The sequence below is a fragment of the Rhinoraja longicauda genome, chromosome 18 (genome assembly GCF_053455715.1).
Source record: "Rhinoraja longicauda isolate Sanriku21f chromosome 18, sRhiLon1.1, whole genome shotgun sequence".
Taxonomy (NCBI): Eukaryota; Metazoa; Chordata; class Chondrichthyes; order Rajiformes; family Arhynchobatidae; genus Rhinoraja; species Rhinoraja longicauda.
In genome coordinates, this window is record NC_135970.1 from 4,746,438 (window position 1) to 4,890,616 (window position 144,179).

Consider the following 144,179-nt stretch of genomic DNA (forward strand, 5'->3'; position numbering starts at 1 on the left):
TCCAGGGATTTGACCTCCATTGCCCTCTGTGGCTGAGAATTCCACAAATTCACAACCCTATGGGTGAAAAAGTTATTTCTCATGCGAGTGAGATATTTGGGGATTGAAATGTGCAGTGACTTGTGAGGTTCATGAACATTGAATTACTTTTTAATGCTAACTTGATACCTGTTGAGGTTGAAGTTATTGTTGGTGTTGATGCGGCAAATAAAGATTTGTAGGTTTAGTTCTGGAGAATGCTGAGCAATTACATCATCTGTTACTGGGAGACTTATTTTAAAGTTAAATAAACACATGGGAAAGGTAACAAACAGAGATTCAACACCATTCAATGCTGCTCTTGATATGGTCAGATTGGGAGCTTAATGGAGCAGTTGGAAGCTCAGACTGGAATGGAGGTCTGACAACAGGGGTTGCAGTGGCTTTGTAGAAGATCAGTCTGTTGGTCCACGTTTGAATGATAACAACCTGCTGTGGCCCAGCTGATACCATACCTGTTGTTGAAGTCGGAGTCATTGTCGATGCTGGAAATGAGACAATTGACCATGTCAGCGTGGAGTGTAAAATTTCATCACAATAATTCAGCAAGTAACTACACCTTTCCTCAGATCACCAGACATGTACGTCTTTCCTCATGGTTGCTACACATATGCAATATTGCAAAACATATCATAGTTTTGGTCCTCCATTTAATCTCCAACATGAAAGTTCACATCCGGTGAACAGTTGTTCCCAGGTTAATTGTAATTGTTAATGTGTTATTCATTACTTACTTGTTGTTGAAGTTGTGGTCGATGTTGGTACTGGAAGGAACACATTAGTTTGTGTGAATAGGTGGACTAGAATATCATTCCATCATCTCTCGGTTCATAGAACCAGTTCTCAGGCTATTCAATTGTAATCTTCATGCATTCATTGTATAAATCCTTGAACATTTTTTTCATGTTGCAGAGAATATCCTACCTGTGGTGGAAGGTTTGGTTGTTATCACTGTTGGAAAGAATATAAAGGAAGATGAGAGTATGGGGTGAACAGAATGCAGGTATTACATTGAAAGTAGATCAGTTTATATTTTATCAGATGACCCATGTGCAAGTACTTTATCTTAGTGAGAAGCAATTTCTAAATATCCTTCAACCAAAAATATACTCTTGTTAATATTATGATATCCGCATGGTTAAAAAGAAGGTGGTGCTAGATTCAAAATTAGCTTCGTGCAAATGGCAAACAGGAATTTTAATTATTGGAGGGTTTAGTTCAATGAGGTTCCAAGTTACGGGGCACTGCAAATGTCCTCTTGCTTTTCATGTCCACATTGAATGATTTGGATATGGAATTAGGAACCACAATTATGAAGTTTTTCATTGATTATATATTGAGTGTGTTGATGTTGGTAAGAAAGTGGTTTGTGATCAGCCGCATGTTATCAATGCAGTGATTGAATGGGGACGCAGCACAGAGAAGTAGAAGGCAAATGGTTGGATGATGACTTGCGGTGGAATGAAATATTCTTATTATGTGGTCTAATCGATCTTTGACGTGAAACATTGAAACCAAGATGATAGGAGCAGAAATAAGCCTTTGTATCTTCTCTGCCATCCATATTCAGAATTGTGTTCCATCTTTCTACTCTACCCCTTGCCATGTGAATAATATCAGACTGCTTGTGGAATACTGTAATAAGTTGGCTTCACTTATTTTCTAAGATTTTGAAATCTAATGTGGGAGAATATATTTTCCCTTATCTCAGATATTTCCCTTGTCCTTGTTCGTGAGCTTCATCCAGCACTTCACCAGTATCTGGAATCTGCTTTTGGCATTCAATCTACTCAATTCTATCAGAGGTTTGAAGGCTTCTCTGAAGACCCCTTTCATTTTTCTAAACTCTGAGGTCAGTGACAGTGAACCCACTAGAATCTATCATGAGACATGTGAAAACCAAACATAGAACATAGACCAATACAGCAAAAGATAGACAGCGATGTCTGGCGATCGTTTTGCCGAACACCCCAGTCTTCCTAAACCTACCTCATCTCCCAGTTGCTAACCACTTTAACTCCCCGTCCCACTCCCACACTGACTTTCTGTCATGAGCCTCCCCCATTGTCAGAGTGAGGCCCAGCACAAATTGGAGGTACAACACTTCATGTTTTCCTTGGGCAACTTACACCCCAGCAGTATGAACATTGACTTATCTAACTTCAAGTTACCCATGCTCTCCATCCCTTCCCCTTTCCCAATTCTCCCTCCAGTCTGACTGTGCACAGGTAATATGGACCCTTGGAATGAATTTCATTAAAAAAAATATTGACCTTGCTTTGATTGCTGCAGGAAGTGTATTCCAATCCACTGGAAATCTGATTACCACCCTACCGTATTGCATTGGTTAAATGAAATCTCTAGCTACATCCCATTAGATAAAATCTATTACAACATAAGATGTAAGAGTCAGGACTTTAAAAAAATATTGCAACCACATATAGATTTTATGGCAAGAAGAGCAGCTTCAGGGACGATTGGCTGATATGTCACGTTACAATGTATTTCCTGTTTGTGGCCATATAAGGCAATGTTTGGCATCCAGTGTAATTGTCATGTGATATGGTACAACTTACCTACTATCAAAAATGTCAATCAAACCAGATAACTCTTGAAAATCTTTTTTTTTTGTCTTTTTCTTCTCTTCCCCTTATACTGTGCAAAATTTTAAAACTAAGTCTTATTTGTATATTTGTGAAGCTCAATAAAGTAATTAAAAAAACAAAAAAAGAAAAAACGAACTGCACATGCTGGTTTTAAAAAAGGTTCACAAAGTGCTGGAGGAACTCAGCAGGTTAGGCAGCATCTCTGGAGAACATGTATAGGTGATGTTTTGTTTTGGGACCTTTCTGCAAACTTCTTGTGTGGGGCGGATGGGGGGAAGAAAGCTGGGAGAGAGGAGGGGCAGGACAAAGTGAGGCAGGTAATGGGTGAAAGCAGGCAAGGGGGGGGGGGGGGGGTGGGGGGGATGGTTCATAATCAAATGGTTGGACAATGGCCAGAGATTAAAACAAAAGATGTGAAACAAAAGGATTGAAGATTTGAGAATTGTGAAGCCTGAGGAAGGAATGTGAGTGGAGGGCATGGTGGAAGGGAGAAATAGGTGTGAGTTCAGGTGGGTGTGGGGGAGAAAGGAGAATGGGTTTGTTAAAGGTTACCCTAAAATTGGAGAATTCAATGTTCATAACATTGAGTTAGAAACTACCCAAGCGGACCATGAGGGGCTGTTCCTCCAGTTTGCGCAAGGCCTCACTCTGGCAATGGAGGAGCCCTGGGAAAGAAGGGTTAGTATGGGAAGGATGGGGAGTTGTGGAAGGGGATTCAGCAACCAGGAGATCCAGTAGGCCTAGGCTTTGTTTGGCAAAATGGTCGCTGAGTCTATGTTTGGTCTCAGCAATGTGCAGGATGCTGTATTGGAAATATCGTATTTAGTAGGGAAGGTCTCTGTGGTAGGCGGGAAAGGGGGGAAATTTGGAGGATGATTTGTTGGATGCGAAGGTTGGTAGGGTGAAAGGTGAAGATCAGGTGAACTCTGTCCGTGTTCCGTCTGGGGACAGGAGAGGTGAAAGCAAACTGTGGGGCACAGAGGAGATGCAACAAAGTGATCCATCTATGAAAGCAGGGAGGAATCCATGTTTACTAATGTAAGAGGACATCTCAAATATCATAGAATGGAAAGTTTGATCTTGGGAGCAGGTGCGGTGGAGATGGAGGAATTGAGGGTAGGGGATCGAGTCTTTGCAAGCGGCAAGATGGGAGGAAATGTAGTCCAGATAACATTGGGAGTTGGTAGGATTATAGTTGACATCAGTCAATAGGCTAACCCCTATTATGGAGACTGAGAGATCAGGAAATGAGATGTCAAAGATAGTTCCAGGTGAATTTGAGGATAGGGTGAAAGTTAGAAGCAAAGTTAATGAAATCAATGAGTTCTACACAGGAGAATTTGGAGAAAGTGAGAGGAACTACAAGAAAGGTTGTTGAGCATGAGGACAATTTCCGCCCGGCAGAGGGGAGTGTTAGTAGAGGGAAATTAATTAATGGATGTAGTTGGGAAGGGACTGGATAAGGGGGCGATGGAATGGAATGAGGGTATGCGGAGGTGTGTTCTGGGGAGCAGGAGCAAGCAGAGACAATGAGTCTGGCAGGACAGACTGTATGTGGGTTGTGAGGAGTAGATAGAAGTGGGCAGTGCGGGGCTGGGGGACGATGAAGTTGGTGGCTGTGGAAGGGAGATTGCCAGAGGTGATGAGAATAGCAACAGTCTGGATGATTGTGGTCTGCTGTTGGTCTGTGGGGTAATGGTCAAGGGGTTGGTTTGAGGAGGTAACCGAGAGCTGACCCTTGTGCCCAGCCTGAGTTTAATAATAATGTTAGGATTATTGTTCAGTAAGTAGAGGGCTATGTATTCAGAGGAGTTTAGATTGGAGTGGGTAAGGGAAGTAGGGAAGTGTAGATGGTTGACTTGACCGCTCTACTCCCCTGTTAGTTGCCAGAAATAGGGATGGTGCGAGGTTGAGGAGATTGTCGCTGGTCATGATCACACCCTGATCACCCATTCAATTATCATTCCCACCCACTAGTTCTGTTTCCATTCAGGACCTTATTAATCTGAATGGGAATGACATTGTAACAATAACTACATTACCTGTTGTTGATGATGGTCGTTTCCATGAGTATCCATTTGTAATTTTGCCTGTAATATAAATAACTAGAAGTTGGAGGATAAACGAGAGACATCTGGATTGATAACCATGCGGAAATGCCGACGTTGGAGGCTGCAGGGACCGGCTTCATCACACCCAATGGTAGTTTTAATGAGGATGCCAGTGTGATGGGCACTTTTGGCTTTGAAGTAGGAAGGTGCTCATGATGTCTAATGATACTGTCTTCCATTGATGATATTATTTAAAGTGTAACACTTTCTCCTCACCATATTTCAGTTGCTTCTTTCGACTGATCAGTGAGTACAGGAGGTTGAACTCAGATGGTGCATTTGTAACTGCTGCATAAGTTAAATCTGCATCGCTGATGTGAAGGAAATGGATAAATTTGCATGATTGAAGAATGGTAATAAATTCAATTCCCATCCTTCATCAATTCAGAGGAAGGATGTTTTGCAAAGAGACTTTCGCTGTGAACTGGAAGATGAGATAGATATTCAGCAGTTGCGGCAGGGCTTGCAGGGCCTCACATCGTATAAGTCGTTCAAGTCCTTCATCTCGGTAAATACAGATGCAAGTTTAATGCTTCCCCTCCATCCTCCAACTCCAAGCATTATTTCCCTTCTTTATCCTTGAGTGGTCCTACCTTCTCCCTGGTCAACCTCTTGTTTTTAGACATTCATATTAAAAAACCTGGGGATTTTCCTCAATCCAATACGCTAAGGCCCTTTTTGGCCTTTCTAATCGCCTGCTTGAGTTATTTTCCACTCGCTTTATATTCCACCTGAGCCCCATCTGATGCCTCTGTCAGAAACCTGACATACGGTTCATTTTTCTTCCTTACCAATGTAACAACTTCCTTGGCCATCCACGGTTCCCTTACGTTGTTGTCCTTATCCCTCCTCCTTACTGGAACATGCTGATCCTGCACTTTGATCAGCTGGCCTTTAAACAACTTCCACATGTCAGCTGAGCAGCTACCCAACAACAACTGTTCTCAATCTACCTTTCCTAGCTCCTGCCGAATGACATTTTATGCGGGTGTTGTCTGTATGGAGTTTGTACGTTCTCCCCATGACCTGTGTGAGTCTTTTCCCGGATCGCCGGTTTCCTCCCATACTCCAAAGACAGAGGTTTGTAGATTAATGGGTTGCTATAATTCTAAATTGTCCCTCGTGTGTAGGATAGTGCTCGCGTGCGGGGTGATCGCTAGTCGACGTGAACTCAGTGGGCTGAAGGGCTTGTTTCCTCGCTGTATCTCGTAACTAACCCAAACTAAATGAGTATTGGCCATGCTGCCGTTTAAGCCTGCTCCAGTGTTCGATACGATCTTGTGCGTAAACAGCATTTTTGAATCATTTCCCCACATAAGGAGAAATTGGTAACATGGCAGTTTTGCGATCACAGTTTTAAAATTATTATCTTCTGACTGAAAAGTGCTAAAGAATCTGAAAACCCCGATCACCAGGATGAAGAATAGCTTCTTCACAACAACCACCAGGCTCTTGAAATCTGCACAATACGAACCTCATTTATGAACCATGGTAAGTCTTTGGTTTCACCAAGGGCTTATTTTGTTTTACCCTTGCAGTGGGTAACTAATTTATTGAGGTTTGTTTATTATATATTATCAATGTGTATTATTTTACAGGCCTCTAATGCTGCTGCAAGTAAGAATGTCATTGTTCCATTGTCAGTACATATGACAATTAAACACTCCTGACTCTTGACGGACTTGATACGTAGAGGTGCTGCAGACACTGATGTCGTCCCTGTTGTTCCTGGGTTAATGGGAGCAGATTGTTGAAGAGATGTAGCTATGATCGTATCTGTGGTTGTTGTTGCTTTGGTTGACTAGACGGGATATCATGGATGGTGTGACTGTGAAGATTATGGAATGAAACCCAACAAATTGACACCAATCACTTGTCATGTTATCAATTAACCCCCTCTGATAATCCCATACCTGTGGATGTTGATGGTGTTGTTGACACTGAAAAAGTAATAGTTCAAGATGTAATTGTGGAGACTTTGAAGCTAACCAATGGCCGAGAATGCAAACTAACAGTTATTGTGGCTGATATTTAACACATTTCAACTGTTCGGGGAACCTCCTCTGAACATGTTATTTGCCCCTAAGTTTGATGTGATCCCTGTGCACAGAATCTAATGGAACAATGCGTTTCCCTTCTGCTTTCCTTGAGTGCTGTGGATTGTTTGCATACTGATTGTGATTGACCTTGTCCAGAGGATAACAACCGGGCTATGAAGGGGTGCTGAGATATGTGGAAGTTGTGGCTTCAGAATGTTGTTTTGGTGGTCAAGTTATTATCACCATAGATTCAAGAGATTAGCTGGCACTGAAGTTGTCAACTGTACGTTCAGCATTATGAAAATGTCAGAACCAATTATCAAGGCAATAATTACAGGACTTTTAGTGATTCAAAGACAGTCAAGGTGAATAAACGACAAATCTTAAAGATTTGAAAAAAGTGCGGAGGTGTGTTCTGGGGAGCAGGAGCAAGCAGAGACAATGCGTCTGGCAGGGCAGACTGTATGTGGGTTGTGAGGAGTCGATAGAAGTGGGCAGTGCGGGGCTGGGGAACGATGAAGTTGGAGGCCGTGGAAGGGAGATTGCCAGAGGTGATGAGAATAGAAACAGTCTGGATGACTGTGGCCTGCTGTTGGTCTGTGGGGTAATGGTCAAGGGGTTGGTTGGAGGAGGTAACCGAGAGCTGGCCCTTGGCCTCAGCACGGTAGTGGTCAGCCTGCCAGACTACAACGGCACCTCCCTTGTCGGTGAGTTTAATAATAATGTTAGGATTATTGTTCTGTAAGTTGAAGGCTATGTATTCAGAGGAGTTTAGATTGGAGTGGGTAAGGGAAGTAGGGAAGTGTAGATGGTTGACTTGACTGCTCTACTCCCCTGTTAGTTGCCAGAAAGAGGATTGGTGCGAGGTTGAGGAGATTGTCGCTGGTCATGATCACACCTTGATCACCCATTCAATGATCATTCCCACCCACTAGTTCTGTTTCCATTCAGGACCTTATTAATCTGAATGGGAATGACATTATAACAATAACTACATTACCTGTTGTTGATGATGGTCGTTTCCATGAGTATCCATTTGTAATTTTGCCTGTAATATAAATAAGTAGAAATTGGAGGATAAACGAGAGACATCTGGATTTATAACCATGAGGAAATGCCGACGTTGGAGGCTGCAGGGATCGGCTTAGTCACACGCAATGATAGTTTTAATGAGGATGCCAGTGTGATGGGCACTTTTGGCTTTGAAGTAGGAAGGTGCTCATGATGTCTAATGATGCTGTCTTCCATTGATGATATTTAAAGTGTAACACTTTCTCCTCACCATATTTCAGTTGCTTCTTTCGACTGATCAGTGAGTACAGGAGGTTGAACTCAGATGGTGCATTTGTAACTGCTGCATACGTTAATTCTGCATCGCTGATGTGAAGGAAATGGATAAATTTGCATGATTGAAGAATGGTAATAAATTCAATTCCCACCCTTCATCAATTCTGAGGAAGGATGTTTTACAAAGAGACTTTTGCTGTGAACTGGAAGATGAGATAGATATTCAACAGTTGTGGCAGGGCTTTCAGGGCCTCACATCGTATAAGTCGTTCAAGTCCTTCATCTCGGTAAATACAGATGCAAGTTTAATGCTTCCCCTACATCCTCCAACTCCAAGCATTATTTCCATTCTTTATCCTTGAGTGGTCCTACCTTCTCCCTGGTCAACCTCTTGTTTTTAAACATACATATAAAAAAACCTGGGGATTTTCCTCAATCCAATACGCTAAGGCCCTTTTTGGCCTTTCTAATCGTCTGCTTGAGTTATTTTCCACTCGCTTTATATTCCACCTGAGCCCCATCTGATGCCTCCGTCAGAAACCTGACATACGGTTCATTTTTCTTCCTTACCAATGTAACAACTTCCTTGGTCATCCACGGTTCCCTTACGTTGTTGTCCTTATCCCTCCTCCTTACTGGAACATGCTGATCCTGCACTTTGATCAGCTGGCCTTTAAACAACTTCCACATGTCAGCTGAGCAGCTACCCAACAACAACTGTTCTCAATCTACCCTTCCTAGCTCCTGCCTAATCTATCCCAATGAAGTATCTTCCCCCAATGTCCAGACCTATCCATATTCAAAGCAATCTTAAAATTATGGAGTTGTGATCACTACAGGAAAGATGTTTTTAAGCTGGAAAGAATAAAGTGAGGATTTACAAGGATTTTGCCATGCCGTGAGGGTGTGAGTTAAAGGGAGAGGTTGGGCGGGCTCTGACTTTATTCCTTGCAGCGTTAGGGTGATTTTATAGATGTTATAGAATGCGGGGTGATTTTATGGAGTTGTATAAGATTATGGAGTTAGAAAAGAAAGGTTAGATGCACAGAGTTCTTTTACCTGGAGTAGGGGAATCAAGAACCAGAGGACATAGGTTTGTGAGATGAGAAAGATTTGATAGGAACCTCAAGGGTAACTTTTCACACAGAGTGTGGTGGGCGAATGGAATGAGCTGCCAGAGGGGGTAGTTATGGCAGATACTGTAAGACATTTGGATGGACATGGATGGAAAAGTTTCGAGGAATATGGGCCAAACACAGGCAGGTGGGACAAGTGTAGATGTGGCATATTGGTCGGCATGGACATGTTGCCTGTTTCACATGCACAACATAAGCATTGATTCAACTTCATTTAATGTGGCACATGGACTGGGCAGAATGGGAGGTGAAAAGAACAATTGAAACCTCAGACTGGAAAGGAGGTCTGAAAACAAGCATTGCTGTGGCTTTGTAGAAGATCAGTCTCTTGGCCCATGTACATGAATGATAACAACAAGCTGTGGCCCAGCTGACACCATACCTGTTGTTGAAGTCATGGTCGTTGGCGGAGCTGGAAATGAGACAATTGACCATGTCAGTATGGAGTGTACAAGCTCAACACAATACTTGTTTTGATGTGAAATAAAAATAATTTTGGAGATGGAGAAAGTAATATGTATGAAACTTGTTTGTGGAGATGTTTGATCTTAATATGGCGGCATGATGGTAGAGTGGTAGAGTTTCTGCCCTACAGCGCCAGAGACCGGGTTCAATCCTGACTACTGGTGCTATCTGGAGTTTGTACGTCTGTATGGAGTGTGCGGGGATCGCTGGTTGGCATGGACTCGGAGGGCAGAAAGGCCTGTTTCCGCATACTAACTCTCAAAAAAAGCTTCAATCTAAAAGTTGGAACATGTGATAAGATGTTATGAAATTCCATATCTGCTGACCAACCCTGTCACCTATTAAAATGAACTTAGTCATGTGCTGTGGAAAGCATCTGTTGCTGAACAGCTGAATCTAATTGCGAGTTTAATAATTAGCTTTATTTGGACAAAGTAAAATTAATCAGTACTTACTTTCTCCGACAAATACCTCTGAAACACAGTTGGGAATAAACAATGAGAATAAAACTATTGAGCATTTATTGATTTAGGAGATGTGGCCACTCTGGCAAGACCGGCATTTATCGCCCATTCTGACCTCCTTTGCTTGGCTGCAGGCATTCCAAGCGCATTTTCAGAAGCACTTGATCAATGTCCGTCATAATTCCTGATGGGTTGTGGTGAGATTTCTGAGCTTTGATCTGATCTACTGGTGTGGGATCTTTTGCCCCATCGCTTGCCAGCAACATTTCCCATGTGGCACACATGCTGCAGATTCACCAGGTTAGCCCAGTTGTGACCCAGATTCAGTCCCCATGAGTGTGAGACTGATTTATGAGGTTAGAGACTCGGGGAATATGATTCTACTGCTGCTGATGCCTCACAGCACTTCACAGAGCTGTTGTGTATTCTCAATCTAACCCATTTAGGATGGGATATCACAAGATAGGTCCCTGTTCCCTCCTGTTAACAGAGATGATTGGACATCAAATGCTGACCTTGCCAATGAAACCCAAATCAGAGAAAGAAAGAAACAACGTTCGTGATTAACTTTATACGCACAGTTGCTGCAGATACTGATCCAATTAAAGATCCAATTAAAATGGTTTGTGAAGAATTCAAATTACTACCAACAGTTCAAAATGGATTTCCCTGGGATAATGGGAGCAGCGTGTCGAGGAGATGGGGCTGTGATCATACCTGTGGTTGAGGATGTTGTTGACGCTGGAAGGAATACAATTGAAGATGTGAGTGCAGGGATTATAGAATAACCCTCATAACATCAAAATCAAAGAACCATTTGTCAAGTCATCAACAGCTCCCTTCTAAAGCCATACCTGTGGTCGAAGATAATACTGTTGAGTCTGGAGAGGAAACAGTTTAAGATGGAATTTTGAACTACTCTGTTACTAGAGAATGGAGAACAGTATTTGTCATGCCATGAAGGGTCTACACTTCACCCATTGAATCTGTACCTGAATCTCCATTCTAAACATTACCTGAATCTCCATTATCTTATATTGGAACTAGAAGTGGTCCTGGATTACACATTGCAGTAAGTGGGACCGGACCACTGGTGGAAATACTGAGGCGGAGAAATACTATGTAATAAGTGTGGAAGATTAGGGAAATTGCTTTTCTCTGCGAACTGGGAACAAAAAATACTTTCATCGAGGGTAGACACAAAATGCTGGAGTAACTCAGCGAGATAGGCAGCATCTCAGGAGAGGAGTAATGGGTGACATTTCAGGTCAAGACCCTCTTCAGTCTCGACCCGAAACGTCACCCATTCCTCCTCTCCAGAAATGCTGCCTGTGCCGCTAAGTTACTCTAGCATTTTGTGTCTATCTTCGGTGTAAAACAATATCTGCAGTTACCTACTCTTTCAACAAGGGTTTGTGCGATGCAGCTTTAAACTGCAATGTGAAGAACTGAATGAAGAAGATAAAGATGGTGAGGCTAAATCAACCTTGGAATACTGGGCTTGCTTTCATGTTATTCGACTCAACAGTAGGACAGAATTCAATGACCCCGCAGGTCTCTTGTTCTGTTAATGTCAAACTTTAAATAGTCACCCTGTTTTTCCCAAAAGAGCTCTAAATTTTAAATCATGAAATCACGCATTGATGAGGTCCAGAGGAATCAGAATAAAAATTACCTTCCAGCTGGTTCTATATTTTTTTAGTGGTTAATGCCAGGCTAAGAAGGTTGTCCAACAACATGTCCAATTATCAGTGGAGTACGTTTTATGATTACTAAACATGTCCAAGTTGTTGGTTGAATCAGTTCAGGTCCATAAGTGTCCATGTTCATATGAGTGAGTAATTGGGGATTGAAACGTGCAGAAACTTGTGAGGTTCATGCAAATTCATCCAATTTTTATTGCTGACTTGTTACCCTGACCACGGGTGCTGTCTGTATGGAGCTAGTATGTTCTCTCTGTGACCCGTGTGGGTTTTCTCCAGGAACTCCGGTTTCCTCCCACACTTCAAAGACATACAGATTTGTTGGTTAATTGACTTGGTAAAACTGTAAAATGTCCCCAGTGTGTGTCGGATTGTGTTAGTGTGCAAGGATCTCAGGTTAACGCTGACTCGGTGAGTCTGAGGGCCTGTTTCCACGCTGTATCTCTAAACTAAACTAAATGAAATAAGGAATTATTTTAATCAAACAACACTATTCTATTTAATCCCTCACATGGAAATCAAAAAATATTCTTAGTGAAAGAGAAAATTGTTGAATATGCCTCTCTTTTCCCATGTGTCATAAGGTTATGAGGTCATGTGCTAGAAATAGGCCATTCGGCCCATCAAGTCTGCTCCACCATTCAATCATGGCAGATCCATCTCTCCTCCTGTCACCTTTCCCCTGCCTTCTTCCCGAAACCCCTGATCTCCCCTTCACAAAACCATGCTGACTTCTGCTTATTTTATCTTGAACTTTCAAGTACTCCATAACCTCATCCTTTACAATGGAGCCTAAAATCTTACCAACCACTGAAGTCAGACTACCGGCATACAGTTCCTACTATTCTGCTTTGCTCCCTTACACAGCAGTGTACCATTTGCAATTTTCCAATCATCTGGAACCACTCCTGACTCCAGTGATTCGTGAGAGATTACTACTAATGCCTCCACAATCCCTAAAGCCACCTCTTTCAGAACCATAGGGTGCAGTCCATCTAGACCAGGTGACTTATCCACCTTCAGCCCTTTCAGCTTCCCAAGCACCTTCTCCTTAACAATAGCCACTCCAGTAACTTCTACCCCCTGACTCTCTTGAATTTGTTGTTGGTGTCTTTGACTATGAAGGCTAATGCAAAAAAGTTCTTCAATTCCTCCACTATTTCTTTATTCCCCATTATCACTTCTCCTGCATTATTTTCTAGCGGTCCAACATCCACTCTTGTATCTTTCTTTATTTATTTGAAGAAACTCTTGCTATCCTCCTTTATATTATTGGCTAGCTTACCTTCGTATTTCATCTTTTCTTCTCATATTGCCTTTTTAGTTACCTTCTGTTGTTCTTTAAAAGCTTCCCAATCCTCTGGCTCCCCACTAATCTTTGCAATGTTATATGCCTTCAATTTTAGTTTTATACTGTCCTTGACTTCCCTTATCAGCTGTCGTCACCTGATTCTGCCTCCTACCTTCCCTTGAGTTCCCTTATCAAATCCGGTTCATTACACAACACTAAATCCAGAATATCTCTTAAGTAAACTAAAGAACATAAAAAATTATTTTAATCAAACGAGACTATTCTATTCAATTTCTCACATGAAAACAAAAATATTATTAGTGTACGAGAAAATTGTTGAATGTGCCTCTCTTTTCCCATCTGTCGTACGTAATAGGAACAGAATGAGATGATTCGGCCCATCGAGTCTCTTCCGCCATTCAATCATGGTTGATCTATCTGTCGCTCCTTGAATTCCTTTATCAAATCCGGTTCATTACACAACACTAAATCCAGAATTACCTTTTCCCTCGTAGGCTCCATGACCAACTGCTCATAGATAACATCTTGGAGGCACTCTACACATTGGCTTTCTTGGGGTCCAGTCCCAACCTGATTTTTCCAGTCTATCTACATGTTGAAATCACCCATAACTACCATGGCATTGCCTTTCTTACATGTTGAATGTATCTCCTGATGTAACTCATACCCAAAATCCTGGCGACTGTTTGGGGGCCTGTAACTAACTTCCATTAGGGTCTTTTCACCCTTGCAATTTCTCAGCTCTACTCACAGTGACCAGAAATCTTCTGATCCAGTCACCCCTTGCTGAGGACGGAATTTCAATCCTTCCACCAGAGATACCCCACCCCCTCTACCTAGCTGTCTTTTTCTGATAGGATGCATTACCTTGTATATTCAGCTCTGTTCCAATCCTTTTGCAGCCACGTCTCTGTAATGCCCACAGCATCATACCTACCATTTTTTAATGTGTTACAAGCTTATCCACTTTGTTCCTTATACTCCCTGCATTCAAGTATGCCACCTTTAATTGGGTATTCACCTCCTCTCCTCTTACACCAGTCCCATTTAACCCAATCTTACTCTCTTATCCCTTCTTAAACATTCCGTCCTATTACTTCTGAAGACTTAGAAACATAGAAAATAGGTGCAGGAGGAGGCATTTGCCCCTTCGAGCCAGCACCGCCATTCATTGTGATCATGGCTGATCATCTACAATCAGTAACCTGTGCCTGCCTTCTCCCCATATCCCTTAATTCCACTAGCCCCTAGAGCTCTATCTAATTCTCTTTTAAATTCGTTCAGTGAATTTGCCTCCACTGCCTTCTGTGGCAGAGACTTCCACAAATTCACAACTCTCTAGGTGAAAAAGTTTCTTCTCACCTCAGTTTTAAATGGCCTCCCCTTTATTCTTAGACTGTGTCCCCTGGTTCTGAACTTCCGCAACATTGGGAACATTTTTCCTGCATCTAGCTTGTCTAGTCCTTTTATGATTTTTTATGTCTCTATAAGGTCCCCTTCTCATCCTTCTAAACTCCAGTGAATACAAGCCTCGTCTTTCCAATCTTTCCTCATATGACAGTCCCTCCATCCCAGAAATTAACCTTGTGAACCTACGCTGCACTGACTCAATAGCAAAGACATCCTTCCTCAAATTTGGAGACCAAAACTGTGCACAATACTCCAGATGTGTTCTCACCAGAGTCAAATGTGGGTCCCTTGAACGCAGACATGGGTGAAATTAATATGGGAAACAAGGAAATGGCAGAAGAGTTGAACAGGTACTTCGGATCTGTCCTCACTAAGGAAGACACAAACAATCTCCCAGATGTACTAGAGGACAGAGGATCTAGGGGGATAGGGACTGAAAGAAATTTACATTCGGCGAGAAATAGTATTGGGTAGACTGATGGGACTGATGGTTGATATATCCCCAGGGCCTGGTGGTCTGCATCCCAGGGTACTCAGGGAGGTGGCTCCAGAAGTAGTGGACGCATTGGTGATCATTTTCCAATGTTCAATAGATTCAGGATCAGTTCTAGTGGATTATCACAAAGACCATCCTTACCAAGCATCTTTCTCGCCAATGTCCGGTCACTCTCCAACAAGCTGGATGAGGTAAGGCTGTGGATCAACACCCAGCGATCCCTGAAAAACTGCTGCGCGCTGATCTTCACGGAGACGTGGCTCAACGCACTGGTCCCCGACGGGGCTGTGGAGCTAACAAACCGCTCACTACATCGTGCTGATAGAACAAAGGACTCCGGTAAGAGCAAGGGCGGTGGGCTCTGCATCTACATTAACAATGACTGGTGCACCAACCACACTGCAATAGAGAGCTACTGCTCCCCAGACCTGGAGTACTTACTGCTCAAATGTAGGCCGTTCTATCTGCCGCGGGAGTTTACGGTGGTCATCATCATGGCCGTATACATTCCCCCACAGGCTAATGCTAACCTAGCATTAGCACAGCTGCACTCGGCCATCAGTAAGCAGCAGGATGCCCACCCCAACGGTGCCTTCATTGTTGCAGGGGACTTCAATCAGGTCGACCTACGAGCCTCGCTCCACAAATTCCATCAGCATGTGCAGTGCCCTACCAGGGGCTCAAACACACTGGACAAGGTGTACACCAATGTAAAGGACGCCTACAGAGCTCTCCCCTGCCCACCCCTGGGACAATCCGATCACCTCTCACTGTTTCTACTGCCCGCATACAAACCCCTCATCCGCAAGACCAAACCCACAATAAAGACGGTCAAAATATGGCCCGAGAATGCCACCCTACAACTCCAGGACTGCTTTGATCGCACCGACTGGGACCTGTTTGCACAACAGGCCACCTACGGTTCAGAGATAGAGGTAGACTTGGAGGAATACGCATCCACTGTGCTCTCCTACATCAACTGCTGTGTGGAAAATGTCACGGAGGACAAGGTGATAAAGATGTTCCCAAACCGGAAACCCTGGATGAACAAGGAGGTACAGAACCTGCTGAGGGCACGCAACAATGCCTTTAAATCTGGTGACACTTCAGCATACAGTGTTGCCAGATCACACCTAAGCAAAGGTATTAAAAGGGCCAAAGACACCCATAGGCAACGGGTGGAAGACCACTTCAACACCACGGACACCAGAAGCATGTGGCAGGGTGTCAGGGACATCACTGGCTACAAGAGCAGCCCTGCCTGCCCCCACAGCGATATGGCATTGACCAACGAGCTTAACACCTTCTTTGCCCGCTTTGAAACTGGCAAAACCACCTTGAGTGAAAGAACCCCAGCCGAGGCGGTGGGACAGGTCTTGCAACTGAGCACACAGGAGGTACAACGCGCTCTGCAAAGGGTCAACCCACGCAAGGCTGCAGGACCGGATGGTGTTCAAGGAAGGGTACTGAAGGACTGTGCTGAACAGCTGGCTGAGGTATTCACCAAGATCTTTAACCTGTCATTATCTCTGGCTACGGTCCCCAAGTGCCTGAAGTCGGCTATCATAGTTCCGGTGCCGAAAAAAGCAAAGATCTCCAACCTGAACGACTACCGCCCGGTTGCCCTAACGCCGATTGTCATGAAGTGCTTTGAGAGGCTAGTCCTCTCACACATCAAATCCAGCATCCCTGACTCACTGGACCCACATCAATTTGCATACAGGGCAAATAGATCTACAGAGGACGCCATCTCTCTGGCTCTTCACACTGTCCTGACTCACCTAGAGAGACAGGGCACGTACGTGAGGATGCTATTCATAGACTATAGCTCCGCCTTCAACACGGTCATCCCCACCAAGCTCATCACCAAACTCCACCAGCTAGGCCTTAGCTCGTCATTATGTGACTGGATCCTGGACTTCCTGCTGGAACGACCGCAGGCAGTGAGAATGGGCCCGCACCTGTCCTCCACTATCACCCTGAGTACCGGCACACCACAGGGCTGTGTTCTGAGCCCCATGCTCTACTCCCTCTTCACACACGACTGTGTTCCTGCATTCGACACCAACACCATTGTCAAGTTTGCAGATGACACAACGGTGATCGGGCTGATCACCAACGGGGATGAAACAAACTATAGAGCGGAGGTGCAGAACCTGGCGGACTGGTGCTCGGATAACAACCTGTCCCTAAATACCACCAAGACCAAGGAGCTGATCATCAACTTCCGTAGGTCACATAACGGGGAATATGCCCCGATCTCTATCAATGGGGTCAGTGTGGAGAGAGTGTCCAGCTTCAAGTTTCTGGGCACTCACATTTCGGAGGACCTAACATGGTCCAATAACACTGCTGCGCTGGTCAAGAAGGCACAACAAAGACTGTTCTACTTAAGAACACTGAAAAAGTCTGGTCTACCCCAACAGCTGCTGAAGACCTTCTACCGCTGCACCATAGAGAGCATCCTAACGCATGGAATCCCTGTGTGGTACCTCAGCTGCACGGAGGCAGAAAGGAAAGCTCTACAGCGGGTAGTCCATAGAGCTCAGAGGGCCATCGGAACACAGCTACCAGACTTGGAGGGCATCTACAACACACGATGCCTCAGAAAAGCCACCAGCATCCACAAAGACTCTTCACACCCCTGCAACAGTCTGTTCGAACTCCTTCCATCGGGCAGACGATACAAGGCCTTCTATGCCCGCACCTCCAGACTCAGGAACAGCTTCATCCCCAGGGCCATAGCTGCTATGAACCGGTCCTGCTGAGCCGGATGGCCACAACGCATAGATCAACTTGCACTTTACCCTGTCCAAAACTGTTACAACTGTTCGTTTCGTTGGGTTGCTGCTGTCTAAATTACCTAAATTAGTGCATCGTATGGGAGGCGCATTCCCAATCTCGTTGTACCCCTGGGTACAATGACAATAAAGATATATTGTATTGTATTGTATTGTATTGTATTAGAGGATAGCTAATGTTATCCCACATTTCAAGAAAGGATCGAGAGAGAAAATGGGGAATTACAGACCAGTTAGCCTGACATCGGTGGTGGGGAAGATGCTGGAGTCAATTATTAAAAAGATATTAACAGTGCATTTGGATAGCAGTAAAAGGATAAATCCAAGTTAGCATGGATTTATGAAAGGGAAATCATGCTTGACTAATCTTCTGGAATTTTTTGAGGATGTGACAAGTAAAATGGATGATGCGGAGCCAGTGGATGTAGTGTATCTAGGCTTTCAGAAAGCCTTTGATAAGGTCCCACACGGATAAGAAGCAAACAGTAGGAGTAAACGGGTCCTTTTCAGAATGGCAGGCAGTGGCGAGTGGAGTGCCGCAAGGCTCGGTGTTGGGGCCGCAACAGTTTACCATATATATTAATGATTTGGATGAAGGAATTAGAAGTAACACTAGCACATTTACACATGACACAAAGCTGGGTGGCAGTTTGAACCGCGAAGAGGGTGTTAGGAGGTGGCGGGGTGACCTGGACAGGTTGAGTGAATGGGTTGATGCGTGGCAGATGCAGTATAATACAGATAAACTAGACCAAGTGGACTTGTTACATTCAGTGGTGGGAAATGTGGTGTCTTCCAATTGCCTTGAATGATGTGCTTTAAGGGCTTGTCCCAGTTAGGCAATTTTAAGGCGACTGCCGGCAACAAGGCTATCGCTGAACATTCACCGGGGTGTCGCGGGCATGATCGTAAGGAGTCTTCAATGAATCTTCAATGAATCTCGGCGCGTCGCGGTAAAATTTACCTGCTAGAAATTTCTCGGCGACAGCTGGCGTGTCGCCAGGTATCGTGGCTTATTGCGGGCGCTGTCGCATGCTGTCCCCAGGTTTGTTAGGTTGTCGCCGGTGCTGAGGACGGATGAATTTCATTGTCGACTACTAACGTCAACCGGAGACAGGTACCGGGATCAGGGGAAGACAAGGTCCGACAGGAACTGTCAAGACCTGTTTTGACAGCTGACAGAAGTGCAGCTGCAACAGCCAGGTGTGGGATGGGGGCGGAGATCTTGATGCTGTCAAAGGTGGGCGGACACCTGAACCTGACTGCAGCAGGTTACAAGCAATCAGATCTCCCAACAGTGGGAGGAAGAGTGGCCGTGGGATTTTCAGCGGGACTGGATAAGTAAAAGGTGTTGATACCGGGGAGGCTGATAAACATACGCCAGCAACGTGATCACGGCAGCCTGGTGCCAGGTTTGAGATCTTGATCTTCAAACACCCCTATCCTCAGTTGGCCAAAGGCTATGCTGACTATGGGAATGTCATCATTGATGTCTGCCTTTGCATCACAGATATCAGATTTAGTCAACATTTTCCATGATCCATTGTGCTGCTGTCTTAAAGGAGAGGCCATTTGGTGGATGACTTGCGTATCACATGTAAAACCTGTCTTTTTCATAAGCTTTGAGGAATGAATTGAAGGTGATTTTGAGCTCAATCTCTGAATGTTGCTTGTTTGCATACTTGTTTGCATAATACAGCTCTCGTGCTGAGACAGGGTGAACTTTGTTCTCGATTGGAATTATCACTGCTGTCCGTTGAGCCATTAGCATTGCGCCAAGTGTGTGATCTTGATTTTCAAACATCCCTTTCATTATGTGGCCAAAGTGTGGGTAGAACGGGAGCACTGTGGTAGAGTTGCTGCCTTACAATGCCAAAGACCCGGCTTCAATCCTGACTATGGGTGTTTTCTGTACGGGGTTTGTAGGTTCTCCCTGTGACCGCATGGATTTTCTCGGAGTGCTCCAATTTCCTCCCACATCCCAAAGTTGAGTAGGCTTGTAGATGAATTGGTCTTTGGAAATTGTCCCTAATGTGTGGAATACAACTAATGGACGGGTGATCGCTGGTTGGCCAAAGGAACTGTTTCCAAGCTGTATCTCTAAACTAAACCAAATCCTGATGTCCTTGTAAGCTGTTCACTGTCTTTTTTGATTCACCAACTGTTTTTATGTTTTGTAGTCAGGATCAAACCAGAGTCTCTGGCACTGTAAGACAGCAACTCTACCACTGCGCCACCGAGCCACCCTATTCGCCACTGTGCAGTCCTTTTGTTCGTTCAATCTGATTTCAATCTGTAGATTAGTCTGTGGTAGATTGTGGTTGTTTTCGGACTATTTTCGACCGCCTTTGTAATTCACACTCCGTTCTTATCCTGTGTGAAAGTAGAGGAATGCTTGCCAACATGCAGCAGTACAAGGTAAGGTGCAACAGAGACTGGGAGGTAACAGGTGAAACCAGATGTGGAGGGAATGATGGGCAGCTGAACCATGTGGGGAACAGATAGAGGTAGGAAAGGTGAACAGAGTAGAAACAAATGTGGGCAGGTGAGTGTGAGTGGGAGAAGAGGTTGGGGGAGTAGGCTACCTGAATTCAATGTTCATAACATTGGGTTTTTAGCAACCTAATTGGAATCGGAGACGTAGCTCATTGCATCCTCATAGCAATGGGGAAGGGTGAGGTCCGTTTACGTGGTTTTGGGAGTTACAAAACGAGTTAAAATGAGTGGAAAGCACATTGTTTGTGTGAGGTGATGTGAGGGAGTGAGGGGGCAGACCAAGGATTACAGAGTAGACCCTGCCCTAAGCAGAATAGGAGGAAGAGTGGCTGACTTGGCTGCTTGCTGTTGGTCAGGGGAAGCACTTATATATACTGCATGACAGCTTGAGTGGATAGATTTCCAGACCATATCACTCCACAAAAGTTGTATTTCGCACTCTAATATGATCTGTTTTAGGTGACACAGGAATTGATAATAAGGATGAATCAATGACAAATGGAGGAGAATACTGGTTTTATAGTGAGGGCACTCTATTCATTTTGGTTGGGCAGAATATGTGAACATTTCTTATCATTCTCATCTTAAGGACCTACCTCTCATTCTGAGTGTCTGAAGCCTCTGGCAATTAGTCTCCACAAATGTAGCCTGTCCTGCCCTCCAAGATTTTAATGTGATTCAATGAGGTCAACTCTCATTCTATAAACTTTAAAGGAACATCTAGCATTCCGAATTTCTCCTCATTCTGTTCACCCCAGTTCAGGTAGCAGTCTGGTCAATCTTCACTTCACTCTGTAAAATCATATCTGTTCCTGAGCAACAGGCAAAATTACACAGAATATTCCCGATTGGGATTCAGGACCCACTCTAACCATTATATCAAATCTACATTGTTTTCTTGGTACATCTTGGAAAAAGAACAACCTTCCCCCCTGGGATAATGGGAACAGTGTTGAAGAGATGGGGTTATGGTCATACCTGTGGTTGATGTTGTTGATGTTGTTGACTCTGGAAGGGATATAATTGAAGATATGAGTGAAAAATTGACATCCAGATGGTCCACATTTCAATGGGTAATTTCAGTTTGACTGTTCTAAAAACATTAAATAATTGGGGGTGTAGGTTTTATGATTATTAGTCGTGTCCTCGCTGCTATTTAGGAGATTGTGATTCTGGTTGATTACTGTGCAAACACCTCATAAGTGGTTATCTCGTGCAGGTCGGAGTGATACCATACCTGTTGTTGAAGTCGGAGTCATTGTCGATGCTGGAAATGAGACAATTGACCATGTCAGTGTGGAGTGTAAGATTGCATCACAATAATTCAGCAAGTACCTACACCTTTTCTCAGATCACCAGACATGTACGTCTTTCCTCATGTTTGCTACACATATGCAATATTGCAAAAAATATCCTAGTTTTGGTCCTCCATTTAATCTCCAACATGAAAGTTCACATCCTGTGAATAATTGTTCCCAAGTTAATGGGAATTGTAATTGTTCATGTGTTGTTCATTACTTACTTGTTGTTGAAGTTGTGGTCGATGTTGGTGCTGGAAGGAACACATTAGTTTGTGTGAGTGGATGGACTAGAATATCATTCTATAATCTCTCAGCTCATAGAACCATTTCTCAGACTATTGAAATGTAATCTTCATGCATTCATTGAATAAATCCTTGAACATTTTTTTCATGTTGCAGAGAATATCCTACCTGTGGTGGAAAGTTCGGTTGTTATCACTGCTGGAAAGAAGATAAAGGAAGATGAGAGTATGGGGTGAACAGAATGCAGGTATTACATTGAAAGTAGATCAGTTTATATTTTATCAGATGACCCATCTGGAAGTACTTTATCTTAGTGAGAAGCAATTCCTAAATATCCTTCAACCAAAAATATACTCTTGTTAATGTTATGATATCCACATGGTTGAAAAGAAGGTGGTGCAAGATTCAAAATTAGTTTCGTGCAAATGGCAAACAGGAATTTTAATTATTGGAGGGTTTAATTCAATGGGGTTCCAAGTGACGGGGCACTGCAAATGTCCTCTTGTTTTTCATGTCCACTTTGAATGATTTGGATATGGAATTAGGATATGGAACTCGTGAAAAGACGAGTTAAAATGAGTGGAAAGCACCTTGTTTGTGTGAGGTGATGTGAGGGAGTGAGGGGGCAGACCAAAGAGTTACAGAGTAGACCCTGCCCTAAGCAGAATAGGAGAAAGAGTGGCTGACTTGACTGCTTGCTGTTGGTCAGGACTTATATATACTGCATGACAGCTTGAGTGGATAGATTTCCAGACCATTTCACTCCACAAAAGTTGTATTTCACACTGTAATATGATCACACTCTATATGGAAAAAGAACAACCTTCCCCCCTGGGATAATGGGAACAGTGTTGAAGAGATGGGGTTATGGTCATACCTGTGGTTGATGTTGATGACTCTGGAAGGGATACAATTGAAGATATGAGTGAAAAATTGACATCCAGCTGGTCTACATTTCAATGGGTAATTTCAGTTTGACTTTCCTAAAAACATTAAATAATTGGTGGTGTCGGTTTTATGATTATTAGTCGTGTCCTCGCTGCTATTTAGGAGATTGTGGTTCCGGTTGATTATTGCGCAAACACCTCATAAGTGGTTATCTCGTGCAGGTCGGAGTGAGTAGAGTCGTGATTACGTTTTGAAGTCGGCCTTTTTGACCAAGTTGAGGACATCTAGTTGCTCAATCCCCTTTTTAAATGACTTAACATCGGGAGCAGCATGTGTGTTGGGTGGTAACATATTCCATTCCCTTATCGTCTTTGGGTAAAGGGAATATTGGTCCCAAGTTTATTGAAATTTAGCGAGTTGATGATGTAGGGACCGGTATTTTGTCTTGTTTCATGGCAGTTGGTGCTCTGGGATAACGGAAGATTTGATGGTGTGATTTTGTGAATCTCCTTGTAAATTGCAATAAGTCTTAGCCTGATTCTGCGGAGCTCTAGAGTATCCCATCCTATAGACGTCAGCATATTATTCACGCTTGATTTGCGCTTGTCATTACATACAAAGCGGGCTGCTGGGCGTTGTACTTTCTCCAGGGTGATCTTGTTGTTGTTGAAGGGATCCCATACGGCTCCACAATACTCCAATTTGGGCCTGACCAAGGGCTTGAAGGCATTCTCTTTGACGGATGTACTCCATGCGTTTAGTACATGTAGTACGTGTAGTAAATTTATTTTAAGAATGCCGAGAGTTCTATTTGCTTTGTTAGACACTTGACTGATATGTTATACCCCGTATCCAATACTTGTACACTTTGGACAGCTTGATTGTAATCATGTATCGTCGTTTTACTGAGTGGATAGCTTGCGACAAAAAGCTTTTCATTGTACCTTGGTACACATGACAATAATAAATTAAATTAATAAACTAAATTAAACAATCGACTCATGTCCGTAAGTGTTAGAAACATAGAAACATTGAAACTAGGTGCAGGAAGAGGCCATATGGCCCTTCTAGCCAGCATCGCCATTCATTGTGATCATGGCTGATCTCCACAATCAGTAACCCGTGCCTGCTTTCTCCCCATATCCCTTGATTCCACTAGCTTCTAGAACTCTATCCGACTCGTTCTTAAATTCATCCAGGGATTTGACCTCCATTGCCCTCTGTGGCTGAGAATTCCACAAATTCACAACCCTATGGGTGAAAAAGTTATTTCTCATGCGAGTGAGATATTTGGGGATTGAAATGTGCAGTGACTTGTGAGGTTCATGAACATTGAATTACTTTTTAATGCTAACTTGATACCTGTTGAGGTTGAAGTTATTGTTGGTGTTGATGCGGCAAATAAAGATTTGTAGGTTTAGTTCTGGAGAATGCTGAGCAATTACATCATCTGTTACTGGGAGACTTATTTTAAAGTTAAATAAACACATGGGAAAGGTAACAAACAGAGATTCAACACCATTCAATGCTGCTCTTGATATGGTCAGATTGGGAGCTTAATGGAGCAGTTGGAAGCTCAGACTGGAATGGAGGTCTGACAACAGGGGTTGCAGTGGCTTTGTAGAAGATCAGTCTGTTGGTCCACGTTTGAATGATAACAACCTGCTGTGGCCCAGCTGATACCATACCTGTTGTTGAAGTCGGAGTCATTGTCGATGCTGGAAATGAGACAATTGACCATGTCAGCGTGGAGTGTAAAATTTCATCACAATAATTCAGCAAGTAACTACACCTTTCCTCAGATCACCAGACATGTACGTCTTTCCTCATGGTTGCTACACATATGCAATATTGCAAAACATATCATAGTTTTGGTCCTCCATTTAATCTCCAACATGAAAGTTCACATCCGGTGAACAGTTGTTCCCAGGTTAATTGTAATTGTTAATGTGTTATTCATTACTTACTTGTTGTTGAAGTTGTGGTCGATGTTGGTACTGGAAGGAACACATTAGTTTGTGTGAATAGGTGGACTAGAATATCATTCCATCATCTCTCGGTTCATAGAACCAGTTCTCAGGCTATTCAATTGTAATCTTCATGCATTCATTGTATAAATCCTTGAACATTTTTTTCATGTTGCAGAGAATATCCTACCTGTGGTGGAAGGTTTGGTTGTTATCACTGTTGGAAAGAATATAAAGGAAGATGAGAGTATGGGGTGAACAGAATGCAGGTATTACATTGAAAGTAGATCAGTTTATATTTTATCAGATGACCCATGTGCAAGTACTTTATCTTAGTGAGAAGCAATTTCTAAATATCCTTCAACCAAAAATATACTCTTGTTAATATTATGATATCCGCATGGTTAAAAAGAAGGTGGTGCTAGATTCAAAATTAGCTTCGTGCAAATGGCAAACAGGAATTTTAATTATTGGAGGGTTTAGTTCAATGAGGTTCCAAGTTACGGGGCACTGCAAATGTCCTCTTGCTTTTCATGTCCACATTGAATGATTTGGATATGGAATTAGGAACCACAATTATGAAGTTTTTCATTGATTATATATTGAGTGTGTTGATGTTGGTAAGAAAGTGGTTTGTGATCAGCCGCATGTTATCAATGCAGTGATTGAATGGGGACGCAGCACAGAGAAGTAGAAGGCAAATGGTTGGATGATGACTTGCGGTGGAATGAAATATTCTTATTATGTGGTCTAATCGATCTTTGACGTGAAACATTGAAACCAAGATGATAGGAGCAGAAATAAGCCTTTGTATCTTCTCTGCCATCCATATTCAGAATTGTGTTCCATCTTTCTACTCTACCCCTTGCCATGTGAATAATATCAGACTGCTTGTGGAATACTGTAATAAGTTGGCTTCACTTATTTTCTAAGATTTTGAAATCTAATGTGGGAGAATATATTTTCCCTTATCTCAGATATTTCCCTTGTCCTTGTTCGTGAGCTTCATCCAGCACTTCACCAGTATCTGGAATCTGCTTTTGGCATTCAATCTACTCAATTCTATCAGAGGTTTGAAGGCTTCTCTGAAGACCCCTTTCATTTTTCTAAACTCTGAGGTCAGTGACAGTGAACCCACTAGAATCTATCATGAGACATGTGAAAACCAAACATAGAACATAGACCAATACAGCAAAAGATAGACAGCGATGTCTGGCGATCGTTTTGCCGAACACCCCAGTCTTCCTAAACCTACCTCATCTCCCAGTTGCTAACCACTTTAACTCCCCGTCCCACTCCCACACTGACTTTCTGTCATGAGCCTCCCCCATTGTCAGAGTGAGGCCCAGCACAAATTGGAGGTACAACACTTCATGTTTTCCTTGGGCAACTTACACCCCAGCAGTATGAACATTGACTTATCTAACTTCAAGTTACCCATGCTCTCCATCCCTTCCCCTTTCCCAATTCTCCCTCCAGTCTGACTGTGCACAGGTAATATGGACCCTTGGAATGAATTTCATTAAAAAAAATATTGACCTTGCTTTGATTGCTGCAGGAAGTGTATTCCAATCCACTGGAAATCTGATTACCACCCTACCGTATTGCATTGGTTAAATGAAATCTCTAGCTACATCCCATTAGATAAAATCTATTACAACATAAGATGTAAGAGTCAGGACTTTTAAAAAATATTGCAACCACATATAGATTTTATGGCAAGAAGAGCAGCTTCAGGGACGATTGGCTGATATGTCACGTTACAATGTATTTCCTGTTTGTGGCCATATAAGGCAATGTTTGGCATCCAGTGTAATTGTCATGTGATATGGTACAACTTACCTACTATCAAAAATGTCAATCAAACCAGATAACTCTTGAAAATCTTTTTTTTTTGTCTTTTTCTTCTCTTCCCCTTATACTGTGCAAAATTTTAAAACTAAGTCTTATTTGTATATTTGTGAAGCTCAATAAAGTAATTAAAAAAACAAAAAAAGAAAAAACGAACTGCACATGCTGGTTTTAAAAAAGGTTCACAAAGTGCTGGAGGAACTCAGCAGGTTAGGCAGCATCTCTGGAGAACATGTATAGGTGATGTTTTGTTTTGGGACCTTTCTGCAAACTTCTTGTGTGGGGCGGATGGGGGGAAGAAAGCTGGGAGAGAGGAGGGGCAGGACAAAGTGAGGCAGGTAATGGGTGAAAGCAGGCAAGGGGGGGGGGGGGGGGGGGGGATGGTTCATAATCAAATGGTTGGACAATGGCCAGAGATTAAAACAAAAGATGTGAAACAAAAGGATTGAAGATTTGAGAATTGTGAAGCCTGAGGAAGGAATGTGAGTGGAGGGCATGGTGGAAGGGAGAAATAGGTGTGAGTTCAGGTGGGTGTGGGGGAGAAAGGAGAATGGGTTTGTTAAAGGTTACCCTAAAATTGGAGAATTCAATGTTCATAACATTGAGTTAGAAACTACCCAAGCGGACCATGAGGGGCTGTTCCTCCAGTTTGCGCAAGGCCTCACTCTGGCAATGGAGGAGCCCTGGGAAAGAAGGGTTAGTATGGGAAGGATGGGGAGTTGTGGAAGGGGATTCAGCAACCAGGAGATCCAGTAGGCCTAGGCTTTGTTTGGCAAAATGGTCGCTGAGTCTATGTTTGGTCTCAGCAATGTGCAGGATGCTGTATTGGAAATATCGTATTTAGTAGGGAAGGTCTCTGTGGTAGGCGGGAAAGGGGGGAAATTTGGAGGATGATTTGTTGGATGCGAAGGTTGGTAGGGTGAAAGGTGAAGATCAGGTGAACTCTGTCCGTGTTCCGTCTGGGGACAGGAGAGGTGAAAGCAAACTGTGGGGCACAGAGGAGATGCAACAAAGTGATCCATCTATGAAAGCAGGGAGGAATCCATGTTTACTAATGTAAGAGGACATCTCAAATATCATAGAATGGAAAGTTTGATCTTGGGAGCAGGTGCGGTGGAGATGGAGGAATTGAGGGTAGGGGATCGAGTCTTTGCAAGCGGCAAGATGGGAGGAAATGTAGTCCAGATAACATTGGGAGTTGGTAGGATTATAGTTGACATCAGTCAATAGGCTAACCCCTATTATGGAGACTGAGAGATCAGGAAATGAGATGTCAAAGATAGTTCCAGGTGAATTTGAGGATAGGGTGAAAGTTAGAAGCAAAGTTAATGAAATCAATGAGTTCTACACAGGAGAATTTGGAGAAAGTGAGAGGAACTACAAGAAAGGTTGTTGAGCATGAGGACAATTTCCGCCCGGCAGAGGGGAGTGTTAGTAGAGGGAAATTAATTAATGGATGTAGTTGGGAAGGGACTGGATAAGGGGGCGATGGAATGGAATGAGGGTATGCGGAGGTGTGTTCTGGGGAGCAGGAGCAAGCAGAGACAATGAGTCTGGCAGGACAGACTGTATGTGGGTTGTGAGGAGTAGATAGAAGTGGGCAGTGCGGGGCTGGGGGACGATGAAGTTGGTGGCTGTGGAAGGGAGATTGCCAGAGGTGATGAGAATAGCAACAGTCTGGATGATTGTGGTCTGCTGTTGGTCTGTGGGGTAATGGTCAAGGGGTTGGTTTGAGGAGGTAACCGAGAGCTGACCCTTGTGCCCAGCCTGAGTTTAATAATAATGTTAGGATTATTGTTCAGTAAGTAGAGGGCTATGTATTCAGAGGAGTTTAGATTGGAGTGGGTAAGGGAAGTAGGGAAGTGTAGATGGTTGACTTGACCGCTCTACTCCCCTGTTAGTTGCCAGAAATAGGGATGGTGCGAGGTTGAGGAGATTGTCGCTGGTCATGATCACACCCTGATCACCCATTCAATTATCATTCCCACCCACTAGTTCTGGAGCCACGACCGCCACGACGTGCAACAACAGCGGCAGCAGCAGCGTGTTCGCCCGCCCCGGATCGGACTTATCATCAGCGGAGCCGGCCGTCTTCGGAGGCTGCGGGAGCGGCTGCGACGCGACGCGCCTTGGGCTTGGCCCGCTGTGGACCGTCCGGTGCGGCCTGCAACCACAACAACCTGACTGCGGGCGAGGACAGCGGGAGAAGGGAAAGACATTGTGGCCTTCCATCACAGTGAGGAGAGGACTGGAGGAGACTCACTGTGATGGATGTTTCTTTGATGGATGTTTCTTTTTTTGTGTGTTTTTGGGGTTGGGTAATTTGAATGCCTATTTGATGCTTTTATTGTTGGACTGTGTTTTTGGGGGTTTTGGGGTTGTGTAATTTGAATGCATATTTAATGCTTTTATTGTTGGGCTGTGTTTTGGGGGGTTTTGGGGTTGTGTAATTTGAATGCCTATTTAATGCTTTTATTGTTGGACTGTGTTTTGGGGGTTTTTTGGGGTTGTGTAATTTTAATGCTTATTTAATGCTTTTATTGTTGGACTGTGGGTGACTGAATTTCGTCCAATATTGGATGACAAATAAAGCTATCTTGAATCTTGAATCTCTTGTTTCCATTCAGGACCTTATTAATCTGAATGGGAATGACATTGTAACAATAACTACATTACCTGTTGTTGATGATGGTCGTTTCCATGAGTATCCATTTGTAATTTTGCCTGTAATATAAATAAGTAGAAGTTGGAGGATAAACGAGAGACATCTGGATTGATAACCATGCGGAAATGCCGACGTTGGAGGCTGCAGGGACCGGCTTCATCACACCCAATGATAGTTTTAATGTGGATGCCAGTGTGATGGGCACTTTTGGCTTTGAAGTAGGAAGGTGCTCATGATGTCTAATGATACTGTCTTCCATTGATGATATTATTTAAAGTGTAACACTTTCTCCTCACCATATTTCAGTTGCTTCTTTCGACTGATCAGTGAGTACAGGAGGTTGAACTCAGATGGTGCATTTGTAACTGCTGCATAAGTTAAATCTGCATCGCTGATGTGAAGGAAATGGATAAATTTGCATGATTGAAGAATGGTAATAAATTCAATTCCCATCCTTCATCAATTCAGAGGAAGGATGTTTTGCAAAGAGACTTTCGCTGTGAACTGGAAGATGAGATAGATATTCAGCAGTTGCGGCAGGGCTTGCAGGGCCTCACATCGTATAAGTCGTTCAAGTCCTTCATCTCGGTAAATACAGATGCAAGTTTAATGCTTCCCCTACATCCTCCAACTCCAAGCATTATTTCCCTTCTTTATCCTTGAGTGGTCCTACCTTCTCCCTGGTCAACCTCTTGTTTTTAGACATTCATATTAAAAAACCTGGGGATTTTCCTCAATCCAATACGCTAAGGCCCTTTTTGGCCTTTCTAATCGCCTGCTTGAGTTATTTTCCACTCGCTTTATATTCCACCTGAGCCCCATCTGATGCCTCTGTCAGAAACCTGACATACGGTTCATTTTTCTTCCTTACCAATGTAACAACTTCCTTGGTCATCCACGGTTCCCTTACGTTGTTGTCCTTATCCCTCCTCCTGACTGGAACATGCTGATCCTGCACTTTGATCAGCTGGCCTTTAAACAACTTCCACATGTCAGCTGAGCAGCTACCCAACAACAACTGTTCTCAATCTACCTTTCCTAGCTCCTGCCGAATGACATTTTATGCGGGTGTTGTCTGTATGGAGTTTGTACGTTCTCCCCATGACCTGTGTGAGTCTTTTCCCGGATCGCCGGTTTCCTCCCATACTCCAAAGACAGAGGTTTGTAGATTAATGGGTTGCTATAATTCTAAATTGTCCCTCGTGTGTAGGATAGTGCTCGCGTGCGGGGTGATCGCTAGTCGACGTGAACTCGGTGGGCTGAAGGGCTTGTTTCCTCGCTGTATCTCGTAACTAACCCAAACTAAATGAGTATTGGCCATGCTGCCGTTTAAGCCTGCTCCAGTGTTCGATACGATCTTGTGCGTAAACAGCATTTTTGAATCATTTCCCCACATAAGGAGAAATTGGTAACATGGCAGTTTTGCGATCACAGTTTTAAAATTATTATCTTCTGACTGAAAAGTGCTAAAGAATCTGAAAACCCCGATCACCAGGATGAAGAATAGCTTCTTCACAACAACCACCAGGCTTTTGAAATCTGCACAATACGAACCTCATTTATGAACCATGGTAAGTCTTTGGTTTCACTAAGGGCTTATTTTGTTTTACCCTTGCAGTGGGTAACTAATTTATTGAGGTTTGTTTATTATATATTATCAATGTGTATTATTTTACAGGCCTCTAATGCTGCTGCAAGTAAGAATGTCATTGTTCCATTGTCAGTACATATGACAATTAAACACTCCTGACTCTTGACGGACTTGATACGTAGAGGTGCTGCAGACACTGATGTTGTCCCTGTTGTTCCTGGGTTAATGGGAGCAGATTGTTGAAGAGATGTAGCTATGATCGTATCTGTGGTTGTTGTTGCTTTGGTTGACTCTAGACGGGATATCATGGATGGTGTGACTGTGAAGATTTTGGAATGAAACCCAACAAATTGACACCAATCACTTGTCATGTTATCAATTAACCCCCTCTGATAATCCCATACCTGTGGATGTTGATGGTGTTGTTGACACTGAAAAAGTAATAGTTCAAGATGTAATTGTGGAGACTTTGAAGCTAACCAATGGCCGAGAATGCAAACTAACAGTTATTGTGGCTGATATTTAACACATTTCAACTGTTCGGGGAACCTCCTCTGAACATGTTATTTGCCCCTAAGTTTGATGTGATCCCTGTGCACAGAATCTAATGGAACAATGCGTTTCCCTTCTGCTTTCCTTGAGTGCTGTGGATTGTTTGCATACTGATTGTGATTGACCTTGTCCAGAGGATAACAACCGGGCTATGAAGGGGTGCTGAGATATGCGGAAGTTGTGGCTTCAGAATGTTGTTTTGGTGGTCAAGTTATTATCACCATAGATTCAAGAGATTAGCTGGCACTGAAGTTGTCAACTGTACGTTCAGCATTATGAAAATGTCAGAACCAATTATCAAGGCAATAATTACAGGACTTTTAGTGATTCAAAGACAGTCAAGGTGAATAAACGACAAATCTTAAAGATTTGAAAAAAGTGCGGAGGTGTGTTCTGGGGAGCAGGAGCAAGCAGAGACAATGCGTCTGGCAGGGCAGACTGTATGTGGGTTGTGAGGAGTCGATAGAAGTGGGCAGTGCGGGGCTGGGGAACGATGAAGTTGGAGGCCGTGGAAGGGAGATTGCCAGAGGTGATGAGAATAGAAACAGTCTGGATGACTGTGGCCTGCTGTTGGTCTGTGGGGTAATGGTCAAGGGGTTGGTTGGAGGAGGTAACCGAGAGCTGGCCCTTGGCCTCAGCACGGTAGTGGTCAGCCTGCCAGACTACAACGGCACCTCCCTTGTCGGTGAGTTTAATAATAATGTTAGGATTATTGTTCTGTAAGTTGAAGGCTATGTATTCAGAGGAGTTTAGATTGGAGTGGGTAAGGGAAGTAGGGAAGTGTAGATGGTTGACTTGACTGCTCTACTCCCCTGTTAGTTGCCAGAAAGAGGATTGGTGCGAGGTTGAGGAGATTGTCGCTGGTCATGATCACACCTTGATCACCCATTCAATGATCATTCCCACCCACTAGTTCTGTTTCCATTCAGGACCTTATTAATCTGAATGGGAATGACATTATAACAATAACTACATTACCTGTTGTTGATGATGGTCGTTTCCATGAGTATCCATTTGTAATTTTGCCTGTAATATAAATAAGTAGAAATTGGAGGATAAACGAGAGACATCTGGATTTATAACCATGAGGAAATGCCGACGTTGGAGGCTGCAGGGACCGGCTTAATCACACGCAATGATAGTTTTAATGAGGATGCCAGTGTGATGGGCACTTTTGGCTTTGAAGTAGGAAGGTGCTCATGATGTCTAATGATACTGTCTTCCATTGATGATATTTAAAGTGTAACACTTTCTCCTCACCATATTTCAGTTACTTCTTTCGACTGATCAGTGAGTACAGGAGGTTGAACTCAGATGGTGCATTTGTAACTGCTGCATAAGTTAATTCTGCATCGCTGATGTGAAGGAAATGGATACATTTGCATGATTGAAGAATGGTAATAAATTCAATTCCCACCCTTCATCAATTCTGAGGAAGGATGTTTTACAAAGAGACTTTTGCTGTGAACTGGAAGATGAGATAGATATTCAACAGTTGTGGCAGGGCTTTCAGGGCCTCACATCGTATAAGTCGTTCAAGTCCTTCATCTCGGTAAATACAGATGCAAGTTTAATGCTTCCCCTACATCCTCCAACTCCAAGCATTATTTCCATTCTTTATCCTTGAGTGGTCCTACCTTCTCCCTGGTCAACCTCTTGTTTTTAAACATACATATAAAAAAACCTGGGGATTTTCCTCAATCCAATACGCTAAGGCCCTTTTTGGCCTTTCTAATCGTCTGCTTGAGTTATTTTCCACTCGCTTTATATTCCACCTGAGCCCCATCTGATGCCTCCGTCAGAAACCTGACATACGGCTCATTTTTCTTCCTTACCAATGTAACAACTTCCTTGGTCATCCACGGTTCCCTTACGTTGTTGTCCTTATCCCTCCTCCTTACTGGAACATGCTGATCCTGCACTTTGATCAGCTGGCCTTTAAACAACTTCCACATGTCAGCTGAGCAGCTACCCAACAACAACTGTTCTCAATCTACCCTTCCTAGCTCCTGCCTAATCTATCCCAATGAAGTATCTTCCCCCAATGTCCAGACCTATCCATATTCAAAGCAATCTTAAAATTATGGAGTTGTGATCACTACAGGAAAGATGTTTTTAAGCTGGAAAGAATAAAGTGAGGATTTACAAGGATTTTGCCATGCCGTGAGGGTGGGAGTTAAAGGGAGAGGTTGGGCGGGCTCTGACTTTATTCCTTGCAGCGTTAGAGTGATTTTATAGATGTTATAGAATGCGGGGTGATTTTATGGAGTTGTATAAGATTATGGAGTTAGAAAAGAAAGGTTAGATGCACAGAGTTCTTTTACCTGGAGTAGGGGAATCAAGAACCAGAGGACATAGGTTTGTGAGATGAGAAAGATTTGATAGGAACCTCAAGGGTAACTTTTCACACAGAGTGTGGTGGGCGAATGGAATGAGCTGCCAGAGGGGGTAGTTATGGCAGATACTGTAAGACATTTGGATGGACATGGATGGAAAAGTTTCGAGGAATATGGGCCAAACACAGGCAGGTGGGACAAGTGTAGATGTGGCATATTGGTCGGCATGGACATGTTGCCTGTTTCACATGCACAACATAAGCATTGATTCAACTTCATTTAATGTGGCACATGGACTGGGCAGAATGGGAGGCGAAAAGAACAATTGAAACCTCAGACTGGAAAGGAGGTCTGAAAACAAGCATTGCTGTGGCTTTGTAGAAGATCAGTCTCTTGGCCCATGTACATGAATGATAACAACAAGCTGTGGCCCAGCTGACACCATACCTGTTGTTGAAGTCATGGTCGTTGGCGGAGCTGGAAATGAGACAATTGACCATGTCAGTATGGAGTGTACAAGCTCAACACAATACTTGTTTTGATGTGAAATAAAAATAATTTTGGAGATGGAGAAAGTAATATGTATGAAACTTGTTTGTGGAGATGTTTGATCTTAATATGGCGGCATGATGGTAGAGTGGTAGAGTTTCTGCCCTACAGCGCCAGAGACCGGGTTCAATCCTGACTACTGGTGCTATCTGGAGTTTGTACGTCTGTATGAGCGTGCGGGGATCGCTGGTTGGCATGGACTCGGAGGGCAGAAAGGCCTGTTTCCGCATACTAACTCTCAAAAAAAGCTTCAATCTAAAAGTTGGAACATGTGATAAGATGTTATGAAATTCCATATCTGCTGACCAACCCTGTCACCTATTAAAATGAACTTAGTCATGTGCTGTGGAAAGCATCTGTTGCTGAACAGCTGAATCTAATTGCGAGTTTAATAATTAGCTTTATTTGGACAAAGTAAAATTAATCAGTACTTACTTTCTCCGACAAATCCCTCTGAAACACAGTTGGGAATAAACAATGAGAATAAAACTATTGAGCATTTATTGATTTAGGAGATGTGGCCACTCTGGCAAGACCGGCATTTATCGCCCATTCTGATCTCCTTTGCTTGGCTGCAGGCATTCCAAGCGCATTTTCAGAAGCACTTGATCAATGTCCGTCATAATTCCTGATGGGTTGTGGTGAGATTTCTGAGCTTTGATCTGATCTACTGGTGTGGGATCTTTTGCCCCATCGCTTGCCAGCAACATTTCCCATGTGGCACACATGCTGCAGATTCACCAGGTTAGCCCAGTTGTGACCCAGATTCAGTCCCCATGAGTGTGAGACTGATTTATGAGGTTAGAGACTCGGGGAATATGATTCTACTGCTGCTGATGCCTCACAGCACTTCACAGAGCTGTTGTGTATTCTCAATCTAACCCATTTAGGATGGGATATCACAAGATAGGTCCCTGTTCCCTCCTGTTAACAGAGATGATTGGACATCAAATGCTGACCTTGCCAATGAAACCCAAATCAGAGAAAGAAAGAAACAACGTTCGTGATTAACTTTATACGCACAGTTGCTGCAGATATTGATCCAATTAAAGATCCAATTAAAATGGTTTGTGAAGAATTCAAATTACTACCAACAGTTCAAAATGGATGTCCCTGGGATAATGGGAGCAGCGTGTCGAGGAGATGGGGCTGTGATCATACCTGTGGTTGAGGATGTTGTTGACGCTGGAAGGAATACAATTGAAGATGTGAGTGCAGGAATTATAGAATAACCCTCATAACATCAAAATCAAAGAACCATTTGTCAAGTCATCAACAGCTCCCTTCTAAAGCCATACCTGTGGTCGAAGATAATACTGTTGAGTCTGGAGAGGAAACAGTTTAAGATGGAATTTTGAACTACTCTGTTACTAGAGAATGGAGAACAGTATTTGTCATGCCATGAAGGGTCTACACTTCACCCATTGAATCTGAACCTGAATCTCCATTCTAAACATTACACTTGACCCTGATTCTAATGCTCTGCTGTTGCTGCTGAAAGGTGTTGAGCCCAGATCCAATTAGATTCCCATTATCTTATATTGGAACTAGAAGTGGTCCTGGATTACACATTGCAGTAAGTGGGACCGGACCACTGGTGGAAATACTGAGGGGGAGAAATACTATGTAATAAGTGTGGAAGATTAGGGAAATTGCTTTTCTCTGCGAACTGGGAACAAAGAATACTTTCATCGAGGGTAGACACAAAATGCTGGAGTAACTCAGCGAGATAGGCAGCATCTCAGGAGAGGAGTAATGGGTGACATTTCAGGTCAAGACCCTCTTCAGTCTCGACCCAAAACGTCACCCATTCCTCCTCTCCAGAAATGCTGCCTGTGCCGCTAAGTTACTCCAGCATTTTGTGTCTATCTTCGGTGTAAAACAATATCTGCAGTTACCTACTCTTTCAACAAGGGTTTGTGCGATGCAGCTTTAAACTGCAATGTGAAGAACTGAATGAAGAAGATAAAGATGGTGAGGCTAAATCAACCTTGGAATACTGGGCTTGCTTTCATGTTATTCGACTCAAAAGTAGGACAGAATTCAATGACCCCGCAGGTCTCTTGTTCTGTTAATGTCAAACTTTAAATAGTCACCCTGTTTTTCCCAAAAGAGCTCTAATTGTTGAATATGCCTCTCTTTTCCCATGTGTCATAAGGTTATGAGGTCATGTGCTAGAATTAGGCCATTCGGCCCATCAAGTTTGCTCCACCATTCAATCATGGCAGATCCATCTCTCCTCCTGTCACCTTTCCCCTGCCTTCTCCCCGAAACCCCTGATCTCCCCTTCGCAAAACCATGCTGACTTCTGCTTATTTTATCTTGAACTTTCAAGTACTCCATAACCTCATCCTTTACAATGGAGTCTAAAATCTTACCAACCACTGAAGTCAGACTACCGGCATACAGTTCCTACTATTCTGCTTTGCTCCCTTACACAGCAGTGTACCATTTGCAATTTTCCAATCATCTGGAACCACTCCTGACTCCAGTGATTCGTGAGAGATTACTACTAATGCCTCCACAATCCCTAAAGCCACCTCTTTCAGAACCATAGGGTGCAGTCCATCTAGACCAGGTGACTTATCCACCTTCAGCCCTTTCAGCTTCCCAAGCACCTTCTCCTTAACAATAGCCACTCCAGTAACTTCTACCCCCTGACTCTCTTGAATTTGTTGTTGGTGTCTTTGACTATGAAGGCTAATGCAAAAAAGTTCTTCAATTCCTCCACTATTTCTTCATTCCCCATTATCACTTCTCCTGCATTATTTTCTAGCGGTCCAACATCCACTCTTGTCTCTTTCTTTATTTATTTGAAGAAACACTTGCTATCCTCCTTTATATTATTGGCTAGCTTACCTTCGTATTTCATCTTTTCTTCTCATATTGCCTTTTTAGTTACCTTCTGTTGTTCTTTAAAAGCTTCCCAATCCTCTGGCTCCCCACTAATCTTTGCAATGTTATATGCCTTCAATTTTAGTTTTATACTGTCCTTGACTTCCCTTATCAGCTGTCGTCACCTGATTCTGCCTCCTACCTTCCCTTGAGTTCCCTTATCAAATCCGGTTCATTACGCAACACTAAATCCAGAATATCTCTTAAGTAAACTAAAGAACATAAAAAATTATTTTAATCAAACGAGATTATTCTATTCAATTTCTCACATGAAAACAAAAATATTATTAGTGTACGATAATTTTTTTTAATATGCCTCTCTTTTCCCATCTGTCGTACGTAATAGGAGCAGTATTACATTGAAAGTAGATCAGTTTATATTTTATCAGATGACCCATCTGCAAGTATTTTATCTTAGTGAGAAGCAATTCCTAAACATCCTTCAACCAAAACTATACTCTTGTTCATATTATGATATCCACATGGTTGAAAAGAAGGTGGTGCTAGATTCATAATTAGCTTCGTGCAAATGGCAAGCAGGAATTTTAATTATTGGAGGGTTTAGTTCAATGGGGTTCCAAGTGACGGGGCACTGCAAATGTCCTCTTGTTTTTCATGTCCACATTGAATGATTTGGATATGGAATTAGGATATGGAACTCGTGAAAAGACGAGTTAAATGAGTGGAAAGCACCTTGTTTGTGTGAGGTGATGTGAGGGAGTGAGGGGGAAGACCAAAGAGTTACAGAGTAGACCCTGCCCTAAGCAGAATAGGAGAAAGAGTGGCTGACTTGACTGCTTGCTGTTGGTCAGGGGAAGCACTTATATATACTGCATGACAGCTTGAGTGGATAGATTTCCAGACCATTTCACTCCACAAAAGTTGCATTTCACACTCTAATATGATCGGTTTTAGGTGACACAGGAATTGATAATAAGGATGAACCAATGACAAATGGAGGAAAATGCTGGTTTTACAGTGAGGGCACTCTATTTATTTTGGTTGGGCAGAATATGTGAAAATGTCTTATCATTCTCATCTTAAGGACCTACCTCTCATTCTGAGTGGCTGAAGCCTCTGGCAATTAGTCTCCACAAATCTAGCCCTCCATGATTTTAATTTGAGTCAATGAGGTCAACTCTCATTCTATAAACTTTAAAGGAACATCTAGCCTTTTGAATTTCTCCTCATTCTGTTCACCCCAGTTCAGGTAGCAGTCTGGTCAATCTTCACTTAACTCTGTAAAATCATATCTGTTCCTGCGCAACAGGCAAAATTACACAGAATATTCCAGATTGGGATTCAGGACCCACTCTAACCATTGTATCAAATCTACATTGTTTTCTTGGGTACTTCTTGGAAAAAGAACAACCTTCCCCCCTGGGATAATGGGAACAGTGTTGAAGAGATGGGGTTATGGTCATACCTGTGGTTGATGTTGTTGACTCTGGAAGGGATACAATTGAAGATATGAGTGAAAAATTGACATCCAGCTGGTCTACATTTCAATGGGTAATTTCAGTTTGACTTTCCTAAAAACATTAAATAATTGGGGGTGTAGGTTTTATGATTATTAGTCATGTCCTCGCTGCTATTTAGGAGATTGTGGTTCTGGTTGATTACTGTGCAAACACCTCATAAGTGGTTATCTCATGCAGGTAGGAGTGAGTAGAGTAATGATTACTTTTTGAAGTCGGCCTTTTTGACCAAGTTGAGGAGACCTAGTTGCTCAATCCCCCTTTTAAATGACTTAACATCGGGAGCAGCATGTGTGTTGGGTGGTAACATATTCCATTCCCTTATCGTCTTTGTGTAAAGGGAATATTGGTAGCAAAGTTTATTGAAATTTAGCGAGTTGATGATGTAGGGACCGGTATTTTGTCTTGTTTCATGGCAGTTGGTGCTCTGGGATGACGGAAGATTTGATGGTGTGATTTTGTGAATCTCCTTGTAAATTGCAATAAGTCTTAGCCTGATTCTGCGGAGCTGTAGAGTATCCCATCCTATAGACGTCAGCATATTATTCATGCTTGATTTGCGCTTGTAGTCATTACATACAAAGCGGGCTGCTGGGCGTTGTACTTTCTCCAGGGTAATCTTGTTGTTGTTGAAAGGATCCCATACGGCTCCACAATATTCCAATTTAGCCTCACCAAGGAATTGTAGGCATTCTCTTTGTCGGATGTACTCCATGCGTGTAGTACATGTAGTACGTGTAGTAAATTTATTTTAAGAATGCCGAGAGTCCTATTTGCTTTGTTAGACACTTGTCTAATATGTTATACCACGTATCCAATATTTGTATACTTTGGACAGCTTGATTGTAATCATGTATCGTCATTTTACTGAGTGGATAGCTTGCGACAAAAAGCTTTTCATTGTACCTTGGTACACATGACAATAATAAATTAAATTAATAAACTAAATTAAACAATCGACTCATGTCCGTAAGCGTTAGAAACATAGAAACATTGAAACTAAGTGCAGGAAGAGGCCATACGGCCCTTCCAGCCAGCATCGCCATTCATTGTGATCATGGCTGATCATCCACAATCAGTAACCCGTGCCTGCCTTCTCCCCATATCCCTTGATTCCACTAGCCTCTGGAACACTATCTGACTCGTTCTTAAATTCATCCAGGGATTTGGCCTCCATTGCCCTCTGTGGCAGAGAATTCCACAAATTCACAACCCTCTGGGTGAAAAAGTTATTTCTCATGTGAGTGAGATATTTGGGGATTGAAATGTGCAGCGACTTGTGAGGTTCATGAACATTGAATTACTTTTTAATGCTAACTTGGTACCTGTTGAGGTTGAAGTTGTTGTTGGTGTTGATGCTGTAAATAAAGATTTGTAGGTTTAGTTCTGGAGAATGCTGAACAATTACATCATCTGTTACTGGGAGACTTATTTTAAAGTTAAATAAACACATGGGAAAGGTAACAAACAGAGATTCAACACCATTCAATGCTGCTCTTGATGTGGGCAGATTGGGAGCTTAAAGGAGCATTTAGAAGCTCAGACTGGAATGGAGGTCTGAAAACAGGGGTTGCAGTGGCTTTGTAGAAGATCAATCTGTTGGTCCATGTTTGAATGATAATAACCTGCTGTGGCCCAGCTGATACCATACCTGTTGTTGAAGTCGGAGTCATTGTCGATGCTGGAAATGAGACAATTGACCATGTCAGCGTGGAGTGTAAAATATCATCACAATAATTCAGCAAGTAACTACACCTTTCCTCAGATCACCAGACATGTATGTCTTTCCTCATGGTTGCTACACATATGCAATATTGCAAAACATATCATAGTTTTGGTCCTCCATTTAATCTCCGACATGAAAGTTCACATCCTGTGAATAGTTGTTCCCAAGTTAATGGGAATTGTAATTGTTCATGTGTTGTTCATTACTTACTTGTTGTTGAAGTTGTGGTCGATGTTGGTGCTGGAAGGAACACGTTAGTTTGTGTGAGTGGATGGATTAGAATATCATTCCATCATCTCTCAGCTCATAGAACCATTTCTCAGACTATTCAAATGTAATCTTCATGCATTCATTGAATAAATCCTTGAACATTTTTTTCATGTTGCAGAGAATATCCTACCTGTGGTGGAAGGTTCGGTTGTTATCACTGCTGGAAAGAATATAAAGGAAGATGAGAGCATGGGGTGAACAGAATGCTGGTATTACATTGAAAGTAGATCAGTTTATATTTTATCAGATGACCCATCTGCAAGTATTTTATCTTAGTGAGAAGCAATTCCTAAATATCCTTCAACCAAAACTATACTCTTGTTCATATTATGATATCCACATGGTTGAAAAGAAGGTGGTGCTAGATTCATAATTAGCTTCGTGCAAATGGCAAGCAGGAATTTTAATTATTGGAGGGTTTAGTTCAATGGGGTTCCAAGTGACGGGGCACTGCAAATGTCCTCTTGTTTTTCATGTCCACATTGAATGATTTGGATATGGAATTAGGATATGGAACTCGTGAAAAGACGAGTTAAATGATTGGAAAGCACCTTGTTTGTGTGAGGTGATGTGAGGGAGTGAGGGGGCAGACCAAAGAGTTACAGAGTAGACCCTGCCCTAAGCAGAATAGGAGAAAGAGTGGCTGACTTGACTGCTTGCTGTTGGTCAGGGGAAGCACTTATATATACTGCATGACAGCTTGAGTGGATAGATTTCCAGACCATTTCACTCCACAAAAGTTGCATTTCACACTCTAATATGATCGGTTTTAGGTGACACAGGAATTGATAATAAGGATGAACCAATGACAAATGGAGGAAAATGCTGGTTTTACAGTGAGGGCACTCTATTTATTTTGGTTGGGCAGAATATGTGAAAATGTCTTATCATTCTCATCTTAAGGACCTACCTCTCATTCTGAGTGGCTGAAGCCTCTGGCAATTAGTCTCCACAAATCTAGCCCTCCATGATTTTAATTTGAGTCAATTAGGTCAACTCTCATTCTATAAACTTTAAAGGAACATCTAGCCTTTTGAATTTCTCCTCATTCTGTTCACCCCAGTTCAGGTAGCAGTCTGGTCAATCTTCACTTAACTCTGTAAAATCATATCTGTTCCTGCGCAACAGGCAAAATTACACAGAATATTCCAGATTGGGATTCAGGACCCACTCTAACCATTGTATCAAATCTACATTGTTTTCTTGGGTACTTCTTGGAAAAAGAACAACCTTCCCCCCTGGGATAATGGGAACAGTGTTGAAGAGATGGGGTTATGGTCATACCTGTGGTTGATGTTGTTGACTCTGGAAGGGATACAATTGAAGATATGAGTGAAAAATTGACATCCAGCTGGTCTACATTTCAATGGGTAATTTCAGTTTGACTTTCCTAAAAACATTAAATAATTGGGGGTGTAGGTTTTATGATTATTAGTCATGTCCTCGCTGCTATTTAGGAGATTGTGGTTCTGGTTGATTACTGTGCAAACACCTCATAAGTGGTTATCTCATGCAGGTAGGAGTGAGTAGAGTAATGATTACTTTTTGAAGTCGGCCTTTTTGACCAAGTTGAGGAGACCTAGTTGCTCAATCCCCCTTTTTAAATGACTTAACATCGGGAGCAGCATGTGTGTTGGGTGGTAACATATTCCATTCCCTTATCGTCTTTGGGTAAAGGGAATATTGGTCCCAAGTTTATTGAAATTTAGTGAGTTGATGATGTAGGGACCGGTATTTTGTCTTGTTTCATGGCAGTTGGTGCTCTGGGATAACGGAAGATTTGATGGCGTGATTTCGTGAATCTCCTTGTAAATTGCAATAAGTCTTAGCCTGATTCTGCGGAGCTCTAGAGTATCACATCCTGTAGACGTCAGCATATTATTCATGATTGATTTGCGCTTGTAGTCATTACATACAAAGCGGGCTGCTGGGCATTGTACTTTCTCCAGGGTGATCTTGTTGTTGTTGTTGAAGGGATCCCATATGGCTCCACAATACTCCAATTTGGGCCTGACCAAGGACTTGTAGGCATTCTCTTTGACGGAAGTACTCCATGTGTGTAGTACATGTAGTACGTGTAGTAAATTTATTTTAAGAATGCCGAGAGTTCTATTTGGTTTGTTAGACACTTGACTGATATGTTATACCCCGTATCCAATATTTGTACACTGTGGACAGCTTGATTGTAATCATGTATCGTCTTTTTACTGAGTGGATAGCTTGCGACAAAAAGCTTTTCATTGTACCTTGGTACACATGACAATAATAAATTAAATTATTAAACTAAATTAAACAATCGACTCATGTCCGTAAGCGGTAGAAACATAGAAACATTGAAACTAAGTGCAGGAAGAGGCCATACGGCCCTTCGAGCCAGCATCGCCATTCATTGTGATCATGGCTGATCATCCACAATCAGTAACCCGTGCCTGCCTTCTCCCCATATCCCTTGATTCCACTAGCCTCTAGAACTCTATCCAACTCGTTCTTAAATTCATCCAGGGATTTGGCCTCCATTGCCCTCTGTGGCTGAGAATTCCACAAATTCACAACCCTCTGGGTGAAAAAGTTATTTCTCATGCGAGTGAGATATTTGGGGATTGAAATGTGCAGTGACTTGTGAGGTTCATGAACATTGAATTACTTTTTAATGCTAACTTGGTACCTGTTGAGGTTGAAGTTGTTGTTGGTGTTGATGCGGCAAATAAAGATTTGTAGGTTTAGTTCTGGAGAATGCTGAGCAATTACATCATCTGTTACTGGGAGACTTATTTTAAAGTAAAATAAACACATGGGAGAGGCAACAAACAGAGATTCAACACCATTCAATGCTGCTCTTGATGTGGGCAGATTGGGAGCTTAAAGGAGCAGTTAGAAGCTCAGACTGGAATGGAGGTCTGAAAACAGGGGTTGCAGTGGCTTTGTAGAAGATCAATCTGTTGGTCCATGTTTGAATGATAACAACCTGCTGTTGGTCAGCTGATACCATACCTGTTGTTGAAGTCGGAGTCATTGTCGATGTTGTTGACTCTGGAAGGGATATAATGAAGATATGAGTGAAAAATTGACATCCAGATGGTCTACATTTCAATGGGTAATTTCAGTTTGACTGTTCTAAAAACATTAAATAATTGGGGGTGTAGGTTTTATGATTATTAGTCATGTCCTCGCTGCTATTTAGGAGATTGTGGTTCTGGTTGATTACTGTGCAAACACCTCATAAGTGGTTATCTCATGCAGGTAGGAGTGAGTAGAGTAATGATTACTTTTTGAAGTCGGCCTTTTTGACCAAGTTGAGGAGACCTAGTTGCTCAATCCCCCTTTTAAATGACTTAACATTGGGAGCAGCATGTGTGTTGGGTGGTAACATATTCCATTCCCTTATCGTCTTTGTGTAAAGGGAATATTGGTAGCAAAGTTTATTGAAATTTAGCGAGTTGATGATGTAGGGACCGGTATTTTGTCTTGTTTCATGGCAGTTGGTGCTCTGGGATGACGGAAGATTTGATGGTGTGATTTTGTGAATCTCCTTGTAAATTGCAATAAGTCTTAGCCTGATTCTGCGGAGCTCTAGAGTATCCCATCCTATAGACGTCAGCATATTATTCATGCTTGATTTGCGCTTGTAGTCATTACATACAAAGCGGGCTGCTGGGCGTTGTACTTTCTCCAGGGTAATCTTGTTGTTGTTGAAAGGATCCCATACGGCTCCACAATATTCCAATTTAGCCTGACCAAGGAATTGTAGGCATTCTCTTTGACGGATGTACTCCATGCGTGTAGTACATGTAGTACGTGTAGTAAATTTATTTTAAGAATGCCGAGAGTTCTATTTGCTTTGTTAGACACTTGACTAATATGTTATACCCCATATCCAATACTTGTATACTTTGGACAGCTTGATTGTAATCATGTATCGTCGTTTTACTGACTGGATAGCTTGCGACAAAAAGCTTTTCATTGTACCTTGGTACACATGACAATAATAAATTAAATTAATAAACTAAATTAAACAATCGACTCATGTCCGTAAGTGTTAGAAACATAGAAACATTGAAACTAGGTGCAGGAAGAGGCCATACAGCCCTTCTAGCCAGCATCGCCATTCATTGTGATCATGGCTGATCATCAGCAATCAGTAACCCGTGCCTGCCTTCTCCCCATATCCCTTGATTCCACTAGCCTCTGGAACACTATCCGACTCGTTCTTAAATTCATCCAGGGATTTGGCCTCCATTGCCCTCTGTGGCAGAGAATTCCACAAATTCACAACCCTCTGGGTGAAAAAGTTATTTCTCATGTGAGTGAGATATTTGGGGATTGAAATGTGCAGCGACTTGTGAGGTTCATGAACATTGAATTACTTTTTAATGCTAACTTGGTACCTGTTGAGGTTGAAGTTGTTGTTGGTGTTGATGCTGTAAATAAAGATTTGTAGGTTTAGTTCTGGAGAATGCTGAGCAATTACATCATCTGTTACTGGGAGACTTATTTTAAAGTTAAATAAACACATGGGAAAGGTAACAAACAGAGATTCAACACCATTCAATGCTGCTCTTGATGTGGGCAGATTGGGAGCTTAAAGGAGCAGTTAGAAGCTCAGACTGGAATGGAGGTCTGAAAACAGGGGTTGCAGTGGCTTTGTAGAAGATCAATCTGTTGGTCCATGTTTGAATGATAACAACCTGCTGTGGCCCAGCTGATACCATACCTGTTGTTGAAGTCGGAGTCATTGTCGATGCTGGAAATGAGACAATTGACCATGTCAGCGTGGAGTGTAAAATATCATCACAATAATTCAGCAAGTAACTACACCTTTCCTCAGATCACCAGACATGTATGTCTTTCCTCATGGTTGCTACACATATGCAATATTGCAAAACATATCATAGTTTTGGTCCTCCATTTAATCTCCGACATGAAAGTTCACATCCTGTGAATAGTTGTTCCCAAGTTAATGGGAATTGTAATTGTTCATGTGTTGTTCATTACTTACTTGTTGAAGTTGTGGTCGATGTTGGTGCTGGAAGGAACACGTTAGTTTGTGTGAGTGGATGGATTAGAATATCATTCCATCATCTCTCAGCTTATAGAACCATTTCTCAGACTATTCAAATGTAATCTTCATGCATTCATTGAATAAATCCTTGAACATTTTTTTCATGTTGCAGAGAATATCCTACCTGTGGTGGAAGGTTCGGTTGTTATCACGGCTGGAAAGAATATAAAGGAAGATGAGAGTATGGGGTGAACAGAATGCAGGTATTACATTGAAAGTAGATCAGTTTATATTTTATCAGATGACCCATCTGCAAGTATTTTATCTTAGTGAGAAGCAATTCCTAAACATCCTTCAACCAAAACTATACTCTTGTTAATATTATGATATCCGTATGGTTGAAAAGAAGGTGGTGCTAGATTCATAATTAGCTTCGTGCAAATGGCAAGCAGGAATTTTAATTATTGGAGGGTTTAGTTCAATGGGGTTCCAAGTGACGGGGCACTGCAAATGTCCTCTTGTTTTTCATGTCCACATTGAATGATTTGGATATGGAATTAGGATATGGAACTCGTGGAAAGACGAGTTAAAATGAGTGGAAAGCACCTTGTTTGTGTGAGGTGATGTGAGGGAGTGAGGGGGAAGACCAAAGAGTTACAGAGTAGACCCTGCCCTAAGCAGAATAGGAGAAAGAGTGGCTGACTTGACTGCTTGCTGTTGGTCAGGACTTATATATACTGCATGACAGCTTGAGTGGATAGATTTCCAGACCATTTCACTCCACAAAAGTTGCATTTCACACTCTAATATGATCGGTTTTAGGTGACACAGGAATTGATAATAAGGATGAACCAATGACAAATGGAGGGGAATGCTGGTTTTACAGTGAGGGCACTCTATTTATTTTGGTTGGGCAGAATATGTGAAAATGTCTTATCATTCTCATCTTAAGGACCTACCTCTCATTCTGAGTGGCTGAAGCCTCTGGCAATTAGTCTCCACAAATCTAGCCCTCCATGATTTTAATTTGAGTCAATGAGGTCAACTCTCATTCTATAAACTTTAAAGGAACATCCAGCCTTCTGAATTTCTCCTCATTCTGTTCACCCCCGTTCAGGTAGCAGTCTGGTCAATCTTCACTTCACTCTGTAAAATCATATCTGTTCCTGCGCAATAGGCAAAATTACACAGAATATTCCAGATTGGGATTCAGGACCCACTCTAACCATTGTATCAAATCTACATTGTTTTCTTGGGTACTTCTTGGAAAAAGAACAACCTTCCCCCCTGGGATAATGGGAACAGTGTTGAAGAGATGGGGTTATGGTCATACCTGTGGTTGATGTTGTTGACTCTGGAAGGGATACAATTGAAGATATGAGTGAAAAATTGACATCCAGCTGGTCTACATTTCAATGGGTAATTTCAGTTTGACTTTCCTAAAAACATTAAATAATTGGTGGTGTCGGTTTTATGATTATTAGTCGTGTCCTCGCTGCTATTTAGGAGATTGTGGTTCTGGTTGATTATTGCGCAAACACCTCATAAGTGGTTATCTCGTGCAGGTCGGAGTGAGTAGAGTCGTGATTACGTTTTGAAGTCGGCCTTTTTGACCAAGTTGAGGACATCTAGTTGCTCAATCCCCTTTTTAAATGACTTAACATCGGGAGCAGCATGTGTGTTGGGTGGTAACATATTCCATTCCCTTATCGTCTTTGGGTAAAGGGAATATTGGTCCCAAGTTTATTGAAATTTAGTGAGTTGATGATGTAGGGACCGGTATTTTGTCTTGTTTCATGGCAGTTGGTGCTCTGGGATGACGGAAGATTTGATGGCGTGATTTCGTGAATCTCCTTGTAAATTGCAATAAGTCTTAGCCTGATTCTGCGGAGCTCTAGAGTATCCCATCCTATAGACGTCAGCATATTATTCATGCTTGATTTGCACTTGCAGTCATTACATACAAAGCGGGCTGCTGGGCGTTGTACTTTCTCCAGGGTGATCTTGTTGTTGTTGTTGAAGGGATCCCATATGGCTCCACAATACTCCAATTTGGGCCTGACCAAGGACTTGTAGGCATTCTCTTTGACGGAAGTACTCCATGTGTGTAGTACACGTAGTACGTGTAGTAAATTTATTTTAAGAATGCCGAGAGTTCTATTTGGTTTGTTAGACACTTGACTGATATGTTATACCCCGTATCCAATATTTGTACACTGTGGACAGCTTGATTGTAATCATGTATCGTCTTTTTACTGAGTGGATAGCTTGCGACAAAAAGCTTTTCATTGTACCTTGGTACACATGACAATAATAAATTAAATTATTAAACTAAATTAAACAATCGACTCATGTCCGTAAGCGGTAGAAACATAGAAACATTGAAACTAAGTGCAGGAAGAGGCCATACGGCCCTTCGAGCCAGCATCGCCATTCATTGTGATCATGGCTGATCATCCACAATCAGTAACCCGTGCCTGCCTTCTCCCCATATCCCTTGATTCCACTAGCCTCTAGAACTCTATCCAACTCGTTCTTAAATTCATCCAGGGATTTGGCCTCCATTGCCCTCTGTGGCTGAGAATTCCACAAATTCACAACCCTCTGGGTGAAAAAGTTATTTCTCATGCGAGTGAGATATTTGGGGATTGAAATGTGCAGTGACTTGTGAGGTTCATGAACATTGAATTACTTTTTAATGCTAACTTGGTACCTGTTGAGGTTGAAGTTGTTGGTGTTGATGCGGCAAATAAAGATTTGTAGGTTTAGTTCTGGAGAATGCTGAGCAATTACATCATCTGTTACTGGGAGACTTATTTTAAAGTAAAATAAACACATGGGAGAGGCAACAAACAGAGATTCAACACCATTCAATGCTGCTCTTGATGTGGGCAGATTGGGAGCTTAAAGGAGCAGTTAGAAGCTCAGACTGGAATGGAGGTCTGAAAACAGGGGTTGCAGTGGCTTTGTAGAAGATCAATCTGTTGGTCCATGTTTGAATGATAACAACCTGCTGTTGGTCAGCTGATACCATACCTGTTGTTGAAGTCGGAGTCATTGTCGATGTTGTTGACTCTGGAAGGGATATAATGAAGATATGAGTGAAAAATTGACATCCAGATGGTCTACATTTCAATGGGTAATTTCAGTTTGACTGTTCTAAAAACATTAAATAATTGGGGGTGTAGGTTTTATGATTATTAGTCATGTCCTCGCTGCTATTTAGGAGATTGTGGTTCTGGTTGATTACTGTGCAAACACCTCATAAGTGGTTATCTCATGCAGGTAGGAGTGAGTAGAGTAATGATTACTTTTTGAAGTCGGCCTTTTTGACCAAGTTGAGGAGACCTAGTTGCTCAATCCCCCTTTTAAATGACTTAACATCGGGAGCAGCATGTGTGTTGGGTGGTAACATATTCCATTCCCTTATCGTCTTTGTGTAAAGGGAATATTGGTAGCAAAGTTTATTGAAATTTAGCGAGTTGATGATGTAGGGACCGGTATTTTGTCTTGTTTCATGGCAGTTGGTGCTCTGGGATGACGGAAGATTTGATGGTGTGATTTTGTGAATCTCCTTGTAAATTGCAATAAGTCTTAGCCTGATTCTGCGGAGCTCTAGAGTATCCCATCCTATAGACGTCAGCATATTATTCATGCTTGATTTGCGCTTGTAGTCATTACATACAAAGCGGGCTGCTGGGCGTTGTACTTTCTCCAGGGTAATCTTGTTGTTGTTGAAAGGATCCCATACGGCTCCACAATATTCCAATTTAGCCTGACCAAGGAATTGTAGGCATTCTCTTTGACGGATGTACTCCATGCGTGTAGTACATGTAGTACGTGTAGTAAATTTATTTTAAGAATGCCGAGAGTTCTATTTGCTTTGTTAGACACTTGACTAATATGTTATACCCCATATCCAATACTTGTATACTTTGGACAGCTTGATTGTAATCATGTATCGTCGTTTTACTGACTGGATAGCTTGCGACAAAAAGCTTTTCATTGTACCTTGGTACACATGACAATAATAAATTAAATTAATAAACTAAATTAAACAATCGACTCATGTCCGTAAGTGTTAGAAACATAGAAACATTGAAACTAGGTGCAGGAAGAGGCCATACAGCCCTTCTAGCCAGCATCGCCATTCATTGTGATCATGGCTGATCATCAGCAATCAGTAACCCGTGCCTGCCTTCTCCCCATATCCCTTGATTCCACTAGCCTCTGGAACACTATCCGACTCGTTCTTAAATTCATCCAGGGATTTGGCCTCCATTGCCCTCTGTGGCAGAGAATTCCACAAATTCACAACCCTCTGGGTGAAAAAGTTATTTCTCATGTGAGTGAGATATTTGGGGATTGAAATGTGCAGCGACTTGTGAGGTTCATGAACATTGAATTACTTTTTAATGCTAACTTGGTACCTGTTGAGGTTGAAGTTGTTGTTGGTGTTGATGCTGTAAATAAAGATTTGTAGGTTTAGTTCTGGAGAATGCTGAGCAATTACATCATCTGTTACTGGGAGACTTATTTTAAAGTTAAATAAACACATGGGAAAGGTAACAAACAGAGATTCAACACCATTCAATGCTGCTCTTGATGTGGGCAGATTGGGAGCTTAAAGGAGCAGTTAGAAGCTCAGACTGGAATGGAGGTCTGAAAACAGGGGTTGCAGTGGCTTTGTAGAAGATCAATCTGTTGGTCCATGTTTGAATGATAACAACCTGCTGTGGCCCAGCTGATACCATACCTGTTGTTGAAGTCGGAGTCATTGTCGATGCTGGAAATGAGACAATTGACCATGTCAGCGTGGAGTGTAAAATATCATCACAATAATTCAGCAAGTAACTACACCTTTCCTCAGATCACCAGACATGTATGTCTTTCCTCATGGTTGCTACACATATGCAATATTGCAAAACATATCATAGTTTTGGTCCTCCATTTAATCTCCGACATGAAAGTTCACATCCTGTGAATAGTTGTTCCCAAGTTAATGGGAATTGTAATTGTTCATGTGTTGTTCATTACTTACTTGTTGAAGTTGTGGTCGATGTTGGTGCTGGAAGGAACACGTTAGTTTGTGTGAGTGGATGGATTAGAATATCATTCCATCATCTCTCAGCTTATAGAACCATTTCTCAGACTATTCAAATGTAATCTTCATGCATTCATTGAATAAATCCTTGAACATTTTTTTCATGTTGCAGAGAATATCCTACCTGTGGTGGAAGGTTCGGTTGTTATCACGGCTGGAAAGAATATAAAGGAAGATGAGAGTATGGGGTGAACAGAATGCAGGTATTACATTGAAAGTAGATCAGTTTATATTTTATCAGATGACCCATCTGCAAGTATTTTATCTTAGTGAGAAGCAATTCCTAAACATCCTTCAACCAAAACTATACTCTTGTTAATATTATGATATCCGTATGGTTGAAAAGAAGGTGGTGCTAGATTCATAATTAGCTTCGTGCAAATGGCAAGCAGGAATTTTAATTATTGGAGGGTTTAGTTCAATGGGGTTCCAAGTGACGGGGCACTGCAAATGTCCTCTTGTTTTTCATGTCCACATTGAATGATTTGGATATGGAATTAGGATATGGAACTCGTGGAAAGACGAGTTAAAATGAGTGGAAAGCACCTTGTTTGTGTGAGGTGATGTGAGGGAGTGAGGGGGAAGACCAAAGAGTTACAGAGTAGACCCTGCCCTAAGCAGAATAGGAGAAAGAGTGGCTGACTTGACTGCTTGCTGTTGGTCAGGACTTATATATACTGCATGACAGCTTGAGTGGATAGATTTCCAGACCATTTCACTCCACAAAAGTTGCATTTCACACTCTAATATGATCGGTTTTAGGTGACACAGGAATTGATAATAAGGATGAACCAATGACAAATGGAGGGGAATGCTGGTTTTACAGTGAGGGCACTCTATTTATTTTGGTTGGGCAGAATATGTGAAAATGTCTTATCATTCTCATCTTAAGGACCTACCTCTCATTCTGAGTGGCTGAAGCCTCTGGCAATTAGTCTCCACAAATCTAGCCCTCCATGATTTTAATTTGAGTCAATGAGGTCAACTCTCATTCTATAAACTTTAAAGGAACATCCAGCCTTCTGAATTTCTCCTCATTCTGTTCACCCCCGTTCAGGTAGCAGTCTGGTCAATCTTCACTTCACTCTGTAAAATCATATCTGTTCCTGCGCAATAGGCAAAATTACACAGAATATTCCAGATTGGGATTCAGGACCCACTCTAACCATTGTATCAAATCTACATTGTTTTCTTGGGTACTTCTTGGAAAAAGAACAACCTTCCCCCCTGGGATAATGGGAACAGTGTTGAAGAGATGGGGTTATGGTCATACCTGTGGTTGATGTTGTTGACTCTGGAAGGGATACAATTGAAGATATGAGTGAAAAATTGACATCCAGCTGGTCTACATTTCAATGGGTAATTTCAGTTTGACTTTCCTAAAAACATTAAATAATTGGTGGTGTCGGTTTTATGATTATTAGTCGTGTCCTCGCTGCTATTTAGGAGATTGTGGTTCTGGTTGATTATTGCGCAAACACCTCATAAGTGGTTATCTCGTGCAGGTCGGAGTGAGTAGAGTCGTGATTACGTTTTGAAGTCGGCCTTTTTGACCAAGTTGAGGACATCTAGTTGCTCAATCCCCTTTTTAAATGACTTAACATCGGGAGCAGCATGTGTGTTGGGTGGTAACATATTCCATTCCCTTATCGTCTTTGGGTAAAGGGAATATTGGTCCCAAGTTTATTGAAATTTAGTGAGTTGATGATGTAGGGACCGGTATTTTGTCTTGTTTCATGGCAGTTGGTGCTCTGGGATGACGGAAGATTTGATGGCGTGATTTCGTGAATCTCCTTGTAAATTGCAATAAGTCTTAGCCTGATTCTGCGGAGCTCTAGAGTATCCCATCCTATAGACGTCAGCATATTATTCATGCTTGATTTGCACTTGCAGTCATTACATACAAAGCGGGCTGCTGGGCGTTGTACTTTCTCCAGGGTGATCTTGTTGTTGTTGTTGAAGGGATCCCATATGGCTCCACAATACTCCAATTTGGGCCTGACCAAGGACTTGTAGGCATTCTCTTTGACGGAAGTACTCCATGTGTGTAGTACACGTAGTACGTGTAGTAAATTTATTTTAAGAATGCCGAGAGTTCTATTTGGTTTGTTAGACACTTGACTGATATGTTATACCCCGTATCCAATATTTGTACACTGTGGACAGCTTGATTGTAATCATGTATCGTCTTTTTACTGAGTGGATAGCTTGCGACAAAAAGCTTTTCATTGTACCTTGGTACACATGACAATAATAAATTAAATTATTAAACTAAATTAAACAATCGACTCATGTCCGTAAGCGGTAGAAACATAGAAACATTGAAACTAAGTGCAGGAAGAGGCCATACGGCCCTTCGAGCCAGCATCGCCATTCATTGTGATCATGGCTGATCATCCACAATCAGTAACCCGTGCCTGCCTTCTCCCCATATCCCTTGATTCCACTAGCCTCTAGAACTCTATCCAACTCGTTCTTAAATTCATCCAGGGATTTGGCCTCCATTGCCCTCTGTGGCTGAGAATTCCACAAATTCACAACCCTCTGGGTGAAAAAGTTATTTCTCATGCGAGTGAGATATTTGGGGATTGAAATGTGCAGTGACTTGTGAGGTTCATGAACATTGAATTACTTTTTAATGCTAACTTGGTACCTGTTGAGGTTGAAGTTGTTGGTGTTGATGCGGCAAATAAAGATTTGTAGGTTTAGTTCTGGAGAATGCTGAGCAATTACATCATCTGTTACTGGGAGACTTATTTTAAAGTAAAATAAACACATGGGAGAGGCAACAAACAGAGATTCAACACCATTCAATGCTGCTCTTGATGTGGGCAGATTGGGAGCTTAAAGGAGCAGTTAGAAGCTCAGACTGGAATGGAGGTCTGAAAACAGGGGTTGCAGTGGCTTTGTAGAAGATCAATCTGTTGGTCCATGTTTGAATGATAACAACCTGCTGTTGGTCAGCTGATACCATACCTGTTGTTGAAGTCGGAGTCATTGTCGATGTTGTTGACTCTGGAAGGGATATAATGAAGATATGAGTGAAAAATTGACATCCAGATGGTCTACATTTCAATGGGTAATTTCAGTTTGACTGTTCTAAAAACATTAAATAATTGGGGGTGTAGGTTTTATGATTATTAGTCATGTCCTCGCTGCTATTTAGGAGATTGTGGTTCTGGTTGATTACTGTGCAAACACCTCATAAGTGGTTATCTCATGCAGGTAGGAGTGAGTAGAGTAATGATTACTTTTTGAAGTCGGCCTTTTTGACCAAGTTGAGGAGACCTAGTTGCTCAATCCCCCTTTTAAATGACTTAACATCGGGAGCAGCATGTGTGTTGGGTGGTAACATATTCCATTCCCTTATCGTCTTTGTGTAAAGGGAATATTGGTAGCAAAGTTTATTGAAATTTAGCGAGTTGATGATGTAGGGACCGGTATTTTGTCTTGTTTCATGGCAGTTGGTGCTCTGGGATGACGGAAGATTTGATGGTGTGATTTTGTGAATCTCCTTGTAAATTGCAATAAGTCTTAGCCTGATTCTGCGGAGCTCTAGAGTATCCCATCCTATAGACGTCAGCATATTATTCACGCTTGATTTGCGCTTGTAGTCATTACATACAAAGCGGGCTGCTGGGCGTTGTACTTTCTCCAGGGTGATCTTGTTGTTGTTGAAAGGATCCCATACGGCTCCACAATATTCCAATTTAGCCTGACCAAGGAATTGTAGGCATTCTCTTTGACGGATGTACTCCATGCGTGTATTACATGTAGTACGTGTAGTAAATTTATTTTAAGAATGCCGAGAGTCCTATTTGCTTTGTTAGACACTTGTCTAATATGTTATACCCCACATCCAATACTTGTATACTTTGGACAGCTTGATTGTAATCATGTATCGTCGTTTTACTGACTGGATAGCTTGCGACAAAAAGCTTTTCATTGTACCTTGGTACACATGACAATAATAAATTAAATTAATAAACTAAATTAAACAATCGACTCATGTCCGTAAGTGTTAGAAACATAGAAACATTGAAACTAGGTGCAGGAAGAGGCCATACAGCCCTTCTAGCCAGCATCGCCATTCATTGTGATCATGGCTGATCATCAGCAATCAGTAACCCGTGCCTGCCTTCTCCCCATATCCCTTGATTCCACTAGCCTCTGGAACACTATCCGACTCGTTCTTAAATTCATCCAGGGATTTGGCCTCCATTGCCCTCTGTGGCAGAGAATTCCACAAATTCACAACCCTCTGGGTGAAAAAGTTATTTCTCATGTGAGTGAGATATTTGGGGATTGAAATGTGCAGCGACTTGTGAGGTTCATGAACATTGAATTACTTTTTAATGCTAACTTGGTACCTGTTGAGGTTGAAGTTGTTGTTGGTGTTGATGCTGTAAATAAAGATTTGAAGGTTTAGTTCTGGAGAATGCTGAGCAATTACATCATCTGTTACTGGGAGACTTATTTTAAAGTTAAATAAACACATGGGAAAGGTAACAAACAGAGATTCAACACCATTCAATGCTGCTCTTGATGTGGGCAGATTGGGAGCTTAAAGGAGCAGTTAGAAGCTCAGACTGGAATGGAGGTCTGAAAACAGGGGTTGCAGTGGCTTTGTAGAAGATCAATCTGTTGGTCCATGTTTGAATGATAACAACCTGCTGTGGCCCAGCTGATACCATACCTGTTGTTGAAGTCGGAGTCATTGTCGATGCTGGAAATGAGACAATTGACCATGTCAGCGTGGAGTGTAAAATATCATCACAATAATTCAGCAAGTAACTACACCTTTCCTCAGATCACCAGACATGTATGTCTTTCCTCATGGTTGCTACACATATGCAATATTGCAAAACATATCATAGTTTTGGTCCTCCATTTAATCTCCGACATGAAAGTTCACATCCTGTGAATAGTTGTTCCCAAGTTAATGGGAATTGTAATTGTTCATGTGTTGTTCATTACTTACTTGTTGAAGTTGTGGTCGATGTTGGTGCTGGAAGGAACACGTTAGTTTGTGTGAGTGGATGGATTAGAATATCATTCCATCATCTCTCAGCTTATAGAACCATTTCTCAGACTATTCAAATGTAATCTTCATGCATTCATTGAATAAATCCTTGAACATTTTTTTCATGTTGCAGAGAATATCCTACCTGTGGTGGAAGGTTCGGTTGTTATCACGGCTGGAAAGAATATAAAGGAAGATGAGAGTATGGGGTGAACAGAATGCAGGTATTACATTGAAAGTAGATCAGTTTATATTTTATCAGATGACCCATCTGCAAGTATTTTATCTTAGTGAGAAGCAATTCCTAAACATCCTTCAACCAAAACTATACTCTTGTTAATATTATGATATCCGTATGGTTGAAAAGAAGGTGGTGCTAGATTCATAATTAGCTTCGTGCAAATGGCAAGCAGGAATTTTAATTATTGGAGGGTTTAGTTCAATGGGGTTCCAAGTGACGGGGCACTGCAAATGTCCTCTTGTTTTTCATGTCCACATTGAATGATTTGGATATGGAATTAGGATATGGAACTCGTGGAAAGACGAGTTAAAATGAGTGGAAAGCACCTTGTTTGTGTGAGGTGATGTGAGGGAGTGAGGGGGAAGACCAAAGAGTTACAGAGTAGACCCTGCCCTAAGCAGAATAGGAGAAAGAGTGGCTGACTTGACTGCTTGCTGTTGGTCAGGACTTATATATACTGCATGACAGCTTGAGTGGATAGATTTCCAGACCATTTCACTCCACAAAAGTTGCATTTCACACTCTAATATGATCGGTTTTAGGTGACACAGGAATTGATAATAAGGATGAACCAATGACAAATGGAGGGGAATGCTGGTTTTACAGTGAGGGCACTCTATTTATTTTGGTTGGGCAGAATATGTGATCATTCTCATCTTAAGGACCTACCTCTCATTCTGAGTGGCTGAAGCCTCTGGCAATTAGTCTCCACAAATCTAGCCCTCCATGATTTTAATTTGAGTCAATGAGGTCAACTCTCATTCTATAAACTTTAAAGGAACATCCAGCCTTCTGAATTTCTCCTCATTCTGTTCACCCCCGTTCAGGTAGCAGTCTGGTCAATCTTCACTTCACTCTGTAAAATCATATCTGTTCCTGCGCAATAGGCAAAATTACACAGAATATTCCAGATTGGGATTCAGGACCCACTCTAACCATTGTATCAAATCTACATTGTTTTCTTGGGTACTTCTTGGAAAAAGAACAACCTTCCCCCCTGGGATAATGGGAACAGTGTTGAAGAGATGGGGTTATGGTCATACCTGTGGTTGATGTTGTTGACTCAGGAAGGGATACGATTGAAGATATGAGTGAAAAATTGACATCCAGCTGGTCTACATTTCAATGGGTAATTTCAGTTTGACTTTCCTAAAAACATTAAATAATTGGTGGTGTCGGTTTTATGATTATTAGTCGTGTCCTCGCTGCTATTTAGGAGATTGTGGTTCTGGTTGATTATTGCGCAAACACCTCATAAGTGGTTATCTCGTGCAGGTCGGAGTGAGTAGAGTCGTGATTAAGTTTTGAAGTCGGCCTTTTTGACCAAGTTGAGGACATCTAGTTGCTCAATCCCCTTTTTAAATGACTTAACATCGGGAGCAGCATGTGTGTTGGGTGGTAACATATTCCATTCCCTTATCGTCTTTGGGTAAAGGGAATATTGGTCCCAAGTTTATTGAAATTTAGTGAGTTGATGATGTAGGGACCGGTATTTTGTCTTGTTTCATGGCAGTTGGTGCTCTGGGATGACGGAAGATTTGATGGCGTGATTTCGTGAATCTCCTTGTAAATTGCAATAAGTCTTAGCCTGATTCTGCGGAGCTCTAGAGTATCCCATCCTATAGACGTCAGCATATTATTCATGCTTGATTTGCACTTGCAGTCATTACATACAAAGCGGGCTGCTGGGCGTTGTACTTTCTCCAGGGTGATCTTGTTGTTGTTGTTGAAGGGATCCCATATGGCTCCACAATACTCCAATTTGGGCCTGACCAAGGACTTGTAGGCATTCTCTTTGACGGAAGTACTCCATGTGTGTAGTACACGTAGTACGTGTAGTAAATTTATTTTAAGAATGCCGAGAGTTCTATTTGGTTTGTTAGACACTTGACTGATATGTTATACCCCGTATCCAATATTTGTACACTGTGGACAGCTTGATTGTAATCATGTATCGTCTTTTTACTGAGTGGATAGCTTGCGACAAAAAGCTTTTCATTGTACCTTGGTACACATGACAATAATAAATTAAATTATTAAACTAAATTAAACAATCGACTCATGTCCGTAAGCGGTAGAAACATAGAAACATTGAAACTAAGTGCAGGAAGAGGCCATACGGCCCTTCGAGCCAGCATCGCCATTCATTGTGATCATGGCTGATCATCCACAATCAGTAACCCGTGCCTGCCTTCTCCCCATATCCCTTGATTCCACTAGCCTCTAGAACTCTATCCAACTCGTTCTTAAATTCATCCAGGGATTTGGCCTCCATTGCCCTCTGTGGCTGAGAATTCCACAAATTCACAACCCTCTGGGTGAAAAAGTTATTTCTCATGCGAGTGAGATATTTGGGGATTGAAATGTGCAGTGACTTGTGAGGTTCATGAACATTGAATTACTTTTTAATGCTAACTTGGTACCTGTTGAGGTTGAAGTTGTTGGTGTTGATGCGGCAAATAAAGATTTGTAGGTTTAGTTCTGGAGAATGCTGAGCAATTACATCATCTGTTACTGGGAGACTTATTTTAAAGTAAAATAAACACATGGGAGAGGCAACAAACAGAGATTCAACACCATTCAATGCTGCTCTTGATGTGGGCAGATTGGGAGCTTAAAGGAGCAGTTAGAAGCTCAGACTGGAATGGAGGTCTGAAAACAGGGGTTGCAGTGGCTTTGTAGAAGATCAATCTGTTGGTCCATGTTTGAATGATAACAACCTGCTGTTGGTCAGCTGATACCATACCTGTTGTTGAAGTCGGAGTCATTGTCGATGTTGTTGACTCTGGAAGGGATATAATGAAGATATGAGTGAAAAATTGACATCCAGATGGTCTACATTTCAATGGGTAATTTCAGTTTGACTGTTCTAAAAACATTAAATAATTGGGGGTGTAGGTTTTATGATTATTAGTCATGTCCTCGCTGCTATTTAGGAGATTGTGGTTCTGGTTGATTACTGTGCAAACACCTCATAAGTGGTTATCTCATGCAGGTAGGAGTGAGTAGAGTAATGATTACTTTTTGAAGTCGGCCTTTTTGACCAAGTTGAGGAGACCTAGTTGCTCAATCCCCCTTTTAAATGACTTAACATCGGGAGCAGCATGTGTGTTGGGTGGTAACATATTCCATTCCCTTATCGTCTTTGTGTAAAGGGAATATTGGTAGCAAAGTTTATTGAAATTTAGCGAGTTGATGATGTAGGGACCGGTATTTTGTCTTGTTTCATGGCAGTTGGTGCTCTGGGATGACGGAAGATTTGATGGTGTGATTTTGTGAATCTCCTTGTAAATTGCAATAAGTCTTAGCCTGATTCTGCGGAGCTCTAGAGTATCCCATCCTATAGACGTCAGCATATTATTCACGCTTGATTTGCGCTTGTAGTCATTACATACAAAGCGGGCTGCTGGGCGTTGTACTTTCTCCAGGGTGATCTTGTTGTTGTTGAAAGGATCCCATACGGCTCCACAATATTCCAATTTAGCCTGACCAAGGAATTGTAGGCATTCTCTTTGACGGATGTACTCCATGCGTGTATTACATGTAGTACGTGTAGTAAATTTATTTTAAGAATGCCGAGAGTCCTATTTGCTTTGTTAGACACTTGTCTAATATGTTATACCCCACATCCAATACTTGTATACTTTGGACAGCTTGATTGTAATCATGTATCGTCGTTTTACTGACTGGATAGCTTGCGACAAAAAGCTTTTCATTGTACCTTGGTACACATGACAATAATAAATTAAATTAATAAACTAAATTAAACAATCGACTCATGTCCGTAAGTGTTAGAAACATAGAAACATTGAAACTAGGTGCAGGAAGAGGCCATACAGCCCTTCTAGCCAGCATCGCCATTCATTGTGATCATGGCTGATCATCAGCAATCAGTAACCCGTGCCTGCCTTCTCCCCATATCCCTTGATTCCACTAGCCTCTGGAACACTATCCGACTCGTTCTTAAATTCATCCAGGGATTTGGCCTCCATTGCCCTCTGTGGCAGAGAATTCCACAAATTCACAACCCTCTGGGTGAAAAAGTTATTTCTCATGTGAGTGAGATATTTGGGGATTGAAATGTGCAGCGACTTGTGAGGTTCATGAACATTGAATTACTTTTTAATGCTAACTTGGTACCTGTTGAGGTTGAAGTTGTTGTTGGTGTTGATGCTGTAAATAAAGATTTGAAGGTTTAGTTCTGGAGAATGCTGAGCAATTACATCATCTGTTACTGGGAGACTTATTTTAAAGTTAAATAAACACATGGGAAAGGTAACAAACAGAGATTCAACACCATTCAATGCTGCTCTTGATGTGGGCAGATTGGGAGCTTAAAGGAGCAGTTAGAAGCTCAGACTGGAATGGAGGTCTGAAAACAGGGGTTGCAGTGGCTTTGTAGAAGATCAATCTGTTGGTCCATGTTTGAATGATAACAACCTGCTGTGGCCCAGCTGATACCATACCTGTTGTTGAAGTCGGAGTCATTGTCGATGCTGGAAATGAGACAATTGACCATGTCAGCGTGGAGTGTAAAATATCATCACAATAATTCAGCAAGTAACTACACCTTTCCTCAGATCACCAGACATGTATGTCTTTCCTCATGGTTGCTACACATATGCAATATTGCAAAACATATCATAGTTTTGGTCCTCCATTTAATCTCCGACATGAAAGTTCACATCCTGTGAATAGTTGTTCCCAAGTTAATGGGAATTGTAATTGTTCATGTGTTGTTCATTACTTACTTGTTGTTGAAGTTGTGGTCGATGTTGGTGCTGGAAGGAACACGTTAGTTTGTGTGAGTGGATGGATTAGAATATCATTCCATCATCTCTCAGCTTATAGAACCATTTCTCAGACTATTCAAATGTAATCTTCATGCATTCATTGAATAAATCCTTGAACATTTTTTTCATGTTGCAGAGAATATCCTACCTGTGGTGGAAGGTTCGGTTGTTATCACGGCTGGAAAGAATATAAAGGAAGATGAGAGTATGGGGTGAACAGAATGCAGGTATTACATTGAAAGTAGATCAGTTTATATTTTATCAGATGACCCATCTGCAAGTATTTTATCTTAGTGAGAAGCAATTCCTAAACATCCTTCAACCAAAACTATACTCTTGTTAATATTATGATATCCGTATGGTTGAAAAGAAGGTGGTGCTAGATTCATAATTAGCTTCGTGCAAATGGCAAGCAGGAATTTTAATTATTGGAGGGTTTAGTTCAATGGGGTTCCAAGTGACGGGGCACTGCAAATGTCCTCTTGTTTTTCATGTCCACATTGAATGATTTGGATATGGAATTAGGATATGGAACTCGTGGAAAGACGAGTTAAAATGAGTGGAAAGCACCTTGTTTGTGTGAGGTGATGTGAGGGAGTGAGGGGGCAGACCAAAGAGTTACAGAGTAGACCCTGCCCTAAGCAGAATAGGAGAAAGAGTGGCTGACTTGACTGCTTGCTGTTGGTCAGGACTTATATATACTGCATGACAGCTTGAGTGGATAGATTTCCAGACCATTTCACTCCACAAAAGTTGCATTTCACACTCTAATATGATCGGTTTTAGGTGACACAGGAATTGATAATAAGGATGAACCAATGACAAATGGAGGGGAATGCTGGTTTTACAGTGAGGGCACTCTATTTATTTTGGTTGGGCAGAATATGTGAAAATGTCTTATCATTCTCATCTTAAGGACCTACCTCTCATTCTGAGTGGCTGAAGCCTCTGGCAATTAGTCTCCACAAATCTAGCCCTCCATGATTTTAATTTGAGTCAATGAGGTCAACTCTCATTCTATAAACTTTAAAGGAACATCCAGCCTTCTGAATTTCTCCTCATTCTGTTCACCCCAGTTCAGGTAGCAGTCTGGTCAATCTTCACTTCACTCTGTAAAATCATATCTGTTCCTGCGCAACAAGCAAAATTACACAGAATATTCCAGATTGGGATTCAGGACCCACTCTAACCATTGTATCAAATCTACATTGTTTTCTTGGGTACTTCTTGGAAAAAGAACAACCTTCCCCCCTGGGATAACGGGAACAGTGTTGAAGAGATGGGGTTATGGTCATACCTGTGGTTGATGTTGTTGACTCTGGAAGGGATACAATTGAATATATGAGTGAAAAATTGACATCCAGCTGGTCTACATTTCAATGGGTAATTTCAGTTTGACTTTCCTAAAAACATTAAATAATTGGTGGTGTCGGTTTTATGATTATTAGTCGTGTCCTCGCTGCTATTTAGGAGATTGTGGTTCTGGTTGATTATTGCGCAAACACCTCATAAGTGGTTATCTCGTGCAGGTCGGAGTGAGTAGAGTCGTGATTACGTTTTGAAGTCGGCTTTTTTGACCAAGTTGAGGACATCTAGTTGCTCAATCCCCTTTTTAAATGACTTAACATTGGGAGCAGCATGTGTGTTGGGTGGTAACATATTCCATTCCCTTTTCGTCTTTGGGTAAAGGGAATATTGGTCCCAAGTTTATTGAAATTTAGCGAGTTGATGATGTAGGGACTGGTATTTTTTCTTGTTTCATGGTAGTTGGTGCTCTTGGATAACGGAAGATTTGATGGCGTGATTTTGTGAATCTCCTTGTAAATTGCAATAAGTCTTAGCCTGATTCTGCGGAGCTCTAGAGTATCCCATCCTGTAGATGTCAGCATATTATTCACGCTTGATTTGCGCTTGTAGTCATTACATACAAAGCGGGCGGCTGGGCGTTGTACTTTCTCCAGGGTGATCTTGTTGTTGTTGTTGTTGTTGTTGAAGGGATCCCATACGGCTCCACAATACTCCAATTTGGGCCTGACCAAGGACTTGTCGGCATTCTCTTTGACGGAAGTACTCCATGTGTGTAGTACATGTAGTACGTGTACTAAATTTATTTTAAGAATGCCGAGAGTTCTATTTGCTTTGTTAGACACTTGACTGATATGTTATACCCCGTATCCAATATTTGTACACTTTGGACAGCTTGATTGTAATCATGTATCGTCTTTTTACTGAGTGGATAGCTTGCGACAAAAAGCTTTTCATTGTACCTTGGTACACATGACAATAATAAATTAAATTATTAAACTAAATTAAACAATCGACTCATGTCCGTAAGCGCTAGAAACATAGAAACATTGAAACTAAGTGCAGGAAGAGGCCATATGGCCCTTCGAGCCAGCATCGCCATTCATTGTGATCATGGCTGATCATCCACAATCAGTAACCCGTGCCTGCCTTCTCCCCATATCCCTTGATTCCACTAGCCTCTAGAACTCTATCCGACTCGTTCTTAAATTCATCCAGGGATTTGGCCTCCATTGCCCTCTGTGGCTGAGAATTCCACAAATTCACAACCCTCTGGGTGAAAAAGTTATTTCTCATGCGAGTGAGATATTTGGGGATTGAAATGTGCAGTGACTTGTGAGGTTCATGAACATTGAATTACTTTTTAATGCTAACTTGGTTACCTGTTGAGGTTGAAGTTGTTGTTGGTGTTGATGCGGCAAATAAAGATTTGTAGGTTTAGTTCTGGAGAATGCTGAGCAATTAAATCATCTGTTACTGGGAGACTTATTTTAAAGTTAAATAAACACATGGGAGAGGCAACAAACAAAGATTCAACACCATTCAATGCTGCTCTTGATGTGGGCAGATTGGGAGCTTAAAGGAGCAGTTAGAAGCTCAGACTGGAATGGAGGTCTGAAAACAGGGGTTGCAGTGGCTTTGTAGAAGATCAATCTGTTGGTCCATGTTTGAATGATAACAACCTGCTGTTGGTCAGCTGATACCATACCTGTTGTTGAAGTCGGAGTCATTGTCGATGTTGTTGACTCTGGAAGGGATATAATGAAGATATGAGTGAAAAATTGACATCCAGATGGTCTACATTTCAATGGGTAATTTTAGTTTGACTGTTCTAAAAACATTAAATAATTGGGGGTGTAGGTTTTATGATTATTAGTCATGTCCTCGCTGCTATTTAGGAGATTGTGGTTCTGGTTGATTAATGTGCAAACACCTCATAAGTGGTTATCTCATGCAGGTAGGAGTGAGTAGAGTAATGATTACTTTTTGAAGTCGGCCTTTTTGACCAAGTTGAGGACATCTAGTTGCTCAATCCCCCTTTTAAATGACTTAACATCGGGAGCAGCATGTGTGTTGGGTGGTAACATATTCCATTCCCTTATCGTCTTTGTGTAAAGGGAATATTGGTCGCAAAGTTTATTGAAATTTAGCGAGTTGATGATGTAGGGACCGGTATTTTGTCTTGTTTCATGGCAGTTGGTGCTCTGGGATGACGGAAGATTTGATGGTGTGATTTTGTGAATCTCCTTGTAAATTGCAATAAGTCTTAGCCTGATTCTGTGGAGCTCTAGAGTATCCCATCCTATAGACGTCAGCATATTATTCATGCTTGATTTGCGCTTGTAGTCATTACATACAAAGCGGGCTGCTGGGCGTTGTACTTTCTCCAGGGTGATCTTGTTGTTGTTGAAGGGATCCCATACGGCTCCACAATACTCCAATTTGGGCCTGACCAAGGCATTCTCTTGGACGGATGTACTCCATGCGTGTAGTACATGTAGTACGTGTAGTAAATTTATTTTAAGAATGCCGAGAGTTCTATTTCCTTTGTTAGACACTTGACTGATATGTTATACCCCGTATCCAATATTTGTACACTTTGGACAGCTTGATTGTAATCATGTATCGTCTTTTTACTGAGTGGATAGCTTGCGACAAAAAGCTTTTCATTGTACCTTGGTACACATGACAATAATAAATTAAATTATTAAACTAAATTAAACAATCGACTCATGTCCGTAAGCGTTAGAAACATAGAAACATTGAAACTAAGTGCAGGAAGAGGCCATACGGCCCTTCGAGCCAGCATCGCCATTCATTGTGATCATGGCTGATCATCCACAATCAGTAACCCGTGCCTGCCTTCTCCCCATATCCCTTGATTCCACTAGCCTCTAGAACTCTATCCGACTCGTTCTTAAATTCATCCAGGTATTTGGCCTCCATTGCCCTCTGTGGCTGAGAATTCCACAAATTCACAACCCTCTGGGTGAAAAAGTTATTTCTCACGCGAGTGAGATATTTGGGGATTGAAATGTGCAGTGACTTGTGAGGTTCATGAACATTGAATTACTTTTTAATGCTAACTTGGTACCTGTTGAGGTCGAAGTTGTTGTTGGTGTTGATGCGGAAATAAAGATTTGTAGGTTTAGTTCTGGAGAATTCTGAGCAATTACATCATCTGTTACTGGGAGACTTATTTTAAAGTAAAATAAACACATGGGAGAGTCAACAAACAGAGATTCAACACCATTCAATGCTGCTCTTGATGTGGGCAGATTGAGAGCTTAAAGGAGCAGTTAGAAGCTCAGACTGGAATGGAGGTCTTAAAACAGGGGTTGCAGTGGCTTTGTAGAAGATCAATCTGTTGGTCCATGTTTGAATGATAACAACCTGTTGTGGCCCAGCTGATACCATACCTGTTGTTGAAGTCGGAGTCATTGTCGATGCTGGAAATGAGACAATTGACCATGTCAGTGTGGAGTGTAAAATATCATCACAATAATTCAGCAAGTAACTCCCCCTTTACTCAGATCACCAGACATGTACGTCTTTCCTCATGGTTGCTACACATATGCAGTATTGCAAAACATATCATAGTTTTGGTCCTCCATTTAATCTCCGACATGAAAGTTCACATACTGTGAATAGTTGTTCCCAAGTTAATGGGAATTGTAATTGTTCATGTGTTGTTCATTACTTACTTGTTGTTGAAGATGTGGTCGAAGTTGGTGCTGGAAGGAACACGATAGTTTGTGTGAGTGGATGGATTAGAATATCATTCCATCATCTCACAGCTCATAGAACCAGTTCTCAGACTATTCAATTGTAATCTTCATGCATTCATTGAATAAATCCTTGAATATTTTTTTCATGTTGCAGAGAATATCCTACCTGTGGTGGAAGGTTCAGTTGTTATCACTGCTGGAAAGAATATAAAGGAAGATGAGAGTATGGGGTGAACAGAATGCAGGTATTACATTGAAAGTAGATCAGTTTATATTTTATCAGATGACCCATCTGCAAGTATTTTATCGTAGTGAGAAGCAATTCCTAAACATCCTTCAACCAAAACTATACTCTTGTTTATATTATGATATCCGCATGGTTGAAAAGAAGGTGGTGCTAGATTCATAATTAGCTTCGTGCAAATGGCAAGCAGGAATTTTAATTATTGGAGGGTTTAGTTCAATGAGGTTCCAAGTGACGGGGCACTGCAAATGTCCTCTTGTTTTTCATGTCCACATTGAATGATTTGGATATGGAATTAGGAACCACAATTATGAAGTTTTTCATTGATTATATATTGAGTGTGTTGATGTTGGTAAGAAAGTGGTTTGTGATCAGCCGCATGTTATCAATGCAGTGATTGAATGGGCACGCAGCACAGAGAAGTAGAAGGCAAATGGTTGGATGATGACTTGCGGTGGAATTAAATATTTTTATCATGTGTTCAAATCAATCTTTGACGTGAAACGCTAGTTGGCCAAAGGTGCTGTTTCCAAGCTGTATCTCTAAACTAAACCAAATCATGATGTCCTTGTAAGCTGTTCACTATCTTCTTTGATTCACCATCTGTTTGTATGTTTTGTAGTCAGTTATGGCGAGTCTGGAGGCTCGTTCTTTGTTGAAGAAGTTTATTGCGACAGCAATATTCGATCACAAAGTTTACATAACGAGATTACAGACAACCATTAAAACTAACTGTTCTCTTTGAAGAAGTCTCTCAACTGACTCTTTTAGGCGTCAAAACCACACGTGACGACACTGTCCAATCAGCGGTCTCACTCCCTGGACCAATCCTTACGGTCGCATCCACACGTGACCTTGCCGACCAATCTGAGGGTTCGGCACCTAGGACCACTCTCTTTGGTCGCTACATGACCCCCCCCCCCCCCCCCCCCCCAGAACCCGAGGTACGGAACCTAGCAGGGAGCCGGATTTCGCGACCGGAACGAGTAAGGAGAGGGGCAGCCGGAACCACAGGAGCGGGGGGTTCTGGACCGGGTGGGACTGCGGGAGCGGGGGGTCCTGGACCGGGTGGAACTGCAGGAGGACGGCCTCGTCGAGGCGGTTGACCGACCAGGGCAGGGCTGTCCAGAGCCAAGTGCGCAGGTTTAAGCCTGGACACCGAGACGAGCTCACTCCTGCCGCCCACGTCTAAGGTGAAGGTGACCGTCCCTTTACGCAAAAGCCGGAATGGCCCTTCATAGACCCTCTGCAACGGGGAACGATGGGCATCTCTACGCAGAAATACAAACTCACAGTCCTTCAAGGCAGGCGGTTCATGCACCATGAGACACCCATGACGCGAAGTCGGAACCGGAGCCAGGGAACCCACGCGTGCCCGGAGTGATGCTAACACCGACGGAACTGAAGGCAGCTGACCAGAGGACTCCGGCAGCAAATCTCCGGGTACTCGAAGTGGCGAGCCATATACTAGTTCCGCGGACGAAGCACCGAGATCCTGCTTAGGAGCGGTCCGGATGCCCAAAAGGACCCAGGGAAGTTGGTCTACCCAGTCCGGGCCCTCCAGCCTTCCACTGAGGGCCGCCTTGAGTTGTCGGTGGAACCTCTCCACAAGCCCATTAGCCTGAGGGTGGTACGCCGTGGTGTGTTGCAACCGGGAGCCGTACAGCTCTGCTAGCATGGCCCAGAGGGTAGAGGTGAACTGTGGCCCCCTGTCGGTGGTGATAACAGACGGAACCCCGAAATGGGCCATCCAATGGAGGGCCAGGGCCCTGGCACAAGAGGCAGCGGAGGTATCTGACAATGGGAAAGCCTCCGGCCACCGGGTGAACCGATCCACCACCGTGAGCAGATGGGTGTAGCCCCGGGAGGAAGGCAAAGGTCCGACTAAATCCACATGAATGTGGAAAAAACGGACCGCTGGGACCGCAAACTCTTGTACTGGGGGCTGGACATGTCGTTGGACTTTAGCGGTCTGGCAGGGAACGCAGGAACGGGCCCAAGCAGCTACCTGCTTTCGCAGGCCATGCCACACAAACCGAGCGGCTACTAAGGCAGAGGTGGAGGGGATGGACGGGTGCGCCAGCCCGTGAATGGCATCAAACACCCGGCGCTGAAGGGAGGGCGGCACCACCGGCCTGGGACGGGGGAGGGAAACATCACACCAGACTTTTGTGCCCGCCGGCCCGCAGGCCACCTGAGCCAACTTCAACCCTGAAGTGGCGGACTGATATCCCGAGGCGGTGTCCGCCAGGAGCTGTGCCTCCGCAAGTTCCTGGGGATCCACCTCGCAGTCCACCGCTGAAATGGGGGAAACAGCAGGCCGAGACAGGGCGTCAGCAACGGCATTAAGCTTACCCGCGACATGACGGACATCGGTGGTAAACTCAGAGATGGCAGTCAGGTGCCGCTGTTGGCGGGCCGACCATGGGTCGGACAATTTGGAAAAAGCAAAAGTTAACGGTTTATGGTCCGTAAAGGCCACAAATGGGCGGCCTTCGAGGAAATACCTAAAGTGACGGACAGCTAAGTAGAGAGCGAGAAGCTCTCGGTCAAAGGCGCTATATGTCAGCTCAGCCGAACTCAGTTGCCGGCTGAAAAACGCCAAGGGCTGCCAAAGGCCACCGACCTGCTGTTCCAAAACCCCTCCCACCGCCACGTCAGACGCATCAACCGTCAGGGCCGTGGGGGCGGAGGCGCTCGGGTGGACCAGCATGGTGGCGTCTGCCAAAGCCGCCTTAGCTGCTGCAAAGGCCGACTCCGCGGCCGAGGACCATACCAACTCTACAGGTTTACCCGCGATGCACTGGAAGAGCGGGCGCATGACCCGTGCTGCTGCCGGGACGAACCTATGGTAGAAGTTCACCATGCCCACGAACTCTTGCAGACCCTTCACTGTGGTGGGCCGCGGGATGCACGGATAGCCTCCACCTTCTCGGGCAAAGGGGTGGCGCCGGCAGGGGTGATTTTGTGCCCTAAGAAATCGAGAGAAGGGAGGCCGAATTGACACTTGGAGGGTTGGATGATGAGCCCGTGGTCTTGGAGCCGCTGGAATACCGTCCGCAAGTGGGCCAGGTGTTCCTGCACTGAGGGGCTGGCGACCAGGATATCATCTAAATAAATGAACACAAAAGGCAAATCTCGACCAACATGGTCCATGAGTCGCTGGAAAGCCTGTGCCGTGTTCTTTAAACCGAAAGGCATGCGCAACCATTCGAACAACCCGAACGGAGTGATCGTGGCAGTTTTTGGTATGTCTTCCAGACGCACAGGGATCTGGTGGTAGCCCCGCACCAAATCGATCTTGGAGAACACCGCGGCACCTTCCAGCCCAGACGAGAAGTCCTGGAGGTGCGGTATGGGGTAGCGGTCGGCATTGAGGCGCCGGTAATCGCTGCATGGACTCCACCCCCCCCAGATGCTTTGGAGACCATATGCAACGGCGAGGCCCACGGGCTGTTGGACTGACGGACAATGCCCATCTCTTCCATCTTCCTGAATTCTGCCCGCGCCACCACCAGCTTGTCGGGCGGTAACCTCCAGGCCCGAGCGAAAACGGGGGGCCCTCGGTGCGGATGTGGTGGATCACACCGTGCCTGGCCGAAGGGGCGTCGAAGCGTTGGACGAGCACCTCTGGGAACTCCGCCAGGACCTCAGCAGGACATCGGGGACTAGTGAAAAGGCCCAGAGGAAATCTGTGCCTAGGATCGCCTGGCTGACTTCCGCGATAATGAATGGCCATTCGTACGTGCGGATGCCTAAAACCAGGGACATTTTCCGCGTACCATACGTGCGGATGGGGCTGCCGCTAACCGCGATGAGGGTAGGACCTGTCTTACCCGATCTGGTCTCGAGGCCGGTCGGCGGTACGATACTGACTATGGCTCCTGTGTCAACCAAAAATTCTGTGTCCGTGAATCGGTCTCGGACGTAGAGGCGTCGGTTCTGGCCAATCGCAACCGCCTCTATGTACGATCGGCCGAGGCATTTCCCGAGAAGGTACAAGGTGAGCGGCAGTTGCGGGATTCTCCACCCCATCGTAGATGGTAGTAGCACCAGCCGCGCTTGTGCGGATCCTTTTGGCGGGCTTTTGGAGAATTGGCGGGAGATGCGGCGCCATCTTTATGCCGCTGTGGCGCGGCCGCTGATGTCGAGACCTTGTTGATCGAACTGCTTCTTTTCGATTTGGACACCATGAGCGCATCGGCTTTTTCTGCATATGCCACGGGGTCCTTAAAAGAACAATCCGTGAGCATGAGTTTGACATCTTCGGGAAGCTTCTCTCGGAATGCCTGCTCGAACATGAGGCAATCCGTGTGTTCACCTGCTAGCGCTAACATTTCAGCCATGAGAAGGATGGCAGCCGATCTCCGAGATCCGGTAGGTGCATAAGCCTCTTAGCTCGGTCATGCCTACTGAACCCGAAGGTTCATAATAACAGTGCTTTCATGGCCTCGTACTTGTCTTCTGCGAGAGGGTTGACGATGAACCGCATCACCCGTACGGTCCTCTCCGGCGGTAGAGCGCTGACGAGGTAGTAGTACTTTGTAGCGTCTGCCGAGATGTTTCTTAAGTGAAACTGGGCTTCGGTATGAACAAACCAAGATTGTGGTTGATGTGCCCAAAACGACGGAAGGTGAACGCTGACCGCGCTTAGCTCCGGTGCACCGGGCATAGAAGCCAAAAACGAGGCGTCTTGTTCACTCATGGTAGGTGATCGGCTGGATCACGTCGGGGTCACCAATATGGTGAGTCTGGAGACTCGTTCTTTGTTGAAGAAGTTTATTGCGACAGCAATATTCGATCACAAAGTTTACATAACGAGATTACAGACAACCATTAAAACTAACTGTTCTCTTCGAAGGAGTCTCTCAACTGACTCTTTTAGGCGCCAAAACCACACGTGACGACGCTGTCCAATCAGCGGTCTCATTCCCTGGACCAATCCTTACGGTCGCACCCACACGTGACCTTGCTGGCCAATCTGAGGGTTCGGCACCTAGGACCACTCTCTATGGTCGCTACACAGTATTGAACCAGAGTCCTTGGCACCGTAAGACAGCAACTCTACCACTGCACCACCAAGTCACCCCATGCGCCACTGTGCAGCTCCTTTTTTCTTTCAATCAGATTTAGAACTTTAGATTAGCCTGTGGTATCACAAAATGCTGGAGTAACTCAGCAGGTCAGGCAGCATCTAGGAGAGAAGGAATGGGTGACGTTTCGGGTCGAGACCCTTCTCAGACTGATGGGGGATCAGTCTGGTAAATTGAGGTTGATTTTCGGATTATTTCAATCGATAGCCACTGTCACTCACACTCCATTCTTATCTTGTGTGAAAGTAGAGGAATGCTTGTCAACAAACAGCAGTACAAGGTAAGGTGCAACAGAGACTGGGAGGTAACAGGTGAAACCAGATGTGGAGGGAATGATGGTCAGCTGAACCAGGTGGGGAACAGATAGAGGTAGGAAAGGTGAACAGAGTAGAAACAAAGGTGGACAGGTGAGTGTGAGTGGGAGAAGAGGTTGGGGGAGTAGGCTACCTGAATTCAATGTTCATGACATTGGGTTTTTAGCAACCTAAGTGGAATCGGAGACGGAGCTCATTGCATCCTCATAGCAATGGGGAAGGGTGACGTTTTTGGAGTGAAAAGACGAGTTAAAATGAGTGGAAAGCACCTTGTTTGTGTGAGGTGATGTGAGGGAGTGAGGGGGCAGACCAAAGAGTTACAGAGTAGACCCTGCCCTAAGCAGAATAGGAGGAAGAGTGGCTGACTTGACTGCTTGCTGTTGGTCAGGGGAAGCACTTATATATACTGCATGACAGCTTGAGTGAATAGATTTCCAGACCATTTCACTCCACAAAAGTTGTATTTCACACTCTAATATGATCTGTTTTAGGTGACACAGGAATTGATAATAAGGATGATACAATGACAAATGGAGGAGAATACTGGTTTTACTGTGAGGGCACTCTATTCATTTTGGTTGGGCAGAATATGTGAAAATTTCTTATCATTCTCATTTTAAGGACATACCTCTCATTCTGAGTGTCTGAAGCCTCTGGCAATTAGTCTCCACAAATCTAGCCTGTCCTGCCCTCCAAGATTTTAATGTGATTCAATGAGGTCAACTCTCATTCTATAAACTTTAAAGGAACATCTAGACTTCTGAATTTCTCCTCATTCTGTTCACCCCAGTTCAGGTAGGAGTCTGGTCAATAGACAATAGACAATAGACAATAGGTGCAGGAGTAGGCCATTCAGCCCTTCGAGCCAGCACCGCCATTCAATGCGATCATGGCTGATCACTCTCAATCAGTACCCCGTTCCTGCCTTCTTCCCATACCCCCTCACTCCGCTATCCTTAAGAGCTCTATCCAGCTCTCTCTTGAAAGCATCCAACGAACTGGCCTCCACTGCCTTCTGAGGCAGAGAATTCCACACCTTCACCACTCTCTGACTGAAAAAGTTCTTCCTCATCTCCGTTCTAAATGGCCTACCCCTTATTCTTAAACTGTGGCCCCTTGTTCTGGACTCCCCCAACATTGGGAACATGTTTCCTGCCTCTAATGTGTCCAATCCCCTAATTATCTTATATGTTTCAATAAGATTCCCCCTCATCCTTCTAAATTCCAGTGTATACAAGCCCAATCGCTCCAGCCTTTCAACATACGACAGTCCCGCCATTCCGGGAATTAACCTAGTGAACCTACGCTGCACGCCCTCCATAGCAAGAATATCCTTCCTCAAATTTGGAGACCAAAACTGCACACAGTCTTCCAGGTGCGGTCTCACCAGGGCCCGGTACAACTGTAGAAGGACCTCTTTGCTCCTATACTCAACTCCTCTTGTTACGAAGGCCAACATTCCATTGGCTTTCTTCACTGACTGCTGTACCTGCATGCTTCCTTTCATTGACTGATGCACTAGGACACCCAGATCTCGTTGAACTCCCCCTCCTCCTAACTTGACACCATTCAGATAATAATCTGCCTTTCTATTCTTACTTCCAAAGTGAATAACCTCACACTTATCTACATTAAACTGCATCTGCCATGTATCCGCCCACTCACACAACCTGTTCAAGTCACTCTGCAGCCTTATTGCATCTTCCTCACAATTCACACTTCCCCCCAGCTTAGTATCATCTGCAAATTTGCTAATGGTACTTTTAATCCCTTCGTCTAAGTCATTAATGTATATCGTAAATAGCTGGGGTCCCAGCACCGAACCTTGCGGTACCCCACTGGTCACTGCCTGCCATTCCGAAAGGGACCCATTTATCCCCACTCTTTGCTTTCTGTCTGTCAACCAATTTTCTATCCATGTCAGTACCCTACCCCCAATACCATGTGCCCTAATTTTGCCCACTAATCTCCTATGTGGGACCTTGTCGAAGGCTTTCTGAAAGTCGAGGTACACCACATCCACTGACTCTCCCCTGTCAATTTTCCTAGTTACATCCTCAAAAAATTCCAGTAGATTTGTCAAGCATGATTTCCCCTTCGTAAATCCATGCTGACACGGAATGATCCCGTTACTGCTATCCAAATGCTCAGCAATTTCGTCTTTTATAATTGATTCCAGCATCTTCCCCACCACTGATGTCAGACTAACTGGTCTATAATTACCCGTTTTCTCTCTCCCTCCTTTCTTAAAAAGTGGGATAACATTTGCTATCCTCCAATCCACAGGAACTGATCCTGAATCTATAGAACATTGAAAAATGATCTCCAATGCTTCACTTCACTTCACTCTGTAAAATCATATCTGGTACTGAGCAACCGGCAAAATTACACAGAATATTCCAGATTGGGTTTCAGGACCCACTCTAACCATTGTATCAAATCTACATTGTTTTCTTGGGTACATCTTGGAAAAAGAACAACCTTCCCCCCTGGGATAATGGGAACAGTGTTGAAGAGATGGGGTTATGGTCATACCTGTGGTTGATGTTGTTGACTCTGGAAGGGATACAATTGAAGATATGAGTGAAAAATTGACATCCAGCTGGTCTACATTTCAATGGGTAATTTCAGTTTGATTGTCCTAAAAACATTAAATAATTGGGGGTGTAGGTTTTATGATTATTAGTCGTGTCCTCGCTACTATTTAGGAGATTGTGGTTCTGGTTGATAATTGTACAAACACCTCATAAGTGGTTATCTCGTGCAGGTCGGAGTGAGTAGAGTCGTGATTACGTTTTGAAGTCGGCCTTTTTGACCAAGTTGAGGACATCTAGTTGTTCAATCCCCTTTTTAAATGACTTAACATCAGGAGCAGCATGTGTGTTGGGTGGTAACATATTCCATTCGCTTGTCGTCTTTGGGTAAAGGGAATATTGGTCCCAAGTTTATTGAAATTTAGCGAGTTGATGATATAGGGACCGGTATTTTGTCTTGTATCATGGCAGTTGGTGCTCTGGGATAACGGAAGATTTGATGGTGTGATTTTGTGAATCTCCTTGTAAATTGCAATAAGTCTTAGCCTGATTCTGCGGAGCTCTCGAGTATCCCATCCTATAGACGTCAGCATATTATTCACGCTTGATTTGCGCTTGTAGTCATTACATACAAAGCGGGCTGCTGGGCGTTGTACTTTCTCCAGGGTGATCTTGTTGTTGTTGAAGGGATCCCATACAGCTCCACAATACTCCAATTTGGGCCTGACCAAGGACTTGTAGGCATTCTCTTTGACGGATGTACTCCATGCGTGTAGTACGTGTAGTAAATTTATTTTAAGAATGCCGAGAGTTCTATTTGCTTTGTTAGACACTTGTCTAATATGTTATACCCCGTATCCAATACTTGTACACTTTGGACAGCTTGATTGTAATCATGTATCGTCGTTTTACTGAGTGGATAGCTTGCGACAAAAAGCTTTTCATTGTACCTTGGTACACATGACAATAATAAATTAAATTAATAAACTAAATTAAACAATCGACACATGTCCGTAAGTGTTAGAAACATAGAAACATTGAAACTAGGTGCAGGAAGAGGCCATATGGCCCTTCTAGCCAGCATCGCCATTCATTGTGATCATGGCTGATCATCCACAATCAGTAACCCGTGCCTGCCTTCTCCCCATATCCCTTGATTCCACTAGCCTCTAGAACTCTATCTGACTCGTTCTTAAATTCATCCAGGGATTTGGCCTCCATTGCCCTCTATGGCTGAGAATTCCACAAATTCACAACCCTCTGGGTGAAAAAGTTATTTCTCATGCGAGTGAGTTATTTGGGGATTGAAATGTGCAGTGACTTGTGAGGTTCATGAACATTGAATTACTTTTTAATGCTAACTTAGAATCTGTTGAGGTTGAAGTTGTTGTTGGTGTTGATGCTACAAATAAAGATTTGTTGGTTTAGTTCTGGAGAATGCTGAGCAATTACATCATCTGTTACTGGGAGACTTATTTTAAAGTTAAATAAACACATGGGAGAGGTAACAAACAGAGATTCAATACCATTTAATGCTGCTGTTGATGTAGGCAGATTGGAAGCTTAAAGGAGCAGTTGGAAGCTCAGACTGGATTGGAGGTCTGAAAACAGGGGTTGCAGTGGCTTTGTAGAAGATCAATCTGTTGGTCCATGTTTGAATGATAACAACCTGCTGTGGCCCAGCTGATACCATACCTGTTGTTGAAGTCGGAGTCATTGTCGATGCTGGAAATGAGACAATTGACCATGTCAGTGTGGAGTGTAAAATTTCATCACAATAATTCAGCAAGTAACCCCCCCTTTCCTCAGATCACCAGACATGTACGTCTTTCCTCATGGTTGCTACACATATGCAATATTGCAAAACATATCCTAGTTTTGGTCCTCCTTTTAATCTCCGACATGAAAGTTCACATCCTGTGAATAGTTGTTCCCAAGTTAAAGGGAATTGTAATTGTTCATGTGTTGTTCTTTACTTACTTGTTGTTGATGTTGTGGTCGATGTTGGTGCTGGAAGGAACACATTAGTTTGTGTGAATAGGAGGACTAGAATATAATTCCATCATCTCTAAGCTCATAGAACCAGTTCTCAGTCTATTCAAATGTAATCTTCATGCATTCATTGTATAAATCCTTGAACATTTTTTTCATGTTGCAGAGAATATCCTACCTGTGGTGGAAGGTTCGGTTGTTATCACTGCTGGAAAGAATATAAAGGAAGATGAGAGTATGGGGTGAACAGAATGCAGGTATTACATTGAAAGTAGATCAGTTTATATTTTATCAGATGACCGATCTGCAAGTACTTTATCTTAGTGAGAAGCAATTCCTAAACATCCTTCAACCAAAAATATACTCTTGTTTATATTATGATATCCGCATGGTTGAAAATAAGGTGGTGCTAGATTCAAAATTAGCTTCGTGCAAATGGCAAACAGGAATTTTAATTATTGGAGGGTTTAGTTCAATGAGGTTCCAAGTTACGGGGCACTGCAAATGTCCTCTTGTTTTTCATATCCACATTGAATGATTTGGATATGGAATTCGTAAACACAATTATGAAGTTTTTCATTGATTATATATTGAGTGTCTTGATTATATATTGATTATATATTATATATTGATTATATATTGAGGGAACAGCATCCCTCTCCCCATCAGAACTGCCCCCTCCATCGACTCCTTTAAGTCCAGGCTCAAAACCTATTTCTACTCCCTAGCGTTTGAGGCTCAATGAGGAGGCGCTGTGAACTGTTTTGTATGTGCTGTTATGTTTGCGTGCTACTGTATGTTTCATTTTTTTTCCTTAGTACCTAATCAGATGTACAGCACTTTGGTCAACGTGGGTTGTTTTTCAATGTGCTATACAAATAAAATTGACTTGACTTGATGTTGGTAAGAAAATGGTTTGTGATCAGCCGCATGTTATCAATGCAGTGATTGAATGGGGACGCAGTACAGAGAAGTAGAAGGCAAATGGTTGGATGATGCCTTGCGGTGGAATGAAATATTTTTATCATGTGGTCTAATCGATCTTTGACGTGAAACGCTAGTTGGCCAAAGGAGCTGTTTCCAAGCTGTATCTCTAAACTAAACCAAATCCTAACGTCCTTGTAAGCTGTCTTCTTTTATTCACCAACTGTTTGTATGTTTTGTAGTCAGTATCGAACCAGAGTCTCTGGCACCTTAAGACAGCAACTCTACCACTGCACCACCAAGTCACCCCGTGCACCACTGTGCAGCCCCTTTTTTCTTTCAATCTGATTTAGGTCTTTAGATTAGTCTGTGGTATCACAAAATGCTGGAGTAACTCAGCAGGTCAGGCAGCATCTAGGAGAGAAGAAATGGGTGACGTTTCGGGTCGAGACCCTTCTCATACTGATGGGGGATCAGTCTGTGGTAAATTGAAGTTGATTTCCGGACTATTTCAAACGACAGCCACTGTCATTCACACTCCGTTCTTATCTTGGGAGAAAGTAGAGGAATGCTTGCCAACAAACAGCAGTACAAGGTAAGGTGCAACAGAGACTGGGAGGTAACAGGTGAAACCAGATGTGGAGGGATTGATGGGCAGCTGAACCATGTGGGGAACAGATAGAGGTAGGAAAGGTGAACAGAGTAGAAACAAATGTGGACAGGTGAGTGTGAGTGGGAGAAGAGGTTGGGGGAGTAGGCTACCTGAATTCAATGTTCATAACATTGGGTTTTTAGCAACCTAAGTGGAATCGGAGACGCAGCTCATTGCATCCTCATAGCAATGGGGAAGGGTGAGGTCCGTTTACTTGTTTTTGGAGTGAAAAGACGAGTTAAAATGAGTGGAAAGCACCTTGTTTGTGTGAGGTGATGTGAGGGAGTGAGGGGGCAGACCAAAGAGTTACAGAGTAGACCCTGCCCTAAGCAGAATAGGAGGAAGAGTGGCTGACTTGGCTGCTTGCAGTTGGTCAGGGGAAGCACTTATATATACTGCATGACAGCTTGAGTGAATAGATTTCCAGACCATTTCACTCCACAAAAGTTGCATTTCACACTCTAATATGATCTGTTTTAGGTGACACAGGAATTGGAAATAAGGATGAATCAATGACAAATGGAGGAGAATGCTGGTTTTACAGTGAGGGCACTGTATTTATTTTGGTTGGGCAGAATATGTGAAAATTTCTTATCATTCTCATCTTAAGGACCTACCTCTCATTCTGAGTGTCTGAAGCCTCTGGCAATTAGTCTCCACAAATCTAGCCTGTCCTGCCCTCCAAGATTTTAATTTGATTCAATGAGGTCAACTCTCATTCTATGAACTTTAAAGGAACATCTAGCCTTCTGAATTTCTCCTCATTCTGTTCACCCCAGTTCAGGTAGCAGTCTGGTCAATCTTCACTTCACTCTGTAAAATCATATCTGTTACTGAGCAACAGGCAAAATTACACAGAATATTCCAGATTGGGATTCAGGACCCACTCTAACCATTGTATCAAATCTACATTGTTTTCTTGGGTACATCTTGGAAAAAGAACAACCTTCCCCCCTGGGATAATGGGAACAGTGTTGAAGAGATGGGGTTATGGTCATACCTGTGGTTGATGTTGTTGACTCTGGAAGGGATACAATTGAAGATATGAGTGAAAAATTGACATCCAGCTGGTCTACATTTCAATGGGTAATTTCAGTTTGACTTTCCTAAAAACATTAAATAATTGGGGGTGTAGGTTTTATGATTATTAGTCGTGTCCTCGCTGGTATTTAGGAGATTGTGGTTCTGGTTGATTATTGCGCAAACACCTCATAAGTGGTTATCTCGTGCAGGTCGGAGTGAGTAGAGTCGTGATTACGTTTTGAAGTCGGCCTTTTTGACCAAGTTGAGGACATCTAGTTGCTCAATCCCCTTTTTAAATGACTTAACATCGGGAGCAGCACATGTGTTGGGTGGTAACATATTCCATTCCCTTATCGTCCTTGGGTAAAGGGAATATTGGTCTTGTTTCATGGCAGTTGGTGCTCTGGGATAACGGAAGATTTGATGGTGTGATTTTGTGAATCTCCTTGTAAATTGCAATAAGTCGTAGCCTGATTCTGCGGAGCTCTAGAGTATCCCATCCTATAGACGTCAGCATATTATTCAAGCTTGATTTGCACTTGTAGTCATTACATACAAAGCGGGCTGCTCCGTGTTGTACTTTCTCCAGGGTGATCTTGTTGCTGTTGAAAGGATTCCATACGGCTCCACAATACTCCAATTTGGGCCTGACCAAGGACTTGTAGGCGTCTCTTTGACGGATGTACTGCATGTGTGAATATTTATTTTAAGAAGGCCGAGAGTTCTATTTTCTTTGTTAGACACTTGACTAATACGTACAGGTATGTAGGTTAATTGGCTGGGTAAATGTAAAAATTGTCCCTAGTGGGTGTAGGATAGTGTTAATGTACGGGGATCGCTGGGCGGCACGGACTTGGTGGGCCGAAAAGGCCTGTTTCCGGCTGTATATATATGATATGATATGATATGATATGATAATATGCGTCGCCCAACTTAAATCTGTGCTTAATTCGATTCCTAGATATGGGTGATGGTCGACAGGAAGCAATGTATGGCTACCCATGTTGTAATCCAATAAAAGTGGTTCAGTCTTGTGTGAGACGTGCCTCATGGTATGACATTTGATTGTATTGAATGACATCTGCCAGGTTTTCCCCCATTCACAGAGAACATCCAGATCCTTCTGTAAGGACAAGCTGTCTTCTGGTGTTTTAATCTCTCTATAAATTATGGCATCATCTGCGAAGAGTCAAACTCTGGATGAAACTGCATTTGGAATGTCATTGATGTACAGTAGGAAGAGCAATGGACCCATGACAGTCCCCTGTGGCACACCTGATGCCACAGGGGTTTCAATAGACGTCTCTCCCTCCAAGAGAACTCGCTGGTGCCTCTCGTCAAAAAGGATCTCAATCCATTTTAAGAGGTTGCCGTCTATTCCGACATGGTTGAGCTTGTACAGGAGCTGCTTGTGGGAAACTTATCAAAAGCCTGACTGAAGTCTAATATAATCAGGTCAGTCTGACTTGTTATCGAGTGACCTGGCACTGGCCCTTTCTCGAAAGGCACAGACTAGTGATTTCCACCTTCTCCATCAGATCATCACAGAGACACCATGACATGTGCGCCTCAAGTCACGGCGCCCCTTTGCCATGCAAGCCCACGAGCTGCTCTGTACAACACCGGTCGACACGTCCAAGGCCACCTGGGTCAAGACGAGATGGAGCGACCAGTTGAAGTCAGCGGAACCATCTAGGCTACACCGCTAAATCGGTGAACCCATGGACTTCCCTGGCCAGGACCTGCCCCGAAAGCAGTGGATAACCCTCAATCGCTTGAGGACAGGTGTCGGACGCTATGGAGTAGCAATGAAGAGGTGGGGTCTCGTGGACAGTGCCTCCTGCGAGAGTGGGGACCCAACACAGACAGTGGAGCACATAGTCACCAGTTGCCCCAAATATCGCCCACCGAATGGTGAACGAGGTCTGATTGACATGGACGATGACAAGTTGGCCTAGCTTGCCTCAACGGAACTGCAGGTCTAAAAGACATACGACAGAAGAAGAAGAGTGACCTGGCTAGATCATCGATGATCGACTTCAGACACATTGATAATGCGAAGGAGAGATGATTGAAAGCTTCATGGTCTTAGGAAGAAATATCCCTCGCAATTTGTCCTGGACCAGCTACATTGAAGCAATGGCCAAGAATGCACACCAACACCACGACTTCCTGAGAAGGCTAAGAAGTTTGGAATGTCCCCAACAATCCTCACCAACCATGACAGATGCGCCTCAGAAAGCATTTTATCGGGATGCCTCACAGCATGGTTTGCAAACATTTCCATCCAAAACCGCAAGAAATTGCAGAGAATTGTGGAAATAGCTATGATGATCACACAAACCAACCTCCCTTCCATTGACTCCATTTACACTTCACACTGCCTCGGCAAGGCCACCAGCAAAATCAAGGACCTGTCTCATCCTGGTCACTCTCCTCTGCCATCAGTCAAGAGGTACAGAAGTTTGAAAATAATATTTCCAGGTTCAGGGATAGTTTCAGGGACACAGCTAGAGAGATGTCTTGACCTTCCATCTACATCATTGGAGACCTGAGAAATATCTTTAATCACACTTTGTTGGAATTTATCTTGCACTAAATGTTATACCCTTTATCCAATATCTGTACACTGTGGACAGCTTGATTGTAATCATGTACAGTCTTTTCACTGACTGGATAGCTTGCAACAAAAAGCTTTTCATTGTACTTTGGTACACATGACAATAATAAATTAAATTAATAAACTAAATTAAACAATCGACTCAGAGGTATCACAAAATGCTGGAGTAACTAAGCAGGTCAGGCAGCATCTAGGAGATGTTTCGGGTCGAGACCCTTCAGTCTGCAGTTATTTTCCTAAACAATCGACTCATGTCCGCAAGTGTTATTGCTCATGCGAGTGGGTTATTTGGGAATTGAAATGTGCAGCGTCTTTTGAAGTTCATGCAAATTGAATTAATTTTCATTGCTAACTTGGTACCTGTTGAAGTTGTTGTTGGTGTTGATGCTGTAAATAAAGATTTGTAGGTTTAGTTCTGGCGAACGCTGAGCAATTCCATCATCTATTATTAGTAGACTTATTTTAAAGTTAAATAAACACATGGGAAAGGAAACAAACAGAGAAAATCAACACCATTCAATGCTGCTCTTGATGTGGGCAGATTGGGAGCTTAAAGGAGCAGTTGGAAGCTCAGACTGGAATGGAGGTCTGAAAACTGGGGTTGCAGTGGCTTTGTAGAAGATCAATCTTTTGAGTACTCGCAGTCTCGGGTAGAGACTGATGTCGCGAAGCTCCAAAGTCACAAGGTTCGACCAGCCCTGACCCAGGGTCCGATTGACCGGCGCGGAGGAGCTGAGATCCCCCCGATGCAGGAGCTTGATCGCCCCGACGCTGAAGTTCTGACCGCCGGCTACTGGAGCCAAGTTTGTCCCGTCAACGGAAGGATCGGGGCCTCTGACAAATGAAGGGAAGAGATTGAACTTTTTTTTCGCATTCCATCGCGGTGAGGAATGTGGAGGAGCACTGTGGTGGATGTTTATGTTGAAATGTACTTTGTGTGTTTTGTTGCTTTTTATTGGTATGGCAGTATGGCATATCAAATTCCTCCAAGTATGTTACAAAACATACTTGGCTAATAAAATATGATTATGATTATGATTAGATCATTGCCTCCCAAAGCAATGGGAAGGCTGAGGAACGTTAACTTGGTTTTGGGATTTTTTGGGGGTTTTGGGAGTGTCTTATCATTCTCATCTTAAGGACCTACCTCTCATTCCGAGGTTCTGAAGTCTATGGCAAACAGTCTCCACAAATCTAGCCTGTGCTGCCCTCCAAGATTTTAATGTGATGCAATGAGGTGAACTCTCATTCTATAAACTTTAAAGGAACATCTAGCCTTCTGAATTTCTCCTCATTCTGTTCACCCCAGTTCAGGTAGCAGTCTGGTCAATCTTCACTTCACTATGTAAAATCAGATCTGTTCCAGAGCAACAGGCAAAATTACACAGAATATCCCAGATAGGGATTCAGGACCCACTCTAACCATTATATGAAATCGACATTGTTTTTTTTGGTTCATCTTGTAAAAAGAACAACCTTCCCCCCTGGGATAATGGGAACAGTGTTGAAAAGATGGGGTTATGGTCATACCTGTGGTTGATGTTGTTGACTCTGGAAGGGATACAATTGAAGATATGAGTGCAAGGATTGTAGAATAAATCTCATTATATTTTAATCAAACAACTATTTGTCCAGTCATCAATCTCTACTGCTACTGTCCATACCTGTCGTTGATGACAATGTTGTTGACTCTGGAGAGGAAACAGTTTAAGACGTAATTTTGAAACTAATCTGCCATTAGAGAGTGGAGTAAAGCAGTTGTTATGCCCTGAAGGATCTACATTTTACACATGCCCTGATTTTAATGTTCTCCCATTAGTGTTGAAAAGAGTTGTGGCGAGCCTAGATTACGCTTTACAGCAGGTGGAACTACACAATTGGAAGGAATACTGAGGGTGGACGAGATGGGGGAGGTTGGTTGAAATAATAGTAAGTGTGGAAGATTAGAGAAATTGTTTCTCGCTGCATGATGAGAGCAAAAAGTATCTTTTAAAAGCTTCAAAGAGCAATATGACTAACTTCATGAAGCAGATGAAGTTGGTTGGACGGGAATTGATCTCAGATTATGGGCTTGATTGTATGTTACTGAAGTGAACAGGAGGACAGAATTCAATGAACGCACTGGGGTTTTGTGCCGTTAATGTCAAAAATTAAATAGTCACTCTGATTTTCACGAGAAATCTCCAAAGCTTAAATCTTGAAATTGTGCTTTGATGAGGTAAATCATGTCAAGAGGATCCGGAATGAAAATTGCCATCCAGCTGGTCGACATTTCAATTGGGAATTTCAGTTTGACTGTCCAAAAACATTAAATAATTGGTGGTGTAGGTTTTATGATTATTAGTCGTGTCCTCGCTGCTGGTTAGGTGATTGTGGTTCTGGTTGATTACTGCACAAGCACCTCAAAAGTGGTTATCTCGCGCAGGTCGGAGTGAGTAGTGTAGTGATTACATTTTGAAGTGGGCCTTTTTGACCAAGTTGAGCAGATCTAGTTGCTCAATCCTCTTTTTAAACGACTTAACATCGGGAGCAGCACATGTGTTGGGTGGTAACATATTCCATTCCCTTATCGTCCTTGGGTAAAGGGAATTTTGGTAGCAAAGTTTATTGAAATTTAGTGAGTTGATGATGTACGGACCGGTATTTGGTCTTGTTTCATGGCAGTTGGTGCTCTGGGATAACGGAAGAAGTGATGGTGTGATTTTGTGAATCTCCTTGTAAATTGCAATAAAACTTAGCCTGATTCTGCGGAGCTCTAGAGTATCCCATCCTATAGACGTCAGCATATTATTCACGCTTGATTTGCGCTTGTAGTCATTACATACAAAGCGGGCTGCTGGGCGTTGTACTTTCTCCAGGGTGATCTTGTTGTTGTTGAAAGGATCCCATACGGCTCCACAATACTCCAATTTGGGCCTGACCAAGGACTTGTAGGCATTCTCTTTGACAGATGTACTACATGCGTGAAAATCTCTTTTAAGAATGCCGAGATTTCTATTTGCTTTGTTAGACACTTGACTGATATGTTATACCCTGTATCCAATATTTGTACACTGTAGACAGCTTGATTGTAATCATGTATAGTCTTTTTACTGACTGGATAGATTGCAACAAAGAGCTTTTCATTGTACCTTGGTACACATGACAATAATAAATTAAATGAATAAACTAACTTAAACAATCGACTCATGTCCATAAGTGTTAGAAACATAGAAACATTGAAACTAGGTGCAGGAAGAGGCCATACGGCCCTTCGAGCCAGCATCGCCATTCATTGTGATCATGGCTGATCATCCACAATCAGTAACCCGTGCCTGCCTTCTCCCCATATCCCTTGATTCCACTAGCCTCTAGAACTCTATCCGACTCGTTCTTAAATTCATCCTGGGATTTGGCCTCCATTGCCCTCTGTGGCAGAGAATTCCACATATTCACAACCGTCTGGGTGAAAAAGTTATTTCTCATGCGAGTGAGATATTTGGGGATTGAAATGTGCAGCGACTTGTGAGGTTCATGAACATTGAATTACTTTTTAATGCTAACTTGGTACCTGTTGAGGTTGAAGTTGTTGTTGGTGTTGATGCTGTAAATAAAGATTTGTAGGTTTAGTTCTGGAGAATGCTCAGCAATTACATCATCTATTACAGCTAGCCTTATTTTAAAGTTAAATAAACACATGGGAAAGGAAACAAACTGAGATTCAACACCATTCAATGCTGCTCTTGATGTGGGCAGATTGGGAGCTCAAAGGAACAGTTGGAAGCTCAGACTGGAATGGAGGTCTGAAAACAGGGGTTGCAGTGGCTTTGTAGAAGATCAATCTGTTGGTCCATGTTTGAATGATAACAACCTGCTGTGGCCCAGCTGATACCATACCTGTTGTTGAAGTCGGAGTCATTGTCGAAGCTGGAAATGAGACAATTGACCATGTCAGTGTGGAGTGTAAAATATCATCACAATAATTCAGCAAGTAACTCCCCCTTTACTCAGATCACCAGACATGTACATCTTTCCTCATGGTTGCTACACATATGTAATATTGCAAAACATTTCATAGTTTTGGTCCACCATTTAATCTCCGACATGAAAGTTCACATTCTGTGAATAGTTGTTCCCAAGTTAATGGGAATTGTAATTGTTCATGTGTTGTTCATTACTTACTTGTTGTTGAAGTTGTGGTCGATGTTGGTGCTGGAAGGAACACATTAGTTTGTGTGAATAGGTGGACTAGAATATCATTCCATCATCTCAATGAGGTTCCAAGTTACGGGGCACTGCAAATGTCCTCTTGCTTTTCATGTCCACATTGAATGATTTGGATATGGAATTAGGAAGCACAATTATGAAGTTTTTCATTGATTATATATTGAGTGTGTTAATATTGGTAAGAAAGTGGTTTGTGATCAGCCGCATGTTATCAATGCAGTGATTGAATGGGGACACAGCACAGAGAAGTAGAAGGCAAATGGTTGGATGATGACTTGCGGTGGAATGAAATATTCTTATTATGTGGTCTAATCGATCTTTGACGTGAAACATTGAAACCAAGATGATAGGAGCAGAAATAAGCCTTTGTATCTGCTCTGCCATCCAAATTCAGAATTGTGTTCCAACTTTCTACCCTACCCCTTTGCCATGTGAATAATATTAGACTGCTTGTGGAATACTGTAATAAGTTGGCTTCACTTATTTTCTAAGATTTTGAAATCTAATGTGGGAGAATATATTTTCCCTTATCTCAGATATTTCCCTTGTCCTTGTTCGTGAGCTTCATCCAGCACTTCACCAGTATCTGGAATCTGCTTTTGGCATCCAATCTACTCAATTCTATCAGAGGTTTGAAGGCTTCTCTGAAGACCTCTTTCATTTTTCTAAACTCTGAGGTCAGTGACAGTGAACCCACTAGAATCTATCATGAGACATGTGAAAACCAAACATAGAACATAGACCAATACAGCAAAAGATAGACAGCGATGTCTGGCGATCGTTTTGCCGAACACCCCAGTCTTCCTAAACCTACCTCATCTCCCAGTTGCTAACCACTTTAACTCCCCGTCCCACTCCCACGCTGACCTTTCTGTCATGAGCCTCCCCCATTGTCAGAGTGAGGCCCAGCACAAATTAGAGGAACAATGATTCTACTGCTGCTGATGCCCCACAGCACTTCACAGAGCTGTTGTGTATTCTCGTTCTAACCCATTTAGAATGGGATATCACAAGATAGGTCCCTGTTCCCTCCTGTTAACAGAGATGATTGGACATCAAATGCTGACCTTGCCAATGAAACCCAAATCAGAGAAAGAAAGAAACAACGTTCGTGATTAACTTTATACGCACAGTTGCTGCAGATACTGATCCAATTAAAGATCCAATTAAAATGGTTTGTGAAGAATTCAAATTACTACCAACAGTTCAAAATGGATGTCCCTGGGATAATGGGAGCAGCGTGTCGAGGAGATGGGGCTGTGATCATACCTGTGGTTGAGGATGTTGTTGACGCTGGAAGGAATACAATTGAAGATGTGAGTGCAGGGATTATAGAATAACCCTCATAACATCAAAATCAAAGAACCATTTGTCAAGTCATCAACAGCTCCCTTCTAAAGCCATACCTGTGGTCGAAGATAATACTGTTGAGTCTGGAGAGGAAACAGTTTAAGATGGAATTTTGAAACTACTCTGTTACTAGAGAATGGAGAACAGTATTTGTCATGCCATGAAGGGTCTACACTTCACCCATTGAATCTGTACCTGAATCTCCATTCTGAACATTACACTTGACCCTGATTCTAATGCTCTCCTGTTGCTGCTGAAAGGTGTTGAGCCCAGATACAATTAGATTCCCATTATCTTATATTGGAACTAGAAGTAGTCCTGGATTACACATTGCAGGAAGTGGGACCGGACCACTGGTGGAAATACTGAGGGGGAGAATTACTATGTAATAAGTGTGGAAGATTAGGGAAATTGCTTTTCTCTGCGGACTGGGAACAAAGAATACCTTCACTGAGGGTAGACACAATATGCTGGAGTAACTCAGCGAGAAAGGCAGCATCTCAGGAGAGGAGTAATGGGTGACATTTCAGGTCAAGACCCTCTTCAGTCTCGACCCAAAACGTCACCCATTCCTCTCCAGAGGTGCTGCCTGTCTCCCTGAGTTCCTCCAGCATTTTGTGTTTATCTTCGGTGTAAAAAACCATCTGCAGTTTCCTTCACTTTCGCTGAGGGTTTGTGCGATGCAGCTTTAAACTGCAATGTGAAGAACTGAATGAAGCAGATAAAGATGGTGAGGCTGTATTCAACCTTAGAATATTGGGCTTGATTTTATGTTATTCGACTCAACAGCCAGACAGAATTCAATGGTCACTTGTGAGTTTCATGCAAATTCATCCATTTTTTATTGCTAACATGTTACCTATTGGAGTTGTGGATGTGGGTGGGTTTGCAGCTGTCAATAGAGATTTGTACGTTTAGTTCTGGAGGATGCTGAGCAATTCTATCATTGATCATTGGGAAACAGGTACTTGTCAATTGAACTTGTCAGTTGGAGCGTCAAATTTCATCACAATACTTTTATTGATGTGGAATAAATCATTCAGGAGATGGAAAAAGTAATATGTATAATATTACTTATTCGTGGAGATGTTTATTCTTTATAGGGCGGCATGATGGCGCAGCAGTAGAGTTGCTGCCTTACAGCACCAAAGACCCGGGTTCAATCCTGACTACGGGTGCTGTCTATATGGAGTTAGTATGTTCTCCCCGTGACCTGCATGGGAACGGCGGAACTCCAGAACCAGGAACTCCCGTTTCCCCCACACTCCAAAGACGTACAGATTTGTAGGTTTATTGGTTTGGTAAAATTATAATTGTCCCAAGTGTGTGTGGGATAGTGTTAGTGTGCGGGGATCGCAGGTTGGCGCAGATTCGGTGGGTCTGAGGGCCTGTTTCCGCGCTGTATCTCTAACCTAAATTAAATTAAATAAGGAATTATTGTTATCAAACAAGGCAGTTCTGTTTCAACTCTCACATGAAAACAAAAAAAATATTATTAATGTAAAAGAAAATTGTTGAATCTGCCTGTCTTTTCCCATGTGTCATAAGCTCATAAATGATGGAATTAGGCCATTCGGCCCATCAAGTCTGCTCCACCATTCAATCATGGCTGATATATCTCTCCTCCTTACACCATTCCTCTGCCTTCTCCCCAAAACCCCTGATCTCCCCTTCACAAAATCATACTGATTTAGGCCTATTTTATCATGAACTTCAAAGTACTCCGTAACCTCATCCTTTATAATGGACTCTAAAATCTCACCAACTACTGAAGTCAGACTAACTGGCCAATAGTCCCCGCTATTTTGTTTTCCACCCTTCTTGCACAACGGTGTAACATTTGCTATTTTCCAATCTTCTGGAACTACTGCTGACTCCAGTGATTCATGAAAGATTACTACTAATGCCTCCACAATCTCTAAAGCCACCTCTTTCAGAACCATAGGGTGCAGTTCATCTAGACCAGGTGATTTATCCACCTTCAGCCCTTTCAGCTTCCCAAGCACCTTCTCCTTGGTAATAGCCACTCCAGTAACTTCTACCCCGTGACTCTCTTGAATTTTAGGCATGTTGTTGGTGTCTTTCATTATGAAGACTAATGCAAAATAGTTCTTCATTTCCTCTGCCATTTCTTTATTTCCCATTATCACTTCTCCTGCATCATTTTCTCGTCCACTCTTGTCTCTTTCTTACTCTTTAAATATTTGAAGAAACTCTTGCTATCCTCTTTTATGTTATTGGCTAGCTTACCTTCGTATTTCATCTTTTCTCCCCATATTGCCTTTTTAGTTATCTTCTGTTGTTCTTTAAAAGCTTCCCAATCGTCTGGCTCCCCACTAATCTTTGCAATGTTATATCCCTTCACTTTTATTTTTGTGCTGTCCTTGACCTCCCTTGTCAGCTGTCGTCACCTGATTCTCCCCCTAGAATCTTTCTTCCTCGTTGGAATGAAAAGATCGTGCATCTTCCGAATTATTCACAGATATTCCTGCCATTGCTATTCCACCATCATTCCTACTCGGGTCAGTTTCCAGTCAACTTTGGCTAGCTCCTCCCTCGTGCCACTGTTGGCCCCTTTGCTCAGCTGCAATACCGACACATCCGATTTCGTCTTCTCCTTCTCAAATTGTAGGTTAAATATTATTATATTGTGGTCGTTACCTCCTATCTCCTCTGACCTTACCTTGAGTTCCCTTATCAAATCCGGTTCATTACACAACACTAAATCCAGAATTGCCTTTTCCCTGGTAGGCTCCACTACAAACTGCTCTACGATACCATCTTGGAGGTATTTCTACAAAGTCTCTTTCTTGGGGTCCAATCCCAGCCTGATTTTCCCAGTCTACCTGCATATTGAAATCTCCCATGACTACTGTAACATTGCCTTTCTTGCATGCTGATTGTATCTCCTAATGCAACTTGTACCCAATATCCTGGATACTCTTTGGGAGCCTGTAAATATTTCCCACTTGGGACTTTTTACCCTTGCAATTTCTCTGCTCTACCCACAATGACTCTCCATCTTCTGATCCTATGTCACCCCTCGCTAAGGACGGCATTTCATTTCTTACCAGCAGAGATACCCCACCCCCTCTGCCCACCTGTCTGTCTTTCCAATAGGACGTGTCATTTTGAATATTCAACTCCTAGCTCCAATCCTCTTGCAGCCACGTCTCTGTAATGCCCACATCGTACCTACCAATTTCTAACTGTGTTACAAGCGTATCCACTTTGTTGCTTATCATTCGTGCATTGAAATATGACACCTTAAATTGGCTATTCACCTCCCCTCCTCTCACACCAGTTCCTATTTTACCCAACCTTACTCTCTTATCCCTTCTTAAACATTCCGTCCTATTACTTCTGGAGACTTTGCTAACTTTTCCTGTACTCTCATTCCCTTCAACTCTTTATGAGTGGCCATGCCTATATGAGTGGGTATTTTGGGATTGAAATGTGCAGCAACTTCTGAGGTTCATGCAAATTCATCCTTTTTTTTGCTAACATGTTACCTTTTGGAGTTGAGGTTGTAGGTGGGGGTGCAGCTGTCAATAGAGATTTGTACGTTTAGTTCTAGAGGATGCTGGGCAATTCCTCATTGATCATTGGGAGACTAGTTTAAGAATTACATAAACACATGCACAACATAAGCAGTGATTCAACACCATTTAATGTGGCTCATGGACTGGGCAGAATGGGCGGTGAAAGGATCATTTGGAACCTCAAACTGGGATGGAAGTCTGAAAACAAGCATTGTTGTGGCTTTGTCGAAGAACAGTCTGTTGGTCCATGTACATGAATGATAACAACCTGCTGCGGCCCAGCTGACACCATACCTGTTGTTGATGTTGTAGTCATTGTCGCTGCTGGAAATAAGACAATAGACCATGTCAGAATGGAGTGTACAAGCTCAACACAATACTTGTTTTGGTGTGAGATAAATAATTTGGGAGATGGAGAAAGTAATATGTATTATACTTATGTGTGGAGATGTTTGATCTTAATAGGGCAGCATGGTGGCACAGCGGCAGAGTTTCTGTCTTACAGCGATGGAAATCCAGGTTCAATCCTGTCTACTGGTGCTGTCTGTATGGAGTTTGCAAGTTCTCCCTGTGACCTGCGTGGATTTTCTCTAGGAACTCTGATTTCCTGTCACACTCCAAAGACGTACAGATTTGTTAGTTAATTGGCTTGGTTAAATTGTAAATTGTTCCTCGTGTGTGTAGGATAGTGTTGGTGTGCGAGGATTTCAGGTTGGCGCACACTCGATGGGCCTGAGACCCTGTTTCCGTGCTGTATCTCTAAACTAAACTGAATAGGGAATTATTTTAACCATACGAGACTCTTCTATTTGATCTCTCCAATGAAAACAAAAGACTATTACTAGTTGAAGAGAAAATTGTTGAATCTGCCTCTCTTTTCCTATGTGTCAACATACTTGTTTAATAATAATTTGCCTTATTTGAAAATTGTAGGTAGATTTGTGCACATAAAGATGTCAAGTGGCCTATTGACAGTCTTTTGAAATGTCTTTTATTATATTTGGTTGTGGAGTATTGTGGAATATCGTGGATGGATTTTGGATAAAACTACATTGAAGGAACCTTCCCTGTGCTTTTTTAGATTTAGATTTAGAGATGCAGCGCAGAAACAGGCCCTTCGGCCCACCGAGTCCGCGCCGCCCAGCGATCCCCGCACATTAACACTATCCTACACACACTAGGGACAATTTTTACATTTTACCCAGTCAATTAACCTACATACCTGTACATCTTTGGAGTGCTCCTGCCTACATTGCTGTAACCCTTGCAAACGGTAACATAATTATTGACAGTCCCAACTGTAAACCTCGGACTGCGAATGCATCCTTATATTCCATCTTCTTTGGCTGATAAATGGCTGGTTTATCTCTTATCAGGAACTGGCTCCTACTGGAAGCTCCATCCCGGTATTGAGGAGTGAGGAAGAATTTTAGGTGCACCAGTGCTCTCTTGAAACATTGCAGTTCCGAAGGCCAATATTATAGCATCTGTTTTTCATGCATTCCCCATCTTCCCCTCAACTACATCAAGAACACGTTCACATCCTGCGAATTGTTGTTCTTAGGTCAATGGGAAGTATAATTGTCATCGTATTGTTCATTACTTACCTATTGTTATGATCGATGTTGGTGCTGGAAAGAACATAGGAGTTGGTGTGAATAGGCGGACAAGAATACCATTATGAACCTTAGTTCACAAAACTAGTCTCAGACTGTTGAATTGTAAGCTTCATGCATTTATTGTACAAACCCTTCTTGAACTAGAGAACCAGAGAATATCCTAACTGTGGTGGAAGGTTTAGTTTACATTGCTAAATCTAATATAATGAAAGATGAGAGTGTGGGGTGAACAGAATTGTGAGTTGCACTGATAGTGATAGATCAGTTGACAGATATCAGATGTCCAATCTCAGTGTACTTGTTCCTCTCGAGCTGCAAATTGTCATTTTCCTTCATCCAAACATATACCTTTGTTAAAATTAGAATATCCATGCGTTTGAAGGAACTGCAGAGCTTTGTGGTACATTAGTATATAGTTTTAATGGTTCAATGGTTCTTCATTGTCATGTCTGCACAGCACACTGAAATCCTTTTGCACAACCCATAAATGCACAGTCGCCATATTTCGGCACCATTTATGAAGAAAAAAGAAAAAGTCCAAAGTCCCGAAGTTCAAAATGTGGTCCACATGTTGGAAATACTGAAGCATCCGTGATCCAGGTAATCCCAGGTGAGCCCCAGGCTGCTGCCCCAGGAGGTGCCTCCTGCAGCCAATCTTGAAGGCACTGGAGGCAATGCCCCAGTCCCTCTGCTGCTGGCCCACTCCTCGTATCATAGCCGCCAGCAGCTCCCTCCTCCTGGAGGCTGTAGGAGCCTCCACTGTTGTCTTCAACACAGGCTCAACCAGTTGGCCCCAGTAAAGCTTGGCTCAACTAATTCTCACATTGAATCATTTCTTTCTCAGTCCTGTCAGTTTGAACCTATCAAAGGCGTGCTTGGGAAGTTGCCTGGGCCCAAGCTGTGCCTGGCTTTGGGTGCCAAAGGGCTACAAAAACAGGGAATGGTGTAAATCAGGAAATTGCTGTGGCTCTGACAACAATTTTCCAATCTTTGCTGCCCAGAGGTGCCAGGTTACTGGTGAACAGGAAACGTGGTGCCTTTATTCAAGGAGGGCAGCAGGAATAAGCCAGGTAATTTTAGAGTCATAAAACTCATATATCATGGAAATAGACGCTTCAGCCCAACCTGCCTGCTATGCCAACCAAGTCAGCATTCTGGGCTAGTCCCATTTCCCTACATTTGGCCCATTTCCTCTCAGCCATTCCTGTCCATATACCCACCCAAATATATTTTGAACGTTGTAATTGTATCCATTCTCCAGATTCTTTGGGTAGTTCATTCCAGATACAGACTTCCCTCTGAGTGAAAACGTTGCTTTTGAGATCCCTGTTAAATCTCCATCCTCTTGCCTTAAGCCTTTGGCCTCTTGTTCAAGAATCCTTACTCTGAGGAAAAGACTGGGAATGTTCACTTTATCGATGTCCCTCATGATATTGTGCACTTCAATAAGGTCAATAACCCTCAGCCTCCTAAGCTCCAAAGATAAAAAGTCTCAGCCTAACCAACCTCTTCCAATAACTCAAGCCTGCAAGTCCAAGTAACACCCTGGCAAATGTTTTCTGCACCTTTTCCAACTTTTCCATACTTCCTGTTACTGGGTGACCAAAACTGCTCACAGAATTTCAAGTGTAGCCTCACCGATGACTTGTACAGCCGTGTCATGTTGTCGCGACTTTTAAATTCAATACCCTTCTCAACAAAAGCAAAACTTACCGAATAGTGAAAGGTCTGGATAGAGTGGATGTGGAGAGGATGTTTCCACTAGTGGGAGAGTCTAGGACCAGAGGTTATAGCCTCAGAATTAAAGGACATTCCTTTAGGAAGGAGATGAGGAGATTTCTTTAGTCAGAAGGTGGTGAATCTCTGAAATTCATTGCCACAGAAGGCTGTGGTGGCCGAGTGAATGGATATTTTTAAGGCAGAGATAGACAGATTCTTGATTAGTGCCAGGGGTTATAGGAAGAAGGCAGGAGAATGGGGTTGAGAGGGAGAGATAGATCAGCCATGATTGACTTGATGCGCCAAATCGGCTTGAAGCATTAGGTTCCAAAGACATCAATCAGAGGTTTAAAAAATTATTTCTTGCTCAAAATAAGTCTAAACCTATTGCATCTAATGTGTTAACATCTTATGTGTGCATACAGGTTTCCCACAACAACTGAAAACTTGATATTCAATGTTCACATTATCTTGGAAGGATTGATCCGTCAACCCATGGAAATGGTTTCTTTCTGGCCATTCTCACATAGTTGAGTTGAATACCACAGAAACGGGCCAGATGAGAGATCTCAACTCAAATGTGATCCTTCACATGTTGCTTGGCCAAATGAGTTACTCCAGTAGTTTATTTTTTCCTCCACAGTATGCTTTTCCTTCTTATCTACTTACTAGGTTGGCCTGCTATGTTTTTTTTGTGGTTCATGAACTAGAACATGTAGATTCCTCTGAACTTCATTCATTCGCCATCTCTCTCAAATTAAGTAATAATCCACCCTTTGATTCCCCACATTAAATTGTATTTGCCAACTTTCTCCCCCCCAATCACACCATTTATCCATATCCCACTGCACAACAATCCTTATCACAACTTGATCCTCCACCTATTTTCAATCCTGGACAAACTTGGAAATTTTGCATTTCATTTCATTTTTCCAGTATAATAATGTAGATAGTTATGACATTAGAGTGAAAGAATTTCTTGCTGAAAAATTTGGAACCTTGTTGAGATGTGGTTAAATTCATACCTGATGTTGAAGTTATTTTTGCTGTTGATTCTGCAAAAGAAACCGTGCAGAAACAAATATGAGAATATAAAATTAACCCATTGTCATAAATTGCAGAAAAGTGCTCTCCAGTCATAAAAATCTCCATTTTACTTTAAAAGACGATTTTTGAATATTTCACTTCTAACTTCATAATGGATGGAAGTCATGTCACTTAATGCCTTGATCATTGGGAACGTACTTTTTTTGGCTGGATAGCTGTATCCACTGTCGCTTACAGAAAATATTTGTATCTGCATCCATGTATCTGTCTAAATGTTTCCAACTCACTTTGATAATGGAGGACATCCAGTATAGAAAGGTCAGTGTGGGAATGGGAAGGAGAGTTAAAGTGGTTAGTAGCCAGAAATCCCTGCAGGCCTTGGCAGACCAACTGCAAGTGTTCAGCGAAGTTGTATACGCTTAGTCTATGCGTGTTGTCACCGATGTATAGAAGGCTACATTGGGAACACCGAATGCTGTAGATGAGGTTGGAGGAAGTGCATGTGAACCCATCTCGCCTGGTGCTCCTGCTTCTCAATGTTGAAGACTGTGTCTATTCTCTGAATTATACTGGTACCCATTGCAACCACCAACCTTTTCACTCCACCAACAAAAATGTACTACAGTACCATGGATAGTTTTTTCATCTTCCCCACAGTCCTCACCCTTATCTGCAAGGACTATACAAAACCTCAGATGTAGGGACATATGCAGAAACAGTTATTGGAAAGCATCATCCCCCTTTAAATATTCTTCCATGAACATAGGCTGGGATTAGGATACTTGTTAGAGGAGCTATCAATAAGTAGTAATACAGGAGGAATGTTGCCTGTGCATATTGAATCTGATAATGAAGAAGATGCACTGTACCGCTTGTTGAAGTCTGAGTTAACATTATGGATGGAGGATGAGCAGATGCGGGCACTGGAGCTCAAAAACAGAAATTTGAAGATATAGAAATTAAATAGGCACTGTTCTAGTAAATTTGTACCATATCCACTAGTTAATTGCTGTTTTTTTTCTGAAATATCGTTAAGATTCATGGTCAGTAATGTTTAAGTTGATGCTGTAAAGGAAATGGATGAAATCACACCGTTGAGACAATTTTCACTGAAATGTGGGAGAAAGTGACAATTTATATATACACAAAGACACCTGTACACCTCCATTGTTACTGAAGATTCACTGGTCGACAATGAAATTAATGAAATGTTTTGGGACAGTGAATCTTCAGGACCTAGCCAGAGGAAGAGGTTAAGAAAGGTTGAAAGACATAAGACACTGCACTGGGACAGTGACATCACTGTGTGACATATCCCTCCAAACCTGTCCTATCCATGTACCTGTCTAACTGTTTCTTAAACGTTGGGATAGTCCCGGCCTCAACTACCTCCTCTGGCAGCTTATTCCATACACCCACCACCCTTTGTGTGAAAAAATTACCCCTTAGATTCCTATTAAATCTTTTCCCCTTCACCTTAAACCTATGTCCTCTGGTCCTTGATTCGCCTACTCTGGGCAAGAGACTCTGTGCATCTACCCGATCTATTCCTCTCATGATTTTATATACCTCTATAAGATCACCCCTCATCCTCCTGCGCTCCAAGGAATGAGTCCCAGATAATCAACCTCTCCCTGTAGATCAGATCCTCTAGTCCTGGCAACATCCTCGTAAATTTTCTCTGTACTCTTTCCAGCTTATCAACATCTTTCCTATAACATGGTGCTCAGAACTGAACAAAAATACTCTAAATGTGGCCTCATCAAAGTCTTATACAACTGCAACATGACCTCCCAGCTTCTATACTCAGTACTCTGACTGATGAAGGCTAATGTACCAAAAGCCTTTTAGGACCACCCTATCTACCTGCGACCCCACCTTCAAGGAGTCATGCACCTGCACTCCTAGATCCCTCTGCTCTACAACACTCCCCAGAGCCCTACCATTCACTGGTTCTCTGAATTGCTTCCATCCATCACATTAACATCTTTCCTTAAATAAGGAGACCAGTACGTACTCTTAATGTAGTCACATCGATGGCCCATGTAACTGAAATATATTAGCTGCCTACTTTTGTGTTCAATTACCCTAGCAATTAGCAACAATTAGCAACAAGATTCCTAAACGTTTGCCCTACCTGCATACCAAGGCTTTATAGATCATGGTATTTATTCACAAAATGCTGGAGTAACTCAGCAGGTCAGGCAGCATCTCGGGAGAGAAGGAATGGGTGACGTTACGGGTCGAGACCCTTTTTCAGACATAGATCATGCATTAGGACAACCACAATCTGCTTTGCCTCAGAGATCTGCAATCTCTTGCCATTTTGATAATGTGCTTCTTTTATTTTTCTCACCAAAGTAGACAATTTCACATTTTACCTGCTCAACTAATCGTGGGTTAAACCAATTTTCAAGTGCAATTTTATTTTGAGTTTTGGGAAGATATTTCTAGCATTCAGTAAGTAGACTTCAGTGTTAAATTTCAAAGAGGATAACTGTTAGTGTTTGGAACTTTTATATATATCCCTTGTTAATAGATGTGAACGTGAGATTTGTAGAACTTGTAAGAAACAAAACAAAACGTGCACATTATTTTTGCTTAATTAAAGATAAATTATGCATTTACCTGTCAGATTTGTAAATAGATAATTATTTTGTAAACAAATTATTATTGTACGGTAAAAGGGGAATTTAATGAAAAATTGTGGGGAAGTTTTTTTTACACAGAGAGTAGGGAGGACCTGGAACACAGCCAGGGGTGGTGATGGAGGCAGATACGGCCGTGGCATTTAGGGTTAGGTTATCATTTATTGGGCAGCGGGGCAAAATGCCCTCTGGTGCTCAATGATTTGCCCTGGAGATTCCTTCTCACCATGTGCTGCCACTTTGGTTTGGCCCACAGTCTCATAACCCTCGTCCAAATCTACTCATCTTTACACTTGCCCTCCTGTAGATTTGTAGGTGTCGAAGAAAGTGACTTAAAGGAAAAACGGAGACCGAGTTTCGCTTCAAGAGGCTTTATTGCAAGATATCATGGAGAGATGGCAACAGTTAACTGCTCACCACTTCTGTCTCTGCAGCAGAATTAGCAGATAGTTATACAGTTTAGTCAACAATTTTTTTTTGCTTAGATACAATTATTCGAAAACATACTTTGTCCTTGGCTATATGTTTTCCTGTTATTACTATCTACTACGTGTTTATTAATTATTTCATTAATCATAATATTATTTTTATTTATGTTAATGTTATTTAGCAGTGGATGGTTAATACAAGTCAAACATAATACAAGGACATTATGCTGGAATAACTCAGTGGGACAGGCAGCATCTCTGGAAAGAAGCTTTCCCTGGAGAGAGGCTCTCTCCAGAGATCCTGCCTGTCCCTCTGATTTACTCCAGCATTTTGTGTCTACCTTCGATTTAAACCAGCATCTGTAGTTCTTTCCTATACATCCTGACCTTATTCTATCTCATCTTTCAAGATTATTATTTATCTCAAAGAAGACTTCAACGAGACGAGAAAACTTGTTTTGAAGGGCCTATGGCTGCTAATTTAACTGATAACTCCATTTCAAATTTTTGCTGAAATTGTCGGTTTAACCCTTACACTACACTCCACCCCTTATCAAAGCAGACCGCCACTGCCCCTCCCCGAACCAATCATCCCTAGTCTGCAACGTTTCCGCACTAATAGCGGCAGGGGGTGCTACCGAACTATTGCTATTGTATTTTGTTCACCAACGCTGTGCATTTCCATACAGTGGCCTGAGAAAAGCTACGCTCCCAGACAACGAACACAGGAGATGACGTGTCTGAAACTTGTTTCGCAAAATTCTCATGATCTTCTCTGCAGCTGATCAACAAGAGATGCCAATTGCCACATCCGCACACCTTTTCGTTACCTTATTTAATTCCAACCATAATTCAGTATCTGGAGATTTTAATTTTTCTTCTACAGCAGGAGTCAGTCAGGGTCCACCCTATGTGTGACCTTATGCTAGGTTAAGGCCGTTTGGCTCTCGCGTTCTTTAACGCTTCAATCCATTTCCTCTCTGCCCTCTTCCTATGCCCGGTTGACCAATTTGTGTTTGTTTCTAGGCCCATGATCTCGAGGACTGGATCCTGTGCTGGTGGAAGTGTCTGCTAATGAGTTTGGACTGGTCTTCCCTTGTGATATTGCTGAGGTGGCCTGTCAGCCTGACAGAGGCCATTTCCCGTTTTGCCCATGTACTGTAAGTGACACTCCTTACATTTAATTGGATCATGTACAGACAAATGAGATCAGTTTAATTGGCATTATGTTCGGCACAAACATTGTGGGCTGACGGGCCCATTCCGGTGCTGTACTGTTCTATGTTCAAACATCAAAAACAAATTGCAGTACTTACCACATGGCATACAACGCTGCTGTGCCTGGTCAAAGTACTCATCTATGCTGCAATTGTAACAACCTTTGAACAAAGACATTTAATTTTATTATTTGTTATTAGGCTTTAAAGTCTTTTACCTGTTAATTAGATACTACAATATTTAACATTACATGAAACCATGCTCTGACAATTTAAAGTAGAATTATTCGTCAAGCACAATTAATAGTAAATAGTGTTAGACTGTAAAGTTGTTACTGATTTACCCACTATGTTACACAAATTACTTTGGATGGAAATTATTTTCACCAAATAATATAATAATATTCATTTATTGTCATTGCAACGAGTACAACGAAATTAAAAAATAGCCAATCCTGACGGTGCGTACAAACATATATGCAATAAATGCAAAAACAAATAAATACATAAATACAATTAAATACAATTATATTAAGTACAAGATTTTTTAACGGTGTTGCCTAGTGCAAAGGTAGTGTTCAGTTCTCGTATGGCCCTGGGGTAAAAACTGTTCTTAAGTCTGTTTGTTCGGGATTTGATCGACCTGAAACGTCGACCAGAGGGCAGATGAACAAACAGACGGTGGCCGGGGTGGGATGGATCTTTTATTATTTTGCCTGCTCTACTGAGGCAGCGTAGTCTGAACAGGTGCTCCAGGGAGGGCAGTGAGCAGCCGATGATCTTCTGGGCCGTCGTGATGACCCTCTGAAGGGCCTTCCTGTCCTTTTCTGAGCAGCTGGCATACCATGTGGTTATACAGTATGCCAGCACACTCTCGATGGAGCAGCGATAGAAGGACAACATGAGCTTCTCCTGCAGGTTGGTTTTCCTGAGGATCCTCAGGAAGTGGAGTCTCTGCTGTGCCTTCTTTACTGTGGTGATGGTGTTGGTAGACCAGGTAAGATCCTCTGCGATGTGCGTACCCAGGAACCTGAAAGCTGGTACCCTTTCCACACAGACCCCATTGATGTAGAGTGGGTCGTAATCTCCACTGGTTTTTCTAAAGTCAATTATAAGTTCCTTTGTTTTGGAGGAGTTCAGGACCAGATTGTTCACTGAACACCATGCTGCCAGCCTTTGGATTTCATCCCTATAGGCTGTCTCATCTCCTTCTGAGATGAGTCCAACCACAGTCGTGTCATCCGCGAACTTGATGATGGTGTTGGTGGGATGGGTGGGGGCGCAGTCGTGAGTGTAGAGGGAGTAAAGGATGGGGCTCAACACACAGCCCTGTGGTGAGCCGGTGCTCAGTGTAATGGTGGAGGAGAGGTGAGGGCCTATTTTGACGGTCTGGGGGCGGTTGGTCAGGAAGTCCTTGATCCATTGGCAGATGGTTTGGGAAAATCCAAGGTCGGAAAGTTTGGTGACCAGTCTGCTCGGGATGACCGTGTTAAAGGCAGAGCTGAAGTCGAGGAAGAGCATCCTCACATACCTCCACAAATGCCAGCCACAACAGAAAATGTAACTTAATTAGGAATATAATCTTTACTGTACCTTCCATATTTGACTTTGAAAAGATCCAAGGAGCATTGGGGCACATGCAAGGTTGATAGTGCCAGTTACATTTGATGTCACCATCATATTTATAAATGTCAGTTTCTTGCTCATGAGTATTGTAGAAATCACAGTTCACAGCTACAAGATAGTTTAAATGAATTATTATTGTGACATCTAATAGTACTGTTTCAATGGATTAATTAATTTTACACATTAATCATAAATATAATGATAATTCAACAATATCTCACGTTTCCCTTTCCCCTGACTCTCCGTCTGAAGAAGGGTCTTGACCCGAAACGTCACCTATTTCTTTTCTCCAGAGATGCTGCCTGACCCGCTGAGTTACTCCAGATTATTGTATCTATCTTCAGTTTAAACCAACATCTGCATTTCCTTCCTACACAAGAACCTCAACACAAATGTTTTGTTATTGCATTTATTTTCAACAGTTGATGAATTTCACAATAGTTTCTTGATGACCTGCGATAAACCTCCCAAGTCTGCATTATTTTCACAAGAACTGCTGAAGCAGGAGCAGGGGTTGGTCATCTGGCCCTTGCACCTCCTTGTGTACAGCTGATCCTGTCTTTGTCCCCTCCTGCCCTTTTCTGCCTGACCCACCCTCGTTCAAACATCTCTCCCAGTCTTCAATGCACTCAATGGGTCAGTATACCCAATACTTTGAGGGATGGACACAAGATGCAGGTTTACAAGAAAAGACACAAAGTGCTGGAATAGCTTGGTTGGGCAGCATCTCTGGAGAACATGAATAAGTGACATTTTGGTTCGGCACCCTTCTTTACATTCAGACACGAAAATGCGACATTTCGGCTTGGAATCCAGACTCTTAGGTTTGAGGGGCGGCACCATGGCGCAGCAGTAGAGCTGCTGCTTTATAACACCAATGAACCGAGTTTAATCCTAACTGTGAGTGCTGTCTGTATGGAGTTTGCCTTTTCTCCCTGTGACTGTGTGGGTTTTCTCCACATGCTCCGGTTTCCTCCCATATTCCAGACGTGCAGGTTTGTAGGTTAATTGGCCTCTGTAAATTGTCCCTTGTATGTAGGATAGAACTAGTGTACAGATGATCGCTGGTTGGCGCGGACTCAGTGGGCCAAAGGGCTTGTTTCCACGCTGTATCTCGAAACTAAATTAAACTAAAAACTAAGAATAGCAGGGATGGAAAGGAGATGGACGGTCCTGAGCTCTCCACTGCACTGGGCTGGAGGAGACCATCCTCCTCCTGATGGGTGGAGTGGCCGCAGAGACACAGATCACTTCTCGGGCAGATAATCTGCCGGCTGTGTTCAATAACAATACTTCACAGTGATAACTATAACAATCTGTATAAAAGTTAGAAATAAATAGGAGTAAAATATTTAAAACATGTGCAATTCAACTAGGGCTATTCCTATATATAGGTAGTAGAATAATTGTTTCCAAAATTCACTGTGCTAACAATGCAAAATATTCCATGTAGTTTGTCACTAAACTATTTGTATGCTAGATTCTCACTTTATTTTATCGTACTCATCATGTTTAATCATAGTTTTATTTCTATCACAATAGAGTCAAGGGTCAAGAGTGTTTTATTGTCATATGTCCCAGACAGAACAAAGAAAATCTTACTTGCAACAGCACAACAGAATATGTAAACATGGTACACTCTCAACAATGTACAAGAACAAAAATGTTCACTTTGTATATACACATATACACAGGTGAATTTTCCTTAATCACTGTCCCTTTTGATCTGTCATTTTCACATCTTACCCTTCCATATATCTATGTCTCCCTCTCCCTTGACTCTCACTCCCCGAGATGTCACCCATATGTGTGTGTGTGTGTGTGTAAAAATAAATATATATATATATACACACACATACACACATAAACAAAACAAACATGAATAGTGAAAAAAGACAACAATCAATACATTGTGATACAGATAGTAAAACTTACGACAGAAGTCTGGGGTTCTCCAGTCGATACAGACCCCGGCATCCAAGCAAGCTTTAGCAAAGGCTGCAACAGCATCACAGAGACAATCACAATCCCCAACCAGTTCACAGCCGCACGCATCTCTGTTACATTTATCATAGTATGGAAACCAATGGAGCTGGAACACAAAGAAAATTGTTTTTGTTTTAACATATAACATATATAACAACTACAGCATGGAAACAGGCCTGTCCGGCCCTACCAGTCCACGCCGACCATTCTCCCTGACCTAGTCTCATCTACCTGCACTCAGACCATAACCCTCTAATCCCCTCTTATCCATATACCTATCCAATTTACTCTTAAATAATAAAATCGAGCCAGCCTCCACCAGTTTTGTTTAGAGACACAGCGCGGAAACAGGCCTCTTCGGCCCACCGGGTCCGCGCCGACCAGCGATCCCTGCACATTAACACCATCCTACACCCACTAGGGCCAATTTTTCATTTACCAAGCCAATTAACCTACAAACCTGTACGTCTTTGGAGTGTGGGAGGAAACCGGAGATCTCGGAAAAAACCCACGCAGGTCATGGGGAGAACGTACAAACTCCATACAGACAGCACCCATTGTCGGGATCGAACCCGGGTCTCTGGTGCTGCATTCGCTGTAAGGCAGCAACTCTACCGCTGCGCCACCATGCCGCCATTGAACAGCTCATTTGAAATCTCTAAAACATGAAAACACTGATTTTTTTTTTTAATCTTCCTTTATAGCTATTGTTGTCATCTGTACAAATATGATATTAATTTTAATTCAGATTTATTGCAAATATTGCAAATAAAATATTTTGGTTCCAACTTTAATCCAAATTTAATAATACATCTCAGATTGTGTTTTAAAAGCTCATTCCCAGTTCGATTAGTGATGTGGCCAATTTCGATGATTTTTTCCCCCATAGTATTCAAAAATGTAATGACCTGCAGAAATTCTGGAATCTGCACTCTAGACATGCATTTCATAAAGCAGGTCATTGTTCAATTATCTTCCACAGCTAACTTTTTAATGTCCTTTCTTAACATTCAATGTTATGAATTCCTTGAAATTCCACAGAAACACAATAGGTGCAGGACAAGGCACCTGGTCGCTTAAGCCTGCCCCACCATTCAATGTTTATTGCTACTGTATTGCAGGTCTCTACTCCTTCCCTGTGCTGGATCCCCATACCTTTCCATTACCACCACTTCCGCCACACATCATTCACAAATGTATCTACCTCCACTTTAAATACTTCAATTGCACCACCCTCCACAATTCTCTGGAGTAGATAATTCTAGAGCTACCCTCTGCAAGAAGAAATTATTTCTTACCTCAATTTTAAAAGATCAGATCCTTATCTTTATATTTTTCTTCCCTCATTTGAGACTCTCGTCTAACTGGCAATGTCCCCTAAACCTCTCTTCTCTCCCAGTTCACAACTGTGTCCACTGTGTCTCCAGTCCCAGTGTGCTGTGTCCACAGTGTCTCCAGTGTGATGCGTGCAGTGTCTCCAGTGTGCTGTGTTCACAGTGTCTCCAGTGTGACGTGTCCACAGTGTCTCCAGTGTGACGTGTCCACAGTGTGCTGTGTCTACAGTGTCTCCAGTGTGAAACGTGCAGAGTCTCCAGTGTGAAACGTGCAGAGTCTCCAGTGTGATGCGTGCAGTGTCTCCAGTGTGAAACGTGCAGAGTCTCCAGTGTGATGCGTGCAGTGTCTCCAGTGTGCTGTGTCTACAGTGTTTATGGTGTGCTGTGTCCACAGTGTCTCCAGTGTGATGCGTGCAGTGTCTCCAGTGTGCTGTGTCCACAGAGTCTCCAGTGTGATGCGTGCAGTGTCTCCAGTGTGCTGTGTTCACAGTGTCTCCAGTGTGATGCGTGCAGTGTCTCCAGTGTGATGCGTGCAGTGTCTCCAGTGTGATGCGTGCAGTGTCTCCAGTGTGCTGTGTCCACAGTGTCTCCAGTGTGATGCGTGCAGTGTCTCCAGTGTGACGTGTCCACAGTGTCTCCAGTGTGATGCGTGCAGTGTCTCCAGTGTGACGTGTCCACAGTGTCTCCAGTGTGATGCGTGCAGTGTCTCCAGTGTGCTGTGTCCACAGTGTCTCCAGTGTGATGCGTGCAGTGTCTCCAGTGTGATGCGTGCAGTGTCTCCAGTGTGATGCGTGCAGTGTCTCCAGTGTGCTGTGTCCACAGTGTCTCCAGTTCCAGTGTGCTGTGCTTTGGATGATTTTAAAATATATATATTTATTATTTGTGTCTGTTTATTTCATTTTGAATAGATTTTTAAAAGTTGTGAGAGTCAAAGACATTCAGAAGCCCCGTAATACTCTGAGAACAGTAAAGCTTAAGGCTGAGTTTTGGGGCAGCACACTGGCACAGCTGGCAGAGCTGCTGCCTCACAGTTCCGGAGTCCCTGGTTGAATCTAGACCTTCGGCCTGTGCGGAGTTTGCGTGTTCTATCTCTGGCCCGGCGGCTTTTCTCCAGGTACTCTGGTCTCCTCCCACACCCTATAAATGTGGCTGGTTGGGTTAATTGGCCATTGTAAATCGCCCCGAGTGTGCAGATAGAATCTGCGAGGAGATGGTGGGCTCATACTTTGTGTCTATAGGACCAGTTTCTGAGCTGTATCTCATATTTTTGTGGGTGACACTTGCCCTGTTCAGTCACCCGTTATATTGCACTGGCCCCTTAGCTCCAGGGGAGCGTTAGGCTGCAAGGACACTGAGCAACATGCAGAAGGATATCAGCACAAGTGGCAGAAGCAGAATTAGGCCATTTGGCCCATCAATAGACAATAGGTGCAGGAGTAGGCCATTCGGCCCTTCGAGCCAGCACCGCCATTCAATGTGATCATGGCTGATCATTCTCAATCATTACCCCGTTCCTGCCTTCTCCCCATACCCCCTGACCCCGCTATCCTTAAGAGCCCTATCTAGCTCTCTCTTGAATGCATTCAGAGAATTGGCCTCCACTGCCTTCTGAGGCAGAGAATTCCACAGATTTACAACTCTCTGACTGAAAAAGTTTTTCCTCATCTCCATTCTAAATGGCCTACCTCTTATTCTTAAACTGTGGGCCCTGGTTCTGGACTTCCCCGACATTGGGAACATGTTTCCTGCCTCTAACGTGTCCAACCCCTTAATAATCAAGTCTCCCGGCATTCAATCATGGCTGATCTACCTCTCCCTCCTAAACCCATTCTCCTGCCTTCCCCCATAACCCCGGCACCATGATTGACAAGGCTCGTCTCAGTGGCAATCTCAATTAGCTGCCCATCCTTTCCTTACACTGCTTCACACTGTCTAATCATCACGTCAGATCAACCAGCATCTGCCGTTCCTTCCTACGTTATCACTTCAGATCACCTGTCCTGCCTACCGTTTATTTTCTTTACTCTCAACTTGCGTAAATTGAATCTGCCACAGAATTTAAAACTGAAGAAATGCAGTGAAATGAAACATGCTGAAATATATTTCCTCTCCTGAATCCCCAAACTAAAGAGAGCTTCACTTAAACTTGGATGTAAAATTGAGTTTACCACTTATCCATGGGACTTACTTAAGTAAGACATTTCAGAAGGCTGGAGGTACTTACCAACTTGTGACACGGTCGAAACACATCACTGGGGATTATTTTGCATCGTTTCTCTGCCCACGACTTTCGATATGGATTTTTTGCACATGGGTACACAACTTCAGTCACATCCTCACACATGGGATCGTCTTTCCAAGAGTTTACAAAGCTCATTATAGTGCAAGCCGAATAGTGGGTCTGAGTTATCAGTTCATCTTTAATATTACCGTTGGCATTGCCACAGAGTCCACACACTGAAAACTAAAAATGCAGGAGAATTTTAGCTACTGTAACGGTTAAATGACATTGAGCTTACACACTAATTGAATTCAAAGATATCTTTTCGCATTATAATCGGTCAAATAGTTATTCAGCTTAATCTTTCTGCCCAACTCATCCATGCTGACCAAGGACCTCCTGAACTAGTCCCATGTACCTGCTTTGACCCATACCCAACTAAACCTTTCCTATCGATGAGCCTATCCAAATGTCTTTTAAACACGATTGTATCTGCCTCTACCATTTTCTCGACAGTTTGTACCACATGCCCACCATCTTCAGTGTAAAAAGATTGCCCCTCAGTTTTCCCTCAAATCTTTCCCCTCCCACCTTAAATTTATGCCCTCTGATTTAGACTCTATACCTTGGGAAAAAAGACTGCAACCATCCATCTTGTTTATGCCCCCCCCCCCCCCCCCCCCCCAGGATTCTATAAACCTTTACCAGATCACCCCTCTGCTTCCTTTGCTCCAGGAAAAACGGTTTCAGTCTATCTAGTCTCCTTATAATTCAAACCCTCCAGGCATGGCATTCTCTTTTCTCCAGCTGAATCACTTCTTTCCTAAGGTATGGCAACTAGACCTGCATATATATTTCAGGTGGGGCCTCACCAAAGGCTTCAAAAGCTGTAACATGTTGTCTCGACTCTTGCACTCAATGAAGTATCTAATGAAGGCAAGCATGCCAGATGAACAAGCTTGTCTACCTGCGTCACCACTTCCAGGGAACTGAGTATTCGTAAGGTTGCTGGAACTGGGGCTTAACACTCTTCTGTGTGCCTGGGTCCTGGACTTTCTCACCGCCAGGCCCCAAGTGGTCACGATGGGGGAAACACACATCTAGCTCCCTCACCCTGAACACAGGATCCCCCCAGGGTTGCGTCCTTAGCCCCCTACTGTACTCCCTGTACACACATGACTGTGTGGCCAGGTTCAGCTCAAACTCCATCATCAAGATTGCTGATGAAACTGTGGTGGTGGGCCGGATCTTTGACAACGACGAGAAGGCCTACCAGAAGGAGGTGGCTGATCTGGCACTCTGGTGTCAGGACAATAGCCTCCTCTTGAATGTCAAAAAAACTAAGGAGCTGATTGTGGACTTTAGAAGGGCTCAGCATCCAAGGGCGTACACGCCACTGGAAATAAATGGGTCTACTGTGGATAGGGTGAGCAGTTTTAAATACCTGGGAGTCCACATCAAAGAGGATCTGACATGGACAACGCACATTGCCGCACTGGTGGGTAAGGCATAGCAGCGCCTTTACCACCTTAGACAGCTGAGGAAATTCAGAGTGTCTCTGAGGATCCTTCATTGCTTCTACTCTGGGGCTGTAGAGAACATCCTGTCCGGCAACATCACAGTCTGGTTTGGGAACAACTCTGCCCAGGACAGGAAGGCCCTGCAGAGAGTAGTGCGTTCGGCAGAACGCACCATGGGAACTACACTCGTCCCCCTGCAGGACCTATACATCAGGAGGTGCAGATCCAGAGCAAGCAAGATTATGAGGGACCCCTGCCACCCCAGTAACGGACTGTTCCAGCTGCTACGGTCAGGCAAGCGCCTCCGCTGTCACACTGTGAAAACGGAGAGGATGAGACGGAGTTTCTTCCCACAGGCCATCAGGACTGTTAACTATTATAACTCCAGGGACTACATTTTCTTTTCTGTATTAATTTTAATTTATATGCTGTAATTGTAACTTTGTTTTGCACAATCCGCAGGCATTGCCACTTTCATTTCACTGCACACCGTGTATGTGTATGTGACAAATAAACTTGACTTGACTTGAGGCCTTTTCATTGACTGTAAATGTCCTGCCCTGGTCTAACTTCCCAAAATACATCACATCGCACTTAATTGAGGTTGACGTGGTGGGATGGAAGTGGGATTCGGGTGGTGGGATAGATTGTGGCGATTGTCTTGAAGGGGGTAAGGAGCTTTCTCTAGAGAGTGGACAGGAAGGAGTAATTTTGGAGGATAGGCTCCCCTGACTCTCAGTCTGAAGAAGGATCAACCAGCATCTGAATCTCGATCCGAAACATCATCCATCCTTCTCTCCAGAGATGCTGCCTGTCTCTCTGTTACTCCAGCATTTTCTGTCTATCTTTGGTGTAAACCAGCATCTGCAGTTCCTTCCTACACATTTAGACTAGAAGGATCTTGGAACAGAAAATCTGGCTGGGACAGATTTACCCAGTGAAAGGTTTCAAAAGATTTAACGCTCATTCTTCTAAGCTCCAGTAGGTATTGGCCAAGTCTGCTTTACCTTTCCTCAAATCAGTCTGGTGACCTAGGCTGAGGAGCTTGTTCTGTGCTGTACTGTTCTATGTTCTATATGTGGGCAATGCTCACCAGTGCAAGATCTTATTCAGCCTTACTCACAAACCCAACCTCCAATTCTGCCTCAGGTCAGGTCAGCTCAGCTCCCTGCTTGAATCCTGCAGGAATCCTTGGGACCTGAACCAAATGTACACCCCCGGGAGTGCCATGGGCAGGGCAGGGGCGAGCAGGTACACCCGTGCCATCGTGGTTTGCAGCTGGGCAGGCATGTTTCTCCAAGAACACATTCAGCAATGGTCAGTGGTTCCTTTAATTACACTCCCAGAAAGCAGCGGGCTGGGACGATCCTGGCAAGCAGGCCCGACACGCCAGCCGCGATTAGACAACGGAGGAGGACTCGCCCCACAGGAGCCCACGGAGAAGCTGGCGCGGAGCGAGTGGTGGAAGCGAGGTGGTCATGTCGAAGCCCTGAGGTCGAGGGGGAGCCCCTGAGGTTGAGTCGGAGCCCCCACTGTCGGGTCGGGCCGGGCCGAGGATGAGCTGGAGCCCCAAGATCAAGTAGGAGTCCCCGCGGACTAGGTCGGGCCAAGGGGCAAGGTCGGGTCGGAGCCTCAAACGGAGTCAGGCTGAAATGGAGCCTTGGGGTCAAGCCGGGCCGTGGTGGACGGGGACGGGCCGATGTGGACGGGCTGGGCCTGGGTGGACAGGCCGAGGTTGACAGGCCGAGATGGACGGGTACGGGCCGATGTGGACGGGCTGGGCCTGGGTGGACAGGCCGAGGTTCACAGGCCGAGATGGACGGGTACGGGCCGATGTGGACGGGGTCGGGCCGAGGTGGACAAGCCGAGGACGGGTCGGGCCGGGGTGGACGGGCCATGCTGCTGTGATCTAAGGGGGACCCGGCGAGACGGGGGGGGTAACAAAGAAGGGATGAGTACTTTTTGTAACTTTGTCAGCACCTTTGTGGCGACCCTTTTGTGTATTTTGTGTGCAAAAACAAAGAAGTTCACTGCACCCAGCTAGATGCAAGTGACAGTAAAGTGTCATCATGATCATACTGTCATTTAACTCGACTGGCATTTTGCAGAATGAGTTAGAAATTGATATAACATTCTCCCATGGATTTTCCCATCGAAAAAAGTTGCATTTGATGAATCCCTTTTAAAATGAAAGAACAAATGGATTATCAACTAACTTGACCTTATGTTTATAAGTATTATTTTGCTATTGTTTATACCAAATGCCATCTGCAAGTGAACACAGTTATGTCTACAAGTATAAATATAATATTCTGGGAAAGGTACCTTAGATAACCCAACAATCTGTATGTAAGTATTCATCTTTAAATTCCAAGTAACTATTAGCTGAAGAGTGTCAGGATCTCCAAAGTAGAATGTGAGGTACATCTGGTTATGAACTACTGTGAATTTTCCGACAGCACTTTGCGGTATGACCTTATACGTGGCATCTGCCATTTTGATTAGAAAATCCTGGAAACAAAGGTATCAATCAAGTATACTCATTTATTTAATTAAAGCCAACAGTACACATAAAGCACTTTACTATTAAACCACAATTCACTGCAGGCATGTCAGGTTAGTTTCAGCATGTAAGCGCCCAGACGGAGGAAAAACATATCAAGTATTTCTGACGTGTGGTTACTATTGTATCAGATACGTACACAGAGCCAGACCCCACTATTTGCAGAGTAAAAATGCTCAATGTTCCGGAGATGTACATTAGGTTTCACACCAGGAAAACTCTCACAAAAATAACGCCTCGGGTTCACAGGTCAATTACACAAGGAACGTGGTGGTCATTTATCTTCTACGAAAAGGCACCTCTGCAGTGCCACGTTCTCTTAGCAATCGCACACCGTTGACAATCCCCGAATGTGTTAGCTGAAATTTTATGTTCCGATTTGTGAGACTTGAACTAGCAACCATTATGCAGAGATTACTGAAATCCAGGCAACACCTAACATGCAAAAGTCTTGGTATCATGGTTAATACAAGATGCTGACAGTAGAGTCTTTTACTTTTAGTGAAAACTAGGTGCTTTACATTATTATTATGGCAGTATTTATATACAAAATATAGAAGTAAACGAAAAAGGAGGGAATCAAGGAAATGGAGGATCAAGGATAAAGAAGAGATGGACGCTTGGTTGCAGGATGTTGGAAGTACTAAATAAGTGCTTTGAATGTGTGTCGATGCACCCAGTGGCACCCTGCTCTGCTGAACCGAGACACGACGGATCACGGCTTCAGGGGGAGCCTGAACGGAAGGCCCGGTGGACCACGACCTGCGGCAGGAACCCGCCGAGTCACCCCCCTGACTGCTGCCCTGGGAGGGGGAAGCCGCCATGCTGGCCCCTGCTCGTCCCCCAAAGACCAGAGACCTGCAGGATGGAGCCTGCGATGACGGACGCAACGGGCGAGGAGCAAGGCCAGTAGGAGAGGAGAGGGAAGCAGGGTCTGGCCTACCGCTACCTCGTGGTCGGCTGGAAGTGGGACGTGGTGTCCAAGGAAGGAGATGGCTGGAGGCCCGAGGAACCTGGGACATGCCCGGAATGGGCACTGCTCATAAGAACTGAAGCATGGTCTTTGAAAATGGCAGCAAAACATGGGACCTCTGACATGTGGATTATTTCTGTACACTTGCTAATCGGGGATCAGGGGTATGGCAAGACTCTACTGGACTGTTTGTAAGAAAAATAATTTCACTATGTTAGCACTTCACACATGACAATAAAAGCACCACTGAATCATTGAGGACGACTTGGAGGACAGCCAGATCAGTGTGGAGAATACAAATATGCCAGGGCAGTTTGACATCGAGAAGGAGGTGGTGCTGGGGCTCTTGAAAAGCATTAAGGTGAATATGTCTCCAGCGCCTGGTGCGATCTATCCCAGGTTATTGAAGGAGGCAAGAATGGGGATTGCAGGGGCCTTAATGAGGATCTTTGTTTCTTCTCTCGCCACAGACACTGGAGAGTGGCCAATGTTGTTCCTTTGTTTGTGAAGAGAAGTAGAGAGAATCCAGTGAACTGTAGGCCAGTGAACATCACATCAATGGTAGGGAAACTGTTGGAGAGAATTCTTTGCGATGGGATTTACTCCCATTGGAGGAGAATAAGCTAATTAGGGATACCCAGCAGGGGTTTGGACACGGCTCGTCATGTCTTACCAACTTAACTGAGTTTTTTGATGAGATGATGAAGGAGATTGATGAAAGTGGGGCAGTGGATGTTGTATACATGGATTTTAGTAAATCTTTTGATAAGTTTCCTCGTGGTAAGCTGATGTTGAAGATGGCATGGCATTCACGATGACGTGTCTTAATGAGTGATAACTGACTTATACATAGAAGACAGAGGATTGTGGTGGAAGGAAGATAATCAGGCTGGAGGTCTGTGACCAGTGGAGTTCCGCAGGGATCTGTGCTGGGACCTCTGCTGTTTCTGATATATAAATGACTTGGACGTATATATAGATGGTGAGTAGGTTTGCTGACAACACCAAAATTGGAGAAGTGCGGGCAGTAAGGAAGGCTGTCTGAAGATACAACCAGATATAGATCAGCTTCAGAAATGGGCGGAGAAATGGCAGATGGAGTATCACCCAAGCAAGTGAGCGTTGTTGTACTGTTGAATGTAAAGAGGGAGTATACAGGTAATGGCAAGACCCTGAACAGAACTGAGGTGCTGAGGGATCTTGGACTCGCCCCATTACAGGACAGATGTGGAAGCTTTGGAGTGGGTGCACAGGAGTTTTACGAGAATGCTGCCTGGGTTAGAGAGTCTCAGCTACAGGGAGAGTACGGATAGACTTGGATTGTTTTCTCTGGAATGTCGGAGTCATAGAAGTAGGTAAAATTATGAGAGGCGTAGATAGGGTAGACAGCCAGAACCTTTTTCACAGGGTGGAAATATCCAACACAAGAGGGTGAGAGGAGGAAAGCTTAATGGAGTTGTGTGGGGCAAGTTTTGTACACATAGGGTGGTGGAGGCTTGGAACGCATTGCCACGGGTGGTGGTGGAAGCAGATACGATAGTGGTGTGGAAGATGCTTTTGGATAGGCACATGGAAATCCAGGGAATAGAGGGATATGGATCATGTGCAGGCAGATGAGATCAGTTCTGCTAGGCATCATGTTCAGCACAAATATTGTTGGCCAAAGGGCTCATTCCTGTGCTGACCTGTTCTATGTTCGATGTTCTTTGACAGCAATTGTGTTTTTTTTCAAGAAAAGCAGCAGGACAAAAACCCATGATATTATGAACCCATGATTATATTAAACAAATATTGCAGAAACCATTTTTAAATGAATTAGAAAAAATGAATGGCTGATTGTATTAAAGATATTATGTAACATGACTGTCACTCAAAAAGCTATATAAAATCGATTAAAAGCCAGAAATATCAATTACCTTGAAGTACACCTTTATCGCCTTGGTGCAAACAGTTTTTGCTCGGCTGCAATAGACATATTCTGCTACTACCTTGAATGATGGCTGTGAGTAGGTGGCAGAACAACCATCCTGAAGGAATAATACAATTAGACATTTTTAAGTTAAATTGAACAAAGCAAACAATAAATGGCTTAAGAGATAGGAGAGTATCATCCTATTCCTTAATGACTGGACAGTTACACTGCATGATGTATTAAGTGACAATAAAAAGCATCAAAAATGTCATTCCAAAATCAGGTTATTCTGTGATAATTAACATCAATCACAGATAATTTGGTGCTTCTTATTATCCAGTGATCTTGTTAAAAATAACAATGTGTAAGCAATGGATAAACGCAACTTGGTCTTAGTTTTAAAGAACTGATATCTGACTGGTTGTGATGACCTATAAAGAGAATATCTATTTCAATGAGTCATTTATAAGGCTATCTCACACGCTATAGAAATATGTTGGAGCAACTCAGCAAGCAAGGCAGAATCATGCACGGAGTCAGGGAGTATGGGGAGAAGGCAGGAACGGGGTACTGATTGAGAATGATCAGCCATGATCACATTGAATGGTGGTGCTGGCTCGAAGGGCCGAATGGCCTACTCCTGCACCTATTGTCTAAGACATTTCGGGTCAGGACCCTTCTTCAGACTGTTCTTAGGAGAGCTTCAAAATAGACATATTTTGAGGAGATGTTTTGGATAGAAACTTCATGAGCCTAAACATTGTTTATCCATTTCCCTTCGCAGATGCTGCCGTGCCTGCTGACTTCTTCCAGCACTTTGCCTTGAGAAAGGAAGTGCCATTGATTAAAACTCGAAGAGAAAATTAGTGAATACATTTCAGTTTTACCTGAACTAAAATATATTCGCAGTTCCCATCAAAGACGTATTGCTTTCCATCAAATGTGGTGACGTGTCCTTCTCCATGAACCATACACGTGGAAGGGCACAGTGCACTCCCCTGGCAATTCCACTTCCCTCTGGTGCAAAAGCTGTGAAAACAAACAGAGGGCCCATTAAACACGAACAACCACCCTGCACCATCTTAAAATCTGCAAATCAGCAAAATTGGGTTCAAATTGGTTTAAGGCACTTTTGGAGGAGGGTAGAGAGGCAGTGTGGTTCAAGCAGAGGATGGTGGAGCCTTCCCTTGACAATGGAAACTCATCCTGCAGATTATGTAACTTTCATTCGGGAATGGGCAGAGACCTCTGGGGGAGGAAGGCAGGCAGACGTCTGGAGGGTTGTGGGGATCGTGAATGGATATCACCAACAAAGGGAGGCGAAGCTCATGGAGGGCAATCCTTCATCAAAACAAAACATGACAAAGCCTTGCATTATTAAAGCTGTGCTGTTTACACCCTGACCAAGTGAAAAAACAGGGTATTTTTAACGTGTAGGAAGGAACTGCAGGTGCTGGTTTACACCGAAAATAGACACAAAATGCGAGAGTAACTCAGCTGGACAGGCAGCACCTCTGGAGAGAATGAATGGGTGACGTTTCGGGTCGAGACCCTTTTTCTGTATTTTTAATCATTATTTAAGATGGTTATAACATTCACTATTAAAAATGCTTCTATCTCAACATTCTCCATCATCAATATAAGTATTCTGCCTTTTGTACAGATGCAAATTTTACGCTGGTTTCAATATTTCCTCCACCTTGGACATACCCCCTATCGGTGGAGATTGCCCCACCCCATCTTTCATAATATGTGCAGAAATATACCAAACCATATTTGCGTGCATGTTTGCAGAAGGTGTTACATTTGCAAAGGCGATTTACAGGACAAATGCCTGGCAGACAGTAAATGTGACAGGAAACTGGGGAGCTGAAGTGTGTGTGCCTTTGTAACAAGAATGTTATGACTGTAATTCATTTAAAGATTGTGTCATTTGTAAAAAGAACCATTGAGGCAGTCTAAATACCCCATGAATAAACCATACTTAGCTTAAAGAAAGACACAAAATGATGGAATAACTCAGCAGGGCAGGCAGCATCTATGGAGAGAAGGAATGGTTGACGTTTTGGGTCGAGACCCTTCTTCGGACCCAAAACGTCACCCATTCCTTCTCTCCTACAATGCTGCTTGCCTCGCTGAGTTATTCCAGTGTTTTGTGTCTATCTTCGATGTAAACCACCATCTGCAGTTCCTTCCTGCTTTCAGCTTGGTATCTTTTACAACAAAAAAAATCATTTTTCAAGATCTGGACTCCATTGACAAGGTTTAGAATTATTCTCAATCCCTAACTGCTATTGAGAAAGTGGTGGTGAGCCATATTCCTGAACCGCTGTAGTCCTTCTGATGAAGGTACTCCTCCAGTGCCATTGGGAAGGGAGTTGTAACATTTAGACCCAGCAATGATGATGGACTGGCAATATATTTCTGCCGAGCAAAGGGATTGGGGCTTGTGTAGATTTTTTTAATATCTTCAATGAATGTATGAATGAATGAAACTTTATTGTCACATGTAACATGTCACAATGAAATCCTTTGTTTTGCAGACACAAGTAAGCAAAGGGTCAACACATCTAGGGGGGCCAATAAAATCACAAAGTGTTCCATTTAGTCCGCAATGGTCCTCCTTTGTTCCCGTTGGTCTCCCCACACCGAGGCCCCCTTTATTATCTTGCCGGACCCGCCACACCGGGACCGCGTATGTTTTCTCGCCGCCCCACCCCCACACCGGGTCTCTCTTCGTTCTTGACGATGTGGTTCTTGGATGAGAAAGTATGTGTTTATAGACGACATGAAAATTGGTGGAGTCATAGATCATGAAGAAAGTTGTTTAAAGATACAGTGAGACACAGATCAACTGGGAAGTTGGGCAGAGTGGAGACAGATGGAATTTAATCCAGTCAGATGTGAGGTAATGCATTCTGGGGGGGTTACATTTTGGTAGCACATTTGGAGTTAATGGCAGGGACCTTGATGTACAGAGGGATCTTGGGGAGATAGATCACTGGAAGTAACTACACGGTTGATAAAGTAGTGAAGAAGGCCCAGTGCTTGCCTTCATAGGTCAGTGGCATTGACTATAAGAATTGAGATATTGTGTTGCAGATGTACAAAATAATCATTTATATCCCATGGGATCCAAGGAGAGGTAGCTGAATGAATAGAAAATTGGCTTCATGGAAGGTTGCTTCTCTGCCTGGGGCCTATGAGGAAAGGTGTGCCTCAGGGTTCGGTTCTGGGCCCATAGCTGTTTGTCATCTAGATCAATGATTTGGATGAGAACATACATGGCTTGATTAGCAAGTTTGCAGATGAGACAAAAGTGGGTGGTATTGTAGGGAGTGAAGATGGTTGTCAAAAATTGCAGATAGATCTTGATCGGTTGAGCAGGTGGGCTGAGTAATGGTTGATGGAATTTAACACAGAGAAATGTGAGGTGTTGTATTTTGAGAACATTAACATGGGCAAGACCTACACAGTGAATGGTAGGGCTCTGGGGAGTGTTGTAGAGCAGAGGGATATAGGAGTTCAGATCACTTCTAGTGGTATCACAGGTAGATACTGTGATCATACAGGCTTTTTGGCACATTGGCCTTCATCTGTCAGACTATTGACCATAGAAGTTGGGAGGTCATGTTGAGGTTGTATAAGACATTGGCGAGGCCACATTTGACGTATTGTTCAGTTCTGGGCACAATACTATAGGAAAGATATTGTCAAGCTGGAAAGGGTGCTGAGAAGATTTACGAGGATGTTGCCAGAACTCGAGGGCCTAAGCTATAGGGAGAAGTTGAGCAGACTCTATTCCTTGGAGCGCAGGAGGATGAGGGGTGATCTTATAGAACTGTGCAGAATCATGAGAGGAACATATCAGGTAGACGCACAGAGTCTCGTGCCCAAAGTAGGGGAATCGAGAACCAGAGGACAAAGGTTTAAGGTGAGGGGGGGAAAGATTTAACAGGAACCTGAGGGGTAACTTTTTCACAGAAAGGGTGGTGGATGTATGGAACGGGCTGCCGGAGGAGATAATTGAGGCAGGTACTATCGCAACTTCAAAGAAACATTTAACAGGTACATGGATAGGACAGGTTTGGAAGGATATGGGCCAAACGCAGTCAGGTGTGACTCGTGTTGATGTAAAATGTTGGCATGTTGGACTGAAGGGCCTGTTAGAGCTATATGATTGTAATTACAGAAAGAATGTGGTAGCAATAAAGAGAATGCAGAAGAGAGGATCGGGCCTTGAATGGAAGGCTTCAGCTGTAAAGAGGGATTAGATAGACTGGGTTTATTCTCACTGGTACATGGGAGGCTGAGGGAATACCTTGGAAAGGTTTATAATATTATGAGGTGTCTTGTTCCAAGGATAGGGGAGTCTAGAACCAGACACAACTACAGGTTTAACATGTAAAGGGGAATATTTAAAGGGCACCTGAGAATCAAGTTATTTCCAAACAGGCATTTGAGCAGGTGCATGGATAGGAAAGGCATTGGATACAGTTCAAATGGGATTAAGGTGGATAGACTTCACAGTCGGCATAGATAGGATGAAGGGGCACGTTTCTGTGCTGTACAGTTTCATGACTCTGTAATTGTATGTTGTCTCCCAAGCCTACAAAGCTTTTGCAACGTTTTAAAACATTGCAAAGCTTTTTGCAAAGATTTCAACATTGTCAGTTCACCTGAATGTAAACGGACATTCCAAAGAGTACACCGTGGATTAAATTAAAGGGAAAAAAAGTTCCCATTCCCTGATTTTTGTTGTTCAGGAGAGCAGTGTTTAACCAGTGTTGCTCAATCCAGGTGAAATGCTGATCACTCCCAGATTTCATTATGTGGGCAATGCTGCATGTAAATAGAACTCTTCCTTCTACAATGCCCCGCTTTTTAAAATCATGAGTAATTAGGGAAACAAAGTACAAAATTTCTTACCATGTCATACAGTTCTTCACAATTACTTCACCCTGTTCATATGAGTGTCCTCCGTATTCACAAGAACAGTGGTCAGGATGAACACAACCTTTCCTTTCATCCAGCACATAACCATCTGGACAAATGCAGCCACACACACATTTTGTTGCTAGCTGCGAAGGTTGAAAAAACAATTTTTGAAATCTAAGCACAGTAAACCCTCGTTATAATGGATTATAGGGGAGGTGTCCTTTATTGCCGATCGCCCACCATAACCGAGTATTATCATGGAAGACGTAGTCGAAACAAACAACTGCAGGTGGTAGTTAATAGTTAAGGACATAAAGTCCCAGAGTAATTCAGCAGGTCAGGCAGCTTCTCTGGACATTTCGGATGAGACCCTTTTTCAGACTCTCGGTCCGGAACTGGACCTGGAATTCATCTGAGTTGACGGCCCTGACCTGCTGGTGCCTTGGGAGAAGCGAGGATCGGCGGGGTCAATGGTCGTGGCCCACGGGCGGCAGGTAAGGGTCAGCGGAGGCAGTGGCATGTGTGGCCTGGACACGGCTGAGGAAGCCGTGTGGGTCAGCAGTGGCTCCGCCCTGGAAGTGGGTGTGGGGTGGGCAGCCGGTGCTGTGAGTGGTCGACAAGGTGGTGCGAGCTGGGGGTGACGGGGGCAGAGCTGGCACCGTAAGCCACTAGGGAGGTGACGCAGGTAGCCGGGCAGGTGGTGAGTGCTGGGGGTGGCGGGGGCAGAGCTGGCACCGTAAGCCACTAGGGAGGTGACGCAGGTAGCCGGGCAGTTGGTGCGTGCTGGGGGTGGGGCGGGCAGCGTTCAGTAAGTAAGTCCGCTACAACCGAAATCTATTATAAAGAGGTCCATTTTTAAAAAAGGGGTTTACCGTACTCTTAATTTGTTCATTCCAAGTAAAAGATCTGCAAGGTACTTTGATCAGAAACTTTAAGTGTGTCTAGTACTTACACACTGGCTTTCTGCAGCAAGCATCTGACATGTCGGTGCACAGGCAGCTCCATATTCACCGACTTGTGCATTCTTACAATCAAAGTAAATCTTGGGAGGGGAACAGCGTTCTGGAATGACAGACAAATCAATTTGAAAAATATTCTGCTGTATAAGTTCATAAGTGATACGAGCAGAATCATGCCATTTGGTCCATTAAGTTTATTCCGCCATTCAATCGTGGCTGATCTATCTCTCCCCCCTCAACCCTTCTCCTGCCTTCTCCCCATAACCCCTGACATCCATACTAATCAAGAATCTATCTGTCTCTGCCTTAAAAATATCCATTGACATGGCATCCACATCCTTCAGTGGAATGAATTCCACAGATTCTTCACCCTCTGACTAAAGAAATCCCTTCTCATCTTCCTAAAGGAATGTGCTTTTATTCAGCGGCCATGGCCTCTGGTATTGGACTCTCCCACTAGTGGAAACATCTCCACATCCACTCTATCCAAGCCTTTCACTATTCGATGTTTCAAACCCAACTCCATATATGGTCTGAAGAAGGATCTCGACTTGAAACGTCACCTATTCCTTTTCTCCAGAGATGCTGCCTGACCCGTTGAGTTACTCTAGCTTTTTTTGTCTATCTTCCATATACACAACATTTGTACAGCCTTTTACCCTCTTGCGTGTCAAGAATCAATCTAACTTAAGAATATTCAAAGACGCTGTACACAGTACTTAAGATGTAACCTCAACAATGTTCTATATAATTGAACTTTTGTTTCCAACTCTGCAATAGGGAGGGAGTGGGGGGGGGGGAGGGAGGGAGGGGGGGGGACAGGAGAGGGTGCTGCACCAATGCAGGAGAGGTTTAGGCCCAATGGGTCCACTTGGTCTAGTTGTGGATAAAGTTTATGAGAGTTTATAAACTTTTTAAAGGGATTAACAGGGTAGAAGCAAGGAGGATATTTCTTCAGGTTAAAGAGTGTGGGACTAAGGTCCTGCATTTCAAACTAATGGATAGGTTTGTTAGTACTGGGATGAGGAAACATTTCTTCACTCAGAGGATGATGAACCCATGGAAATCTCTACCCCTGGGCTGTGGTGGCTCAGTCACAGAGCTCATTAAAAACAGATCAATGGATTTCTGGATATTTATGGAATCATGAGATGCAGGTGGAGTGCAGTGCTGGAACTTGGCCCTAAGGCAGAAGATGAACGGTGGGACAGGCTCGAGGGACTGAATGTCTTGCTCCTGCTTCAACTTCTCATGTTCTCCTCAATGTTAAAGCAGAATGTGTTAATCTTAATCCATTTCCAAAAAGAGTTCTCTGACAACCCTGACGCAATTAAGACTTTCTTATTCTACAGAGGAATCTCAAAGATTGATAACTGCTTTTCCCACAAACCACTATGCTAGGTTAGTGTACAAGAATACAGGTCAAATCAGCTGTAAAAATGATAAAAACAATAACCATATATAAAGCTATAAAAACACTGAAGGAAGCTCCCGGCGAGCGCTGCACATCTGTGCTAGTGTGGACCCGGCCACTGGCACACAGAGCCGATCAAGACCAAGGGACAAGGACGAGCCCGGAATCCCAGTGAGGAACGCCATCAGAGAGCGAGGAGGGATGTCGGAGAGCGAGGAGGGATGTTGGAGAGATTGGAGGGATGATGGCGAGTGAGGAAGGATGTCGGAGAGCAAGGATAGATGTCGGAGAGCGAGGAGGGATGTTGGAAAGAGAGGAGGGATGATGGCGAGTGAGGAAGGATGTCGGAGAGCAAGGATAGATGTCGGAGAGCGAGGAGGGATGTTGGAAAGAGAGGAGGGATGTCGGAGAGATTGGAGGGACGACGGTGAATCGTCACCCGCACGAGTGCTGGCGGTCGGTCAAGGAGGCGCTAGGCCAGAACAAAGAGGGAACCGGCTTGGGGGTGCTGGGCGCTGAGAATAATGAGGGAGCCGGCGTTTGGGAGGTGCTGAGAACAAATAATAATAATAATAATACATTTAATTTATATAGCGCTTTTCAGGAAACTCAAAGACGCTTTACAGAGCAAACAAGACATAAAAACAAACAAACAAACAAAAGATTTATCCAGACGGAGAAGCGGCGAACAAACAGCGCCAGCGTCCTCTCACGTCAGGGTCCGGCATAAATGGTTGACAATAAACAGTAAATGGTTGACAGTAAACAATAAAGAACACAAGACACACAATTACAGTTTAACACAGACAACCATAACAGTGATTGCTCCAGGCACACCCTCACTGTGATGGAAGGCAAAGAAAAGTCTTATCTCCTCCTAATTCTTCTCCCGCGGTCAGGCAGTCAAACTGCTGCCTCTGTACTAAGAGGGACTCAACTGGTGAGAAGGAAGAGGTACCATCGGGATTACATTGAATACTTTTGTAACTTTGTCGGTGCACTATACTCTTTGCATGCTTGTGTATTGTATACAAAACAAAGAATTACATTGTACCAAGTGCATGTGACAATAAAGTATCAATCAGTAGAAACAAGAAACTGCAGGTGCTGGTTTACACAAAAGGACACAAAGTGTTGGAGTAACTCAGCAGGTCAGGCAGAATCTCTGAAGAACATGGATAGGTGAAGTTTCGGATCGCAACCCTTCTTCAGAGATGCTGCATGACCCATTGACTTACTCCAGCACTTTAAGCCGTTTACTATAAAAATAATAGTTTGTCAGAAAAACAAGCACATATTAAAACTGACAGTGTATTGCAGATATTGTTATAATAGTTATAACTATTCTGGTTTTCTGTATTTCCATAAGGTCACAGCCATTCACAGTTACTAAGATTGAGAAATTAGTTAGTTATGAAATTGGCGGACATCTTTCTTATTGTTTATTCTTTTAAATGTGTTTCAAATGTTATGAGAGTGGAAAGCAGATGGGATTATGGGTGAGGAATGAAAATAAATTGGGCTGGTCAATGCTTATTTATTTTCATAAGTTCAGAAGTTATAGGAGCAGAATAAGGGCATTTGGCCCATCAAGTCTACTCCGTAATTCAATCATGGCTGATCTATCTTTCCCTTTAACCCCATTCTACTGCCTTCTCCTCATAACTCCTGACATCTGTACTAATCAAGAATCTGGCAATCTCCCCCTTAAATATGTCCTTTGACTTGGCCTCCACAGCCTTCTATGGCAATGAATGCACAGATTCACCATCTCTGATTAAAGAAATTCCTCCTCGTCTCCTTTCTAAAGGTACATCCTTTTATTCTGAGGTTATAGACTGGTTTTAAACTCTCCCACTAGTGGAAACATCCTTCCCCATCCTTTGGGTACACTGCTAACACTCCAAAAGAACTTCCCTAAATAATTCTTCAAATCAGTTAAGTCAGCCATTGATAAGATGAAGCAATGATTGTTCAGATGGCTCATTGTTTTCACAATAAAAGGTCTGGTAATTTTAATAATGTTAATAAATAAAACAATAACAGGATCCATTAAAGAGGATTAAATACAGATATATATTGGTGGGAACATTCAGACAGCTGGTAAACTGGGAAGAAAGTAAGCTAAGTTAAAGCTCAGGAATATCTATTCCAAACTGATGAATTCATTAAATTTTGTATCCAAAAATAAATGTCTGCAGACTTTCAAAAACATGCACCCTCTCCCTGTTTCCTACACTTTCAGTGTCAGCTCAGTTTTCATTTCTTTCTGTTCTCGATTTGCTTATCTTCCCTTTCTTTGCCATTACTCCCCCCTTCCCCCTCCCAGTATCAACTCTTTGTTGTAGATAAATCTAACTTCATCTGAGCACAATTAATTCCAAACATATCTTTCCTATCCATATTATATGCATGCATATTATGTATTCAAATATTTCGTAAACTTGAAAAGAATACATAAAAATGTTCTTACCTTGAGGGTCCTGACCAATGCACTTCAGATTTCCGTTCTGACATACACTGTTGGATAGAATATCAGTTTACTTTGATTAACAGTTATAAGAGCGATAACTATAACAGTTATTATTGTGTTCAGTTCTGGGCACCATGTTATAGAAAAGGTGCTGTCAAGCTGGAAAGGGTACAGAGGATTTACAAGGATGGTGCCAGGACTAGAGGGTCTGAGCGATAGGGAAAGGTTGAGTAGGCTGAGACTCTATTTCTTGGAGTGCAGGAGAATGAGGGGTGATCTTATCATGAGAGGAATAGATCGGGTAGATGCACAGAGCCTCTTGCCCAGAGTAGGGGAATTGAGGACCAGAGGACATAGGTTTAAGGTGAAAGAGAAAGTTTCATCAATTACTGAGCCCACCGCCGACACATCTTATATACACCAATTTCAACCCACCAACATTTCTTTGAAGCAGATCACAAACCTCTAAACTCTAGCACCAAAATCGGTGGGCAGCAGCTCCAAATGACCGTACATGTCACGCCTCCTGACTTGAAGATACATTACTATTATTGAAATGTCACTAGATCTAATTGCTGTGCCTTGCTCTGTTACAGCACTGTAACCACAAAGATACCAACAGTTCCAGTAAGTGGTACTCTATCATGTTACCAAGGTCAAAAAACACTAGCTTTACGAGAAACACTGGCATCCCATGATTGAATAAATATAAATTACTGGCATCAATGATCAGAGCATCTTTCAAAAATATACAGGGAAGTTTGGTTTAGTTTAGTTTAGAGATACAGTGCAGAAACAGGCCCTTCGGCTCACCAACTCTGCGCCAACCTGCGATCCCCACACATTAACACTATCCTACACCCACTAGGGACAATTTACAATTTTAGCAAGCCAATTAACCTATATACCTGTAGGTCTTTGGCGTGTGCGAGAAAATAATAGCTACTGGGGAAATCCCACACAGGTCATTACGTGCGTAATGGACAGAACCCGTAGTCAGGATTGAACCTGGGACTTTGGCACCGTGAGGCAGCAACTCTACCGCTGCGCTACCATGCTTCCCCAAGAAGTTCTTCCTGGTATCGTGGTCAAATTAATTGCCCAATGTCAATAACACATCACCTGGTTGTTAACAGTTTGCTGTCTGTGGGACCTTCTGTACACATCATTCTTTGCAGTAATAATGATAATATTTCAACCGTTTGTTCTTTCCATTTTCCTATACTGTACTACCCTGAAAGCAAATGGAAGTGGAAATTCACCCACTAGCATGCACTTTGGGAATTGCTGCAGGAATTCTTGCAATTGCTCCCATACCTGTGCACCTGGCCTTTTGCTGGGCAGTATCTACAGAATCAGCTATCCTTGGTTACTGGGGTAAAGCCCAGACGGTTGTTGATTTTCCTTTTGTAAATCCCACGAGCCATGAAATAATCTTACTTTTCTAAACTATCCCATCATTAGATTTATCTGTCCGGAAAATTTATGTAACTGACTTTCAACCAATATAACCAACAGTACGTAATGTGTAGGAAGGAACTGCAGATTCTGGTTTACACCAAAGATAGACACAAAATGCTGGTGTAACTCAGCGGGACAGGCAGCATCTCTGGATAGAAGGAATGGGTGGCGTTTCGGGTCGAGACCCTTCTTCAGAGTCTCTGGGCCTCCGTCTCCCTCTGACTCTCAGTCTGAAGAAGGGTCTCAACCCGAAACGTCACCCATTCCTAATATCCAGAGATGCTGCCTGTCCCGCTGAGTTAGACACATTTTGTGTCTATCCAACAGTACGATCGACCTACCATGTTCCACCATGAAGAGTTATCTGCTGGTTGGCATGTGCCACAACTACGTTAGCCAGGAAGCAAGGGCACTCAGCTGCACCCATGCATTGTCCGCTGATGTCCTGGTAAGTGTAATCTGGGCAGTTGCAGCCATCCACTGGAGGGTCCATTGCGGTGCACTCAAACTCTGGATTGGACAGTGACAGGCAGGTGCTTTTACAGACCCTGGAGTTGTAACTGAAGACCTGATTGTAGGGGCAAGATATTCCTGGAAGAAAGAGATTAATGTTTCAAATAACATTGCATCGATTTACATATAAACTGTTCAATCAAATTCCAAAGCTCTTGTTAAGGTTTCTGTTCTCATTTCCCTTGATACATGTAATTTGTTTGAACTGGCCTCATGTAGGCCTTGTACAACAATGCTGTTTGCTTGAATTGAATTACTGGAATTGCATTCCAGATGTTGCTGCTACCAAAAGCAAAGAACCTGGCCAGATGTGACTACCCCTGACACCATCATTGACTTCCAATCCCAGATGGATTTCCCAGCTGTATCCCTGTTGGACAATCTTAGCTGAGAATGCACTCTTAATGCCCAGATGAATGCACTATTCCACACGCTGCCAACTCCACACATGGTGCAACAGTACCATCTCCACACATGGTGCAACGGTTGTTAACCACCCCACCCTCACCGATGCCCACAGTGTGTGGGTGGTTACCTGCAAGTATGAGCAAGATATAAATTATTGTTTTTCACGAGCTGCCCCCCTCCCCCCCCCCCCCCCCCCCACCCTTAGCATTCCCCCGAACTGGAGGTTCCCATGGTGTGATGGTTGTTCCTTCCAATTAGGTGCTCCCCGCATTTAATCTACCCAGTGAGGCATTGTGTCTATGGTCTTGTTTCCCTTCCAGTTGTTAATCACAATGTGGTAGTTGTTTCCTCCTCTGGGTGTTCCCCATAGTGATGATTCTTCTTCCTGGGAGTTGTATTCGATGTGATGTTATACCCCCACTACGTGTTGTCATCATCGCCTGTGTTTACGACCAAACCCCAAATATTCAGACGCCACTTCTGCTCGTGATAGTGCTGCACAGCTTGGGCTTCACTTCCTGGAACACCAGTTAGAGCAGAAAACCACAGCAGGGCTGTTCTGATTCATGGCTACCCCGTGCCCTGGCTTTGTGCCCAGACATACAAGCTAACCTCCATCATCACTTGCTAACCTCCATCATCACTTGCTAACCTCCATCATCACTTGCTAACCTCCGTCATCACTTGCTAACCTTCATCATCGCTTGCTAGCCTCCATCATCACTTGCTAACTTCCGTCATCACTTGCAAACCTCCATCGTTTACACAATATCATAAAGTGCATCTTCTGAGCTCCACAGTCTGTCGGGCAAAGTCCCCTCGTTACCACCTCCTCCTCAGGCAACAATGGACCATTGTGGGCTCCTTGGCTATCGGTGCCGGCTCGCATTTGTTCTGTACCTTTTCATACCTGAAATTTCCCCTCTCCCCTGACTCGCAGTTTGAAGAAAGGTCTCGACCCAAAACGTCACCCATTCCTTCTGTCCAGAGATGTGGCCTGACCCACTGAGATACTCCAGCATTTTGTGTCTTTCTCCTCCCTTGGTTCACCTTTTCTATCCCTAACCCCAGCTGGATTATCTGCCCATCATCCCTCCCATTTCTGGTTCCCCCCATCATCTACCAGCCTCCGTCTCTATCCTTCCCCCTCCCCACCCCACCTGGGGCCATCTGCCGAAACTTTCCCCCTCTTTTATTTCCTTGTGTTTCCACTTTTCACCTATCAACTGCCCCTGTCTCAACACTCCCCCTTCCCCCCCACAGAGCTCCATCTTCCCATCAATTCTCCCCCATTTGGTTCCACCCATCATATCTCCTCTCTCAGAAACCAAGTCTTCCCTCATCCTCATTACACAGGCTATCTTTCCTCCATGGTCTCAGTGTTGATGTCGACCCTCAAATCGAAACGTCGACTATCCCTTTACCTCCACAGATGCAGCTTGAACCACAGTTCTTCCAGAGGTTTGCTTTTTTTGACACTTTCTATCAGGACCCTTTTCTTTGGCTTGAGGTGGCCTCGATGTTCTGAGGCAGACAGCATTTTGAACGTATAGGAAGGAACTGCAGATGCTAGTTTAAACCAAAGATAGACACAAAATGCTGGAGTAACTCAGCAGGTCAGACTGTATCTCTGAAGAAAAGAAATAGTGACGTTTCGGGTCTGAAGAAGGGCCTCAACCCGAAATGTCACCTATTCCTTTTCTCCAGAGATGCTGTCTGATCCGCTCAGTTACTCCAGCTTTTTGTGCCAATCTTAGCTTTTTGAATGTGCTCTTTGCTGTCAACCTGCTCACATGTCCGGTCAGGCATCCACTCATTTAAAGCTTTCCCACCAATTGAATGTACTTAGCTATCCCACTGACTGAATGTGGTTTGCCTCTGAAGATATTAGGGTTGCCAACTTCCTCACACCCAAATAAGGGACAAAGGGTGACGTCACCACCCCACGCCCCACGTGACCTCACCTAGTCAGCGGCTACATGCTCCCGCTCCACCAACGGCGGCCGGCCGGGAGGCAGGTTGCTACGGGCCTACACTGTCCGGGACTACAGCGGTCCCCCGACTGCAATGTCCAGGTATACAGTGTCTGGGCCTACAGTGTCCGGGCCTACAATGACCAGGCCTACAGTGTCCGGGCCTACAGTGTCCAGGCCTACAGTGACCAGACATACAGTGTCCAGTCCTACAGTGTCCGGTCCTACAGCACCCGGGCCTAGAGCGCCGTCTGGGCCTAATACGGGACAAGGGCGGTCCCATATGGGACAAACCAATTTAGCCCAAAATATGGGACGTCCCAGCTAATACGGGGCAGTTGGCAACCTTAGAAGATATGGACCTTCTGAAGGACTTTCAGACATTGTTTATAAAGTGAAGCTTTCAAGGTGGTAGTTATTATCGATTACTTACTGCAGCTGTCTATGACATTTCTCCAGCCCGACAAGATGATGCCTCTTGTTGCACAAGCAAAGGCGTATGAATCGAGGCTTGCACACATGAAGTCATTTGTTTGTTCAAAGTTGCACGTTACAAATTTACAGTTCTGAGCAGAAAGAAATGAACAGAAAGGCACCAATTATTAGCTCCATTAGAATTAAAAAACAGAACACTGGAACAACACAGCGGGTCAAGCAGCATCTGTTGAATACACAAATGTCACTTGACCTGCTAATCTCTCCCTTCTCATAAACAAGTTACATGTATTTTGGAAAAATAATGAATGGATTTAGAAATTCAGAGAGTTATATAAAATTATTAACCTTAAAACCTCCTCTAAAATATCTTAAAGGGGGCAGTGGGGTGTAGAAGGGGCCAATGGGTGGAATTAACAACATGGAAGCGTATGTGTGCAGTTAACGGGAGAGTGTAGGAAAGGTCACGTTTCAACGAACAGGGCAGGGGGATAGGAACCAATGCAAGGGGACAGAGAACCATAAAAGGAGGACAGAAGCAAAAGGTAAAATAAGGGGAAAGGAGATAAGAAAAACAAACTGAAAGCTTTATGCCTTAATACGAGGACTATTCGTAATAAGGTGGATGAATTGAATGTGCAGTTAGTAGTTAAGGAATATGATATAGTTGGAATTATGGAAACATGGCTCCAGGGTGACCAAGGCTGAGAGCTAAATATTCAATATTCAGAAAGGATAGGCAGAAAAGAAGAGGAGGTGGGGTGGCATAGCTGGTTAAATAGGAGATTAATGCAATAGCAGGGAGAGACATTAGCTTGGATGATGTAGAATCGGTATGGGTAGAACTGCGAATTTGCCAAGGGCAGAAAACGTTTGTTGGAGTTGTATACAGACCACCAAGCAGCAGTAGGGAGGTTGGGGATAGCATCAAGCAGGAAATTAGGGATGCGCGTAGCAAAGGTACAGCAGTTATCATGGGTGACTTTAATAGACAATTGACAATAGACAATAGATGCAGGAGTAGGCCATTCAGCCTTTTGAGCCAGAACCGCCATTCAATGTGATCATGGCTCATCATTCCCAAACAGTATCCCGTTCCTGCCCTCTCCCGATACCCTCTGATTCCGCTATCATTAAGAGCTCTATCTAGCTCTCTCTTGAAAGCATCCAGAGAATTGGCCTCCACTGCCTTCTGAGGCAGAGAATTCCACAGATTTACAACTCTGACTGAAAAAGTTTTTCCTCATCTCCGTTCTAAATGGCCTACCCCTTATTCTTAAATCATGAAAGAAAGCTTGCGGGGAAAATAAAAACTGACGCTTAAAGCTTCTTTAGATATGTAAAAAGGAAAAGATTAGTGAAGACAAATGTAGGTCCCTTACAATCAGAAACAGGTGAATTTATAATGGAAAACAAAGAAATGGCAGAACAGTCAAATTAATACTTTAGTTCTGTCTTCACTAAGGAAGACACAAACAATCTCCCAGAAATACTAGGGGACCGAGGATCTAGTGGGAGGGAGGAACTGAAGGGAATTCACATTAGTCAGGAAATGGTGTTAGGCAAATTGAAGGCAGACAAATCCCCAGGGCCTGATGGTCTGCATCCCAGAGTGCTCAAGGAGGTGGCCCCAGAAATCATGGATGCATTGGTGATAATTTTCCAATGTTCTCTCGACTCTGGATCAGTTCCTGTGGACTGGAGGGAGGCCAATGTAAATCCATTTTTTAAAAAGGAGGGAGAGAGAAAAAGGGGAATTAAAGACCAGTTAGCCTTGCATCAGTAATGGGGAAGTTGCTTGAGTCGATGTTAAAGATGTTATAGCAGTGCATTTGGAAAGCAGTGACAGGATCGGTCAAAGTCAGCATGGATTTATGAAGGGGAAATCATGCTTAACTAATCTTTTGGATTTTTTTGAGGCTATAACAAGTAGAATGGATAAGAGAGAGCCAGTGAATGCGGTGCATCTGGACTTTCAAAAAGTCTTTGACAAAGTCCCACACAAGAGATTAGTTTGCAAAATTAGAGCACATGGTATTAGGGGTAGGGTATTGACATGGATAGAGAACTGGTTGGCAGACAGAAAGCAAAGAGTAGGAATTAACGGGACCTTTTAGGAATGGCAGGAAGTGTCTAGTGGGGTGCCGCAAGGCTCGGTGCTGGGACCCCAGTTATTTATAATATATATTAACGATTTACACGAGGGAATTAAATGTGACATCTCCAAGTTTGCGGATGACACAAAGCTGGGTGACAGTGTGAGCTGCGGTGAGGATGCTATGAGGCTGCAGGGTGACTTGGATAAGTTGGGTGAGTGGGCAGATGCATGGCAGATGCATGGCAGATGCAGTATAATATGGATAAATGTGAGGTTATCCACTTTGGTGGCAGGAACAGGAAGGCAGATTATTATTTGAATGGTGTCAGATTAGGAAAAGGGGAGGTGCAACGAGACCTGGGCGAAGAAAGGTAATGGCATGTTGGCCTTCATTGTGAGAGGATTTGAGTATAGGAGCAAGGAGGTCCTACTGCAGTTGTACAGGGCCCACACCTGGAATATTGTATGCAATTTTTGTCTCCTAATTTGAGGAAGGACATTATTGCTTTTGGGGGAGTGCAGCGTAGGTTCACCAGGTTAATTCCCAGGAAAGAATGTGTCGACTGGGCTTGTATTCATTGGAATTTAGAAGGATGAGATGGGATCTAGTAGAATTCTTAAAAGATTGGACAGGCTACATGCAGAAAAATTGTTCCCGATGTTGGTGGAGTCCAGAACCAGAGGTCACAGTTTAAGGATAAGGGGTAGGCCATTTAGGACTGAGATGAGGAAAAACTATTTCACCCAGCGATTTGTGAATCTGTGGAATTCTCTGCCACAGAAGGCAGTGGAGGCCAATTCACTGGATGTTTTCAAGAGAGAGATAGATTTAGCTCTTTGTACTAAAGGAATTGTCGTGGTGACCGTATAATAACAGAAGGTTTTTATTCAAAAAATGCTGGAGTAACTCAGCAGGTCAGGCAGCATCTCGGCATCTCCCGAGGTGCTGCCTGACCTGCTGAGTTACTCCAGCATTTTTTGAATAAAAACCTTCAATTTGTACCAGCATCTGCAGTTATCTTCGTATAATAACAGAAGCCTTACACTTCGATCCAAAGACTTTATTAACTACATAGCAAGCAGTTCCCCTCACGCCTGCACGTTCCACTTACACTAACCCGAATCCCGCAAGCAGTGGTAACTCAAAAGCTAATGGGGCGTAACTACAAAAGCATGACGCATAACATGAGTGACACCATTACACTAATCTGCAGGAATCAAGGGATATGGGGAGAAAGCAGGATGATCATATTGAATGGTGGTGCTGGCTCGAAGTGCCGAATGGCCTACTCCTGCACCTACTTTTCTGAATTTCAGGGTGCAGCTCTCATTAAACAATCTTCAGAAAGGTGAAACCTCCAGGTACAGAACTGTAATGAACAAAATATTGCTCCGTGCCTGTGGAATATGTGCCAGGGGTCTTCTCCATTCTCACACATTCATTTTCACCTTAAATTATTTGCACTCTCATTGCAGAGTTTATCTGCAGAAATTGGAGACTTCAGGGTGGCACAGTGGTGCAGCAGTACACCTCTTGCCTTACAGCGGCAGGGTTCGAACCAGACTACGGGTGCTGTCTGTACAACGTTTGCACATTCTCCTTGTGATCATGTGGGCTTTGTTTTCCTCCCACATTTCAAAGACCTGCAGGTTTGTAGGTTAATTCACTCCTGTAAATTGCTGCTAATGTGTAGGTTAGAAAAGGTGTAGGGGTGATCTTTAGTCGGTATGGACTTGGTGGGCCGAAGGTCCTGTTTCCACATTGTATCTTAAAACTAAACTAAATTAAGGTCATCTGTTTCATGACTACACTTTACATGTACCTTCCAAAGGGTTACCGCTGTTCCACTTGTCATTTGAGAATAACATTTTATTTTCACAGCAAATGAATGCACACCCTATCAGGAGATCATATGAATACATGTATAGGAGTGATCGGTAATCTGAATGAACACAATATCAGGACAATATAGCAAGGTATTGGCTTTACCGATCAAGATTCAATTTTTTAATCTATTTTCCAGAAGAATAAAAAATTGCAGTCAATCTCTTCAAAAGAGCATTTATCTTCCGTGTTTGAATTTTGGGGTGCAGATGATATTGAACAGTAGTGAATGCCAGCAAAAAGGCCAATTTCCATGAGAAACCTGTCAACCCCACCAACATCTGATATACTCATGGCTAACGGAATAAGAGAATAATTTGGAGAAAAGAAACAATAATTTACTTGCCTTATAAAATTCTGTAGGGTCTAAAAACTCATGACATTGTCCAAACATAGAGATCTCTTCCAACAATACTGAACAATGGGTTTCTGCAAAGATTTCTATAAAATGCAAAAGAAGACATTTTAGTTCTAAGTTCCAACAAGTATGAATTCCTCAGGAATTTTGATCAAGAGTCAAGTGTGTTTTATTGTCATATGTCCCAAAACAGAACAATGAAGTTCTTATTTGTAGCTGCAACTCAGCAAGTTTGTAAACACGGTACTCAATAGATAACATCACAAACAAACAAATAGTTCAATAAATTAAAAAGACATTATGCAAAAATGAAACAAAGCCCAAAGTCGCAAGTGCAAGTTTGTAGTTCTATGTTTAGATGGTGTTCGCAGTGTTTAATAGCCTGATGGTTGTTGTGAAGAAGCTGTCCCTGAACTTGGACGTCACAGTTTTCAGACTCCTGTACCTTCTTCCCGATGGCAGGAGTGAAATGAGATCATTGCCCGAGCGGTGTGTGCTCCTGATGCTGCTGGCTGCCTTTTTGAGACGGCGCCTCTTATAGATCTCTTCGATGGTGCGGAGGTCAGTACCCGCGATGGACCGGCCAGTGTTCACCACCTTTTGCAATCTCCTTCATTCCTGGGGGTTCAAATTGCCGAACAAGGCCGTGGTGCAACCAGTCAGTATGCTCTCTACCACTATACCTGTAGTTCAAGAGAGCATTCATTGGCATAACAAATCTCCTCAGTCATCTAAGGAAGAAGAGAGGTTGATGGGCTTTCTTTAACACTACATCAATGTGCTGGGTCCAGGATAGATCTTCAGTGATGTGCACACCCAGGAACTTGATGTTGTTGACTCTTTCTACCTCATTGTTTGTGGATCCTCGGCCTTCCTCTTCTAAGTTCAATAATCAGTTCCTTGGTTTGACGTTGAGAACAAGCTTGTTGTTCTGACACCATTCAATCAGTCAATCAATCTCCGTCCTTTCCTCTGACTCTATTATCTGTAATTCACCCAACAAAGGTAGTGCCATTAGCTACACAGCCTTGAGGTTCCCCTGTGGTAATGGTTATTGAGGAGGAAGTGTTGTTGCTGATTATGGAGTGTTGTTGCTGACTTGAGTGTCCAGTTGCAAAGGGTTTCTCACAGGCCCTGTCCTCTGAGCTTGGTAACATATTTGGAGAGGATGATGATGTTGATCGTCAAGCTGTAGTCTATGAACAACAGCCTGACATATGTATTTCTATTGTCCAAGTGGTCCAGTGCAGAGTGGAGAACCAGTGAGCTCGCATCCCCATTGATGTATTGTGGCAATAGGCAAATTGTAGTGGATCCAGAGTCTTATTGAGGGAGGAGTTGATATGCGTCATAACCACCTCTCAAAGCACTTTGTCACCAAGGAGGTTAGTGCACGGTCGGTAGTCATTGAGGCATGTCATCTTACTCTTCCTAGGCACCGGCATTATTGATGCCCTTTTAAAGCAAGTGGGAAACTCATTACTCGGTAATGAGAGGGTGAAGATGCGTGCAAAAACTCTAGCCAGTTGGTCAATACAGACCAGGTACACCATCAGGTCCAGACACTTCCTGAGGGTTCACCCTCCTGAAGGATATCCTGACATCAACCTCGGTGACTGAGGTTGGAATACCGTCAGAGGTTATGGGGCATGTGATCCTGATGATTGTTAAAATCACCAAAAATAGCAAGGCACTGTTGGATAAAAAATAATTTCTCACATGTCATCAACACTCCTTAATAATAAACAATCTGCTGGAGGAACAGTGGGTCAAGTGGGGGGAAAGGAATTATCAATGTTTCTGGTCGAAATCCTGCATCAGGACTGCGGAGTTCCTCCAGCAGGTTGTTTATGGCTCCAGATTCCAGCATTTGCTGTCTCCTGTATCTCCATCCTAACACACGTTTTCAACCTTACATGACTTAGTTGACAGGACTGGGTGTGCCTTTGTCAAATCTGCCGATGGTAAAAATCATAAAACAATGGTGCACAGGAACAGGGCCCTTTGTCAGTGCCGAACATAATGCCAGGTTAATCTCCACTGCCCACACATGGTGTTGTAGTTCGTGACCTATTAAAAGGAACAGTCAGACAACCGAATTTGTTTAATCTCTATATTCTACTCATCCAGGTGGGAGAGAGCTTAGACACCAGAGCGTTCAGAAACACTCAGGCAGTTAGTGTAGTCTCTCGCTCCGAAAGCTTACATTTACACACATTTTATACTCGTAATACATGTGCTAGTATTTTCCATTGCTGCCTTATACGGCAAGTTTACAATGTCCTATAAATCTTTATGTGCCCTTTGGGACCTCCATGTCCTCTGCATTCTTGGGAACAAAGAGCAGTCTATATGGCAAGATGTTCCTCTTGAGGATGTAACTAGTAGAGTGGATAAGGGAGAACCAGTGGATGTGTTATATCTGGACTTCCAGAAGGCTTTCGACAAGGTCCCACATAAGAGATTAGTATGCAAACTTAAAGCACACGGTATTGTGGGTTCAGTATTGATGTGGATAGAGTACTGGCTGGCAGACAGGAAGCAAAGAGTAGGAATAAACGGGTCCTTTTCAGAATGGCAGGCAGTGACTAGTGGGGTACCGCAAGGCTCAGTGCTGGGACCCCAGCTATTTACAATATATATTAATGATTTGGACGAGGGAATTGAATGCAACATCTCCAAGTTTGCGGATGACACGAAGCTGGGAGGCAGTGTTAGCTGTGAGGAGGATGCTAGGAGGCTGCAAGGTGACTTGGATAGGTTAGGTGAGTGGGCAAATGCATGGCAGATGCAGTATAATGTGGATAAATGTGAGGTTATCCACTTTGGTGGCAAGAACAGGAAAGCAGACTATTATCTGAATGGTGGCCGATTAGGAAAAGGGGAGATGCAACGAGACCTGGGTGTTGTGGTACACCTGTCATTGAAAGTAGGCATGCAGGTGCAGCAGGCAGTGAAGAAAGCGAATGGTATGTTGGCATTCATAGCGAGGGGATTTGAGTATAGGAGCAGGGAGGTTCTGCTGCAGTTGTACAGAGCATTGGTGAGACCACACCTGGAATATTGCGTACAGTTTTGGTCTCCTAATCTGAGGAAATACATTCTTGCCATAGAGGGAGTACAGAGAAGGTTCACCAGATTGATTCCTGGGATGGCAGGACTTTCATATGAAGAAAGACTGGATATACTCGGCTTGTACTCACTGGAATTTAGAAGATTGAGGGGGGATCTTATAGAAACTTACAAAATTCTTAAGGGGTTGGACAGGCTAGCTGCGGGAAGATTGTTCCCGATGTTGGGGAAGTCCAGAACAAGGGGTCACAGTTTAAGGATAAGGGGGAAGTCTTTTAGGACCGAGATGAGAAAGTTTTTTTTCACACAGAGAGTGGTGAATCTGTGGAATTCTCTGCCACAGAAGGTAGTTGAGGCCAGTTCATTGGCTATATTTAAGAGGGAGTTAGATGTGGCCCTTGTGGCTAAAGGGATCAGGGGGTATGGAGAGAAGGCAGATACGGGATACTGAGTTCGATGATCAGCCATGATCATATTGAATGGCGGTGCAGGCTCGAAGGGCCGAATAGCCTACTCCTGCACCTATTTTCTATGTTTCTATGTTTCTAACACATCAAAGCCTTAAACGCCGGTTGCTGATATCAAAGGATGCACTTAGCCATTAACCGCGCTACATGCTGACAACAGGATGCCCCAGCAGAAATATAATCGAGCTGGAGCATTTTACACTCCTGCAATAACACCCACGTTGCTGCATTCCTAATGTTAACCCTTACAATGGTCCATATCCTTTAATTTCCTGCACATTGATGTGTTAATCTAAAAGCCTCTTAAACGCCACCATTACATCTGCCTCCATCACCACCCATGTTAGAGCCATCCAGGCAGCCACTACCCTCTGTGTAAAAAACTTTGTCTGTACATTGCCTTGAAACTTTCCCCTTCTAACTTTAAAGCTGTGTCCTCTAGTGTGTGAGCAAAAAAAACTAGGAAAAAATTTCCAACTGTCTATAGCTATCTCGGCTTGTAATTTTATGTACTTCTTTCAAGTCTCAGAGCAATCTCCAACCCTCCACAGAAAACAATCCAAGTTTGTCCAACCTCCATTTATAGCTAATACGCTCTGATCCAGACAGCATTCTGGTAAACCTCTTCAGCCTCTTCAACACGTCCATATTCTCTCTGTATTAAGGTGACCAGACTGCAGAACTCAAGAACTTCAAGTGCAGTCTAGCCAAAGTTTTATAAAACTACACTGGGCTGCCTAATTTGTATACTCAACGCATTCACCAATGAAGTAAGCACACCATACTCCTTTACCACTCTATCTGCTTGTGTTGCTGCTTTCAGGGAGATATGGATCTAGACCCTGAGATCTCTCTGTACATCAATGCTGTTACAGATCTTGCCATTAAACATATAACTTTCCCTTTACATTCAACTTCCCAAAGTGCAACTCCTCAGATTGGACTCAATCTATCATTTCTCTACTCATATCTATAACTGATCTAAATCCAACACGGAAACTTTGACAGCCTTCCTCACTGTACCCGATTCCACCAACTTTGGAATCGTTCACAAACTTGCTAATCAGCCAATTTATATTTATGCACAAGTCATATATACAGCACAAACAACAGAGGTCCCAACATAGATCCTTGTGGAACACCATTGGTCACGGATGTCCAACCAGAACAAAACCCTTCCTTCACTACTTTTCGGCTTCTGAAGGAAAGCCAGTTCTGAATCCAAACGACCAAGTCACAGTGGATCCCATGAATTTTAATCATGGATCAGCCTCGCATGAGACACTCTATCGAATGTCTTACTAAAATCATTGCAAATAACATCAACTGCCTGATGCCTCATCAATCACCCGTCCTCAGAATACTTGATTGTAAGTGATTGGAGTGTGTTGAGTGGTGTGGGGTGAATCACCTGCAGCTCAACACCGACAAGACTAAGGAGTTGATGGTGGACGTTAGGAGGAGAGGGACACCCCTGTCCCCTGTCTCCATCAGTGGTGTGGATGTGCAGTTTACCAGCGAGTACAAATACCTGGGAGTGTACCTGGACAGTAAACTGGACTGGTCCAGGAACGCTGAGGCCCTGTACAAGAAGGGACAGAGCCGCCTGTACTTTTTGAGAAGACTCCACTCCATCAACGTCTGCAGTAAGATGCTGCAGATGTTCTACCAATCGGTGGTAGCCAGTGCCATCGTCTTCACTGCTGTGGGCTGGGGCAGCAGGGCGAAGGCCGCGGACGCCAATAGGTTCAACAAACACATCAGGATGGCTGGCTCCGTCCTGGGGGGGGAGTTGGATTCACGGGAGATGGTCTTGGAGGAGAGGATGCTCCTCAAACTGCGGAGCATCCTGGACAATACAGCTCACCCCCTCCATGACACACACTGGTCAACCTGAGAAGTACCTTCAGCAACAGACTGGTTCCACCAAGATGCAGGACAGAAGGCCACAGGAGGTCCTTCTTCCCTGTGGCTATCAGACTTTATAACTCATCCCCCTTCTGCCTGGGGGTAGACTGAGACTGACATCCCCCCCCCCCCCTCTCAATCTTTACACATCCCCCAAACCCTTCCACTCGTCACTTTAATTTGGTGCTTCATGTATTTTGTGTTTTTATGACTGTTGCCGGATAAATTTCCCTCCTGGTATAAATAAAGTTCTATCATATCGTGTATTACTTTGCTTCTGGAGTCAATCACAATCTCCTTGGTTTTGCTGGCAGATCGTTGTCATGGCACCAAGTTACAAATCTCCTTTCTGCATTCGTCATTATTTGATATCAGGCCCACTGTGGCGGTGTTGGCTGCGAGCTTGTAGATTGGGTTGGATTGGTATTTGGCTACACAGTCGTGAGTGTACAGGGAATATACAGTAGTAGGTGGCTGAGAATGTATCCACTCATCATCAGTCTTTTGAATGGACACAGATATGTTACTGTATAGTACTGGGTACAGTACTGGTGGAGATGGGCCTATTATTGTATGCCGTTAAAGTACAGCACTATTGGGGACAGGTCTGTCATTGTATAACTTTGGGGTAAGGTACTGTTGGCGACTGGTCTGTCACTGTATAGCACTCGACTATAGAACTGGTGAGGAAAGGTATGTCACTATAAAACTAGAGCACATAGATTTACAGTAAGGGGCCAGATTTAAAGAGTATCCGAGTGGGAACATTTTCACCCAGAGAGTTGTGAGTACACTGCTGGAGAGAGTGGTGAAAACAGAGTCGCTGGCAGCATTTAAGAAGTGTCTAGACGACCATTTGAATCACCTTGGCATGGTAGGCTGAAGACAAGTGCTGGAAGATGGCAAGTGCCATCAGATGGGAGTCCTCTGGTCAATGTGAACGTGGTGGGATGAATGACCTGTTTCAATGTTGTAGGACTGACTGATAATCCCTGAAAATCCCCGAGGGAGACTGGAATAGGTGTGGACAGGATACAGTGCCAGTCTACTTCAGTGCAGGGATTTACTCTCTACGGTACAATGAATGGCGAACTGTGTCTCTTTGCAAGATTTCAGGGAGTTAATTGTCTCTGAGCATGTGAAAGGCAGTGAATCATTTATTTCACTGAGAAATATGAACTTTTCTCAACTTGACCAGTTATTCCTCAGTTCTCTGGCCCCTTTAAGTCACAGTGATCAGAGGTTATGGTCGGTAAACATTTCATACAATAGGTTTGCAGTACAACAACGTATTCAATATCATTAGACAACTGAGCCAAGACTGTTATTTGGCACTTACCATTCATTTGACTTAACGAGCATGGGTCTGAGTCCTCATCAAAAACAGGTCCACAATTTGCTGTAACTTTCCAAGAATTCACAAAATAACTTGGTCTCTGTTCTATGATTTTCATACTGCTTTTAAAATCATCTGTGGAGTCTCCGTTGAAGTTACCACATAGCCCTTCAAACAAGAAATAAACCAAATAAATACCATTAACCCAAATATAAAGTGTGTAATACAAAACTAACTCGGTTATGTTAACAAACAGGTTGCAGAAATCCTAAACTTTTCCCTAAAGAACATTGTTAGTTTACTGTTAGTTCTGAAAATCAAAACTTATACATTTCTTCATATGATGTGCTATTTCCAAAACAATAATTAAAATATCTCTTTCTCGTATCTGGCCTTTAATTTACAGAGGCAGAAATCCAGGGGTTATTTGTGTTCATAAAATGGATGATGATATAATACACGTCTGTATCAATATTTATTAGAATGATGGAAATTTAAAGAAGTTAAATGCAGATAAGTACGAGGTGTTGAATTGTGGAAAGTCACATCAGGGTTGGACATTTACAGTGAATGGTCAGGCACTGGGAGTGTTGTAGAGCAGACAGATCTAGGAGTGCAGATTCATAGTTCCCTGAACAGTAGATAGGGTGGTAAAGAAGGGTTTTAGTACATTGATCTTCATTGGTCAGGTATTGTGTATAGAAGGCGGAAGAAGGGTCTCGACCTGCTATTAATGTCACACTGCATGTCATTAAACTGGAAAGAATGCAGTGGATGTTGCCAGGACTCAGGGGTCTGAACTATAGGGAGAGGTTGGACAGGCTAAGACTATATTTCTTGGAACGCAGGGAGCTGAGCGGTGATCTTATAGCGGTGTATAAAATTGCAAGGTGAATAGATAGAATGAATGCACAGAGTCTCTTACTGAGGGTAGGGAATCAGAACTGAAGGTTTCAGATGACAAGGGAAAGATTTAAATGGAACCTAAAGGGCAAACATTTCACTCAGAGGGTGGTGGGTATATGGAACGAGCTGCCAGAGAAGGTAGTTGACGTACTCACTATCAAAGCATTTAAAAGACACTTTGATGGGTACATGAATAGGAAAGGGTTAGGGAGACATGCAGCAAAGGTGGGCAAACCGGACGAGCGTTGATGGTGCATCGTGGCTGGCATTCACAAGTTGAGCCAAAGGCCAGTGAAGGTCGGAGAGAAGAAGCAGCAAGAGCGAGTATTGGCTGAAAGAAGGTGAGTCGGAGGGAACGGAGATTTAAAAAGAGAGCCAAAGGCACGGGTTCAAGTAATTTACAAATTAGCCCAAAAGTGGTTGATTAGGTAGCAGATAGAAATAAGTGCAGCTGTCGCAGAGCGGCCTTGTTGAGGTGAAGTGCCTTGGTGAGTAAAGTGCGAGTCTTTGGCTCGAGAGTCTTCAGTGAGGAGACGATGCTCAAAGGTAGAGAAGGTGAGAGCCACAACCCATTGGCATTTGTCCACTGAAATAATGGCAGGCATGTTGTTGCATGTTGTTGCAGTGTGACTCTTGCAGGATGTGGGAAGTCAGGGACACTGCTGGTGCCTCTGACAACTACACCTGTGGAAATTGTGTCCAGGTGCAGCGTGTTAGGAAACTGGAACAGCAGCTGGATGATCTCAGGTCCATCCTGGAAAATGAGAGCTTCCTGGACAGGACCTACAATGAGGTCGTTACACCAAGGATACACGAAGACCGAAGGTGGGTGACGATGAGGAAGGGAAGTAAGTGTGGAGTGCAGGAGACCCCCTCTTGGAAGCTGTCGGGAAGGACGACACTTCCAGTCCAAGCGGCGGACAGGTCTTTCAATCAAACCCTGGTGCTGAGGCTCAACCGGAGAGACCTACGTCAGGTAAAGCCGTAGTGGTAGGTGACTCAATAGTCAGAGGTACAGACAGGAGATTCTGTGGCAACAGGCGAGACTCGAAGATGGTGTGTTGCCTCCCTCGTGCCCGGGTCCAAGACGTCTCGGGCCGATTACTGGGCATCCTCAAGGGGGAAGGGGAGCAGCCGGACGTGGTTGTGCATGTCAGCACAAACAACGTCAGGAAGAAGAGGCAGGAGGTTCTGCAATGTGAGTTTAGAGAGTTAGAAAAAAGGCTGAAAAGCAGGACCTCTCGGGTGGTTATCTCTGGTTATCCTGCTGCAGATGTGCAGGGCCCTGGTGAGACCACACCTGGAGTATTGTATGCAGTTTTGGTCTCCTAATTTGAGGAAGGACATTCTTGCTATTGACGGAATGCAGCGTAGGTTCACCAGGCTAATTCCCGGGATGGCGGGACTAGCGTGATGAAAGCATGGAATGACTGGGTTTGTATTCACTGGAATTTAGAAGGATGAGAGGGGATCTTATAGAAACATATAAAATTATTAAGGGATTGATCAAGTTAGATGCAGGAAGCATGTTCTCAATGTTGGGGGAGTCCAGAACCAGGGGCCACAGTTTAAGAATAAGGGGTAGGCCATTTAGAACTGAGGTGAGGAAAAACTCTTTCACCCAGAGAGTTGTGAATTTGTGGAATTCTCTGCCTCAGAAGGCAGTGGAGGCCAATTCACTGGATGCATTCAAAAGAGAGTTAGATAGAGCTCTTAGGGCGAGCGGAATCAAGGGATATGGGGCGAAGGCAGGAACGGGGTACTGAGTGTGGACATTCAGCCATGATCACATTGAATGGCGGTGCTGGCTCGAAGGGCCGAAAGGCCTGTTCCTGCACCTATTTTCTATGTTTCTATATCATATAATTCTGTATCAATTGTTTCATTGCTGTAAGGCCCTATGGTTCTCTCTGGCTTTTTGTTAACCTGCGGTAATCATGTTTCTGGGTCAAATTAGAATACTATCTTATAAACATCACGGTGTAGAGAAAATACTTTCATTTTTCTTTATTCCTGCCCTTTAATTACTGGCACGGAAACAAACCAACACACATGCTGGAGATCTGAGCTCCAAACTGAAAATGCTAAAAATACACAAGGGCTGGCAGCGTCTGTGAAGATAGAATGGTATAAGATACCGCTGAGACCTTCCTGAAGTTGAGTATCGTATTTCAGAAAAAAACATTGGCAGAAAATACTTAACACTGCAGTGTCCCATTTTAACATACAAATAAATATTAGTTAAACTTGTGGAAGAGACTGCAGCACTCAGATTACATTCATCAGTCACTCCACAAAGCCACGGCTGTCATCCTCGATCTCGAGGGATTGCTGAGAAGGAGGAGAATACTGTTTTCATACCATTGGTGCTTCCAAGGAACCTCGCCGAAAGCGTAACATACACTTGGAAAACTTCCGTAATCTTAATAAGCATCTCTAGGCCAAAGTCAGTGTCCATTTGAATGTAGCTGGAAGACCGTTTGTAGATTTTGATGTTCCCTAAAAGAAATCAAATGATTACATAATTAAGAAACACATTCATATACATCTCATGATACAGTCCAAGCGGAGTGCAGCATGGGCTGGAGAGAACTTTGCCTGGATCAGGCTGCTTCAGTCCTCTGTAAAGGGGCAATGATTTTTATGTCATCTCATCAGAAGTGGTGGGTGGATGACGGGACAAACCATACATTTGCCTGCTATACATAACAAAAATATTAGTAAATCCTATTGCAATGTTCACATCTTATACATTTTATATTCCATTCGTTTGGTTATGTCCTGGGCCTTATATTTTGCATCCTTATTTTCTATTAGTTCTGAATAAAATAAAAGCAGAGAAGGAGGCTGTTTGTCCTTCGAGTCCTTCGAGTGTCTACTCGTCTATCCATGCCATTGGCCTTCCCATGAAGCTCTGCTATCAGTGCTGTTAAGTTCCCTTGTGAAGACATAGATTAATTCTGCACCTATTACCCTGTTGGGCAGTAAGATCCATATCTTAACTAATTGAAAACACTTTTCCTGGTACATCGATCTTCTGTCCATCAAGACAGCATCTTTTTGCTCACCTTCCCTAAAACTGTCACGATTTTATCCATCTTAACCAACCTCCTCAAAACAATCTCTGTTCCGAGAACAAACCCAGTTTCCCTGAGCTAAGCCTGGTGCGGAAATCCCTCTTCCCAGCCATCTTTCTCATCCATCTCATCTTCAGCTGTCTTTATATCCTTTACAAAGTGAGGCTGCCAGAATTAGACACTATAGTCCAGTATTGTGAGTAGGAAGGAACAACAGATGCTGGTTTAAACTGAGGATAGACACAAAAAACTGGAGTATCTCAGCGGGTCAGACAGCATCTCTGGAGAAATGGAATGGGTGACGCTTCTGGTCGAGACCCTTCTTCCATCTTCAGTCTGAAGAAGGGACTTCATCCGAAACGTCACCTATTCCGTATCTCCAGAGATGCTGTCTGACCTGCTTAGTTACTCCAGCTTTTTGCGTCTGCCTTTAGCCCAGTAACATGTATTGTCCGAACAATACCTCTCTGCTTTTGTACACTGTGCTTCAGTGTACAACTCCCAGGATCTTATATGCTGCACCAATAACTCTCTCATCATGCTCTGCCACTCTCCAGGACAATAGACAATAGACAATAGGTGCAGGAGGAGGCCATTCGGCCCTTCGAGCCAGCACCACCATTCAATGTGATCATGGCTGATCATTCTCAATCAGTACCCCGTTCCTGCCTTCTCCCCATAACCCCTGACTCCACTATCCAGAAGAGTTCTATCTAGCTCTCTCTTGAATGCATTCAGAGAATTGGCCTCCACTGCCTTCTGAGGCAGAGAATTCCACAGATTTACAACTCTCTGACTGAAAAGGTTTTTCCTCATCTCCGTTCTAAATGGTCTCCCCGTTATCCTTAAACTGTGGTCCCTGGTTCTGGACTCCCCCAACATTGGGAACATGTTTCCTGCCTCTAACGTGTCCAACCCCTTAATAATCTTATATGTTTCCATAAGATCCCCTCTCATCCTTCTAAATTCCAGTGTATGCAAGCTTAGTCGCTCCAGTCTTTCAACATACGACAGTCCCGCCGTTCCGGGAATTAACCTAGTAAACCTACGCTGCACGCCCTCAATAGCAAGAATATCCTTCCTCAAATTTGGAGACCAAAACTGCACACAGTACTCCAGGTGCGGTCTCACTAGGGCCCTGTACAACTGCTGAAGGACCTCTTTGCTCCTATACTCAACTCCTCTTGTTATGAAGGCCAACATTCCATTGGCTTTCTTCACTGCCTGCTGTACCTTATGTACATCTACCCCCAGGTCCCTCTGCACCTGTCACAGGTCTGCTATTTCATCCATTTTGCCTCCTTATTCTTTCTGCACTTCT